The sequence below is a fragment of the Xenopus laevis genome, chromosome 8L (assembly GCF_017654675.1).
Source record: "Xenopus laevis strain J_2021 chromosome 8L, Xenopus_laevis_v10.1, whole genome shotgun sequence".
Classification (NCBI taxonomy): domain Eukaryota; kingdom Metazoa; phylum Chordata; class Amphibia; order Anura; family Pipidae; genus Xenopus; species Xenopus laevis.
The window spans coordinates 111,540,158-111,663,496 of NC_054385.1; the positions used below are offsets into that span (position 1 = coordinate 111,540,158).

General features: G+C 39.9%; 1 protein-coding gene, 12 non-coding genes and 6 pseudogenes across 13 annotated transcripts; all 19 read right to left on the bottom strand.

The window, feature by feature from the left end:
• Positions 1–6,465: 6,465 nt before the first annotated feature.
• LOC121397412 lies at positions 6,466–6,663 on the bottom strand. The gene has a single exon (XR_005963658.1). It is a non-coding gene; the product is annotated as a U2 spliceosomal RNA (small nuclear RNA).
• Positions 6,664–10,539: 3,876 nt separating this feature from the next.
• LOC121397431 lies at positions 10,540–10,705 on the bottom strand (annotated as a pseudogene).
• A 5,552-nt stretch (positions 10,706–16,257) lies between these two features.
• On the bottom strand, positions 16,258–16,446 carry LOC121397388. The gene has a single exon (XR_005963641.1). It is a non-coding gene; the product is annotated as a U2 spliceosomal RNA (small nuclear RNA).
• Positions 16,447–21,960: 5,514 nt separating this feature from the next.
• LOC121397400 lies at positions 21,961–22,133 on the bottom strand (annotated as a pseudogene).
• Positions 22,134–24,729: 2,596 nt separating this feature from the next.
• Positions 24,730–24,900, bottom strand: LOC121397418 (annotated as a pseudogene).
• A 7,449-nt stretch (positions 24,901–32,349) lies between these two features.
• On the bottom strand, positions 32,350–32,545 carry LOC121397392. The gene has a single exon (XR_005963643.1). It is a non-coding gene; the product is annotated as a U2 spliceosomal RNA (small nuclear RNA).
• A 7,001-nt stretch (positions 32,546–39,546) lies between these two features.
• LOC121397408 lies at positions 39,547–39,743 on the bottom strand. The gene has a single exon (XR_005963655.1). It is a non-coding gene; the product is annotated as a U2 spliceosomal RNA (small nuclear RNA).
• Positions 39,744–40,504: 761 nt separating this feature from the next.
• Positions 40,505–42,200, bottom strand: LOC121396900. Its single transcript, XM_041572514.1, has 2 exons — positions 41,864–42,200; positions 40,505–41,803 (listed from the first exon to the last, which is right to left on the bottom strand). The coding sequence occupies exons 1-2, from the start codon at positions 42,180–42,182 to the stop codon at positions 40,692–40,694; spliced, it is 1,431 nt and encodes a 476-aa protein (XP_041428448.1). The 5' UTR covers positions 42,183–42,200; the 3' UTR covers positions 40,505–40,691.
• Positions 42,201–46,068: 3,868 nt separating this feature from the next.
• Positions 46,069–46,264, bottom strand: LOC121397428. Its single transcript, XR_005963664.1, has one exon. It is a non-coding gene; the product is annotated as a U2 spliceosomal RNA (small nuclear RNA).
• A 14,552-nt stretch (positions 46,265–60,816) lies between these two features.
• Positions 60,817–61,011, bottom strand: LOC121397407. The gene has a single exon (XR_005963654.1). It is a non-coding gene; the product is annotated as a U2 spliceosomal RNA (small nuclear RNA).
• A 5,507-nt stretch (positions 61,012–66,518) lies between these two features.
• LOC121397424 lies at positions 66,519–66,716 on the bottom strand. Its single transcript, XR_005963662.1, has one exon. It is a non-coding gene; the product is annotated as a U2 spliceosomal RNA (small nuclear RNA).
• An 8,193-nt stretch (positions 66,717–74,909) lies between these two features.
• LOC121397413 lies at positions 74,910–75,114 on the bottom strand (annotated as a pseudogene).
• Positions 75,115–79,759: 4,645 nt separating this feature from the next.
• LOC121397402 lies at positions 79,760–79,949 on the bottom strand. Its single transcript, XR_005963650.1, has one exon. It is a non-coding gene; the product is annotated as a U2 spliceosomal RNA (small nuclear RNA).
• A 7,659-nt stretch (positions 79,950–87,608) lies between these two features.
• On the bottom strand, positions 87,609–87,801 carry LOC121397387. Its single transcript, XR_005963640.1, has one exon. It is a non-coding gene; the product is annotated as a U2 spliceosomal RNA (small nuclear RNA).
• Positions 87,802–93,131: 5,330 nt separating this feature from the next.
• LOC108698988 lies at positions 93,132–94,972 on the bottom strand (annotated as a pseudogene).
• A 415-nt stretch (positions 94,973–95,387) lies between these two features.
• Positions 95,388–95,580, bottom strand: LOC121397404. The gene has a single exon (XR_005963651.1). It is a non-coding gene; the product is annotated as a U2 spliceosomal RNA (small nuclear RNA).
• A 2,624-nt stretch (positions 95,581–98,204) lies between these two features.
• LOC121397416 lies at positions 98,205–98,402 on the bottom strand. The gene has a single exon (XR_005963660.1). It is a non-coding gene; the product is annotated as a U2 spliceosomal RNA (small nuclear RNA).
• Positions 98,403–99,104: 702 nt separating this feature from the next.
• Positions 99,105–99,859, bottom strand: LOC108698989 (annotated as a pseudogene).
• A 12,963-nt stretch (positions 99,860–112,822) lies between these two features.
• On the bottom strand, positions 112,823–113,006 carry LOC121397401. Its single transcript, XR_005963649.1, has one exon. It is a non-coding gene; the product is annotated as a U2 spliceosomal RNA (small nuclear RNA).
• Positions 113,007–123,339: the final 10,333 nt, after the last annotated feature.

Consider the following 123,339-nt stretch of genomic DNA (forward strand, 5'->3'; position numbering starts at 1 on the left):
GTACAACCACACTTTCACTCATACTTTTCGTAATACCTCTTTACATAACTCAAAAATAGTCTCCTCTATCAAGTCCCAAAAGATCCAATAGAATTCAACTGGAAGACCATCACATCCAGCCACTTTTCCACCTTTCATATTTTTAACACATCTCTCAATCTCCTCCTTACGTAAATCATCCGCTAAACTTCTTGCATCATCATCACACAACTGCTTGTCCATTTCACCCAAAACATCATCCAATAAACTTTCTTCTCTTTTCCCTTCCATATACAAACACTCATAGAAATTCTTCACTGTTCCCAAAATCTCATTCTTACCATCAACTTCATTACTCTCCTTATACACTCATCATTTCAGTCTTTTTCCCAAAAGCCTTTTTAAAGAAAAAACTAGTGCATTTCTCATCACACTCTTTTACATTTACTCTTGCTAAAGCTATAATGGCTTTACCCCTCACTTCCATATATTTCCTCTTGGCTTCCTCAATTTCATTTATAACATTCACACCTACATCTCTTAACTCCCCCAAATATTCCAACCTTTTCTGCCATTTCTCAAACTCCATTCTTCTCAATTTTGCTTTTTCACAACTTTTTTTTTAAAAAAATCTCCATTTTTTAAACCAACTTCTATACTCTTCTTTTATCTCCGTTTCATCCAATAGTGAAATGTTTAATTTCCACACACCTCTCCCATACTCTTTCACCATTAACACACATACTACATACCAAGCAACCATGGTCAGAAAAAGGCAGTCTTTTTTAACTTCAAAATTCAAAATCTCGAAGGATTTAGCGGTAAAACAAAAATCAATTCTTGATCTAATATCCCCTTTATCACAAAAATAGGTAAACTGGTTTTCTTGATTACCCGAAATAGCATAAACATCCTGAAAACGGAAAAAGAAACTAATTCTTTCAAGACTTTACCAGACTTATCTCTACCCGCACCACAACCACCCACCCTCTCCCCATCTTCAATAATACAATTAAAATCCCCAGTCAAAATAATATTTTCTTTTCCACCTAGAAAAAATCTGATTTTATCAAAAAGAACCATTCTCTGCTTTTATCAAAAAGAACCATTCTCTGCTTTTTACATGTTGGAGCATAAACATTTATAATTTTTATAATTAAACCATTATATTCCACTTTAACTAGCAGAGCTCTACCTTGTGAAATATGCAAAACTTGTTTAATCACAAAATTTTGCCCTTTAAATAAAAAACCTACACCTCCATTTTGCTCCTTGGAGGTAGACCAAATAGCTGGCCCAAGGTTCAATTTCACATTTGCCGGCTCTTCCTTCAGAGCGCATTCCTGCAAACAAAAAACATCAAGAGCAAGAGAAGACAAAACATCAAAAATAAAAGCTCTTCTGGTTACAGAACAGATGCTGCGCACATTAATGGAACCTACTTTAATAGGCATTTATAAAAGAAAGAAAGAAAAAAAACTCAAAAGTCTTTTCAGTTTAGAACTACTTCTAGCACGGGCCCTTGGAGGAGGCCCTTCGTCAGGTCTTTCATCACCTTTAACTCCCTTCATCTCCGTTGTGCTTCTACCATCTTTCTTTACTTTCTTTACCTTCTTTTCTCTCACTTCTCCCACAATGTTCATTGTCATGGAAAGTTTCTCTACTTCCTCCTGATCCAGGAAAGCAGCAGATACACAAGAAGAGTCTGAATCAATAACTTGCGAAGAGTCCTCCTCTCTCCTCCCCTCCTGGCTAGAAAACTCTTCAATCTTTTCACTCCAAGAAACTTTCACCTCCATCATCAGGTTTCCTTTTCAAGGATGCCTTATCCACATCCATTCCATCAGTCTCTGCAGGAACAGGATCATTTTCATCCCCCTCAGCACTCAGCATGTCTGGCGCTACCTCCTCCTCCACAGAAACCTCCCCAGGATCCTCCACAGAATCCTCCAGAGGATCCAATTGTTCCAAATCCTCCGCTGATATCATTCCAAGGGCATCATCTCGCTTGTCATCCCTCCGTTCATCAGATTTTCCACCCTTTACAGCCCCCGCATAATCACAAACCACTGGAGCTCCGGACACCAAAGGACAATGCCGTGCCAGATGGTTTAGCGAGCTGCAAAGGTAACATTTGCGAGCACTTCCACAATCTGCAGTCTTGTGATCTGTTTTAAAGCAGTTCTTACAACAGGTATCTTTCGTACAATCCGCTTTTGTCTGCCCAAAACAGTAACAGTTGAGGCAAAAAACAGGTTGTCCCGGATAGTACAAATACCCCCTGTTATTGCCAATTGAAAAGTTCTGGGGTGGATGTGTATGACCACCAATTCTATCCGGATCGCGTTTAAATTCGACCCAAAATCGTCTCAGTCCATTAAAAGTCCCAAAGACATTTTTCCGCTTTTCGCAAGGAGATACATAGCGGCAATAACGTCGAAGGAAGGCTCTAATTTCATCGTCCCGAACAAAAGGATTGTACATGTGTACACAAACAGGGGTACGGTTCCTGTTTTCGTTGACCACAAAGACCAAATCCTTTAGAGCTGGATCAGAAGACTTTTTCTGGCTCCTTAAATAGCAGGTTCTTAATTCGCTGCCGTTGATGAAAGAGATATCATAAAAACCTTGTTGCAAAAAGGTTTGGACACAGAAGATGATCGAGCAGTCCATGCCAAGGATTCCTTCCACGATATCCATCTGGACGTGATGAAGCAAATAGTCGTTTTTCCTCTCTTTCGGGAAATACAGCCGAACTGTAAAGGGGGCTTCTGGAGGCACGGTAGCATCCATCTGCGTAGTGGGATCGCCTTCACGTTGCTAGGAGAAATGCCTCCAGCCCAAAAGCAGCAGCTGGGTTAAGCTCCACAAGGGAGCGATCCCAGAGGGCCAAGCCGGGGGGTTCACGTAGCATTAATCAGAGACAACCAAGTTTTGTAAAAAGCATTTTAAAAGCGTCTTTCAACTTAACATCAAGAAGTTCTATCTTTTCTATTAGGGTCACCTCCAAGTCGGGATTCTCCTGAAAAACACAGTTAAAATCTCCACCGACTAGCAGAGGAGATGACCCAATGCAAAATAGAGGCAAGATTTCACACAATTCTGCTCTCTCCTGCTTATAAACATTTAAAATACCCTTATAAAACATATCAATTAAAATTGCACGTCCGGGCATGATTTCAGTCACGTTTTGTATTGTAAAGTGTGGGCCACGGCACAAAACTCCCACCCCAGTAGGCTTTGCATCGTTAGAGCCGGACCACACAGACAATCCCAGCTTCCAGTTTTTTTTTCAAGTGAGTATAGTCCATGCTACATTCTATTGCACACTCCTGTAAAAGGAAAATGTCACAGTCCAATGTCTCGAGGTAAGAAAACAAAGCAGCCCTACGACTAGGGCTCTTTAAAGACCTCACATTAAGTGAGGCGGCCTTGAGTGACGTCATCATACAGTCTTAGGAAACAACACTGTCCATATCGGAGTCCGAACTGCTCTCACCAGAAATTACCTGGGACCCCCCTCCCCTTGTTCAGGGGAAGCCGGATCCTCGATGTTAACCGGATCAGATGACGACACGTGTTGTGGGTCGACCATCCTCCGGAAATCTCCCTTGCTCGAGCATGATGATCTCCTCATCACTACTTGGCCGCTTTTAAACCGGTCGCTGACTTTCCTCTTTCTTACCCCAAGATGCTCCGGTCGCTTTCTCCTTGGGCTTCCGACAACCTGGATCCTCCGCCAGACTCCTCCGCCGCAGATGACCCTTCCGCCCGTCTGCGTCTTTGTGACCTCCGACCTCCGCACCTTCTTTTTGTCCTCTGCTGTGACCCATTCCTCGGAGGCATCAGGAATTGTCTTGGCAGAGCTCATGGCTGAAAATGTCTTGAGCTCTTGCTCCAATTCATTTAATGACGATGTTGATGCCTGGCGGCTGGTGCTCTCGCCCTTCCTCGCAGGCGTGACTGCTGACGGTACAGCAAACGCTACCGCACCTGGGACCTTCACCGCACTATGCTCCGGTCCCACCGCCCATGTGCAAGCCGTGTCGATAGGTACAAGGGTCACTATTGGGAAAGCAGACCCTTGTCCTAAATTCGCCAGCGACCATCTGTGGAGGCTCTGGACAAGTCTTCTCTGGTCCGTACGAGCCCCTTCTCTCGACCACGGCTGTTTCCTTAATCGGTGTCCTATTTACCAATTGCATGGACTGCTCACTTGAAACCTCCAGGGTCATCTTAGCTGAGCCAGCAACCGCTGTTGGCCTCTGCTCCAACCCTGGACTGGGCTTTGTCCGCTCAGCCTCGGCTCCCTTCTTTTTTGCCTTCTGGGGGACAGTTATTATATATGTGGCCTTCCTACCCACACATATTGCACACCTTCTGAAGTTTACACGATGTTGCAATGTGGCCCGGCTGACCGCATCTATAACACCGGGCCAACTTGGCTTCAGGGCATGTCTCGCTCGTATGCCCGAACCGTGAGCAATTGCGACAGTACAGGGGCATCCCGGAATAAAAAAGATAGCCCCTGTTCCTTCCAATGGAAAAATTGGATGGAGGGTGCATGAAGCTCCCAATTCCGTCCGGGTCTCTGCGAAGCTTTACAAAAAACTTCCGCTTCCCGTTCCAATGGCCTTGTCCACCCTTGACAAAATGGGAAAAGCAGACTTTGGAACAATACCGCTGTAAAAAGGTGGCCACGTCAGCGGTATCGACATGAGGGTTGTACATATGGACGACCAAATGGACGTCCTCCAACCCATATAAAAGGAAAAAATGCAGGCCATTCAGCCTATCCTCTCTAAGCTCTTTTTTCGAGAGTACTGCGTAGATGTTTTCGCAGCATGCAAGAGACGTGAAAGTGATGGTATATGTTCCATGTCTCTCCTGGTCCTGGAGGCACAGGATGTCGTCATTCTTGAGGGCGAAGACTCTCAGGAGTATCTCCCTCATGACGAACCGCAGGTCCTTCTGTCCTCTGTGTTCTTCCTCCACCTCAATCCTTATGGTGTTCTTTAGTTTCTCCCCAGATGGAAATTCGTAGGAGAATGGCATCTCAAACTCGCTTCCGACACCCAAAAGAGAAAAAGAAAAACTCCCAACCCACCAAAAGCCACCTTCTGTCCAAGAATCACCCTATCCAGCTAAGTATCTCCTGCACAAGTGCACTCAACACTTTATGTAATGAATTAAGTGTAATTCATTACACTTCTGACAATACAGGGGCATGCCAGAGTAAAACAAAAAGCCCCACTTTGCGCCCATCCTAAAATTGGATGGCGGATGTAAGATGCCATCATCAAACAGGTCACTCTCTAAACAACCTCTTATTGTTCCACACACCAAACCGATTGTTTAGGTTTTTTAGGAACACGACCTCTTCTGCATTCTTTTTCAGATAATTTGCCACTTCAGCCACTGGCACATATGGGTTATAAATCTAAATGGTGACAATTCTAAAACGATCAGAATGCAAAAATTTCAACATCAGCCCTTGGAACACTGGATCATCCTTGTGCTGCTTACACTTCCACTTGAATTGGCGATAAGATTCAGTTTTGAAAAATACAACTTCATATAGGCCTCTTCGTGGGTACTCAGGCAGACTGAAGATGTCTTTAGGTTGCAACTCTCCAACTCTCCATCACCATCTCTTCCATAACCAGATTAACGCCATCCGGTCCACGTTTCTCTTCTGGGAGAGTAATTCGCACTGTGTTCTTAAAGAGCGACGGGTTCCCAGATTCCTCCTCCTCCATCTTCAACGACACTGCTCTCTGTTTATTGAAAAACCTTCATAGGTCCCGAGGGTCCTCGAGGCGATCCCTTCCCACGATTTCACTGGCTCCTCCCAAAAGCAGCAGGAAACTTAAGCCCCTTAATAGGGGCGATGTCTCAGGGCCAAGAGGAAGCGAGTTAGTCGCAAAGGCTTCTGACACAACACTTGATCTTAGCCAAAAGGCCGAGAAGCTATAACCCGAAAGGCGCACACGCAGACGGGCCCAAAGCCAGGCTAGACATGCCTCCATGGGGAGAGGGAGGGCTGGGCCCCGGCAGGCAGCACACCTCCGGCCCAAGCCCACACCACATCCAGGCAACACCACATCCAGTCTGCCCAGCCCCGGGGGCTCCCAGCCCCAGGCCCTCTCTGGCTCCGGCCCTGTTTTGGACCTTCATCGGGCTCGCCGGCCTGAGGCCCGCAGACTCCCAGCACCTTCCGGACTGCCCCGGCACACCTTATTTGCATAGCCCAGCCTCTTTGTGACGGCCACAACCAGCTCGTTGATGCAATCAGCTCGTTCCTGCAACAACTCACAGCTGAACACAGCCGGGATCACAAGGCAACAACTACCAAAGGCCTGCCTTTTTCTCTCTCTTGTGCTTCTGCTGGCCTGTCATGCTGCAGCCACGCATTGTGCACCACCGTCGGCTTCCTCCTTGCTCCACAGCTCTCTGTCTCCCGCACTGCTTGTCCTCCCAAACTTTGCACTTTGCACCGGTCCTGGAGGTACTGCAATACCAGGTCGATGCGTGGAGTGGACAGAGCAAGCTCTTCTTCCATCTCCCTGTTCCAAAAATCCATTTAATATATAGTCCCCAGATAGGGGACGTATCAGATATTAAACTGATAAGAACAGATTTTTTTTTTCTTTTTTTATCTACTCAGTATTCATAAGAAATTTTAACAAATAACCAAAGATTTGTTCAAACATTAATTTCTTATTTCTTATTCCATCATTGTAGATAATTATTTCCAATTTTTTATCTGCCACTCTTTATCTGCAATTCCACCTTTTATTTTTTTATCTTTTAAAATTAATGTTTTACATTGTTTTACATCAAAAATAACTTTTTTAAATACACACAAATTTCGTACTTTCCCAAGTACTTCTTTTATCGCATTAATTATTAACCATGCAATATTTATCTTACTTTCACATTTTAAACCAATACCGAAAACAATCATTTCATAACTCATATTTTCCAAACCCATTATCCTTTTTATAACCTTCCCCATACTCCTCCATATTTTCTGTGCAAACTCACAATTCCACACAAATTGCATACATGTTTCATTACTTACACATTCCTCTCTAGGACATTTAGGGCTTCGTAATAATCCCCGACTATATTGAAAATCTTTCAGTGGCAAACATTTAAGCACTATTGTCCAAGCAAGGTCTTTTTGACTATTAGTTAAATTTTTGTTCACTACCATGTTCCATATTTCTTTTGATATTTTACTATTGTAGTTTTCAACCATACATACTATTTCTTTCTTCTTCCACGCCTTCTTTATTTTTGTATCATTTAATAATTCTACATAAGTATATCTTTTTAAATTCCATTTTTTAAAAATTGGTTTAACCGAGTTCCAAACAATGCCATTGGGCTTTTTAAATCAATTTTAAAACACCCATATCTCTTTAAAATAAAACCTGCACCATATTTTACAAAATAACTTGCCCATTTATCTGAATATATTCATTTTAATACAAAATTTAAATATTTTAATTGTAAAAATTCCTGAATATTCGGTACTCCTTTACCTCTATTTTTAGGGTCTTTATATAAAAACTCTCTTTTTAATTTTTCCATTTTAGAATTCCAGATGAATGAAAATAATTCTCTGGTAAATCTTTTCATCCATATAAAATTTGGTAAAAATACAAATCCTGTATACAGAAGAACTGGTAAAATTACAGCTTTTATAATTAATACCTTCCCAGTTATAGTTAAATCTCTTAATCTCCACATAGTTTCTTTTGGATTTTACCTAAAGTCTCTTTCCAAACCGGTTCACCTGATAAATCTTGTGAAAATAAGACACCTAAAATTCTACTAGTACCTCTTTGAATGTTTACCTTACAATCCTCAAAATCCATCCATTCTCCATAAGCATTACACTCACATTTGTCTAAATTCAATTTAAACCAGCACAATTAAAAATTTCAGCCCATAAGACAGTTCTATTTATCGATTCCTTATTTCTACACATTATAACTATATCATCCATGTAACCCAATGATTTAATATTTTCTTTTTTTCCTGGTATTGTGACTCCTCTAATTATTTTATCTTTTTGTATGGCTAATAACAGTGGTTCAATAGAACAGATAAACAAAATGGGAGACAACGGGCATCCCTGCCTTACCCCTGACTTTACTTCTATCTGTTTAGTTTTAAAACCAAACAAATTAACAAAAATTATTACGAAACTGAAAACCTATCCCAGAGTTTTTACACTCCTGACTCCAGGACCAAAAGGAAAGACCACCCTTCCAGTCTTTCTTAGCAATCTCGCATTCAAAATCACTACTAAATCCACATTCTTGAAGAGCAATAAAATGAACCTGTAAAGAAAATAAAAAATCAAACACAACTGCTCTTCTTACTTTCCCTTTTACACTCCTTACATTGAAAGTAGCAAGAGTTATATCCATCAAGTCTCATCAAAAACCGGTGTTTGACTTAATCTTTCTTCATATGATGGCGGTTTTCTTTTAGCCACCACATCTCCAGACACATCAGAAGACACCTCATCAGATTCTTCCATATTCTCTGCTATTTTTAACAACTCACTATCTGAATCCGTTTTCTTCCTTTTACTCTCTGATGCTCCTTCTTCACTTTTTTTATCTTATTCTTCTTCAAATTCGTCTCCTTCTTCTTCACTTTGTCCAAAAACACTTAATCCAGACATTAGGAGCGTACCTCCAAATGTTAAATCTACAAAAGGGACGATTTCCACTTGTTGCACCAGCTCTTGTACTTCTTGTTGATACTCTTCTCTTACTTCTGATTCTTTTTTACTTGTCTCCATTTCATCCACATTCTCTGCCTCCACCACTTCTTCCCCAACCACCTCCACCTCCTTTTCCACTACTATTTCAACTTTCTGTCTTTTCATCACTTGTTTTACTGCGGCCACATAATCAGAACTTCTCCACCACTTCTTCCCCAACCACCTCCACCTCCTTTTCCACTACTATTTCAACATTCTGTCTTTTCATCACTTGTTTTACTGCGGCCACATAATCAGAACTTCTCCCAGGACAATCACTTTCCACATGTCCATAACTTGAGCAAAGAGTGCACTTTTTTCCTTTCTCACACCCTTCTGCGGCATGCCCAAATTCACCACAATTTGAGCACATTCCCATTGCAAAGGTACATTCTTGTGGAACATGTCCAAACTCATTACATTTCTGACAGAACTTTGGCATTCCTGAATAAAAGAGGAAGCCACATTCTGCTCCAATTCTGAAATTTGATGGTGGATGAAAGATACCATCTTCAAAACTATCACTTTGAAAAGCCTTTTATTGCTCCAAACTCCAAATCGATTGGCTACATCTTTCAAGTAGGTTACTTCCTCTGCAAACCTTCTAAGAAAATTAACCACATTCTGCATTTTATAATATGGATTATACATTAGGACAGTCACAAATTTCAATCTATCTGAATGAAGAAAATGTACCTCCGCATCCTTGAAAACTGCGTGTTCTTTGTTTTCTTTGTATTTCCTTTGGAAGATTCGATAGCTTTCCGTTGTATAGAACACCACTTCTTATAATCCTCTCTTCAGGTATTCTGGCAAACAGAAAATCGATTTCAGAGATAGTCCAGCAATCCCCATGACCATTTCTTCCATCACGATATCCAACCCATTAGGGCCATGTTTCTCTTCCGGCAATATAATACGAACTGTATTTTTGTAGCGTGACGCATCTGCTCCACCGCCATCTGCTTTCGCCATTTCGTAATCTTTTCATCGTATCCAAGGAAAATACCCTTCAGGGAACCTTCAGGTTAACAGCCCTCCAGCCCCATCAAGGCGATCCCTCCTCACGATTTGTAGATCACTCCCAAAAGCAGCATCAGACTTAAGCCTCTTTTCTAGGGAGGCAATGTCTCAAGGCCAAGAGTAGATGTACTCATCGCATGACCAATCAGCACAACACTTGATCGAAGCCAAAAGGCCGAGAAGCGACGGGCCCAAAGCCAGGTTAGACATGCCTCCATGGGGAGAGGGAGGGCTGGGCCCCTGAGGGCTGGGCCCCTGCAGGCAGCACACCTCCGGCCCAAGCCAACACCACATCCAGTCGGCCCGGCCCCGGGGGCTCCCAGCCCCAGGCCCTCTCTGGCTCCGGCCCTTTTTTCGGACCTTCATCGGGCTCGCCGGCCTGAGGCCCGCAGACTCCCAGCACATTCCCGACTGCCCCGGCACACCTTATTTGCATAGCCCCGCCTCTTTGTGATGCCCACAACCAGCTCGTTGATGCAATCAGCTCGTTCCTGCAACAACTCACAGCTGAACACAGCCGGGATCACAAGGCAACAACTACCAAACGCCTGCCAAAGGACTGCCTGCCCTTTTCTCTCTCTTGTGCTTCTGCTGGCCTGTCATGCTGCAGCCATGCATTGTGCACCACCGTCGGCTTGCTCCACGGCTCTCTGTCTCCCGCACTGCTTGTCCTCCCAAACTTTGCTTGCTGGGCTTTTCATTTCCCCGCAGCTCATTTGCTGCTTCTTTTTCTGCTTTTTCAAACTGAGTAAGAGAAGTGCACCGGTCCTGGAGGTACTGCAATACCAGGTCGATGCGTGGAGTGGACAGAGCAAGCTCTTCTTCCATCTCCCTGTTCCAAAAATCCATGTAATATATGGTCCCCAGATAGGGGACGTATCAGATATTAAAAAAATAAATAAAAAATAAAATAAAAATCTGTTCTTAGTTTATCTACTCAGTTCACTTAACGAAATTCATGTTCATTCACTTATTCTTTAAAACCACATCATTGTAGATAAAAATTATTCAATATTCCATATTTTAATATTCCAATCTGTATCAGCTTTTTCTCCTTTACTTTTTTTATCTTTTAAAAATTGTAAATACATTCCAGCACAAATAATTTTTTTACATTTTTCCAAAATCACATTTTTAAACACTTTTAAATTCCTTTCCATAATACTTCTTTTACAATATTAATAATCTTACACACAACATTAACTTGATTCTTATTACATTTTATACCCAACCCAAACATAACCATCTCTTAATCTAAATTCCTCAATCCAGTTAACGCTTTCAGAATAACTCCAACACTTCTCCATAACTCTTGTGCAAAATTACAGATCCACATCAGGTGTAAACATGTTTCACTATTATTGCAATTATCTCTTGGACATTTAGCACTTCTTAACAAACCTCTGCAGTACTGAAAATCTTTTACATGTAAACACCTCTGTACCACTGCCCATGCTAAGTCCTTCTGACTTTTAGTTAGATTTGTATTTACCACCATATTCCAAATCTCTTTTGATACAGTACTATTATAATTTTCCACCATACACACATTTTCTAATTTTTTCCATTCTTTACAAATGTTATTCATATTTAATAATTCTATATTTGAATATTTAAACAAATCCCATTTTTTAATAATTTTATCTAAAATCACACAAAATTTTGAACTATTAAATGCAACTGTTTTTTTAAAATCTATTTTAAACCATTTGTATCTATTTAAAATCCACCCAGCATTATATTTCACAAAAAAGTTTACCCACTTTTCCTCAAATGCTAATTTTATAATAACCCTAAAATATTTTAACTCTAAGAATTGTGTAATATTTCGAACTCCTCTACTCCCATTCTTAATATCTTTATACATTATTTCTCTTTTTAATTTCTCCATTTTTGAATTCCATAAAAATACAAATATTTCTCTAGTAAATCTTCTCATCCATAAAAAATTAGGTAAAAACACCAATCCTACATACAATAAAATAGGTAAAATCACCGCTTTGATTATCAAAATCTTTCCAGATATCTTCAAATTCCTTAATTTCCATAATGTTTCTTTTCATTTTCTCAAAACTTTCCTTCCAAATTAATTCACCAGATAAATTCTGTGAAAAAATAATACCTAGTATTTTGGTATTCCCTCTTTTAATTTCAACCTTGCAATCTTTAAAATCATCCCATTTACCATATGCATTGCATTCACACTTATCCAAATTTAATTTAAAACTCGCAGCACTATTAAAACATTACGCCCATAAAATAGTTCTATTTACTGATTCCTTATTTGTACACATAATTACTACATCGTCCATATACCCCAATGATTTTATAGCTTCCATTTTTCCTGGTATAGTTATCCCTTTAATAATTTTATCCTTTTGAAGAGCTAATAACAACGGTTCTATTGTACAAATAAACAATATCGGCAACAAGGGGCATCCTTGTCGCACACCTGATTTTACTATAATAGGTTGTTTTAAAACCATTTACTAATATTTCACTACTAACTTCTTTGTATAACATTTTAACTTTATCAATAAAATCCTTACTAAAACCAAATTTTCCTAAAACTTTAAACATAAAATCATGATTCACCCTATCATACGCCTTTTCGAAATCTAACGATAATAATACTACCCCTTGATTCCTATCCATTACATCACATAAAACATCCCTTATTATAAATAAATTTTCCCATATACTTTGTCCAGGTACCGCACACACCTGTCCTGGATTAATTACTTGATTAGAAACATTTTCTCAATTAGTTTATAATCCAAATTTAATAGTGTAATAGGTCTATAATTTTTAATTTGATCTTTATCACCTTTCTTATAAATAATAGTTACCACCCCTTTTTTTTTTAGATGCAGTAAGCTCACCTGATTTTAATACTTCATTAATCATTTCCAAAACATCATCTTTAATAACTTCCCAAAACCTTTGATAAAATTCTACTGTCAAGCCATCACACCCCGGTGACTTTCCTTTTGAAAATGAATTAATAACCATTTGAACTTCCTCAGCATCTATTTCCTTATCCATCCATATTTTATTTCCTTATCCATCCATATTTTATCCTCCTTTGTTATTTTATTTTCAATCAATGCAATAAAAACTTCTGCTACATTAAAATCACACTCTTTTTTAGCAAATAAATTATCATAAAAATTGAATACTTTCTTTAAAATACCATCAGTTTCACTGCCAATCTTTTCAATAAATACTTTCTTACCCACACTTTTTTTAAAAAAAAATACCTTGTACACCTCTCACCTTCATCTAAATCTTTAACTCTAGAATTAAAAATAATTTGTCTACCTCTATCCTGTATCCATTTCTTAATTTCTTCTTTAATACTAATTATTTCTTCACTCACATTATAACCTCTATCCTTTAATTTTACCTTTGTCTGTAATCTCACATTTAAATCATTGTATTTTCTTTTCCTTTTTTTACTGCTTCGCACTCCCGCTTTCACAAAATAATTTTTAATCTCCTTTTTTACCCATTCCCACCATAATTTAACCGTAGAGAAATTTTTTTTACATTTTTTCCAACTAGCATATTTTACTAGAAAACCTTCAACAATTTCTTTATCCTGCAATCTCTTTTCTTATTTATAAGGTTTTTCCCTTTAATACTAAACACTACCCATAACAATTTATGGTCTGAAAATAAATTACTCACCAAACTAAAATCCTTAACATCAAACTCTGATGATCCAAAAACAAAATCAATATGAGATTTACATTTACTACTCTCGAAAGTAAAACCTTCTTTTTGTTTTTTACACTTTACCCAAAAATCAAAAAAAGAAAAATCTAAATTCAAATTCTGCAATATACCTGACGTCTAATCCTGCTATCCCTTTTCTATCTCCTCTCTGTAAAATGCAGTTAAAATCACCGCACAATATAACCGGCTCTACTCCAGATAAAAAGAAATAAATGTTATTAAATAATTCAGCTCTAGCCTCCTTTTCCACAGGGACATATATATTCAAAAACTTAAATACTATACCTTGATAGCAAACTTTAACCAAAATTGCTCTGCCTGGTTCAATTACAAAGAAAGAAAAAACATCACATGTTAGATTATTAACTAAAAAACCAACTCCAGAATTTTTACACTCTGTACTTCCTGACCAAAAGATAATCCCATCCTTCCAATCTTCTTCATTGCTTAAACCGCACTCTTGTAGAGCCACAAAATCAGCTTTCAGAGAAGATAAAAAATCAAAAATAACCACACTCCTAGCTTTTCCTTTAATACTCCTTACATTCAAGGAAACCAATTTTAACGCCATCAAGTCACTTCACCACTCCCACCTTCAGCATACTTTCCCAAATCAGGTGTAAAACTCAGTCTCTCTTCACCAAAAGGAGCACTCCTTTTAGCTATTACACCACCTGATACATCGGATACTGCATCTTCTTGATCCAAATCTTCTTGTTCTTCCACCATCTTTAAAGAATCGGTATCAGAATCCAAATCTTCTTGTTCTTCCACCATCTTTAAAGAATCGGTATCAGAATCCCTTCTACATCTTTTAGAATGTGTCCTCCCTTTCTTCTTCACTTTCACCTTCTGTTTCTCTTTCTCTTCCTTCTTCTTTGTCACTTTCCATTTCCGTTGTATTTTTTTCAAAAACACTCATACCAGAGAACATCAGATCATCACCTAAAGTTGATCCCACAAATGGCTCATCAGTCACAATTACTTCTTTAGGTTCTTCTTCTACTTGAGTTTCAACTTTCTTCTCAGTTTCAGCCTTCTCCTTCTCCGCTCTCCGTCTTTTATTTTCACTCTCTGCTTCCGGGTCCGTTCTTCTTCGTTCCACCTCCTCTCCATGCTTTATATTCATTTTTGCCTTATCAGCATAACTCATTATTCTTTCTGGACATTCTCAATACATATGTCCATTCTCAATACATATGTCCATAATTAGAGCACAAAGTACACTGTTTTTCATTCGTGCAATCCTTTGCCTCATGACCATATTGCAAACAATTTGGGCATATTGTGTTCCTTTCTTTACAGTCCTGTGGAGTATGACCGAACTCATTACATCTTTGACAATATTTTGGCATCCCCGAGTAGAACATGAAACCCCTTTCCGGACCCAAACGAAAATTCGAAGGTGGATGCTGGATGCCATCATCAAAAGCCTCACTTTCATGAAACTTGACTCTAAAGCGATTGTTCAAAGATTTAAAAAAACACAACTTCATCTGCATGTTTCTCCAAAAACCTCATCACTTCTTCCTTTCTCACATAGGTATTGTACATTTGCACTGTTACAACACGCGTTGTGTCCGAATGCATGAATTTTACCTCCACATCTCTTTCTCACATAGGTATTGTACATTTGCACTGTTACAACATGAGTTGTGTCCGAATGCATGAATTTTACCTCCACATCTCTAAACACTTCGTGCCCCATATTTTCTTTATATTTTCTTTGAAACTTCCTGTAGCTTTCTGTTGAAAAGAAAACAATCTCATAAAGTCCTCTTCTTGGATATTCAGGCAAACTAAAGATCTCTTTAGGCGAAAGCCCAGCAATCTTCATCACCATCTGCTCCACGATTATATCCACTCCATTAGGACCACGTTTCTCTTCACAGTATTCTTATAGCATGCCGGACTGGCCGCCCCATCGTCATCTCCAACGAACTCCATCCTCCAAAAGACCTTTATAGGCACCCCTCTGCAAATAGCATTGAGGCCCTCTCAGGCGATCACTCCGGTTGCTTTCACAGGTCTCCTCCCTATAGCAGCAGGGGACTTAAAATAAGGGGCGATGTCCCAAGGCCGAGAGGATACATGCTATCGCAAAACCCTTGACACTTGATCGTGCCAAAAGGCCGAGAAGCGATAACCCGAAAGGCACGCGCGCAGACGGGCCCAAAGCCAGGCTAGACATGCCTCCATGGGGAGAGGGAGGGCAGGCAGCACACCTCCGGCACAAGCCCACACCACATCCAGGCAACACCACATCCAGTCGGCCTGGCCGCGGTGGCTCCCAGCCCCAGGCCCTCTCTGGCTCCGGCCCTGTTTCGGCCCTTCATCGGGCTCGCCGGCCTGAGGCCCGCAGCCTCTCAGCACCTTCCCGACTGCCCCGGCACACCATATTTGCATAGCCCCGCCTCTTTCTGACGGCCACAACCAGCTCGTTGATGCAATCAGCTTGTTCCTGCAACAACTCACAGCTGAACACAGCCGGGATCACAAGACGACAACAACTACCAAACGACTGCCTGCCTGCCTTTTTTCTCTCTGTCTTGTGCTTCTACTGGCCTGTCATGCTGCAGCCAGGCTTTGTACACCACCGTCAGCTTCCTCCTTGCTCCGCCACTCTCTCTTCCGCACTGCTTGTCCTCCCAAACTTTGCTTTCTTGGGCTGCTCTTTCTGGGCTTTTCTTTTCCGCGCAGCTCGTTTGTTTCTGCTTTTTCAAACTGAGTAAGAGAAGTGCACCGGTCCTGGAGGTACTGCAATACCAGGTCGATGCGTGGAGTGGACAGAGCAAGCTCTTCTTCCATCTCCCTGTTCCAAAAATCCATTTAATATATGGTCCCCAGATGGGGACGTATCAGATATTAAACTGATAAGAACAGATTTTTTTTTTTTTTTTATTACAAAATACAAAAATATTTTTCCATAACACAAAACCACACAAAATTTCAACACAAATTACAAGGAAATAACATCATTTTAGTTCAAAATCATAAGATCCCTAAATTAGGGCATATAAAACCATGACTTCCATTTTCGGTATTTCCATATACCTTCGGCATCATCCCCAAATTTCTTCCTGTCACTCAGTACATATAAGAAAATTCTACTTCTAATCAATGCCACACAGCTGTCCACCTTCATCTCATTCCCTCTAAACACTTCCACATTCCTTGAATCCCACAATGCTTCTTTAACACAATTTACCACAAACCACAACACTCTTCCTTTCTCACACTCCACTTTACTTAAACCATACATCATCATACCATATGACAATAATTCCACTCCTGTCAAACCTTTAATCAAACCTTTCATCTTTGCCCATACTTGCTTAGCATATCCACACTCCCAAAACACATGCACTAACCCCTCACATCCATTACAACCTTCCCTTGGACACTGCTGACTATCCACCAATTTCCTCCTTCTCTGAAATACTCTTGTTGGAACACACTCATGCACACACATCCACGACAAATCTTTTTGTCTATTACTCAGCTCCTTATCCCCCTCCTTCTTCCACACTTCCTTACTCTCCTTCAAAGTCAACCCACAAATTTCTTCCATCTGTTCTCTTTCATCCAATAACGTACATACCTTCTTACCATCACCCCACATCTCTTCACTCACATTCTCCAATTTATTCCTCCTTATGCATCGATCAATTCTTACGTAAAACCAGGGTGCTTGAAAACACACTGGTATTCTTAAATCCAACTCATACAATCCATACTTCCTCAACACATTACCTGCAACATATCTTACCATACATCCAACCATACTATCTTTCTTACTCAATTTTACACACAGACTTACATATTTTACTGCCAAAAATCGATCCACATTCACCATTACTTTCCCACCATTCTCCTTCATTTTCACCACTTTCTCTCTCTTTAGTTTTTCCATCCTAGAATTCCAAAGAAAACAAAACATCATTCTGATGATTTTACGAAGAGTCTGATCTGATGGTGGGAAAAAAACGCTCAAATATAATAAAATTGGCATTATTACAGATTTAAGTACTAACACCCTTCCTTCGATAGTCAAAGATCTCAAAGACCAAAAATCCAATTTCTTTTTAATTCTCTCACCCACTTTTCCCCAACTTTCACTCCCTTTCATATCTTCATCAAAAACAACTCCTAACACTTCCAAAACTTTCCCACATACTGGCCAACCGCATAACTCAATCTCCAAACACCTTACACACACTCTTACCAACATTAAGTTTGAAACCACTCTCCAAGCAAAAAAGTTCTATCAATAATTTAGCTCTCCTTAAACCTGCTTGAGACTTACACACTATTGACACATCGTCCATATAGCCCATAATTCTTAAATCTCTTCCATCACTCCCGGGTACTTCTACACCACGCATCACTTTATCTTTCATCACAGCACGAATCAAAGGTTCCATTACGCAGATAGACAAGGTTGCCCCTTGTCACCAATTTTGTTTAACACCCGCACTTACACATACTTCCTCAGTCAAAAAACCATTCACCAACACTCTACTCACTATTCCCTTATACAAACACATCACCCACTCCAGCATCTTCACCGGTACACCCATTTTCCTCAACCCACTGAACATAAAACCATGTACTACTCTTATCAAACGCCTTTTCAAAGTCAATCGTTACTACAGCCATACTTTCTCTCCCTTTCATACCAAAGTATATCATGCAAACACACCAAATGCTCACAAATCTGCCTCCCTGGAACAGCACACACCTGTTCCTGCCCCACCATCTTTCCAATGACGCCTCTAAAACGATTAGCAATAATTTTTGCAATGATCTTATAATCGACGTTTAACAACGATATAGGTCGCCAGTTTTTTCAATTTTCTTTTTCACCTTTTTTATGTAGCAACACTATCACTGCTTCACTCATACTTTTTGTTAAATACCCTCTTTCTAACACACTTTTACATACTTCCAACATCACATGACCAATTATATCCCAGAACACACGAAAAAACTCAACAGACAAACCATCACTTCCCGGCACTTTCCCTTAACTCATACTTTTTACACAACACTCTAACTCACTCTTTATCTCATCACACAACATTTCCTTATCTCATCACACAACATTTCCTTATCTTATCTTCTTGCAATAAATTGTCTTCAATAACTTCCAAACATTCTTTTTCCAAACTCTCATCCCTTTTCCCCACAGAAAATAAACCTTCGTAAAACTCTTTCACCGTTTCCAACACTTTCACTCTGCCAGACACTTTCACCCCTTCATTGTTCAAAACAGAAGACATTTCCACCCTCTTTCCAAACACTTTTTTGAAAAAGAACCTAGTGCATTTTTCATCATTTTCTCTCACAATCATCTTTGACTGTGCAATTATTTTTTTCCTTCCCTCTCCAAAAACCTTTATTTGTTCCTTTGCTTCTGCAATTTCAACAGTTACATTCACTCCCTCTTTTCTTAACTCCTCCAAATATCCTAGCCTGATCTGCCATCTCTCATACTTACTCCTTTCTTCCCTTGCCATCTCACATCCCATTTTCACAAAAAAAAGTTTTGTTTCATTTTTAACCCATTCCCACCACTCACAAATATTTGCAAAATCCCATTTTCTCTTAAGCCATTTCTTTACCACTCTTTATACTTGTTTTTCACAATTTCATCCTCTAATAAGGAATTATTTAATTTCCACACCCCTCTCTCAAACCCTTTCTCCATCCACACTAAACACGCATTCCAAACAACCATGATCTGTAAACGGAAATCTTTTAACACCATAACTCAAAATCTTTAAATTATGAAAAAAAATCAATCCTGGAAGACACATTCCCTTTATCACTGAAATACGTGAAATGATTTGCCTCATCTCCCGCTTCTTTATATGCATCTTTAAAACTAAATAAAGAAACGATTTCCTTTAGGAATTTCCCAGTTTTGTCCATATTCCTTCCACCTCCCCCACTCGTACTCACCCTATCCCCCTCACCCAACACACACTTAAAATCCCCAACCCAAATTATATTATCTCTTCCTCCCAAAAACAACCTTATCCTTTCAAGAAGATCCATTCTCTCCTTTTTCCCATTTGGAGCATATACATTTATAATCCTATAAATTACTCCCAAAAATTCAAAAGAAACCATTAGAGCCCTCCCTTGGACAACATGAAAAATGTATTTTAAACAAAATCATGACCTTTAAATAATATCCCCACTCCTCCATTTCTTTCTTTACTCACAGACCATACACTAGGCCCCAAATCCCACTTCACTTTTTTGGGTTCTTCATCCAGGTTACACTCCTGCAAACAAAGCACATTTAAGTTAAGCAATGCTAAAACTTTAAAAATAGCAGCTCTTCTGGTAACCGACTTGATGCTTCTCACATTTAAAGAACCCAATTTAAGTGGCATCTATAAGAAAAGTAAAAAAAACAACAGGAGAAAATTTTTTTTTTAACTTGTCTTTTTTTGGAATACCTCTTGCTCTCGCCCTTGGAGGCGGGCGACCATCAGAGGAAACCTCAGGCTGTACTCCTTTCATCTCCTTAAGCCCTCTGTGAGCAAGAGCATTTTTTTGGCTTTTTCTTTTTGTTTTTATAGTCCTCATCCCCTTTAACAATGTTCATAGTCTCAGCTAGTTTTTCCACCTCCTCCTGATCCAAAAAACTTGCTGCTGGAGCAGAAGAGTCCGAGTCAATTATTACAGAAGAGTCCTCCCCTTGACTACCTTCGGGACTTCAGAACTCCTCTATTCTCTCACTCCAGGATGCAGCATCCCCATCTGGTTTCCTCTTTAGAGAGGCATTGTCCACTGCCATCTCCTTTCCACCACTTTCCACTTGTGGAGAATCATCTCCCTCTGCCTGTAAAAGATCAGGAATATCCACATCACCTGTCTCCTCCTCCTCCTCCTGGCCAGCCTGACTTGGCTCCTTCTCTGGAGGCAGGTTTACTGCTCTTTCCTCTGCCGGACCACTTCTCACCGCCTCTGAATACGACCGTGGCATTGCAGACCCAGGAACTGTCAGACACTGCCTTGCAAGGTGCTCCGAGGAGTTACACAGATGACATTTCCTCGCCACCTCGCAGTCTGTTGTTCTGTGTCCTGGCTTAAAACAGTTCCTACAACAAAACTCTTTTTTACAGTCTGCTTTTTGATGACCAAAACTGTAACAGTTGCGACAGAAACTGGGTTGATTGGGGTAAAACAAAAAGCCTTTATTATTCCCAATAGCGAAAGTCTGCGGAGGGTGAGATAGCCCTCCAATCCCCTCCGGATCTCTCTTGAATTCAACCCAGAATCTTCTATCGCCATTAAAAGTTCCAAATACATTTGGTTTTCTTTCCACGGGTGATACATGACTACAATACCGTCCAAGAAACACCCTTACCTCTTCATCCCTTACAAAGGGATTATACATGTGGACGACAATTGGAACTCTGTTTCTGGTCTCATTCACCACGAATTTAATATCCACCAGATCGGGGTGGTCACTTTTCTCCTGAGCTCTCACGTAGCAAGTCCTCAATTCGCTGGCAGTGTTGAACGTAACATCGTAGAATCCCTGTTGCAGGAAGAGAAAATGCTGGAGCAATCCATTCCCAATAACTCCTCGATAATTACGATCTGGATTCGATGCAACACGTAGACATCCTTCTTCGTTGTCGGAAAATACAGCCTAACTGTATTCGGTGCGTCAAGTTGATCGCCTTCACGTTGCCCCGGGATTTGCCCCCGACCCAAAAGCAGCATCCAGGTGAAGTCCCTGTAAAGGGGCGATCTCAGAAGGCAAAGCCAGGGGGTCTTGAAAGCACCTTCAGAACCAGTCCAAGTAAGTCACTTGATCTTAGCGGGCAGACGGCCCCTGAGCCAGGCTAGAGATGCCTCCATGGGGAGAGGGAGGGCTGGGCCCAGCAGGAAGCACACCTCCGGCCCAAGCCCACACCACATCCAGGCAACACCACATCCAGGCAACACCACATCCAGTCGGCCTGGCCGCGGGGGCTCCCAGCCCCAGGCCCTCTCTGGCTCCGGCCCTGTTTCGCCCCTTCGTCGGGCTCGCCGGCCTGAGGCCCCAGCCTCTTCCCGTCTGCCCCGGCACACCTTATTTGCATAGCCCCGCCTCTTTGTGACGGCCACAACCAGCTCGTTGATGCAATCAGCTCATTCCTGCAACAACTCACAGCTGAACACAGCCAGGATCACAAGATGACAACAACTACCAAACGACTGCCTGTCTGCCTTTTTCTCTCTTGTGCTTCTGCTGGCCTGTCATGCTGCAGCTAGGCATTCTGCACCACCGTCGGCTTCCTCCTTGCTCCGCCACTCTCTCTTCCGCACTGCTTGTCCTCCCAAACTTTGCTTGCTTGGGCTACTCTTGCTGGGCTTTTCTTCCCCCCGCAGCTCGTTTGTTTCTTTTTCTGCTTTTTCAAACTGAGTAAAAGAAGTGCACCGGTCCTGGAGGTACTGCAATACCAGGTCGATGCGTGGAGTGGACAGAGCAAGCTCTTCTTCCATCTCCCTGTTCCAAAAATCCATTTAATATATGGTCCCCAGATAGGGGACATATCAAATATTAAACTGATAAGAACAGATTTTTTTTATTGAAAAATATACTTTTATTATATATATAATATAAATATATAAAAAACAAACATTTACAGGTTCAGTTCTGTTTCGTGGTACAATACTGTATATCAGATAAAGCAACGGGGGTGAGGGGGGGTGGGTGGGGGGTGGAATAGGGAGGGGAAAAGTGGAATTTGAATTGCCCGAAGCTTTATTTTCCACTTAAACAGACAGTGAGGGGAGGATAAGGGGGAAGGAGAGGGGGTTTAGTCCTCTTCTTCTTCAAGGCTGTCACGGATGTTGTAGTCGCGCAGCAGACTGTGGATCAGCCTGCGGCAGTCTTGAATGCTTGTCCTCTCTCTCCGAAGGATGAGGCGATTCCTAGAAAACCACAAAACGTCCTTAATAGAGTTCATAAGGCGCCAGGCTTCCTGAATTGCCCCTTCCGTGTGTGTGCCTTGAAACAGTCCATACAACATTGCGTGGTGTGTAAGGAGATTTCTTGGCATGCAGTCTTTGAGCTCGTGTTCCAGGGCATCAAACAGGACCTGTGTAAATCTGCAATCCCAGAAGATGTGCATAGATGTTTCTTCATGAATGATGCAGCGTGGGCAGTGGCGGTATCTAGACAGGTTGCGGGCATGCATGAAGGTCCTGAGAGGCAACCCCCCTGAATAGCCATCCATGCTATGTCCTTGTGCTTGTTGGTCAGTCTGTCTGAAGAAACATTCCCCCAAACAGTCCTTGCGGTGTCTTCAGGGAGCACTGGAATAGACTCCATCTCATCTTTTGCTCTGATCAACTTGTGGATTTTCTTTGGTTTCCACAAGTCGGGCTTGACTCCCTTCAGATGGTGTTTCCTCACAAACTTTGTAACATCCAGGTAAAACCAAGGGGTGTTCCAGATCTGGGATCTGGAAAGTCCTGGTGCGGTGATCCCTCTGATCTCTGGATTCTGTCTGATGCACTCGGCAAAGAGCTCTATACAACAAACAAAAAGAAGAGGTGAGAGAGGGCAGCCTTGTCTGAACCCACACAAAACTGGAAATGGGTCAGTTTTCCAGCCGTTCACCAACACCAGACTGACAATATCACGGTACATGAGACTTACATAAGAGCAAAACTTTTCCCCCAATCCAAACTTGCAGAGGACCTTGTTCATGAAGACATGGGACACACGATGAAAGGCTTTTTCCTGATCAAGACTGACCAGGGCCGTGTGAACACGGGATCTTTGATGTAATGCACCATATCCCTAATGAGAGCAAGGCTGTCTGCGATCCGGCGCCCTGGGATGCCACAAGTCTGGTCGGGGTCGACGATCTGCCCGATGACAGTCTTCAGCCGGTTGGCTAGTACTTTGGCGAGGATCTTGTAGTGCACATTCAGAAGAGAGATGGGCCGCCAATTCTTGAGGTCGCTTCTCTCCCCCTTTTGCTTGTACAAGATGGTGATCATTCCTTCCCTCAGCGACTGGGGCATTCTACCCTCCACCACCATCTCCTCAAACAGCTCGAGCAGGTCAGGGCCGATGAGATCCCACAGAGCCACGTATAGCTCCACGGGGAGGCCGTCGCTGCCCGGAGTTCTGTCTTGCTTGAAGGATTTAGCGGCAGAGTGCATCTCTTCCAATGCCAAGGGGGCATTGATGGCTGACAGACCTGCGGAATCAATATTGTTAGTGATACCTGACAGGGACTTATCAGCCGATGTCTCGTCCGTCTCTTTCTCTGCGTAGAGGGAGCTCTAGTAGTCGGTGACCACTCCCATCACTCCCTCCTTTCCTGACTGGAGGGGGCCGGTCTCTTTGCGAAGTTCTGTCAGGGGTGTGTGGCCAGAGTGAATCTTCCTGAAGAAGGAGTTGCACTTTTCCCCCTTCTCTAGAGTCTCCACTTTTGAACGTAAGATGATGCGCTTGGATTCCTCCTCAAAGTGCCTTTTCAGGCCCTCCTTGGTCTCCTCCAGATCCTGTCTCACCTCCCAGCCACACCGCTGAATGTCCTGAAGGGAATGGAGATTTCTCTGGAGTCTCTTTAAGTTCCCCCAGTGTTCACAGGCGAGCCAGGCTAGAGATGCCTCCATGGGGAGAGGGAGGGCTGGGCCCCGGCAGGAAGCACACCTCCGGCCCAAGCCCACACCACACCAGGCAATACCACATCCAGTCAGCCTGGCCGCGGGGGCTCCCAGCCCCAGGCCCTCTCTGGCTCCGGCCTTGTTTCACCCCTTCATTGGGCTCGCCGGCCTGAGGCCCGCAGCCTCCCAGCACCTTCCCGACTGCCCCGGCACACCATATTTGCATAGCCCCACCTCTTACTGATGGCCACAACCAGCTCGTTGATGCAATCAGCTCGTTCCTGCAACAACTCACAGCTGAACACAGCCGGGATCACAAGATGACGACAACAACTACCAAATGCCTGCCTGCCTTTTTCTCTCTTGTGCTTCTGCTGGCCTGTCATGTCTGCTGGCCAGTCATGCTGCAGCCAGGCATTGTGCACCACCGTCGGCTTCCTCCTTGCTCCGCCACTCTCTCTTCCGCACTGCTTGTCCTCCCAAACTTTGCTTGCTTGGGCTGCTCTTGCTGGGCTTTTCATTTCCCCGCAGCTCATTTGTTTCTTTTTCTGCTTTTTCAAACTGAGTAAGAGAAGTGCACCGGTCCTGGAGGTACTGCAATACCAGGTCGATGCGTGGAGTGGACAGAGCAAGCTCTTCTTCCATCTCCCTGTTCCATAAATCCATTTAATATATGGTCCCCAGATAGGGGACGTATCAGATATTAAACTGATAAGAACTGATAAGAACAGATAAGGTTTCAACAATAATTTATTGAACACAAAATAAAAGTAAATTTTTTTTTTAACGTATTGATAAAATTTGAGGAAAAACATAAAACGAGAGGATTGCTTGTCAGGCCAATAAGTTATATAATAAAAGGCCCTTTAAAACATCATTTTACAATACTATACCATTCATTTGGCCTCCACCATGAGGAGGCTTCTGTTATTCCATATTGCTTTTTGTCTCTTAGAAAATAGACATACATACAGTTTTTCACATCAATAAAATCTTTTTTGAATAATAAAATATTTCTGGTTTTCCACAAGGCATTTTTAAAACAATTCATCATCATCCAACATACAGTAAATTGTTTAAAAGATTGACAGGTAAAAAGACAGAATAAAACCATTTCATGATTAAAACTTTTGAGGTTTCCCATGTGTTTAAAAAGGGGCCCAACAGTTTTCCATACTTGTTGGGCAAAAGGACAGTTCCAGAATAAATGTAAAACATTCTCGTCCACACAACACATTTCCCTGGGACATTTGCTCTCTGCCACCAGTCCTCTCCTATGTTGAAATTCCCTTGTAGGGAGGCACTGGTGAATGGCTGCCCAGGCTAGGTCTTTATGCACATTGGCAAGATAATTCCAATAAACATTTCTCCATACCTTTTTTGACCTGGTTTGTGAGAAATTGGAAACAGTTAAAACATCCTCCTCATGTCTTATAATCATAGTGGTTTTCTTTTGGTCACCTAGCACTCCCTTTTCTACTCCTTTGAGGGAGAAGAGTCTGGCCCTTTCTAAAACAATGTAGTGCTTAGGGGTAGTTAAAAGCATAGGTGTGTTAAGAGGAGGACGAAACCAATGTTTAAACAGCATACCTGTTGAGTATTTTAAAAAACAACTAAAAATGCCTTCCCCATTAAAAAGTTTAAAACAGAAATATTTCACGTAAAAGAAGGTTGGGGACTTCTTTCCCACCCTTTAACTTTTCTTTTACATATAATCACGTTTTAACTTCTCCATTTTGGAACCCTATAAAAACCTAAAACATACTCTTGTAAGTTTTTTGATATACAGAGTTGATGGGGGAAAAACCATACCCACGTACAGCATTATTGGTAATAAAATCATTTTGATAATTACAATTTTTCCCTCCATTGTAAGATTACGTAGGTTCCACATTGACACCTTCTTTTCAATTTTTTCTAAAACAGAATCCCAATTAAAATTTCCCGTGTTCTCTGCATTAAAAACAATACCTAAAAATTTTTTTTGATCTTGTTGAATGGTAATTTCTGGGGTCAAGGGATTTTCCCAAGACCCTATACCCAGACATTTTGTTTTGTGTGCATTTAACTTAAAACCTGAGGCTCCACAATAAAAGGATGTTTACATTAGTTCCCTTTTTAAAGAATAGGCAGTAGAGCTTATAATAGTTACATCATCCATATAGCTCAATACTTTTACCTTACGCCCTCCTCAACCCGGAACATGGATGCCTCTAATAACTTTATCATTTCTTAAAAGACATAAAAGCGGTTCTAATGAACAAATAAAAAGTATGGGGGATAACGGACATCCTTGTTTTACCCCCGACTTTAAAAACACTTTCTGAGTTAAAAAAACATTGATTGAAATTTGGTTAAAACAAGATCTGTATAAAACTTTAATACCGTTCAATATAAAATCAGGTAAAGCTATTTCTTTTAAAATTTTAAAAAGAAACTCATGCGAGACACGGTCAAATGCTTTTTCAAAATCAAGTGATAAAATGGCTACATTGTATCACGTATTATGTTAAGGGATTCTGTTATACTTCTTCCAGGTACCTCACATACCTGGTCAGGATTGATCAATTTATTTAAAAAAGGCTTTAATCGCAGGGAGATAAGTTTGGCCATAACTTTACAATCTACATTAAGTAGGGTGATGGACCTATAGTTTTCTAATTTTTCCTTATCTCCCTTTTTAAAAATGAATGAAATAATCCCCCTTCTCCATGAAGGAGGTAAAATATCAGTAATAAAATCCTCTTTATACAATAAAAACAAATCATCTTTTAAAATCTCCAAAAATTTAAGAGAAAATTCTATTGGCAAACCATCTTCACCAGGGGATTTAAAAGGCATAAAACTCTTAAAAACAATAAATAACTCTTCCATTGTGATATTTTCGGATAAAGTTTCTTGTTCTAAAGAGCTTAACTTATAGTTTAAAATAACTCTTCCATTGTGATATTTTCGGATAAAGTTTCTTGTTCTAAAGAGCTTAACTTATAGTTTAAAACATTAATACAATCCTTTAAAAGAGACGCATCTATATTTATAAAAGTTAAAAGCCATGTCTAAAATTTCATTAATGGAAGTCTTACCTAAGTGCTGTACATGGGAATGAAAAATTATTTCTTTTCCCTTCCTCCAAGTGCTGTACATGGGAATTAAAAATTATTTCTTTTCCTTTTTGCTCTTAAGACTTCATTATTTCAGCTTTTAACATTAAAATATCATTTTCGACATCCACTTCCACGTCTCTTAATTTAAAAAGGGTTTGTAAACGTAGATTTAAATAATAAAAGTACTGTTATATCTTTCTTGCAACCTCTTTACCTGCTTTAATAAAAAACTCTCTAATTTTAGACTTTGTACCCTCCCACCAGAGTAGCACAGGCTTGTGGGGGTCTCGTTTATCGTGCCACCTCTGGTAAGTCCGCACAAAATCCTTGAATATTTGGGGGTCATCTAGGAGCTGAGTGTTGAGTCTCCAGAGGCCTTTGTTTACCCTTTTTTCCCCAACATTGTAACTTGTGAAATTAAAACTTTATGATCAGAAAAAAGATTACTTAAAATATCGCATTTAAAAGGGTTAAAAGTATCAGATAAAAAAATAAAATCAATCCTTGATTCAATTTTCCCATTTGTCCAGGTAAAACCTGGGTCTGTGGAGAGAGTTTTCCAAACATCTTTTAACTTAAAATCAGATATAAAATTTTTAAGCAGGCAAGAGGTTCTGTCTTTTCGGTTTGGGTCACCCCCCTGTAGAGTTTCTCCTTATAAAACACAGTTGAAATCACCTCCTACCAACAGGGAGATGAACCCACGCAAAACAAAGGAAAAATTTCAAATAACTCTGCTCTCTCTTGCTTATCAGGAGGAGCATATACATTTAAAATCCGTATTAAAAGACCCTTAAAAAACATATGGACACACAAGGCTCTGCTAGGTACAATTTCGGTCACTGACTGTAGTGAAAAGTATGGACCCCGGCAGAGTATACCCACCCCAGCAGATTTAAGGTCATTTGAGCCTGACCAAAAAGATAGTCCCAATTTCCAGTCCTTTTTCAAGTCTCTGTAGTCTATACTGCTGTCTATTGCGCATTCCTGCAAAAGTTTCCAAATAAGAAAATAAAGCTGCCCTACGGTTAGGGCTCTTTAGCGATCTCACATTGAGTGAGGCAATTTTTAGCTCGGTCATAGTCTTACTTAGAGTCCTGAGGGCGCAGCATCCATATCCAATTCCTCACTGCCCCAGCTGGAGATACCTGGAGAACCCATCTCCCCTTGAACAGGGGACACGGGATCCTCGATGTTTACTGGATCCGATGCAGACACATATTGTGGGTCCGCATGAATCCTGGCCCCCCCCTCACCGGAGCTAGAGTACGATGCTTTCCTCTGGATGCTGCTCTCCTCGCCTCTCATTCTTTTCTCTGCAGGTCGCCGACTCTCTTCCTCACTCAATACGATCTCTCCGACTTTGGACTTCTGGACATCAGTTACTCCCCCAATAGACTCCTCCATCGCTGTCGTCTCTGGAAACCTCGTCCTCTGTCGAAGGTGCTTTCTGGAAACTTTTTTCTTTTGTCCATCAACATATATCCATTCGCCTCCGCAGGAGTCATCAGAAGCCGTCATAACCGGACTCTCAGGTGGTGACTGTCTCGGCTCAGGTTCCTTTAATGATGACCGGCGGCTGGTGTTTATACTGGTCTTCCCAGACTCTACTGCTGATGGCACAGCGAAGGTCTTCCCAGACTCTACTGCTGATGGCACAGCGAAGGTCTGTTCCGACATTGTATCTCCTTCTACACCTGGGGTTTTCCTCGCACTATGCTCCAACCCCTCCGACAATGCGCTTGGTGCCTCTCCTGAGCCAGATGACCCGGCAGTCACTGGCTCATTATTCGTAATTGACTTTCTATGGACGTTCTAATGTCTTCATCGTTGGCTGAGTTATTGGCAATATAACCTTAGCCTTCTCTAACCCTGGTTTTCCTTTAGCTACAGGCACCATTTTGGATTTTTCCTCAATGACAGCAGTTTTTTCCCCCTCAGCCTTGGGGCCCGCCTGCCCACATAGGTTACAGACCTTTTGAAGAGGGCATGATGCCGCTAAATGACCCAGTTCACCGCACTTATTACACCGGGTCACTTTCTCCACAGTGCAGGTCTCACTCGTGTGTCCAAATCGCAAACAGTTTCTGCAGTACAGAGGCATACCCAAATAAAATAGGTATCCTCTGTTCCTGCCAATGAGGAAGTTTGAAGGAGGATGCATAAACCCTCCTATTCCCTCTGGGTCTCTCCGGAATTTAACAAAAAAGTTTTCTTTCCATTCCAATGACCGAAGCTGCCTTTAAAGGACCAGTAACATCAAAAAAAATTTTTTAAAAATTCATTAGTATACATGAAAAAATATACACCAACCCAAATAAAACTTTAAAATTGCAAAGCCTTTATTAAGTAATAACTTACCGAATCTCCACTTCCGCTCCTGTACAGAAAAGGCGACACGGCGATGATCCATCCTGCGGCACTCTATTTTTTCTCCCTCTATTTTTTCTCCCTGGCTATCGCCCATATTGTACTGACAGCGTGTGAAGCTGCGTTGTGCATTTCCGATGCCTCGATGTACTGTATGAAACAGCCTGAATGAAAAGAATCCCAGGAAAAGCACAGCCATGGAAGGACTGAGTGGGAACTGTGCAAGCAGCCACTGTCGGGATTTTATCTCTCACCCAGCTCTGGGGCGCCATTCTAGTGCGATTGGATTTGGATCTCACCAAGGACCTCTGTACATGGACATTACCTCTCTAGAAGCCGCGAGGCAATGCACGGCTCCCCTGTCTTCTTCCAGCGCGTCCTTTGGCTACAGCTGCCGGTTATCTCAGTCCCACAACATAAATTTACATCAGAAAACTTGCTTTTATCATCCGGCCGAGAAATACCCAGAGCCCAGCAACCCCTTGCCCAGCGAAGAATTCTCCTCCAGGGCGAAGGAATTTGCATTTTATCCCAGTTTTACCAGTTCCTATCAGGCAGGTCCCTGGACTTGGACACTCATTTGTAACAGTAACATCTTCTGCTTGTATTGCAACAAGAATGTATAATTAGTTACATTGTAACACACTCGCCTACCAAAGCTACACTTTAATGTATCTAGTCTTTAGGGCTGCTGGAAATGAAACATAATACATGTGCGCCCAGATGGATACTACTTACTGAGATAACAGGCAGCCGTGCAGCCATAGGACCCGCTGGAAGAAGACAGGGGAGCCGTGCATTGCCTCGCAGCTTCTAGAGAGGTAATGTCCATGTACAGAGGTCCTTGGTGAGATCCAAATCCAATCGCACTAGAATGGCGCCCCAGAGCCGGGTGAGAGATAAAATCCAGACAGTGGCTGCTTGCACAGTTCCCACTCAGTCCTTCCATGGCTGTGCTTTTCCTGGGATTCTTTTCATTCAGGCTGTTTCATACAGTACATCGAGGTATCCGAAATGCACAATGCAGCTTCACACGCTGTCAGTACAATATGGGCGATAGCCAGGGAGAAGAAATAGAGCGCCGCAAGATGGATCATCGTCGCGTCGCCTTTTCTGTACAGGAGCAGAAGTGGAGTTTCGGTAAGTTATTTCTTAATAAAGGCTATGTAATTTTAAAGTTTTATTTGGGTTGGTGTATATTTTTTGATGTATACTAACAAATTTTTTTTAATTTTTTTTGATGTTACTGGTCCTTTAACAATATGTGAAAAGCGAACCTCTTCACAATACCGCTGCAGGAAGGTGGAAATATCTGCGGTATCTACAAATGGATTGTGCATATGGACGACCAACGGGACGTCCTCTGACCCATATAAAAGGATAAACTTAAGGCCTTCAAGTCTATCCTCTTTCAGATCTTTATTTGCGAGCATTGCGTAAATGTTCTCGCAACTGGAAAGGGAAAAGAAGGTGACAGTGTATAGCCCTTTCCGTTCTTGATCCTGAAGACACAGTATTTCATCGTTTCTGATGTTGATCTCCATCACGATGAACTTGAAGTTCTTCAGTCCTCTGTAGTTCTCCTCTACTTCGATACGAATGGTGTTTTTTACTCGGGTTTCCCCGGTTGGAAAATCGAAGTAGTATGGCATAGTTTCACTTGCTTCCAACCCAAGAAGAGAACAAGAAAAATCTTTTCTCCACCCAGAACCGCCTTCTCCACCAAAGTCATCTCTCAAAGTCCAGGATTGGCCCCACGTAATAGAGCAAGGGACTGAAGCCTCTCAAGAGAGACGATATCCCCAGGCAAATCGAGGGGGGTCCTGAACCAGAAAAGCAGCTCCAGCAAATCCAGTGGCACTAGGTAGTTCAAAAATCAATCATGAACTCCCTCAAGCTGTCGGTCAAGCCGTCCACCTAGGTGATCGCTACTCGTTTTCTAGAGGAATGCCCCCTCTCCAATTGCAGCAGGCAGGTGAAGTCCACACTTAAGTGGGCAATCCTGCGAAGGCAGAAGAGGGGGGGTCTCCATATGCTATTCAGCAAAGGCTTTCCTGCACAAGTACAGTATACCTTTGCCAAAAGGCCGAGAAGCGATAACTCGAGAGGCGCGCGCAGACGGCCTCTGAGCCAGGCTAGAGATGCCTCCATGGGGAGAGGGAGGGCTGGGCCCCGGCAGGTAGCACACCTCCGGCCCAAGCCCACACCACATCCAGGCAACACCACATCCAGTCGGCCTGGCCGCGGGGGCTCCCAGCCCCAGGCCCTCTCTGGCTCCGGCCCTGTTTCGCCCCTTCATCAGGCTCGCCGGCCTGAGGCCCGCAGCCTCCCAGCACCTTCCCAACTGCCCCGGCACACCTTATTTGCATAGCCCCGCCTCTTTCTGACGGCCACAACCAGCTCGTTGATGCAATCAGCTCGTTCCTGCAACAACTCACAGCTGAACACAGCCGGGATCACAAGACGACAACACAAGACGACAACAACTACCAAACGACTGCCTGCCTGCCTGCTTCTCTCTTGTGCTTCTGCTGGCCTGTCATGCTGCAGCCACGCATTGTGCACCACCGTCGGCTTCCTCCTTGCTCCACGGCTCTCTGTCTCCAGCACTGCTTGTCCTCCCAAACTTTGCTTGCTTGGGCTGCTCTTGCTGGGCTTTTCTTTTCCCCGCAGCTCGTTTGTTTATTTCTTTTTCTGCTTTTTCAAACTGAGTAAGAGAAGTGCACCGGTCCTGGAGGTACTGCAATACCAGGTCGATGCGTGGAGTGGACAGAGCAAGCTCTTCTTTCATCTCCCTGTTCCAAAAATCCATTTTATATAAATATTCCCCAGATAGGGGACGTATCAGATATTAAACTGATAAGAACAGATTTTTTTTTGATTTTTTTGTTACAAAAAGTACAAAAAATGTACAACACAAAGTCATAAACATATCAACTTAAAACATTTCAAACTCAAAAGTTTAACATCACTTTATCATTTTAGAAATTAAATCCAAAATCTCCATTTTTTAAACTTCCATATGCCCTCTGCATCTTCATTTCCCATTTTTTTCCTATCACACAGAACATACAGGAATAATCTACTTCATCAATAAATTTTTCCCTAAAGACACACATATTTCTTGTGTCCCATAAGGCTTCCTTAAAGGGATACTGTCATGGAAAAACATGTTTTTTACAAAATGTATCAGTTAATAGTGCTACTACAGCAGAATCCTGCATTGAAATCCGTTTTTCAAAACAAGAAATGGATTTTTTTATATCTAATTTTAAAATTTGCTATGGGGCTAGACATTTTGACATTTCCCAGCTGCCCTCAGGTCATGTGACTTGTGCTCTGATAAACTCAGTCACACTTTACTGCTGCACTGCAAGTTGGAGTGATGTCATTACCCCTCCCTCCTACAAGCTGCTGTAATGTAAATAGAGCCTTATCTGCTGAGCCTGTCAATTGAACAATAGGCAGGTATCAAGATAAGCTCGCACTGACACCACTTCAGAAGGACTGAAATAAGTTAGTCCTGTGATCAATGCCCCCACTTACGTTTCAAAAAAAAAAAAAAAAAAAAAAAAAAAAAAAATATATATATATATATATATATATATATATATATATATATATATATATATATATATATATATATATATATATATATATATATATATATATATATATATATATATATATATATATATATATATATACACAAAGAAGAAGTAGTAACAGCACTCACGCTTTACCGCAAGTTCAGCGGTGCACGTCCCTTGGGGATTCCGGTCGGTCCTCCACAATATAGAAAACGTAATGACGGACAGCACTCGCTTGTAATGCTCAAAAGGTGTCTTTATATCAAATATTAAAAGATGACATCACCATCTGTGTGCACATATAAAAGCGACGTTTCGAGCCTATATAGGCTCTTTATCAAGAGTGTGTTATCAGCTTCACATGGCTTGATAAAGAGCCTATATAGGCTCGAAACGTCGCTTTTATATGTGCACACATATGGTGATGTCATCTTTTAATATTTGATATAAAGACACCTTTTGAGCATTACAAGCGAGTTCTGTCCGTCATTACGTTTTCTATATATATATATATATATATATATATATATATATATATATATATATATATATATATATATATATATATATATATATATATATATATATATATATATATATATATATATATATATATACACACACACACAATTCATTTTGGGCACTGGAAAAAATATTTTATATAGATAGTTTATTATATTTGTTTACACAAAAATGAATGGCAGAAACACAGGAGTACACTCCCAGGACTGATGACAGGGAATAGAAAAAAAGGATAAAATAAGGAGGACATACTTGAAAACCAGGAAAACTTAGGAGGAAGTCTAGGAAGGGTTAAAATAGCTCAGGAGAAAGGAGGAAGTCTAGGAAGGGTTAAAATAGCTCAGGAGAAAGGAGGCAGTAAGTAGTTAATGTAAAAAGAAGTATTGCAGGCAGGAAAGGAGCAAGGTCTGTGTGAGGTGGATAGCAGAGGGAATTCACAGCTCCTTTACCTCATCTAGTAACCAGTAAAACAAACTAGGAAGGCAGCAAGGAGAGAAAGTTCCCCCCTCCAAAGGAAAGCAGAGATCAAACTTACAGAACGGCAGGAGCTTTGATAGTGTCTGTGGGAGGAGGGGCTGCTAGTGCAGCTGTAGAGCAGAACATAGGAAAGTGAAAGTAATTGCTTCCCTGCAAACCATGTGACCTCTCTCCTCCAATGTGTAAAAGAAACGGATCCGCACACACACCGATTAGTGCAGTTGGGGATTATCCCCTTTTATTCAGCCACCAAACATTTTCGTTTCTTTTACACATTGGTTGCTAAGGGACCCGGCCGGGTCAACGGAAGGAACGCACCACCAGCTTGCAGGATTGGTGAACTACAGGTGTGCGGTAGGATAATTACATTGTAACCTCTCTCCTCCAAACATCACACGCATGGGCAGAGAGGGGAGAGGGAGTGTACAGCTAGATTCTCATGTCGTAGTGCGACCTGGCTTTTCATTACAGAGTGGCTGCCTCCAAGCACACAGGTAATGCTGTGCCTGCTGTTAGAGCAGCACAGGATGAATGTGTAATGAGCAGAAATGGAAGCCCCCATGACAAAATACAAACTAAAATAACTTATGCATGGATTTGTGGATTAACATTTTATTTGCCAGACAGTGTTTATGGATGTGTGTTTTTTATAAAAATGCAAAAAAAAAAAAAAAAGAAGTTTAAAATAATGACAGATTCCCTTTAATACAATTAATAATAAGCCACAAAATTCTTGCTTTTGCTTGATCCCCTCCAAATAAACCATATAACATCATATTATAAGACAGTATCTGTATTCCGGGTTAACCCCTTTATCATATTTTCTTCCATACATTTTTAGCATAGGAACATTCCCAGAAAACATGAGGAACATTCTCCAAACCACCACAACCCTCCCTTGGGCATATTTCGCTATCAACCAATCTTCTCCTTCTCTGGAAAGTTCTAGTTGGCAAACAGCCATGAACACTCATCCAACACAGATCTTTTTGTCTGTTAATCAAACTATTGTCATTTACCTTTTTCCATACTTCTTTGCTTTCCACAAAAGATAAACCTCCTATACCTTCCATTTGTTCTTTACTTTCAATAGAATGTATTACTTTTTTCCCATCTTTCCACATACACACAGGTATCTCTGTCAACTCATATTTTTTAACATACCTATCCATTCTCATATAAAACCATGGTGCCAAATAAGATCTGACATACATTATATTTTCGCAATATATGTCCCGCTGCATATCTTATCATACAGCCCATTACATTCTCCTTCATACTCATAACCACACATACACTCACGTACTTAATAGACAAAAATCTTTCTATATTAACTATTCCTTTACCTCCATTTCTCCTTATCTTCACCACCTTTTCCCTAGATAACTTCTCCATTTTGGAGTTCCAAAGGGAAACAAAAATTAGCCGAATAATTTTTCTCAAAACTCCATTCTGAGGTGGAAAAACAATAGCAATGTACAATAAGATAGGCAAAAATACCACTTTACTCACTAATATTCTCCCCTCAATCGTTAAGGACCTTAAAGTCCAAAAATCAATCTTTCTCTTAATCCTTTTATTTACTTCACCCCAACTTTCATTCCCACACATATCCAAATCAAATACTACCCCAAGTATCTTGATACCCTCCACACACACTGGCCATCCACATAACTCAACTTCACTCAAAATCCCAAAACACTTACACACACTTTTATCCACATTCAACTTAAAACCACTCACCACTCACCACACAAAAACATTCAATTAACAATTTCATTCTCCTCAAACTTGCCACAGACTTACAAACCAATGTTACGTCATCCATATAGCCAAATACTCTCACATCCTTACCACCACTACCCGGTACTTCCACACCCCTCACAATTTTATCCCTTCTTATTTCACACAATAACGGTTCTATCGCACATATGAACAAAATTGGGGACAGTGGGCACCCCTGCCTCACTCCTGATTTAATATCAACTTTTGAAGACAAAAAACCATTGACTTGGAATTTGCTAACAATATCTGTATACAAACACTTAATCCAGGATAACAAACATAAACTCATGATTTACACGATCATAGGCTTTTTCAAAATCAACAGTTACCACAGCCACTGTCTGACTTCTTTCTTTCGCATACCACAATATATCTCTCAAACACATTTAACACTCACTTATCTGACGCCCAGGTACTGCGCATATTCTCAAAACAACCTCTCTCAAACGATTAGCCATAATTTTAGAAAAGATCTTATAGTCTGCATTTAATAAAGATATTGGCCTCCAGTTTTTCAAATCTCTTTTTTCACCCTTTTTGTATAGCAATACAACTACACTTTCTTTCATACTTTCTGTCAAACACCCTCTTTCAAGTACATTCTTACCAACCTCACATACCACATCACCCAACAGGTCCCAAAACTCACAATAGAATCCCATTGGGAGTCCATCGCTCCCAGGCACTTTCCCTTTTCTCATTCCCTTCACACATTCCTCAAACTCATTTTTTGACAAATCTTCATTTAACATGTCTATATCACCATCATGCAACCGATATTCAACCGATATTCAATTACATTCAAACTCTCCTCCTCCAAACTTTCATCTCTTACCTTCACAGAAAACAAATCCTCATAGTACTTACAAACTGTTTGTAAAATTTCCGTACCTGCAAATTTCTCACGTCCATCTTTATCAAAAACACTCCTCATCTCTGCTTTTTTCCTAAAAGCTTTTTTGAAAAAGAAATTGGTACATTTTTCATCCAGTTCTTTTACCTCTACTCTAGCCAAAGCAATTATAGATTTCCCTAACACTTTTTAAGTTTTTCTCTTGCTTCTTCTATATCCACACTCACATCCTTACCTATGTTTTTTAACTCCCATCTTTTTTCTCTTGCTTTCTCACAGCTTTTTTTAACAACATTTTTTTGTTTCTTTTTTGAACCAATCCCACCACTCACCAATATTTCCAAAATCCCCCTTTCTTAATAACCATTTTTCAAACCATTCTTTATATTCTCTTTTCACTCCCTCCTCCTGTAATAAAGAAACATTTAATTTCCATAAACCTCTTCCACTTTCCCTTTCACTATTCATCTCTATCTTACACTTCACACATCCATAATCTGAAAAAGGTATTCTATCAACACAATAATCCAAAAGATTCAAAGAATTTGAGAAAAAACAAAAATAGATCCTCGACTTAATATCCCCTTTATCACTAAAGAAAGTAAATGGCTCCGCTTGGTCTCCATTTACCTTTGGTCTCCCTTTACCTTATAGGCATCTTTTAAGTTAAACATAGCAATAACCTCTTGCAAGATTTTCCCAGATTTATCCACCTTCCTACTACCACCACCTTTATTTACACTTTCTTTATCATTAATGACACACTTAAAATCCCCCGCCAAAATAACATTTTTCCCACCCAAAAAAACTTTTAAGTTTTTCAAAAAGAAAAATTCTTTCTTTCCTGCTTGTGGGAGCATACACGTTAATTAATTTCAGAACTTGATTATTATATTCCACCATAACAAAAAGTACTCTCCCCTGGACAATATGTACAACTTGTTTTACAACAAAAATTGGGCTATTAAACAAAATACCTACCCCGCCATTTCTCTCATGACTGGTAGACCAAATAGCGGGCCCCCGATCCCACTTGACTTTATAAGGTTCTTGTTTTATAGCGCATTCCTGCAAAAATATAATATCTAAAGCAAACAACATCAAAAAATCAAAAATAACAGCCCTTCTGTTTGCAGAAAAAATACTACGTACATTTATAAGCATTTAAGAAGAAAAAAAGACGCATTTTCAACTTTTCTTCTTTGGGCCTCCTCTAGCCCTTGCCCTAGGAAGAGGATCTTGGTCAGTTTTACTGCTGCTACCAACTCCCCTCATCTCCTTAGTGCTCCTGTCACTGTCTTTTTTTGTTTTTTTCTTCCTTGTCTTGAAATCCTCTTCTTCATTCTCATCAATTTTGGCAACATTCATTGTTAGTGACAGTTTTTTATCCAAAAAAGCAGCTGACAAAGAGGAGTCCGAGTCTATAATGACCGAAGAGTCATCATCCTTTCTCTTTTCAGAACTTGAGAAGTCCTCCACTCTTTCACTCCACGGAATAGAACTTTCCTCTGGCTTTCTCTTCAGAGATGCTTTTTCCACCTCCATCTCTTCCCTGGATTCTGGAGTAGGTGCAGCATCATCCCCTTCTGGTCTCAATAAATCAGGGGCCACCTCCTCATCAACGTCCTCGGCCAGATCCCCCTGTGCCAAATTCTCTTCAATCGGCTCTGGACCCAAAGCAAGCACATTTGAGCCACCAGGATCTGTATTGCCAACAGGCTTTACACCTTTCGCAACCTCTGCATACTCTGCCTTTGTCTTAGCTGCATGGACCTTTGGACAACTCTTTGCCAGATGATTATCCATGCCACCTCACAATCAACAGTTCTGTTCCTGGTCTGAAACAATTCTTGCAGCAAGGTGCCTTGTCACACTCTATTTTTGTGTGCCCAAAACAATAGCAATTCCTGCAGAAAACTGGTTGTCCTGGGTAATATAAATAACCCTTGTTGTTTCCAATTGAAAAAGTCTGAGGCGTATGTAAACGGCCACCTACTCCTTCCGGGTCATGTTTAAACTCGGCCCAAAAACGCCTTTGCCCGTTAAAAGTCCCAAAGATGTTTTTTTCCTTTCTCCAGGAGACACATAAACGCTATAGCGCCCCAGGAAAGCTCTTATTTCCTCATCCTTTACGAAAGGATTGTACATATGTACAACCACCGGCACACGATTCCTGGTCTTGTTCACAACAAAATGAAGATCTTTCAAATCCGGATGATCAGCCATCTCCTGACTCCTCAGATAACAGGTTCTGAGCTCACTCAAATTGACAAAGGAAATATCATAGAATCCTTGCTGAAATGATTGAACACAGAAGATACTTCTCCTTTCCATTCCAAGAAGTTCCTCAATGATTTCAACCTGGATTCTGCGAAGAACGTAGGTGTTCCTTTGCTCTTTTGGAAAATACAAACGCACCATATTCGGTGCCTCAGGTGCTGTAGTCGCATCCATTGTTCAAGGTAGGATCGCCTTCACGTTGCCTCAGATAGCCCACAGCCCAAAAGCCAGCTTCTGCTGGCCTGTCATGCTGCAGCCACGCATTGTGCACCACCGTCGGCTTCCTCCTTGCTCCACGGCTCTCTGTCTCCTGCACTGCTTGTCCTCCCAAACTTTGCTTGCTGGGCTTTTCATTTCCCCGCAGCTCGTTTGCTGCTTCTTTTTCTGCTTTTTCAAACTGAGTAAGAGAAGTGCACCGGTCCTGGAGGTACTGCAATACCAGGTCGATGCGTGGAGTGGACAGAGCAAGCTCTTCTTCCATCTCCCTGTTCCAAAAATCCATTTAATATATGGTCCCCAGATAGGGGACGTATCAGATATTAAACTGATAAGAACAGATTTTTTTTTAATTCTTTTATTGTAACAAACACCAAGACAAAAAAACACAAAAACACATTTTCTATTTGCACATAGAATTAGTAAACGCAATTACATTATAACAAACAAGGGAAAGTTGTGCTCACCACTATTTTTTAAAAACCATTAGGCGGGGGTGCAATGAGGGTGTGACCACAAAATACATATAGTCAAATACAAGAGTCCTCTGCACTCAACCCATTATCAATATATTTAAGACAGAGACATTTTGTGAATACTGCTACTGAAAAATGCCTTCCCCTTTAAACAACACAGGGATTGTTTGTACATATATTGCAATATATTTAAGATGGCCAACTACGTCAAAGTCATCCCATATCTGGCCAGTCCTACGCTTAATTTTCATCTGATTCATTAAGAATTCAATGGCTTAATTATACATTTTACAAAGGGACTAAGTTTTACCTGCAACTTACTAGCTGCTTTCAAAGTAAAACTCCCAAACTTGGCTGCCCTTTTATTAGACACCAGTGGGATCACCTGACTATAGCTGGGAAGGGAGGGAGCTACAACATGGAGCTGGTCACTGCTCCTGATTCACCTTTATGCTTTATCCTGTATAACTATAACAAACAAGGGAATGTTGTGCTCACCACTATTTTTTAAAAACCATTAGGCGGGGGTGCAATGAGGGTGTGACCACAAAATACATATAGTCAAATACAAGAGTCCTCTGCACTCAACCCATTATAAATATATTTAAGACAGAGAATTAATTTAATTAATGGGTTGAGTGCAGAGGACTCTTGTATTTAACGCAATTACATTATGCAAAAGGGAATTTTCAAACTTTTGTCCAACTTTTCCACTTTTTAAATGTCCATATCCCTTCTGCATTATTTTCACCCATCAATTTTTTGTCATGTAAACCATACAAAAAAAGTTCTAATACAATGTTTGACCCCCAAATTTTGTTTTTTGAAAACCAAAATATTCCTGGCATCCCATAAAGTTTACTTAACACAACACATTATAAACCATAATATTCTTGCTTTCCCTTTCTCTATATTAGTCAAATCATATAACATCATATTAAATGTCAACCATTCCACACCAGTCAGTCCTTTTATTAATTTGCCTAAGCCTCTCCACACCTGTTTGGCAAAATCACACTCCCACATTAAATGGTTTACATTCTCCACCCCTCTACATTCTTCTCTAGGGCACGTTTCACTATCGACGAGTCTTCTCCTCCTCTGAAATTCCCTCGTAGGTAAACATTTATGTACCGCCAACCACGCTATATCTTTTTGCCTAGGAGTAAGTTCTTTATTGCTTACATTTTTCCACACATTCACACTTTCTACTTCATTCAGTCCCCCAATTACTTCCAATTCTTGTCTCCCTTCCATAATGCCAATCACTTTCTTTTTCTCCATCCACTCAGCCTTTGATATACCTTGCAACTCATTTCTCCTTATATACCTTTCTATTCTCACATAGAACCATGGACCTTCAAAACACACTGGCTTCCTTAAATTTGTTTCATATAAACCAAATTTTCTTAAAGAGTTTCCTGCCAAATACTTCAACATACACCCAGCCAAAGTCTCCTTTGTACTTAAAACCACACATGAACTTACATACTTTACTGCTAAGAATTTTTCTATATCCAAAGTCTCCTTTGTACTTAAAACCACACATGAACTTACATACTTTACTGCTAAGAATTTTTCTATATCCACCATATTCTTCCCCCCTTTATTTTTCTTTTTTACAATTTTCTGTCGCTTTAATTTTTCTAACTTAATGTTTCTAATGATTTTCCTAAGAATCCTATCTGGAGCAGGAAACACATTATTTACGTATAATAATATCGGTATCAATACAGCCTTTATTATCAAAATCTTTCCCTCCAAAGATAACACTCTCAGTGACCAAAAGCCAATTTTTTTATTCACCTTCTCCAATACCACCATCCAACTTTCTCTCCCATTAATATTCTCACTGAACTTAATCCCTAACACTTCAATTGCTCCCTTGCACACTTCCCACTGACTTAAATCTTTTTCTTTCCACTCACCAAATCTTTTACACACACTTTTCTTCATATTCACTCTGAAATCTTTTTCTTTCCACTCACCAAATCTTTTACACACACTTTTCTTCATATTCACTCTGAAACCACTCACCAAACTGAAAATATCAATCAATAATTTAACACGTCTTAAACCAGCCTCACTCTTACACAATATAGTCACGTCATCCATATAAGCAATCACATCTACACTCCTCCCACCACTTCCAGGAATTTCCACCCCACTCACTACTTTGTCTTTCTTTAACATTCTTATCCAAGGTTCAATTACATATACAAAAAGCACTGGTGACATTGGGCATCCTTGCCTTACACCTGATTTTATCTCTATCTCATTTGTTAGCCACCCATTCACTTGCACCTTACTAACAATCTCCCCATACAGACACTTTATCCATCCCAACATGCACTACTCTGTCATACGCTTTCCCCATACAGACATTTTATCCATCCCAACATGCACTACTCTGTCATACGCTTTCTCAAAGTCCACTGCCAAAACTGCTATAGCTTGCTTCCTCTCTTTACTATACCACAAAGCATCACGCAACAACACTAAACTTTCCGCAATCATTCTACCAGGCACTGCACACACTTGTTCTTCTCCAACCATCTTTCCCACAACTTCACGCATCCTATTCGCCATCACTTTCGTTATTTAGTAAAGAAATCGGTCTCGAATTCCTCAAATCATTCTTTTCACCCTTCTTATACAGCAAAACAATAATACTTTCTTTCATTGTCGCAGAAATTTCATTCCTACTTAAAACCCACTTACAAACTTCAAAAAACCTTTCTCCAATCATTCCCCAAAACATACAATAATATTCCATAGGTAGACCATCACTCCCTGGAGTTTTCCCAATCTTCATACTTTTCAAGCACTCATCCAACTCCCATTTCTCCAACTCCTCATCCAATAATGCCTTTTCTTCCACACCTAAAACAAAATCTATATTCTCCAAAACATCCTTTTCCACACTTACATCCCTTTCTTTCACGTCAAACAAATTCTTGTAAAAACGCCATACTTCTGTAAGAACATGATTTTTCTTTTTCACTTCATTCCCACTTTCATCAATCACTCCCAATAATTAATGTTTTCCGCCAAAAACCTTCTTGAAGAAGAATTTAGTACATTTCTCATCCTTTTTTCAAACCACCGATTTTGCTTGGATGATAATTTTCTTTCCCAAAGTTTCCATATATTCATTAATTTTCTCCTAAGCTTCTTCTATTTCCAACTTGATATCTTCCCCCAACTCTCTTAGTGCTTCTAGATACTCCAATCTTTTCTGCCAATTTTCATAATCTTTCTTTTCTTTTCTAGCTTTCTCATAACTCTTTCTTTTAAAGAAGGCCCTTGTATTAACCTTTACCCACTCCCACCATTCCACTATATTTTCAAAATCACTCACTCTTTTCTCCCATTTCTGAAACATGTTTCCATATTCTTCTGTAATCCACTCATCCTCCAACAAACTAACATTCAGTTTCCACACCCCTTTACCTTTTTGCCATTCATTTTCCACACTTATACCGCACTCCACACATCCGTGATCTGTAAATGGCTCTCTCCGAACCGCATAATTTTCTACTTGCATATTCCTGGAAATAAAACAAAAATCAATTCTTGAACATAACCCACCCTTATCACTAAAATAAGTAAAACCTTTATTTTTCCCAACATCTTTTAACTTAAAGGTTTGGACTATATCCAAAAGCTCTTTCCCTGAGCTATCCATTTTATTTTCTTTCACACCCCCTTCTCTATCATGAATATCAATTATACAGTTAAAATCCCCCATCATAATCGTAGGCTCTTTGCCTGCCAAAAATAACTTTACTTTACTAAACAGATTTAATCTCTCTTGTCTATTGTTTGCAGCATAGATGTTAATTAACTTACACTGTACCCCATTATGTTCAAAATAGACAACCACACATTTACCTTGAACTACATGTATTACTTTGAGAATTTTGAAATTATAACCTTTAAACAAAATACCCACACCTTTACTTTTTTGGCAGCTTACTGACCACACCGCTGGGCCATACTCCCATTTTGCCACCTTGGGGATTTCCAATAGGTTCCTTAAAACAAAAAATTTTATTTTTTGTAGAACTTAATAACTTAAATATAGCAGCTCGCCTATAAGGAGAACAAATACTCCTTATATTAAAAGAAGCAACCTTTAAAGCCATAATATTACAAAAAGGAAAAAAAACATTCAGGTTTTCTCATTTGAACCACCTTTCCCCCTGGCTCTGCCCCTTTTCTTCTCAGGAGATCCACTTTTAACTCCTTGCATCTCAGGAGCTATTTTGGATCTTTTGGATTTCGTCTCCTCTTTCTTTTTTTGAAATCCCATTGTTTCTTGCATAGTCCGTACAGACTCATTATTAACAAAAGAATGGACCAAAGAGTCTGAGTCAAAAACAGAATCCTCCCATGATGACTCCGCCTCACTTACAAATTCCCTAATGACTCCTGAGGGAGAAACCGGAGCGCTGGAAAAAAAACCAATGTCTCCTGAGGGAGCAATCGGAGAGCTGGAAAATTCCCCAATGTCTCCTGAGGGAGAAACCAGAGTACCATCACTTTCCTCAGTCTTTCTTTTTAGTGACCCTTTAGACTGATCCATTTGCTCCTCCCTTCCTTCGCTTCCTTCGCCATCAGAAGCTTTCTCACTCTTCACATCCTCCTCCTCTGTGAGTCTTTCAGCCACTCCCTCAGCAATGAGAGCTGCTATAATCACCTCAGGTGACACATTTCCACTCTCCATATCAGAATCAGCAGCATCACCAGGGTCCAGGCTAGGTACAGCAGCTCCCCTCTGCTCCTCCACATCTACTGCAGGAGCATGGGCATAAGGCAATTTTGTCTCCATCAACGATGGACATTTTTTGGCCAAGTGATCCTCAGCATTGCAAAGGTGACAATTTCTCTCGGACATACAATTGGCGGTTACATGGCCAGCTTTGAAGCAATTTCTGCATACAACACCAGTCTTGCACTCCTCCTTAGTGTGGCCAAAAGAGAAGCAATTCCGGCAAAACACTGGCTGATTAGGATAATACAAGTATCCTCTGCTGTTGCCAATAGAGAAATTTTGCGGAGGATGCATCTTACCTCCAATGCCGTCCTCATCAGATCGGAATTTAACCCAGAAACGTCTCTGCCCATTGAAAGTGCCCAAGACATTGTTCAATCCCCCAGGTTGAGACACAAACTCACAATAACGGAGGAGAAAAGTTCTGATTTCAGCATCTGTCACGAAAGGGTTATACATATGAACAGTTACTGGTATTCTCAGCCTTGACTCATTTACCACAAAGGTGATTCCTTTGTCTGGGTAGTTTTCCTTCTCCTTTTTCCGACTGAGAACAGTCTGAAAATCCGCCTGACACTTAAAGGTCACATCAAAAAAGCCACTTGTTGGAAAACTCTGGACGCAAAAGATAGATTTGTGGGACATATTCAGGATTCCTTCGATAACCTTCTTCTGTATATGTTAAAAACCCCATGTACCACGACGTTCTTCTGGAACAAAAAGCCTCACCGTATAGGGAGCTTCCGGTGCATTCCTCGCCATATCACCGCAGTTAAAGATCGCCGACTCGTTGTGTAAAGTTGGGCCCCAAATCCAATAGCAGCATACTGGGTGAAGCACGAAGGCGATCCCAGAAGGCAGAAAAAGGGGGGACTATGACACACCTTTCAAACTAATCCTTAGATCGTGCCAAAAGGCCGAGAAGCGATAACCCGAAAGGCGCGCACGCAGACGGGCCCAAAGCCAGGCTAGACATGCCTCCATGGGGAGAGGGAGGGCTGGGCCCCGGCAGGCAGCACACCTCCGGCCAAAGCCCACACCACATCCGGGCAACACCACATCCAGTCGGCCCAGCCCCAGGCCCTCTCTGGCTCAGGCCCTGTTTCGGACCTTCATCGGGCTCGCCGGCCTGAGGCCCGCAGACTCCCAGCACCTTCCCGACTGCCCCGGCACACCTTATTTGCATAGCCCCGCCTCTTTGTGACAGCCACAACCAGCTCGTTGATGCAATCAGCTCGTTCCTGCAACAACTCACAAGACTACCAAAATGCCTGCCTGCCTTTTTCTCTCTCTTGTGCTTCTGCTGGCCTGTCATGCTGCAGCCATGCATTGTGCACCACCGTCGGCTTCCTCCTTGCTCCACGGCTCTCTGTCTCCCTCCCAAACTTTGCTTGCTGGGCTTTTCATTTCCCCGCAGCTCGTTTGCTGCTTCTTTTTCTGCTTTTTCAAACTGAGTAAGAGAAGTGCACCGGTCCTGGAGGTACTGCAATACCAGGTCGATGCGTGGAATGGACAGAGCAAGCTCTTCTTCCATCTCCCTGTTCCAAAAATCCATTTAATATATGGTCCCCAGATAGGGGACGTATCAGATATTAAACTAAGAACAGATTTTTTTTTTTTTTTCTTGTAAACTACTCAGAGTCTGAAAAAACTTCCATGTTTATCTCCAGGAAGATTTTTTAAAGTATTTTCAACATTATTTTTCCAAAAAATAATTTTGAAAAATATTATTTAAACTTATACCAACATTCTGGTTTCCAATCAGTATAAGTTTTTAAACTATTCTTATTTTTATCAATCAAAAAATAAGTATATACAATACTAAGAAATAAAGAAAAAACCTCTTCAATCGAGAGTTCTATATGTTTAAACAACAAAAGATTACGACATTTCCATATAGCCTCTTTAACAGAATTAATAATCTGCCAACATTTAACTAAACACTCTTTTTCACATAGTAGTAAGACAAAACAGAGGTGCCAAAAGGATAAAAAATAGCTAAAAGCACTTAAAACCCCATTGGGTTATTCAGAGGAGGTAGTAATGAACTTACCTCCTCCAAGCAGACACCAACGAAAGTGGTAATTTTCAATAATAGTTTATTCACAAAACAGTATTGCAACGCGTTTCGCAGGCATTTAGGTCATTTGCATTTTCATTGGTTATGACACTTTATTAGCCCCAACCAAAATGGTCGTTTATACCACTATCTATTTTCCACCACCAATATGGCTACACCATCTCCTGCTTGTCTTTCCTCCAATTAGTCACACTATATAACACGCCCAGGCATCCTCAAGCAGCACAGAGGCGCCTGGCGTGTTTATACAAAGACACTGGTAAGTTATATCTATTCCTTCTTAAAAGTTATTGATTTCTCCTTTTTTTGTTGTCTTTAGTCATCTGTACTATACATCCCCTTGTTTTAAATATACCTTAGTTCACTAATTTATGTCTCCCACATAGTTTAATTTTATGTTTCCTACCCAGATACTTTATGTTTCTCATTTAGACTAATATATAGGGATGTAGCGAACGTCGGAAAAAAAGTTCGCGAACATATTCGCGAACTTGCGCAAAAATGCGAGCGGTTCGCGAACGGTTCGCGAACCCCATAGACTTCAATGGGAAGGCGAACTTTAACATCTAAAAAAAAAATTTCTGGCCAGAAAAATGATTTTAAAGTTGTTTAAAGGGTGCAACGACCTGGACAGTGGCATGCCAGAGGGGGATCAAGGGCAAAAATGTATCTGAAAAATCTGCCTGTGTGTGCTTGGAAGAGATAGTGTAGGGGGAGAGCTGTTAGTGATTTCAGGGACAGATGATAGTAAGTTTGCTGGCTAGTAATCTGCTTGATACTGCTCTGTATTGGAGGGACAGAAGTCTGCAGGGATTTGAGGGACATTTTAGCTTAGGTAGCTTTGCTGGCTAGTAATCTACTGTTCTCTTTAAACAACTGCCATACGTTGACCTTGTAGGCATTGTTTGCCCAGTTTTTTTGGACGCAGCCACTGAAGCACAGTTGCCAGAAAAAATATGCCATATAAATGCTGAAAATAGTCATTTTTCGCCATACGTTGACCTTGTAGACATTGTTTGCCCAGTTTTTTGGTTGCAGCCACTGAAGCACAGTTGCCAGAAAAAATATGCCATATAAATGCTGAAAATAGTCATTTTTTGCCATACGTTGACCTTGTAGGCATTGTTTGCCCAGTTTTTTTGGTCACAGCCACTGAAGCACAGTTGCCAGAAAAAATATGCCATATAAATGCTGAAAATAGTCATTTTTGCCATATACGTTGAGTCAACGTATGGCAAAAAATGACTATTTTCAGCATTTATATGGCATATTTTTTCTGGCCTCTGTGCTTCAGTGGCTGCGGCCAAAAAAACTGGGCAAACAATGCCTACAAGGTCAACGTATACACTACTACAGCGGTGGATACGGATTACGTAAAATATATGAATGCTGCTTGAAAAAAAGTAACTCAAGTGGTTTTTCTAGAGACGATAATATTATCAATATTTAGACAAAATGTGAACAAGCTCACACAGCTAGATGGCGGGTTGAAGAAAACAGTGTGCAAATAATGCCTACAAGGTCAACGTATACACTACTACAGCGGTGGATACGGATTACGTAAAATATATGAATGCTGCTTGAAAAAAAGTAACTCAAGTGGTTTTTCTAGAGACGATAATATTATCAATATTTAGACAAAATGTGAACAAGCTCACACAGCTAGATGGCGGGTTGAAGAAAACACTGTGCAAATAATGCCTACAAGGTCAACGTATACACTACTACAGCGGTGGATACGGATTACGTAAAATATATTATGGCTGCTTGAAAAAAGTCACTCCGGTGTTTTTTCTGGAGACGGTAATATTATGGATATTTAGACAGAATGTGAACAAGGTCACACAGCTAGATGGCGGGTTGAAGAAAACAGTGTGCAAATAATGCCTACAGGGCAAATAATGCCTAAAAGGTCAACTTATACACTACTACAGCGGTAGTAAAATAAAAAAAGTAAAATAAAAAAAAATGAATATTAAAAAAAAAAATTAAAGTTGGTGCTGCTGAACTACTAGGAGCAGCAGATTAGCACACCAGTCCCACTCCCCAACACTGCTAGACTAATAGCACTGGGCTCTTATAGTAGTAGTAGTAGTAGTAGTAAAACAACAAAAAAATAAATAAAAGCAGTCCTTACAAGGACTACTGTTATTGCAGCAGTCAGCAGATGAGATCAGAAGCAGGACAGCTGCCCACAGCAGCTACATACAGAGCACTGCAGTAGAAGGTAGATTACTAGCCAGCAAAGCTACCTAAGCTTAAATGTCCCTCAAACCCCTGCAGACTTCTGTCCCTCCAATAACAGAGCAGTATCAAAACGATTACTAGCCAGCAAACTTTCAACTGTCCCTGAAATCACTAACAGGCAGCAGCTCTCTCCCTACACTATCTCTTCAGCACACACAGGCAGAGTGAAAAAACGCTGCAGGGCTTCGGTTTTTATAGGGAAGGGGAGTGGTCCAGGGGAGAGCTTCCTGATTGGCTGCCATGTACCTGCTGGTCTGGGGTGAGAGGGCAAAAAAAAGCGCCAACAATGGCGAACCCAAAATGGCGAACGTCGCGCGACGTTCGCGAACTTCCGGCGAGCGCGAACACCCGATGTTCGCGCGAACAAGTTCGCCGGCGAACAGTTCGCGACATCTCTACTAATATATACCAGCAGCCTATTCCCCATGTCCATCAGCATTTGCTTCCCCATGCTGTGAATTATTCCTCTTTCCCTTGTTTTCCCCTCCCCCCACATACTTCCCATTAATTAGTCACACTATATATAAAGACACTGGTAAGTTTTTCACTGGTAAGTTTTTCACTCTATCTTAATTTCATTGATTTCTTTTGTTGGTTTAGTCATCTGTGCTACATCCCCTGGCTTTAAATATACCTTAGGTCACGTCCTTTATTATGTTACTATTTTATGTCTCCTATTATGTCTCCCACCAAGATGCTTGGTTTCCAATTTAGATAATATATACTAGCAGCCTATCCCCCATGTCCATCAGCACTTGATTCCCCATGCTGTGAACTATTTCTCCTCCCCTTGTTTCCCCTTCCCCCCCATATACTTGGCCCAAGGGCATCACTTAGTATCCACACTTCCCCACAATCCGAACAGCTGTATACAATAATATTTTACAAATTTGCCTGTCTCTGTTTTTTTAGTTGTTTTTGCTCCCGTTCCATATTGCCTGATGAAGCAGGAAATGCCTGCGAAACGCGTTGCAATACTGTTTTGTGAATAAACTATTATTGAAAACTACCACTTTCGTTGGTGTCTGCTTGGAGGAGGTAAGTTCATTACTACCTCCTCCTCTGAATTACCCATTGTGTTTTTAAGTGCTTTTAGCTATTTTTTATCCTTTTGGCGCCTCTGTTTTGTCTTACTACTATATCGAGTCCCCCCCGAGTGGAGGGGTATCATCCCCTTTTTCTTCTTCTACAGAGAGCGAAGTTTTATTCCTGAGTGGGGTCAGGATAATCTCCCCACCTGCCTATACAGTGGTTGCTTATCGGTAACCCTGGTTTGTGAGTATTAACTTGTTTACTCTACCATTACTCCCCGTAAAAACATATTACACTATTGGGGCTCTTGGTGTTCATTTTTGACTCTTTTTCACATATAATTTTCTGACCATAAAAAATATCTTCATATTCAATGTTTTATTCCCGTAAGAAATTTTAAAAAAAGGCCCAATTCTCCTCCATATATCTTGTGCAAAAGAACAATTCCAAAAACAATGCAACACTGTTTCGTTTTCCCCACAATTATTCCTAAAGCATTTAGAATTCCGGATGATACCCCTAGAGTATTGGAAATCTTTGACTGGTAGAGCTTTATGCACAATTAACCAAGCCAAATCCTTCTGGCTGTTAGTTACATTTTTAAGTACCATATTCCAAACATGTTTACTTATTTCTACTGTATAAAACTCAACTTGCTCCATAATTTCTTGTTTCTTTATCTTATTCATTATTTTCCTCACATCTAAGAAATCAGCAATATCATATTTAAATAACTCCTAAATTTTATATGATCTTAGTCAAGATAATTAAATTATATAAGAATTAAAAGCATAAGGTTTATTTTTCTCCAAAGTGAACCAGTTATACTTTCTAAAAATCCATCCACAACCAAATGTAGTAAAATAGGAAGCATATTTGTTAGATATAAATAACTTAATATTAAAAACGAAATATTTTAAAGATAAATACGTTTTAATATTTGGGATCCCTCTTCCTCCATTTGCTTTATCTTTCACCATAGTCATTCGTTTAACTTTCTCCATTTTTGAACCCCATATAAAAACATAAATCTCTCTCGTAAATTTTCGCATATACAGATCATTAGGCAAAAACACTATAGATGTATATAAAAGAATCGGCAACAAAATAGATTCGGCAACAAAATAGATTTAACTATCAATATTTTACCCTCCATTGTTAATTTCCTACTTTGCCAAAAAGCCAATCTTTGTTTTATTTTATTTAACATGTTAATCCAATTAACTTCTCCACTCAGATTTTTATTAAAAATAATGCCCAATACTTTAACACTTTCTGTTAAGGCATTTATTTTACAAAATTGATCTAAAACCCAATTCCCAAATACACAACATTCTGTCTTAGCTAAATTTAAAACTAGACCTGATGCTTGACCAAAAAATTCAGCTAAAAGAATTACTCTATTTATAGATGAACTGTCTTTACATAAAATAACAACGTCATCCATATTAGCAAGGATTTTTAAAATAATCCCATTACTACCCGGTAATAAAACCCCTCTAATTATCTTCTCACCCCTAATCATCTGCAGAAAAGGTTCTAAAGCGCATATAAATAACAAAGGTGACATAGGGCAACCCTGTCTTACCTCGGATTTAATATTTATTTTATCTGTTAAAAACCCATTAACTAAGATTTTTATAAAGAATTTTCACTTTGTCAAAAAAATTTTTTAGGCATATTCATCATTTTTAATACTAAAAACATAAAATTATGATTAATATGATTAAATCAAACGCTTTATTAAAATCTAACGATAAAAGCGCAACTTTCTGTTTCCTATCTAATGTATCACTTAAAACATCTCTAATCGTTCTCCCATACTGACTTTCCTGGAATCCCACAAACTTGACCTTCTCCTAACCTTTTTTAATCTATTTGTTAGAACTTTAGCCATTATTTTATAGTCTTGTGTTCAGCAAAGTAATGGGTCTATAATTTTTTACATCACTTTTAGATCCTTTTTTATGAATCAATGTGACAATTCCCTCTTTCTGTGATACATTTATTTCTCCTTTCTCAAAGCATTCATTAATCATCTTATTAAAATCTTGAAATTTTCATCAAATCCCAAAAAAACACATAAAATTCAATTGTTAACCCATCTATACCCGGAGACTTATTTTTTGCCAAACTCTTTATCACTTCATCCAATTCCTCAGGTGTTATGTCCCCACTTAAAAGTGACTTCTCCTCATGATTTAAAAGCTTTTCTACATTACTCAATATAAAATCATCAAAATTCTTATCACATTCATTACCTCGAAATAAACTTTCATAAAATTCATAAATAACCTTATTAATATCCTCCTGTTTTTTAAAACCATTTAGCTCTTTAATAACATGTCTTTTCTGAATATTCTTAAAAAAATATCTAGTACACTTTTCGCCTTCCTCATATTCCTTTACTCTTGAGTTAAAAATTATTTCTTTCCCTTTATTTTTTAGCCAATTTTTGATATCTTTCTTTATATCTTCTATCTCTTGATTCACTTCGTAACCTAATGCTTTAAAACATTACATACTTTGTAGTCTAGTATTTAAAAAATTATATTCAGATCTCCGAAACTTAGCTCTATTTAGACCAGCTCTAATAAAAAAGGCGCACCTTAGGAGCATCAAATCAAATAACTATCAAAAAAAGAACAAAGAAAAACTATCCTGGTTCATCTTCTTCTGAACCAGGATGTATTGGCAAAACAGGGGTCTTGCTCAGTCTCTCCCCCCGGAGAACTTTAGTTCCAAGCTCAACAAAAGGTGATCCCATAGCCATCTCCTCGCCACTTGTTGGTTCTATCTCCATCAACAAATTACATGAGTCTGGAGTTTCATCACCTTTTTTGGATTCCTCTTCCTTTTCTGAGACCTCAATAAATTCATCTCCAGAAGTCTCAGCGCCCTCGGCCATAGGGGTTTCAATTATACTAGGTCTGCTATCCTTTTTTTTCTTTTTCTGCTTTTTCTTAGAAGGACTTTTATCTTGTTTTTCCTTCCCTCTTTTAGAGTGTTTCAACTCACCCAAGACTGTCATACTTGAGATTGCTCCTCCTGCTGGATTCTCCACCTTTTGACCAGGTGGGTCCGATTTTGCAGTAGGCTCCTGGGCTTTTCCTTTTGTTCCAGACACCAGACCTGCTTTTACTTTATCTGCATATGTTTTGTAAGGGCAATCAGCAGATCTATGCCCCTCCGTGCCACAATTAGAACAGGTCAAAACATTTTTACAATCTGGATCATCATGCCCCAGTTCGCTACACACAGAGCAAATTTTCCCTGCCTGACAGTCCTGAGAAACATGCCCAAAGCTGTTACACTTCCAACAATATATAGACATTCCATTGTATTTCATGAAACCTCTATTTCCTCTTATATTTAGGAGCTGGTGTGGGTGATCATAGCCATCTTCTGAATTCTCATCATCACGCAGGCGTACTCTAAATAGTCTCTTGCCTGACCACACTCCATAGTCATTAGATATTCTTTTAACGACATCAACTTCATCAAAGCAGTTTTTTAAGTAAAAAAGGATCTCATCAAAGCAGTTTTTTAAGTAACATAGTAACATAGTAACATAGTAAGTAAGGTTGAAAAAAGACACATGTCCATCGAGTTCAACCTTTTTTTTTGTTTTTTTGTTTATTAACTACCTATCTGCCAGTTGATCCAGAGGAAGGCAAAAAACCCATCTGAAGCCTCTCCAATTTGCCTTAGAAAAATTCCTTCCTGACTCCAAAATGGCAATCGGACTAGTCCCTGGATCAACTTGGACTATGAGCTATTTCCCATAACCCTGTATTCCCTCACTTGCTAAAAAGCCATCCAACCCCTTCTTAAAGCTATCTAATGTATCAGCCTGTACAACTGATTCAGGGAGAGAATTCCACATCTTCACAGCTCTCACTGTAAAAAACCCCTTCCGAATATTTAGGCGGAACCTCTTTTCTTCTAATCGGAATGGGTGACCTCGTGTCAGCTGGAAAGACCTACTGGTAAATAAAGCATTAGAGAGATTGTTATATGATCCCCTTATATATTTATACATAGTCATCATATCACCCCTTAAGCGCCTCTTCTCCAGCGTGAACATCCCCAATTTGGCCAGTCTTTCCTCATAGCTAAGATTTTCAATACCTTTTACCAGCTTAGTTGCCCTTCTCTGTACCCTCTCTAATACAATAATGTCCTGTTTGAGTGCTGGAGACCAAAACTGTACGGCATATTCTAGATGGGGCCTTACAAGTGCTCTATACAGTGGAAGAATGACCCCCTCCTCCCGTGACTCTATGCCCCTTTTAATACAGCTCAAGACCTTATTTGCCCTTGATGCTGCTGACTGGCATTGCTTGCTACAGCCAAGTTTATCATCTACAAGGACTCCAAGGTCCTTTTCCATAATGGATTTGCCTAGTGCAGTCCCATTAAGGGTATAAGTGGCTTGGATATTTTTACATCCCAGGTGCAGGACTTTACATTTATCAACATTGAATCTCATTTGCCACTTAGCTGCCCAGATTGCCAGTTTGTCAAGATCCTGTTGCAAGGATGCCACATCCTGGATGGAATTAATTGGGCTGGATAATTTTGTGTCATCTGCAAACACTGATACATTACTTACAACACCCTCCCCTAAGTCATTAATGAACAAGTTAAATAAAAGTGGACCCAATACTGAGCCCTGGGGGACCCCACTAAGAACCTTACTCCAAGTAGAGAATGTCCCATTAACAACCACCCTCTGTACCCGATCCTGTAGCCAGTTTCCTATCCATGTGCAAACGACTTCATTAAGCCCAACAGACCTTAGTTTAGAAAGCAGTCGTTTGTGGGGCACAGTATCAAACGCTTTGGCAAAATCCAAATAGATCACATCTACTGCCCCCCCACTATCCAGAATCTTACTTACCACATCATAAAATGCAATCAAATTCGTCTGACATGACCTATCCTTCATAAAGCCATGCTGATTGTTGCTCATAATGCCATTCATTAGGACAAAATTTTGAATGTGATCTCTTCAAAAAGGATCTCTTCATCTTTAACATATGTATTGTACATGTATACAGTTATTAAACGTATGTTATCACAATGTTTAAATTCCATTTTACAACCTGCAATCCTTGGGTCCTCCTTTTTAAGAAGATATTGCTGTTTGAAAAATTTGTAACAGTCAGTATTCTTGAAAACAAGTTCGTAAACTCCCTGATTGTAAAATTCTGGCATACAATACATGTCAGCAGGCTTAATTCCACAAAAGAATAAAAGATCTTCCACCATGAATTTGAGAGCATTCTCACCTCTTTTTTCTTCAGGAATTTCCACTTGCGCAGTATTCTTAAATCGGACTAATGGAGTAGATGGCGTAAAAAAGTCTTCCATTCTCAATTCAAGGGGTTGAAGCCCCCTTCCACCACCCGAAGGTGGCTTCCGGGTCTTCTAGGTTGATCACAACTCGGGTACCTCGCAGACCTCCCCCTATAGCAGCAGTTAACTTAAGGTCTAGGACCGATGTTGAAAGGCCGAGGGCGGTGATGAAAGGCACAACCAGTCAACAAGACACTTGATCTTGCCAAAAGGCTGAGAAGCGATAACCCGAAAGGCGCGCGCGCAGACAGGCCCAAAGCCAGGCTAGACATGCCTCCATGGGGAGAGGGAGGGCTGGGCCCCGGCAGGCAGCACACCTCCGGCCCAAGCCCACACCACATCCAGGCTGAGTTTATCATTGCCAAACAACCACATTTTACACCCCTGAACATTTCCACCTTTTCCATACAACACCATTTTATATGTTAAGTCCACTTACTTTCTTAAATAAAACACCTATTTTCCCCCAAACATCCCTTGCAAAAAAACAATTCCAAAAAACATGAATAACTCCTTCCTCTCCTGCACACTCTTCCCTAGGACATTTAGCACACCTGACCAAACCCCTCCTAGCTTGAAATTGCCTTGTGTGTAAACATTCATGTACAATAGCCCAACATAAATCTTTCTGTACATTAGATAAACTTGGATGAGACACCATTCTCCAAATTTCCTTTGAAACCATTTCTGTATAAGGGTGAATTATCTCAACCTGTTCTTCATTTCTAAAGTTTCACCCTGTAAACCTAATTTATTAATTGCATTATACAACGAAATATACTGTTTTGGAGGACATAACATAAACGGAATATTATGATTCTTTTCAACCCATCCCAATTTCCTCAGGAAAAAACCTCCTGCATATTTAATAAATGCACTCGCTATTGTATTTTTATCAACTACATTTAAACGAAAAGAAACATATTTTGCACTAATAAACTTAAAAACATCTGGGAAACTCTTCCCACCGTAATCAGTTCTTTTATAAACCTTTTCCCTTCTCAAGCTTTCCATCTTACAACCCCACAAAAACAGAAACAAACTTCTGATTACTCTTTTATGTGATAGGCTAGATGGGAAAAATACTAAACCGACATACAATATTATTGGTAATACCACTTGTTTAATAATTAATACTCTACCTTCTTTTGATAATGATCTCAAATTCCAAAATAAAAAAAAAAATTTCCAATATTTTGAATTACACAATCCCAATTTTTTGCACCCGTTAAATCATCAGAAAACAGCACTCCAAGTACTTTTAAGTCATCTTTGAACCTTCACTCCTAATCCATCAATCCCTTCACATTTACCCCATACTTTACACTCTGATTTAGCTAGGTTTAATTTACAAACAGCACTCCAAGTACTTTTAAGTCATCTTTGAACCTTCACTCCTAATCCATCAATCCCTTCACATTTACCCCATACTTTACACTCTGATTTAGCTAGGTTTAATTTACAACCAGAACAAACACCAAATGACTCAACTATTTCTAAAACTTTTCTCATAGATTCAACATTCCAACATAACACTGTAAGATCATCCATGTATCCAAGTATTTTGAGTTTTTGCCCACCACCCCCTTTTATATCTACACCTTCAACCAACTTATTACATCTAATAGCCTCCAACAAGGGCTCCACAGAACAAATAAACAAAAGAGGTGACAGCGGGCACCCCTGTTTTACTCCTGATTCTAATTTAACTGCTTTTGAAAGAAACCCATTAATCATAACTTTACTTGTATTCTTATTATATAACTTTAAAAAACACTGGTAAACCCATTTTCTTTAATACTTCCCACAACCATACATGTGAGACCCTATCATAGGCCTTCTCAAAATCTAAATTTAACACTGCCACATTTTGGCCTCTATCCCTAGTATACCAGATCGCATCTCTCAATGTGATTAAATTTTCATGTATTTGCCTTTTCGGAACCCCACAAACTTGATTTTCTTTAATACGTTTATGTATTACATTTTTTAACCTCACTGCGATTATTTTTGAAAAAATCTTATAATGTGCATTAAGCAATGTCATTGGCCTCCAATTTTTTAAAAGATCATTTTCACCTGATTTTTTTATAAATTAAAGACACCACACCATTCCTCCATGAACCTGGTAAACACTCTGCTTTTAAACATTCACTAAAAACCTGTAATAAATCAACCTTTAACTCTACAGGAATTCCATCTTCCCCCAGAGTCTTACCCAAGTTCCTCTAAAGATATCTCACAACACAAATTCTCCACTTCTGTAGATTCCAATTCATTCTGTACAAAATTCAAAAACAACTTCTCTACCTCATTATCTTTAGTTTTAACAGAAAATAAAGCTGTGTAAAATTTATAAACTTCATTTAACATATCATTAATATCTGATTTCCCTTGCACACTTTCAAAAAAATCTCTTTTCCTGTCTATTATTTTTTAATAATAATAATAATTCTGAAAATAATTTTTTTCCCATCTCTTCAAGACCTTTTTTAACCCCTAACTTCACTTGTCCTATATCTTTTTCAGAAGCTAAACCCACCTCCTTAAGTTTATATACAGTTTGTAACTTCAACTGTACCATACCAAACACTTCTCTTTGTTTAGCAGCCTTCTCTCTACCTATATTAGAAAAAAAACTTTAATTTTCTTTTTAATATCCTCCCACCAATCTAATATATTAACAAATTTAGATTTCTCCTTAACCCAAACTTTATACTTTGCTTCAAATCTATCTTTTATCTTTTGATCTTGTAATAAATTTACATTAAGTTTCCATATTTTAGATTTAATTCTATTAAGTTTCCCATATTTACCTGAACATATTAACATCCTATGATCAGAAAAACCCGAAATCAACGTTTCCACTTTAGATATTTCAAAAAACTTTGACAAAAAAATATAATCAATTCTGGATGCAATACGATTATTTTGCCAAGTAAACCCTTCTCCAATCTTTTGTTTACAGTTTGTCCAACTATCATATAAATCAAAATCCATAATTAAGTTTTTCAAAAAAAACACTTGTCTTATCTATCTGTGTCTTTACAGTCCCACCTCTCCTATTTTCACCTGGCCAAATACAATTAAAATCACCTAATAATATTACAGGTTCTAATCCAGTTAAAAAAAAAATTAACATTTCAAAAAGATCAGTTCTGTCATTCTTATCCACAGATTTATACACATTAATACAATTGACCACTACACCGTTCATTTTACATTTCACCATTATGGCCCTACCTGCCATTATCTCCGTGTACGATATTATCTCTACATTACTCCTACATAATATAGCCACCCCCGAATTTTTATTTGAATTGTACCCAGACCAGACCGACTGACCAGATAAGAGTTTTCATATTCTCTGTAATCTATTCTATTAGGAATTCCACATTCTTGAACCCCAATAATATCACAATTTAATGTACTTAAATATAAAAATAAAGCGGCTCTTTTAAAAGACCCTTTTATGCTTCTCACATTCAAAGAAGCAAATCTACAAAGATTACACATCCATCACATCTTCCCCCCCCCTGGATCAAAGCTCCCAATATCAACTAACAGATCATTGTCACTCATAGTTCCACCTGATATCAATCCTGCCTGTCCACCTTGGCCAGACCGAATACTCTCTTGACTTGACAACGGTTCTTCAGTCCCAGGCTTCAATACTGGCGTTCTCTCCACATCGGAGTCGGATGTAACACTTTTTTCACCAGCTTTTTTATAGATCTTTTAGTCTGAACCGTACTCTCTCCTTCAGGAGCAGTTTTCCCTTTTTTTAAGGGCGGCTCAACAATCTCTTTAGCAACACAACTCGCAGGTTTTCCTGGCACAGATCCTCTAAATGACACCTTTGGATCCAGAACCCACAAACCCTCTGCATTTTGTATATATCCAGCATTTTTAAATAACACTTCATCTGGAGTATCGCCCCACATCTTAGGGCCAGAGTCTCTGATTTCTTTTCTCCAGTAGTGACAGTTCTTATTTTCTTTAACTGTGGACATTTATTAAACAAGTGATCAGTACTACCACATCTATCACAAGTTTTTTTCTTTGGACACTGGTCTTTTTGATGCCCCTCCTGACCACAGTTTTTACATGGGTCTTTTTTAGGACAATTTTCTTTTGCATGTTCAAACTCCATACACTTATGGCAATATAGTGGTTGTTCGGGATAGAACAGGTATCCCCGATTCCTCCCAATTGAAAAGTTTGAAGGGGGATGATCAAACCCTCCTATGCCAGTATCACTTTTCTTGAACACCACCATAAAACTCCGATTTCCATTCCAGACACTCAGATCATTAGACACTTTAAAAGTAAATCTAACTGAGCTGCAGTATTTCCTCAAAAAAATCTCAATATCAGAAGTAGCCACAAAGGGGTTATACATTCGCACCGTCAAAGGTCTCTCAAGATCTTCCGAGATACAAGTCACTGTAACCCCATTAAAGATAGGATCCTTTTTGTGCTCAGAACACCCCTTGTAAAACTTGTGACATACTTTCTCCTCAAAAAAGGTAAGATTGTAAATACCTCGACCAGGATTATCTTGTAGACAGAGCAGTTCCTTCCGATCTATATCCAAAAATTCCTCCAAGATATTACAGACGATGAAACGCAAACTCACTCTGCCACGTTCTCCTTCCTCCACCTCCAAACGGTATGTATTCTTCAACTTTGCTCCTCCAGTACGATAAGTCGACATTCTTACTTTTAGAAATCGCCTTCTCTTGCAGGTAGTGGGTTCCCTATAGCAGCAGGCTGCTTAAGACGTACCAAAAAGGATAGCCGATGCAGCAAGGCCGAGACACCAGTATACTCGTTTACCTCTTAACACTTGATCGTGCCAAAAGGCCGAGAAGCGATAACTCGAGAGGCGCGCAGACGGCCCCTGAGCCAGGCTAGAAATGCCTGCATGGGGAGAGGGAGGGCTGGGCCCCGGCAGGCAGCACACCTCCGGCCCAAGCCCACACCACATCCAGTCGGCCTGGCCGCGGGGGCTCCCAGCCCCAGGCCCTCTCTGGCTCCGGCCCTGTTTCGGCCCTTCAACGGGCTCACCGGCCTGAGGCCCGCAGCCTCCCAGCACCTTCCCGACTGCCCCGGCACACCTTATTTGCATAGCCCCGCCTTTTTCTGACGGCCACAACCAGCTCGTTGATGCAATCAGCTCGTTCCTGCAACCACTCACAGCTGAACACAGCCGGGATCACAAGACGACGACAACAACTACCAAACGCCTGCCTGCCTGCCTGCCTGCCTTTTTCTCTCTTGTGCTTCTGCTGGCCTGTCATGTCTGCTGGCCTGTCATGCTGCAGCCAGGCATTGTGCACCACCGTCGGCTTCCTCCTTGCTCCGCCACTCTCTCTTCCGCACTGCTTGTCCTCCAAAACTTTGCTTGCTTGGGCTGCTCTTGCTGGGCTTTTCTTTTCCCCGCAGCTCGTTTGTTTCTTTTTCTGCTTTTTCAAACTGATTAAGAGAAGTGCACCGGTCCTGGAGGTACTGCAATACCAGGTCGATGCGTGGAGTGGACAGAGCAAGCTCTTCTTCCATCTCCCTGTTCCAAAAATCCATTTAATATATGGTCCCCAGATAGGGGACGTATCAGATATTAAACTGATAAGAACAGTTTTCTTTTATTATGAAATTTTATTAAGTTCCAGAAAAAATATCACAAAACATTCATCAAGAAATAGCCATCAAACATGCTCATAAATTTCATATCATTTAACATGCTCATAAATTTCATATCATTTAACACAATAATCACTTAAACAAGATCAACCCACTTTTTTGTTTTCCACAAACCCTCTGCATCCATTTCTCCTTTTCTACGTACCTCTAAACGATAATAAACATATAACTTACTCAAAATGATCTTAATCACCTGATCCACTTTTAACTCTTCTTTTCCGAAAATTAACAAATTTCTACTATCCCACAATACTTGCTTTACACAAGACAAAATGACCCACAATAACTTTGTTTGTACTTTAACCAAATGACATAAACCAAATTACATAAACCAAAAGCAATCACCATAAATGACAAATATTGTAAACCTGTAATTTCTTTAATTAAGTTACTAGTACCTTTCCATACTTTCCTTGCAAACTTGCAGTTCCATAACAAGTGTATTGTGTCTTCAGTTCCACTACACCTTTCTCTTGGACATTTATCACATTTCAATAAATTCCTTTCTTTTGAAAGGATCTGGTAGGTAAAGCATTGTGCAAACCCATCCAAACCACATCCCTTTGCTTTCCTGCTACATCTTTATCTTTCAATTTTTTCCAAACTTCTTTAGTCTGTACATTATTAAGAAAACTAATTTCACTCTGTTGATCTCTATCTTTAAGTAACTGCATTATTCTTATCTTTTTCCCCCACTCTTCTAACGGAACACTTTGCAAAGAAAATTTCTTCAACTTATCTTGAATTACTAAATAAAATTGCGGAACATAAAAACAAAATGGCTTTTTATTATCCCATACCACCACCCCACATCTCCTGAACATATATGCTGCAGAAAAAATCATCATTTTTGCAACAAAAGACTCCTTGCTCAGGATCTTAATACATAATGAATAATACTGTATAAACATAAATTCTTCAATTCTGGAGAAATCAAAACCACCTTTTACCACCTCTTTCTTTATTATCTCTCTCCTCATTCTTTCCATATTTGAATTCCAAAAAAACAAAAAAAGCAATCTTTCTATTTTATTTACAGTTGTAGCCGACGGAGGAAAAACCTGGCTAAGATATAGAATTAAGGGCAAAATCACAGATTTAATCACTTACCCCCAAAAGACAACTCCCTAAGTCTCCAAAAATTAAGTTTCTTCACTACTTTCTTTCCTATCTCCTCCCAACTCTCTCTCCCTCTTAACTTCTCAGTGAACAGCACTCCCAAAATCTTCATCCCTTCTTTCTCTTCTTTCTCTTCTTTTTCACCTATCTCTATTTTTCTCCCAAAATTTTTAAACATACTTTTATTCCAGTTTACTTTAAAAGCAGCTTAACTCTATGAAAAGTATTCAAATCAGGACAAATGAACACTATGTCATCCATGTAGCCTAATACCTTTACACCCCTCCCCGAGCCACCAGTAACTAAGTACCCTTTAACCACTTTATCCCTCCTAACCGCTTGCAATAAGGGCTCAATCGCACATATAAAAGCAATAGGTGAAAGGGGAGACCCTTGTCGAACCCCCGAATTTACTGCTATCCTCTTCCCCACCAAATTATTTACCAATACCCTACTGAAAATATCCTTATACAAAGCCCTCACTACCCCCAGCAACTTTCCTTTAACTCCCATTTTTTCCAGGACACAAAATAAAAAATCATGTGATAGCCTGTCATAAGCTTTCTCAAAATCAATATTCACTAAAATTAATGGTACATTTTACTATCCCAAATAATATCCCTCAAAAAAATCTAATTCTGATGAATTTGCCTCTCCGGCACCCCACAAACCTGCTCCTCCCCAATAACTTTCTCAATGAGCACTTTTAACCTATTAGCAACCACCTTAGCAACAATCTTATAGTCACTGTTTAAGTGTTATAGGACGCCAGTTTTTGATATCCTTTTTCTCTCCCTTCTTAAACAATAAACTTATCAAACCTTCCTTCATAGAATCCGGTAAACCCCATAATTAAAGATAAAACTACAAAGATCAACAAAATCATTTTTGACCACCTCCCACATTATTTTGAAAAATTCATAAGGTAAACCATCCAAACCCGGAGTTTTATTAATTTTCATACTCTGTAATACTATCTCTATTTCATCTTTTGAAATAGCCCTATTTAACACGACTCTGTCCGACTCATCAAAAACATTATCTAATAAATCAATAATATCTTCTTGGGCAGATAACTCCCTTTCCTTTTCAGCATACAAATCTGTATAAAAGCTTTCAATTTCTCGTATTACACCCTCTCTATCCATTATTTCTTGACCTTCAGAATTAATCACAAAGAAAAACATTCCTTATTTGAAAACGCCTTTTTTAAAAAATACCTAGAACAAGTCTCCCCCTTTTCTACATTATCCACTTTAGCCTGAAAAATAATCTGTTTACCTCTCTCTACAACACACTTCTTAATTTCTCTTTTAGTTTCTACTAACTCTTTAGTTACATCTATCCCTAAAAATTTCAATTTATACAGATACTGCAAACGCAAATTAAATGATTCATACTTTTCTTTAGCATTTTTTGCCTTCAAAATACTTTTCCCTTGAAAAAACATTTTAATCCGCCCCTTCACCCAATCCCACCAACCTAAAATATTCTCAAAATCTTTTTTCTTTTTCTGCCACAATGCATATTATACTTTAAAGTCCAAACAAACTTGATCATCTTCCAATAGACCAACATTTAATTTCCAACATCCCTTCCCAAAAACCTGATTTTTATCAAACAAAAAATCACTTTGCAATAATCTGTGATCTGAGAACACAATACTCAGAGTTATATAATTACCCACTTGCACAGCAGAAGAAACTAAAATCATATCTATTCTAGACTTCACTAAACCTGTTTCTGCGTACCATGTAAATTTATCATTTTCATCACCTGCAATATCAAAAACATCCTTTAAATGAAAATCTTGTATCAACTTATTTAAGATTTTACTTGAAATGTCGAAAGAAAATTTTTTACTCCCTTCACGATCATCTTTACTCCGGACACAATTAAAATCCCCCACTATCACAGCAGGACTTCTCCCCGGAAGATTAAACATAAGTTTCTCAAAAAGATCCATTCTGGCATTTTTATCCGTTGGAGCATAAACATTAAATAATCGAAAACATACATTACCGTATTGCAAATTAACCAAAACCAACCTACCCGGTTCCAACACAGAATAACCTAACACTTTAATTTTATTTCCTCTAAACAAAACTCCCACCCCCACATTTTTATTTTCTGCAGAAGGTGACAAAATTGAATGCCCCACATCCCATTCACTCAAAGAAGGACTAAAATTAATCCCACACTCCTGAAGACAAAATATAACCCCCTTTTGAGATTTCAAAAAGTCCAGAACAGCAGTTCTTCTTGCCTTTGATCTGAAACTCCTCACATTAAGGGAAGATACAGTTATAGCCATATGCTAGAAAAAAAGAGAAATGAACAGTTAATCAAAAATAAACACAAAAACACTTCATTTCTTCTTGCCTACTTTTCCTCTCTCTTGCCCTTTTGACTTTTCATTAAAGCCCACCAGTGATGCAAACTCCTTCACCACTTCTCTGTCCAAAAAGTCATTTGGTTGAGCAGTACCAGGAACCACAGAACCCCTGAAGACTCTGCCGTGGTGGGGAAAGATTCAATATTAACTGAAGAATCAACCTCATCTTCACTTTCCTGCCGGAGGACATCAAACGGATTTTGTGTATGTGTAATACCTCCTGTCACTTTCACCTTTTTCGCAGACGGACAGTCATCCTTTTCCAACCTCAGTTTTGATTTAGAGGTTACTGTTTCCATATCTGAAATCTGGTCTTCTGAATCAGTAGCCGCATCCCACCTCAAAACGGGCGAATCATCAATATCAGCTATATCTCCACCAGATTGCTCCTCATCAGATATCTCTCCAGGCTCCTCCACATCAGAAGAAGCCACAGAAGTAACTGGACCAGCATCCACCTCTGCAGCAGGCTCCTCCATTGCCTCAGGCTCAGGTCTTACTGAGGCCTCACCCACTACATTAGCCTCCTGAGACAAACCTGCCTCTGGTCCCTCTGGAGGAGGAGGGGAACGAACATAAGGTCTTTGTACCACCACCTCATTTTCGAAGCGGCCTTTCTTCTCAGGACAGTCCTTGCACAAATGCCCCTCCAAACCACAGATGTCACATTTTCTCGGTTTAGGGCAATGTCCCACCTCATGTCCGACCTCACCACAATTCCTGCAACGTGGTGCATTAGGGCAATTATCTTTAGTATGTCCAAACCGCAAGCAAGCCCTGCAGTACTGAGGCTGACCAGGATACGACAGAAAACCTCAATTTCCACCCAAAGAGAAGTTTGCTGGGGGATGCATCACTCCGCCAACTCCAGCAGCATCAACCTTTAAACGGACCCGGAATTTTAACTTCCCATTGAAATAGTCATACCTGTTGAATTGCCTTGTTCCACCACGCACCGAGGAACAATATCTTTTCAGAAAAGCAATCACCTCATGAACATCCGCAAAGGGATTGAACATATGGACAAAAACTGGCTTCTCCTCCATCTGGAAGCTTGGGACCTTCCATCTCTGGAGCGCCAAGCAAGGTCTTAATTCTCTTGAAAAAGTTCAGGCAATCCACTTCCTTGTAAAAGGTGAGGTCGTAAATCCCTTGATTTTGAAAGTCCTGCAGGCAAAAAATCTCTGCACGATTCACATCAAACAATCCATGCAATAAGGTCTCCACAAAGAATTTCAGATCCACACGACGTCTATGAACTGGCTCCACCAGAAAACGAACAGTATTCCACAGACGAGCCTCGATCGCCGCCATCTCACATCGCCTTGATCGCAGCCAAAAGGCCGAGAAGCGATAATTCGAGAGGCGCACGCAGACGGCCCCTGAGCCAGGCTAGAGATGCCTCCATGGGGAGAGGGAGGGCTGGGCCCCGGCAGGCAGCACACCTCCGGCCCAAGCCCACACCACATCCAGGCAACACCACATCCAGTGGGCCTGGCCGCGGGGGCTCCCAGCCCCAGGCCCTCTCTGGCTCCGGCCCTGTTTTGGCCCTTCAAGGGGCTCGCCGGCCCGAGGCCCGCAGCCTCCCAGCACCTTCCCGACTGCCCCGGCACACCTTATTTGCATAGCCCCACCTCTTTCTGACGGCCACAACCAGCTCCTTGATGCAATCAGCTTGTTACTGCAACAACTCACAGCTGAACACAGCCGGGATCACAAGACGACGACAACAACTACCAAACGCCTGCCTGCCTGCCTTTTTCTCTCTTGTGCTTCTGCTGGCCTGTCATGTCTGCTGGCCTGTCATGCTGCAGCCAGGCATTGTGCACCACCGTCGGCTTCCTCCTTGCTCCGCCACTCTCTCTTCCGCACTGCTTGTCCTCCCAAACTTTGCTTGCTTGGCCTGCTCTTGCTGGGCTTTTCTTATCCCCGCAGCTTGTTTGTTTCTTTTTCTGCTTTTTCAAACTGAGTAAGAGAAGTACCTGTCCTGAAGGTACTGCAATACCAGGTCGATGCGTGGAGTGGACAGAGCAAGCTCTTCTTCCATCTCCCTGTTCCAAAAATCCATTTAATATATGGTCCCCAGATAGGGGACGTATCAGATATTAAACTGATAAGAACAGATTTTTTTTTTTTTATTTATTATCTACTCAGTATACTTTAAAGAATTTTGTAAATGTTCACTTATTCTTTATTTTAACATCATTGTAGATAATTGTCTATATTCCAATCTTTTTGAGCCTTTTCTTTATTTATTTTTTTATCTCTCATATAATATGTATACATTCCAGCCAAAATCAACATTTTACATTGCTTAACATCCAACAACTTATTTTTAAACAACAGTAAATTTCTGTATATATTTTAACTGTAAAAACTCTTTTAAATTAGGAACATTTTCCACCATTTTTAGGACTTTTATGCATAAATTCCCTCTTTAGCTTCTCCATTTTAGAGTTCCATATAAATAGAAACAGCTCTCTTGTAAATCTCTTTAACCATAACAGATTAGGTAAAAATACTAGACTAACATACAATAAAATTGGTAAAATTACAGCTTTTATGATAAGAACTTTTCCAGTTATTGTTAAATCTCTTAACCTCCATAATAAAAGTTTTTCTTTATTTTATCTAATGCCATCTGCCAGCTAGCTTCTCCATTTAAATCCTGTGAAAATATTACTCCTAAAATTTTAGTGCTTTCTCTTTTAATTTGCACTTTACAATCACTAAAGTCTACCCATTTGCCATACACATTGCATTCACATTTATCTAAATTTAACTTAAAGCCCGCTGCATCATAAAAACATTCTGCCCATAAAATTGCTCTATTAATAGATTCCTTGTTTGTACACAAGATCACCGTATCATCCATATAGCCAAGAGTTTTGATCTTTTCCTTTGTTCCTGGCATGTCAACACCTCTAATTAATTTATCTTTGTGTATAGCCAACAATAATGGTTCAATGGAACATACAAACAAAATTGGCGACAATAGGCACCCTTGTCTAACCCCTGAACGCACTGTAATAGGTTTTGTTTTAAAACCATTAATTAAAATTTCACTTGATACATTTTTATACAATAATCTAACCATATTAATAAAATGTTCTGAAAAATCCAACTTTTTTAAGACAAGAAACATAAAATTGTGACTTACCCTATCATAGGCCTTCTCAAAGTCCAGCGACAGCAACGCCATACCCTGGTTTCTATTTAAAACATCATCTAAAACATCTCTAATAATAAATACATTTTCCCATATAGTTCTCCCAGGTATTGCAAAAACTTGACCTGGATTAATTACTTCATCTATCACATTTTTCATTCTATTCGCTAAAATCTTTGCAATTATTTTATAATCTACATTCAATAGAGTTATGGGCCTATAGTTTATAATTTTTTTTTTCTCTCTCACCTTTCTTATATATAAGTGTTACGCGATAAAGTTAGTTCACCTTTCTTAAAAACATAAGTTATCATTTCTAAAACATCATACTTAATTAATTCCCAAAACTTTTTATAAAATTCCACAGACAGTCCATCACAACCCGGTGACTTCCCATTTGCAAACTATAACATCACTGTTTTAATTTCTTCTAAAATAATTTCTCTATCTAACCATACTTTATTTTCCTTTGATATTTGTTTCTCTAGTAGACCCAAAAAATCCTTTACCACATTATCTTCACTTTCTCTCTTTGAAAATAAGTTATCATAAAACTCGTAAACCTTTTTTAAAATTCCCTTCATATCTCCTTCGTTATCTATTTTATCAATAAAAGATTTTTTCCCCACACACTTTTTAAAGAAGAATCGGGTACAACTTTCACCTTCTTCTATTTCTTTTTTTTTTTGTAACTTAGATTTTTATTGACAATCACAAAGTTTGTGTCAAAGGCAAAATGTAATAGAGTCATACAACCATCAGAAAGAAAAAAGAAAAAATGTAACAATAATAAATGTAAGAAAAGCAAAACAATCATGTGGGAGAATGACATAAGGCAAGTAAAAGAAAAAGGACCTAACAAAGACAAAGCATCATTACAGTCCATCAAAGGTCAGTCATCAGAATGTAACAACACCCAGGGAGACCATATTGTTAAGGATTGGGGAACCCGGTTGTGTAATAGTGCTATACCCTGTTCAAATATTCTGTTAGTCTCCACTCTCTTTTTCAACTCTGTTAAGGACGGGGGGATAGCAGATTTCCAATGAAATGCTATAGATAATCGAGCAGCAGTAAGAATATGGTTAATTAAAACCTGGGTAGATTTTCGCACCTTAGGAAACGGTTTACCTAACAGAAAAGTGCTCAAATCAGCCAGTGTAGGCTCTTGCAGTATTCTACTCAGGATACCCGACACCTCAGACCAGAAAGGTTGTATTACAGGACACGTCCAAAATATATGTGGTAGAGTGCCTATGTCCCCACAGTTCCGCCAACAGAGTGGAGAGTGATCCGGGAAGAAAGCATGAAGAGCGGCAGGAGTAAGGTACCAAAACATAAGAATTTTATAAATGTGCTCTTTTTGTCTCGAGCACGTGACGACACGTTTTGCATTATCCCAAATTGATGCCCATTCGTGGTCCGAAAGGGGTTGTGGAAGTTGCATATCCCATTTGACCATATAAGGATGTCTAGGAGGTGGGTCTACCTGCGGGTCGGCTAACAATTGATATATTTTAGAAATGAGCCCTCTTTGTGGAAGACCTCTCATAGCAATTAATTCAAAACACGTTCGCCCGGCCACTTTTGCACTATCACTATATGGTTTAACAAAATGCCGCAATTGAAAAAACTCAAAGTTTCAAAGGCCGCTGTGATGTTTTATGGAGAAGATCGTTATAATCTAAAATCTCTTTAGATAAGGGATCCAATAAGTCCCCTATTGTAGTAACGCCCGTTTCTTTCCACGTATCTATAAAATCAGATTGGGTCCCTGGCAGAAATTCCGGGTTACCAAGAAAAGTCGAGTTAAGTGATCTGGGCGACATAAGATTATATTTTTGTCTAGTTGCATACCAGATAGATAGGGTGTGCTGAGTCGAGGAGAGCAGCGAAGATCGTCTAATTGATTGGCATTTCCCTGACCATATGATAGAATTCAAATGATACTCGTTCGTCATGCAGTTCTCAATATAGCTCCATCTAATATTTGAATTCCCCTTCTTCTATTTCTTTAACCCTAGAGTTAAAAATAATTTCTTAACCTTTTCTATTTATCCAACGCTTAATCTCTTTATTTAAACTTTCTATTTCTTCCTCAACTTCCAAACCATTTCCCTTAAGTTTTTTCATAGTTTTCAATCTAACATTTAAATTATTATCTCGCATTTTATCTTTTCTATTTTTGATCCCTTCATTTATAAAGAACTGTTTTATTTATTTTTTAATCCAATCCCACCATATTGCCACCGATGAAAATTGGTCTATATTTTTTCCAACTAACTTGCCGTTTAACTTCTCCTTCTTTTAGAGCTACCTCAATTTTAACTACCTTATGGTCTGAGAATAAATTTTCCATCAAACTAAAAGATCCTACTTGAAAATCATCTGTACTCAAAACTAAATCTATGCGGGACTTACACTTTTTATTTGCCCACGTAAAGCCTTCATCCTTTTGGCTTTTAGTTTTAACCTTTCATTCTCCTTTAAAACACCCATACCCTCTTAATATAAAACCTGCACCATATTTTATAAAATAACTCACTTCTTTATCCTTCACAACTAATTTTAGAATAAATTTTAAATATTTTAAATATAAAAACTCTTGATATTTGGCATTCCTTTACCACCATTTTTTATATCTTTATACATGATGTCTCTTTTAAGTTTCTCCATTTTAGAATTCCATATAAAAATAAATAATTCTCTAGTAAAATAGGTAGAATCACTGCTTTGATAATCAAAACTTTTCCTATTATAGTCAAATCCCTTAATTTCCAAAAAGAGTTTTTTCCTAATTTTATTTAACATTTCCATCCAATTTAATTCTCCTGATAAAGTCTGTGAAAAAACCACTCCTAAAATTTTACTACTCCCTCTTTGAATATTTACTTTACAATCCTTTAAATCTAACCACTTGCCATATGCATTACATTCACATTTATCAATATTCAGTTTAAAACTTGAAGCTCCATTAAACATCTCTGTCCATAATATTGTCCTATTTATTGCTTCCTTATTTGAACACATCACAATGACATCGTTGTCCATAATATTGTCCTATTTATTGCTTCCTTATTTGAACACATCACAACGACATCGTCCATATAACCTTTTATACTTTCTTTTTTTCCAGGGATGTCTACCACTCTAATTACTTTATCTTTCTGAAATGATAATAATAATTGTTCAATTGAACATATAAATAAGATAGGAGACAAGGGGCACCCTTGCCTTACTCCTGATTTTACATCAATTGGCGTTATTTTAAAACCATTAACTAAAATTTCACTGGTTACATCCTTATATAAAACACGAATATTTTTTATAAAATTTTCACCAAAACCAAATTTTTCCAATACTTTAAAAATAAAACTATGATTAACTCTATCATAAGCTTTTTCGAAGTCTAGAGATAGTACCGCAACCCCTGACTTCCTCTGTAATACATCTTCAATAACCCCTGACTTCCTCTGTAATACATCTTCAATAACATCACGAACTATAAATACATTTTCCCATAAACATCTTCCTGGTATAGCACACACCTGACCAGGATTTATAATGCTATCTACTACTTTTTTCATTCGACTAGAAAAAAATTTTGCAATAATTTTATAGTCCATATTTAACAATGTTATTGTTCTGTAATTTTTAATTTTTTCTTTATCTCCTTTTTACCACTCCCTTTTTTTGAGTTGATGTAAGATCACCAACTTTTAAAACTTGTTTTAACCATTTCTAAAAAATCACATTTTATTATCTCCCAAAATTTTACATAAAATTCTACAGTCAGCCCATCGCAACCAGGCGACTTTCCACTTTCCACTAGGGAAAGATGCCACCACTGACCTCACCTCTTGCAAATCAATTTCTCTATCCAACCATATTTGATCGTCTTTAGATAATTTTCTTTCAATTAAATTAATAAAATCCTCAGCTATTTTAAAATCACATTTTTTCTCTGCAAATAAATTATTATAAAAATTGTAAACAATATCTAAAATATCTTGTATTTTATCTTCATCCTCAATTTTATCAATATATACTCTCTTAGTAAAGCTCTTTTTAAAAAAGTACCGTGAACATTGTTCACCTTCTTCTATATCCTTCACTTTAGAATGAAAAATAATTTCTTTTCCTCTATCTTGAATCCATTTTTTAATGTCTTTTCTAATATTATCTATTTCCTCATCTACATCAATACCTCTATCTCTAAATTTTAACATAGTTTGTAACCTAATATTTAAATCATTATATACTTTTTTCTTTTTTATACTATTTTTAACACCTGCTTTTATAAAAAAGTTTTTAATTTCTTTTTTAACCCATTCCCACCACACCGTTATGGTGGAAAAACTACCCTTTTGATTTTGCCATAATTTATATTTGATTTTAAATAACTCTACAATTTCTTCTTCTTCTAATAACAAACTATTTAATTTCCAGTCTCTTTTCTTAGTTTTAATATTTTTTTCCTTTACATTTTGACTAATTTATGATCAGAAAATAAATTTGGTATTAACTCAAATTTCCCAACTAAAAAATTATCATTACCCAAAACTAAGTCAATACGTGACTTTCACTTACTGCTTTCAAAAGTAAAGCTTTCCACTGGCCTACTTTTGCTCAAATTCCAAAAATCACACAAAGAAAAATCTGAAATTAAATTATTCAATATCCCAAAAGAAACATCTAAGCCTGTACTTCCTTTCCTATCTTTCTTATTTAGAATGCAGTTAAAATCCCCACATATAATTAATGGTTCTCCACTTGATACAAAATAATAAAGTTTTTGGAACAACTCACTTCTTTGTTCCTTGCATATCGGGGCATACACATTTAGGAATCTTATAACCACTCCTTGGTACTCAACCTTAACTAAAAAAGCTCTACCTGGTTCAATTACATATAATGAAACAAAATCATACACATTTTTACAAAATAAAAAGCCTATACCTGAATTCTTAGAATCAGAACTCCAAGACCACCAAAAAATTCTGTTTTGCCAATCTTTCTTGGCATTTTCACAATCCAGTTCATTCGATAAACCGCATTCCTGTAAGGCAATAAAGTCAAGATCCAAAGAAGACAGAAAATCAAAAACAACAACTCTTCTGGTCTTACCCTTAAAACTCCTTACATTTAAGGAGGCAAGCTTGAAAAACATTGATTCATATCCACAAACTTAACATCAAGTCACATCACTTTTATCTTCAAAAAATTCCAACACAGGAGTTTGACTTAATGCTACTTCACTTTTTTCTCCATACATTTCCAACACAGGAGTTTGACTTAATCTTTCTTCTGTTAAAGTCTTTTTTCTTTTAGACACCACTTCTCCTACTACATCTGACAGAATCTTCTTGATCTTTACCTTTTTCCATTATTTTTAATGAATCACAATCTGAATCTGGCCTATGTCTTTTACTATCTGCTCTTTCATCCTCACTTTCTTCTTTGTCACTTTCACGTTCTTTTTCAAAACCACTTAAGCCAGATAAAAGGAATGAATCTCCCAGCGACAAATCCACAAAAGAAGTACTCACTTGTATCCTTTCTTGTTCCTTCTTTGCCTCCTGTTCTTCCACCACATTAATCTCTGACACTGTTTCTTCTTCAACATTCACCACCATCTCCTCCACCATTTCTTCAATATTCACTACTGTTTCCTCCAACTCCTCCGCTATTTCTTCACTTTCTTTTCTTTTCATTTCTCTTTCTATTCTCTCGTTTTCTTCCTTCTTCTTCTTCTTCTTCTTCACAGCTTCGGAAAAAGCCAACCCTCTGTAAGGACAATCTCTATATATATGTCCTTGTTCATCACACAAAGTGCACCTCTGTTCTTTAATACAATTCTGTGTTGTATGTTCTGCACTTCCACAGTTTGCACATAATGGCACCTCAAATTTACACTCCTGAGGAGTGTGACCAAACTCATTGCACTTTTGGCAAAATTTGGGCATACCTGAATAAAATAAAAAAACACGTTCTGAACCAATTTTAAAGTTGGATGTAGGATGCATTATTCCATCTTCATGAGCATCACTCTCCCGAAATTTAACTCTAAAAAGTCTTTTATTATTCCACACCCCAAAGCGGTTGTTCAGATTTTTCAAATAAACCACTTCTTCTGCAAATCTCTTCAGGTATCTTGCCACTTCCATCACTTGAAAATAAGGGTTATACATCTGCACTGTAACAATTCTCATTCTATCCGAATGCAGGAACTCCATTTTTACCTCTTTGAACACTTCACGCTCTTTGTTTTCCTTATATATCTTTTGAAATTTTCGGTAAGTTTCACTTGTTCGGAAAACTACTTCATATATACCTCTTTTGGGATATTCTGGCATGCTGAAAATTTCCTTTGGAGATATTCTGGCATGCTGAAAATTTCCTTTGGAGTGATTCCAGCAATCTTCATTATCATCTCTTCCATGACAACACAAATGCCATCTGGGCCATGCTTCTCTTCCGGTAAGGTAATTCGCACTGTATTCAAATAGCGCGCCGGTTCGGCCGCTCCGTCCATTCTGAACGCCATCTCCACTCGCAGTCTTTCAGGGAAAAAACCACCACGGGAATCTTCCGACTATAAATCTTCAGAAACCATGGAGGCGATCCCTTCTCACGACTTGCAGGCTCCTCCCAATAGCAGTGGGAGACTTAAGCCCCCCTAAAGGGGCGATGTCTCAGGGCCGAAAGGAAGTGTACTTATCGCAAGAGCCTATCAGCTACGACACTTGGTCACAGCCAAAAGGCCGAGAAGCAATAACCTGAAAGGCGCGCGCGCAGACGGGCCCAAAGCCAGGCTAGACATGCCTCCATGGGGAGAGGGAGGGCTGGGCCCCGGCAGGCAGGACACCTCTGGCCCAAGCCCACACCACATCCAGGCAACACCACATCCAGTCAGCCCTGCAACAACTCACAGCTGAACACAGCCTGGATCACAAGACAACAACTACCGCCTGCCTGCCTGCCTGCCTACCTGCCTGCCTTTTTCTCTCTCTCTTGTGCTTCTGCTGGCCTGTCATGCTGCAGCCACGCATTGTGCACCACCGTCGGCTTCCTCCTTGCTCCACGGCTCTCTGTCTCCTGCACTGCTTGTCCTCCCAAACTTTGCTTTCTGGGCTTTTCATTTCCCCGTAGCTCGTTTGCTGCTTCTTTTTCTGCTTTTTCAAACTGAGTAAGAGAAGTGCACCGGTCCTGGAGGTACTGCAATACCAGGTCGATGCGTGGAGTGGACAGAGCAAGCTTTTCTTCCATCTTCCTGTTCCAAAAATCCATTTAATATATGGTCCCCAGATAGGGGACGTATCAGATATTAAACTGATAAGAACAGATTTTTTTTGTTTTTGAAAACTTTATTTGACATAGAAACAAACAAAAAACAATACACACATTTTCCTTATGTCAATAAACTTTTCCAACATTTAAAACCCCACATACATTCCCCATATATTTAATATCTCTCAAAAAATATAAATACATCTTTGCCATACATAATTCAACACATTTTTCTGGACAATCTCTTTTAAAAAGCATAATGTTCCAAACTTTCCATAAAGATTCTTTAACACATAATTTTTTCTTTTTCTCATTGTGGACAAAAGAACCATAAAACACATCATGCATATCAATCAGATCCATATCAAAAACTTTGTTAAAAAGAACAAACATTTTCCCCCATACAGTTCTAGCATAAGGACAATCCCAAAACACATGTTGAACAGTTTCCTCGCCAAAACAATTAACTCTTGGACATTTTTTATCTGTAACCAAACCTCTATGGTGTTGAAAGGATCTTGTTGGCACACAATTATGAACAATGGACCATGCCATATCCTTTTGGTAATTGTCCATACTTTTTTCTGCCACATTTTTCCAAATCTCTTTACTTTGAACCTCCGAGTTATTGTCCACCAACAAAATTTCTTCTTTGGCTTGAATCCAGTTAGAAAGTTTCCTTTGATCGGTTAAAAAGTCCACTTGGGCATCACTCAAATTGTACATTTTGAAGATTTTTTCCAATAGAAGATACTGATTGGACACATTCAATAAAATTGGAATTGTTAAAGGAAAACGAGATAAATTACATTTTCTAAAAAAAGGCTCCAGCACAATAAGAGATAAAACATGATAAAAGTCCACCTTTTTTAAGACAAGAATAGATAAAACAAAAGAACTTTTCATATAAAAACCTCTCAATGTCTGGAAAAATTCCACATATAACATCATTGGTAAAAGTATTGCCTTAATGATCAGGATTTTACCCTCCATTGATAACCCTCTCAGTGTCCAGTATTGTAGTTTTTGTTGTATTTTGCAGAGTAATTCCCCAATTACTCTGCCCATTATTTTTGACGTCAAAAATAATCCCCAAAATTTTAACACTTTGATTTTGGATTTTCACATTGCAATCAATATTTTCCCAATTACCAATACCCAAACACCCAAACAATCACATTTTTCAAGATTTAGTTTAAAACCAGATCCTTGACAAAAAAACTTAGTGATTAAAAGAGTTCTCTGAATAGCAGAGAACAGCAGGTGTTTCACAAAATATAGTAACATCATCCATGTACGAAAGTGTCTTTATTTGAGTACCCCCACTACCTGGGACTGGAACACCTCTTACTAACTTATCTTTCCTCAGAACACAAAGTAAAGGTTCCAGGGCACAAATAAACAAAATTGGTGACATCGGACACCCCTGCTTAACCCCACTCAACAAAGGGATCTCAGTTGTCTTATACCCATTTATTTGCACAGAAGTAAAAGTGTGAGAATAAAGTGCTTTGATTTGTCTCAACATTGATTCTGGTAAACCCATTTTCCTTAACACAGCAAATAAAAATGCATGTGAAACTCGGTCATATGCTTTTTCAAAATCCAGGGTGAGGATTCTGTTTCCGTTCTTTAGAGTACCATATGATATCTCTCACCAAGGATACATTTTCCCACACGTTCCTCCCTGGTACACCACACACCTGATTATAATTTTTCAATGACAAGTTTAAATCTATTTGTCAACAGCTTCGCAAAAACCTTATAATCAGTGTTTAAAAGTGAAATAGGACGCCAGCTTTTAATATCAGACCTGACTCCCTTTTTTTAAAAAAATAAGAACCACCACACTCTGACACCAGGAAAAAGGAAGAATATCAGCATAAAAACATTCATTAAAAATATTTAGCAAGTCATTTTTTAAGACATCCCAAAAAACCATATAAAATTCACTTGCTATTCCATCGAGTGCAGGTGTTTTACCCTTAGCAGCATTTTTAATCACTTCTAAAACTTCTTTTTCTGTAAAACTTCTTTTTCTGTAAAAACCTTAGACAAAATATCCCGATCAGAATTGTCTAAAACACATTCTATATTATTAATATTGTCATTAAAAAATTCAGTATCCACAGACTTTTCACAGAATAAATTAGTATAGAAATTAGCAGCCACTTTTAAAATACCATCAATTGAGGTTTCCCCATTTAAACATGAAATATCTTCTTTTACTGACTTAACCTTTTTAAAGAAAAACCGAGTATATTTTTCATTTTCCTCCAGGAACTTGACTCTACTATTAAAGATAATTTCTTTCCCTTTTTGGTCAAGGAATTTTGTTATTTCATTTTTAACCATACTGAGATCTTCAGAAACTTCAATCCCAACATCCCTTAATTTATACAACGCTTGCAGTCTTGTATTTAAATTTGCATAAACCATCCTTTTTTCTTTAGCTTTTTCCTTCCCACAGTTTATAAAAAAATTCTTTATTTTAACTTTTGTTTTTTCCCACCATGCCAAGAAAGTTTCATTTGGAGCTTTTTGTTTTCTCCACCCAGTATATTTGTTTTTAAACCTTGCAATGATTTGCTCATCACTCTGAAGGGACACATTTAATTTCCAAAAACTTTTTTTACATGTATTTATTCCGGAATAAAATACATCTGCAATCAATAATTTATGGTCTGAAAAAATATTTGAAACCAAAACCATTTTTTTTGCCTTTAAAGTGCTTGAGATGAAAATAAAATCAATCCTGGATTTGACCATTTTATTTGACCAAGAAAACCCAGGATCACCCTTATTGCATTTACCCCAAACATCAACAAGACCTTGATCTGTTAACATATTATAAAGCAGATTTGCAGACTTATCCATACTTCTGTTCACATCCCCACCAGACCTTTGTTCACCTGGAAGAACACAATTAAAATCACCCATCAAGAAAATTGGTTTAGACCCAGGCATGAATAAATTAAGAGCAGTAAAAAGATCCACCCGTGAGTCTCTCAAGTGGGTGCATATACATTAATGATTTTAAAACATTCACCTCTAAAATCAAACTTCACTAAAACCACTCTACCTGGAACAATTTCATGAACAGATTGTATTTTAAAATCATGGTTTTTGAATAAAATAATTATACCTGATGATTTGCAATCATTACTACCAGACCATATTGATGGACCAAGATCCCATATCATAATTAGACATAAAATCAAGATTACATTCCTGCAAACATATAAAATGAAAATCAATTAACTTAACATAATTGAAAAAAGCAGCTCTCCCTTGAGGACTTTTTATGCTCCTTACGTTAAGGGAGCCAATTTTAAAGGAAAAACCCATGTTTTAGGGAAAAATGAATAAGAAAGCAAATTAAAAATCATTGCTACCATCCCAATCATCTGGTGGCTTAGGCGTTGGCCTCTGAACAGCAGGTGTGCTGGATGCACACTCCATCTCAGAACCCACCCCACCTTCCCCAGAGGAAGAATATTCATCAATATTTTGGCTTAGAGACTTACTTTTCTTGATTCAACTTTTTTTGTTTTTTTGGCCCGAGAGACTCCAAACTCACCTTCTGAAGGAGCCTCAGACCTCAAATTTTTAACCCCTTCTCCCTCTGACTGAGGTTCATCAGCAGCAACAGATACAGTGGCCCTTGCGCTACTGCGCTGAACTCTCACCCCACTGGCCTCTGTCTCTACCTGTGAGACTGGACCACCTTTACCTGCCTCAGCCACCGCCTTACCAACCCTTGCCCTATTTGCGTACGACTGTGGACAGGCTTTATAAACATGCCCACTTTTACCACAAAGGGTGCACAACACTTCTGAAGCGCACCCAGCAGTAATGTGGTCTTTTGAACCACAATGACGGCAAATTTCCACATTACAGTCATCCTGCACATGCCCATAACAACGACATTTTCGTCAGAATTTTGGCTGGTCTCTATAAAATAAACCCCCAGCCCCACTGTCATCTGACTTTAAGACAACTACAAACTTTCGCTGAGCATTCCATGTACCCAGCTCATTAGTTGCCTTCCCAACATATTTAACAGACTCACAGAATCGTTTGAGGAACAGGGTAATATCCTCCAGAGGCACATGAGGATTATAAAGATGGACAAATAAAAGCTTGGTCTCCTGAGTATACAAGAGAGAAACATGAAAGGCGCGCGCGCAGACGGGCCCAAAGCCAGGCTAGACATGCCTCCATGGGGAGAGGGAGGGCTGGGCCCCGGCAGGCAGCACACCTCCGGCCCAAGCCCACACCACATCCAGGCAACACCACATCCAGTCGGCCCGGCCCCGGGGGCTCCCAGGCCTTTTCTGGCTCAGGCCCTGTTTCGGACCTTCGTCGGGCTCGCCGGCCTGAGGCCCGCAGACTCCCAGCACCTTCCTGACTGCCCCGGCACACCTTATTTGCATAGCCCCGCCTCTTTGTGACGGCCACAACCAGCTCGTTGATGCAATCGGCTCGTTCCTGCAACAACTCACAGCTGAACACAGCCGGGATCACAAGACAACAACTACCAAATGCCTGCCTGCCTTTTTCTCTCTCTCTTGTGCTTCTGCTGGCCTGTCATGCTGCAGCCACGCATTGTGCACCACCGTCGGCTTTCTCCTTGCTCCACGGCTCTCTGTCTCCTGCACTGCTTGTCCTCCCAAACTTTGCTTGCTGGGCTTTTCATTTCCCCACAGCAGCTCGTTTGCTGCTTCTTTTTCTGCTTTTTCAAACTGAGTAAGAGAAGTGCACCGGTCCTGGAGGTACTGCAATACCAGGTCGATCCGTGGAGTGGACAGAGCAAGCTCTTCTTCCATCTCCCTGTTCCAAAAATCAATTTAATATATGGTCCCCAGATAGGGGACGTATCAGATATTAAACTGATAAGAACAGATTTTTTTTTTTTTAATTTATTGAAAATAACAAAGTATTAACAAAACATTTACAACAATTTTTGCTTAAAAAAAATTTACATGAAAAAAAACATACATTTCACCACTTTTTCCATTTTTTCCATTTCCAAATGCCTTCTGCATCTATTTCCCCATACCTTTTCTTGTCACTCAAAACATATAAATACAATTTCCCCTTAATCATATCAAAACAAACCTTTATTTCAACATTTTTATTCTTTGAGTACTTTCACACAATTAATTATTAACCAAAGTAATTTTGCTTTCTTTGTTTCTAAACGACATAACCCAAAAAAAATCATTTCAACATTCAAACAGGATACTCCCGTAATCCCATTTATCATTTTATCCATCCTTCCCCATACCTGTTTTGCAAAATTACAGCTCCAAAAAACATGCCAGACATTCTCTACCTGTCTGCACTATTTGTCTATTTTCTTCTTTCTTGAAAAGATCTAGTCGGCAGACACTCATGGACTGTCATCCACGCTAAATCCCTTTGTCGGTTAACTGGTCCTCCAAACACTTTTACATTGTTGTTCCATTAAACCACCTATTTCCTCCATCTCCTCCCCCTTTTTTAAACCCTCAACCACCTTTTTATTTTATTTCCACTCCTGTACCGACAAACTTTCCAGCTCATTTCTTCTAATACACCGACCTATCCTAACATAGAACCAAGGAGGGTTAAAACAAATAGGTTTCCTTAGGTCAGGACAAAACAGACCATATTTACGCAAAATATTTCCATACATCCCGCAATACTCTCCTTTTCACTAAATTTAACTCATTGGCTTACATATTTAGTTGACAAAAATTTCTCAATATCCATTAAGTTTTTCCCTCCATTCAATTTTGACTTTGTAATTTTTTCCCTTTTTAATTTCTCGAACTTTGAGTTCCATAAAAACTGAAAAATTAATCTTATTATTTTACTCAAACTTTTGTCCGGCGCCGGAAAAACATTACTAACATACAGCAGAATCGGTAGAATTACCGCTTTTATTATCAAAATCTTCCCTTCGATGGACAAAATTCTCAAAGACCAAAAGTTTAACTTTTTCTCAATTTTTTAAACACCTTTTCCCAACTTTCTTTCCCCCATAACTCATCCCCAAAAATAACTCCTAAAATCTCAATACTATTTTCAGTTATTTTCCACCCACTCAAATATAACTCCTTCCAATCGCCAAAAGCTCTACACATGCTTTTATCTAAATTTAATTTAAACCCACTTGCAACACAAAAACATTCCACCTGTAATTTTGCCCGTCTCAGAGCTGCTTGAGATTTACATATTATAGTAACATCGTCCATATATGACATAACACTTAAATCCTTCCCACTTCCTCCAGGAATTTCAACCCCACATAATACTTTATCCTCTTTTAAAACTCTTAACAAAGGTTCTATAACGCACACAAATAAAATGGGTGACAGGGGACACCCCTGTCTCACTCCTGACTTTACCTTTATTTTTTCAGTTAAAGCACCATTTATCTGTACATAACTAAAAATATCAGAATATAATAATTTTATCCAGGACACCATCTTATCTGGTACCCCCATTTTCTTCAAATAAAGCTACTACTGCCACAGACTGTTTCCTATCCTTACAGTACCATAACACATCGCGTAAACCGATTAAACCTTCAGAAATATGCTTTCCCGGAATTGCACAGAACTATTCTTCCCCCACCATTTTATTAATCACCTTTCTTAACCTATTTGCAATCAATTTAGCCAAAATCTTGTAATCTACATTTAACAGGGAGATAGGCCTCCAATTCTTTAAATCCATCCTTTCACCTTTCTTAAAAAGTAAACAAATTATACTCTCCCTCATTGTTTCAGGTAAAACTTTCTGTTGAACCACAAAATTACAAACCTCAAAAAAATAGTCCCCAATATAGTCCCAAAAAAACCAATAAAACTCCATTGGTAACCCATCTTTCCCCGGTGTTTTAGATTTTTTCATGCTTTTAATACACTCAAAAATTTCTTCTTTTTTTATATCACTGCTCAACAAGTTTTTATCCAACAAATCCAAATTTTCTTCTATCTTACCAATATATTCATTTTCCATCAAAACATCTCTTCATTTTCAGAAAATAAATCACTATAAAACATTTCCACCTCTTTCAAAATCTCCACTTTACCACTTATTATCACCTCCCCGGCCTTGTTTTTTAACTTCTAACATCTCCACCTTCCTTTCAAAAACCTTTTTAAAGAAAAACTTACTACATTGCTCATCATTTTCCTTAACCTCCAATTTAGCTTGAGCAATAATTTTTTTACCTTTATCCTCAAGACATTTCCTAATATTTTCTCTACTTCTCTGTATCTCCTCATTAACATCCCATCCTAAACTTCTTAACTCTTCTAAATACAGAAGTCTTCTCTGCCAATTCTCATATTCTATCTTCTCTTTCCTTGCCATCTCTATCCCTTTTGTAACAAAAAATCTTTTAGTTTCCAACCTAACCCATTCCCACCACTCACTTATATTCTTAAAGTCCGTAACCTATTCTTCCATTTTTCAAAAAACAAAATATACTCATTTCTAACTTTATCATCTTCAAGCAAAGAAATATTCAATTTCCACGTACCTTTCCCAAAATCCACCAAATTTCCCATTTTAACTCTACCTTTTTCAGATCCTGGTTTGATAAAATGTACTCTCTTTACATCAAATTTTTCTATAACTAAATTCTTGGAAGTAAAACAAAAATCTATTCGGGATCTTACCGTCCCTTTATCACTAAAAAAAAGTACATCCTTTCCCAGGATTCCCTGCTTCAACAAAAGCATCTTTAAATTTGAATAAATTAACCATTTTCGCATAAATTTTTCCCAGATACATCCAGTTTCACATTTTGCAATCCCTCCCTGTCCCCTTCTTTTATAATGCAATTGAAATCTCCCATTAAGAATATACGCTCTTTCCCACCTAGAAAAAATTTAAGTTGCTCAAAAAGAACCAATCTTTCATTTTTATCCGGGGGAGCATACACATTTATCAATTTAAACAAAACCTCTTTAAACTTAAATACAACCAAAAGAATCCTTCCTTGGACAATATGCATTACATTCAAAATTTCAAAATTCTTTCCCTTAAACAAAATACCTACACCCCCATTTTTCTTTTTATCTAGCGACCACACTGCAGGCCCCAGCTCCCAATTACTTATTTTTGGTTAGTTTAATAAAGCACATTCTTGTAGACATAAGACATCAAAATTAATCAAAATTTTAACACTTTCAGTTATTGGCATTTTTTATATCGCTCAAATTCCTTTCTCCAATATTTAATACATTACTTTTATTAGCATTTAGTTTAAAACCAGAAACCTCAGAATAATCTGCACAAAAGACTGCTACATCATCCATGTAGCCCATCACCTTTGACTCTTGTCCTCCTCCACCTGGTAATGGAATTCCCTTAATTTGTTTGTCCTTCCTTATTGCACATAAGAGTGGCTCCAAAGCACAGACAAAGGGGAGAGGGGGCAACCCTGCTTCACTCCGGATTTTACTAAAATATCCTGTGTCTTAAAACCATTTACTAAAATTTTGTTTGTGTACCCATCATAAAAAGCTTTTAAAGATAATAAAAATTTCTCCGGTATACCCATTTTTTCTAAAACCTTAAAAAGATAAAAATGGGAGACCCTATCAAATGCTTTTTCGAAATCCAATGATACAATAGCTATCTTACTTTTGCGACTTTTAATATTTTCAATAGCATCTTTTGCCAGGTTTAAATTTTGCCATATGTTTCTACCCAGTATCCCACACACCTGATTACCATGAATAGAATTTAGAATCTCACCTTTAAGACGATTTGCACATATCTTGGCCATTATTTTGTAATCACAATTTAAAAGGGTAATAGGTATCCAATTTCCCAAATCTTTCGGATCTCCTTTTTTATACAATAAAGTAACCATACCCTTTTTCCAAGATTGAGGAATTAACTTAGAATTAAAAACTTCAGTAAAAATTGAAAATAAAAGATCATAAAAAGTGACATAAAACTCAATAGGTATACCGTCATATCCTGGTGTTTTACCATGCTTAAAACTTTTCATTGTGTTTAAAATTTCATCTTCTGATATAGGTTTTAAAAAAGAAGACTTTGAGTCATTATTAAAAGTTAAGGAAATTCCTTCTACTAGGTCCTCTAAAAAAGTCTTGTCTATCTTCTTTTCCTCAGAGATCGGAATAGAAACATTTAACCTTTTCTAATATACCTTGTATATTAGTTTCACCTTGTATAATATACCTTGTATATTAGTTTCACCTTGTATTTCTTCAATAGTTATTTGTTTTTCAACCTTTTTCTTCTGTGTGTTTTATCCTAGAATTAAAAATTATTTATTTTCCCCTTTTTTCCAAAACTTTCTTAATTTCTTTTTTACATTCTAAAATTTCTTTTTCCACCTCTATATCATAGAGTCTCATTTTATAGAATGCTTGCAATTGACAATTTAAATTATAATAAAATTGCCTTCTTTCTTTAGCCTTTTTTTGTCCTACTTTAATAAAAAATTCCTTTATTTTATTTTTTATTTTTTCCCACCTTGCACAGGTTATATTCTCAGGATTTTGTTTGTCCCTACTTTTTTTATAAAACAAAATAAAATCTTAAATACTTCCCTTTTAGAAGATCCACAAGTTATTAAATTTCCAGGCTATTTTACCTCTAGCTTTTCCAGTGTTCACTTTAACCCCAAAAGACAAAATCTTGTGATCTGAGAAAACATTCGTTAAAAGCTTAAAATTTACCGGTTCTACTTGTTTAGAAGAAAAAATAAAATCAATCCTAGAGCTACAAACGTTATTACTCCAGGTTACCCCTGTGCATTCTTATTACAATTTTTATAAACATCTTTGTTTAAAATCTGTTATAATATTTTTCAACATAAACGATGTTTTGTCATAATTTCTCCCTTTAGATTGCGTAAAACGTTTTTCTCCTCTTAAAATGCAGTTAAAGTCTCCGGCTAAAATCAAAGGGCAGGAGGATTCTATAAAAAGGGGTAAAATCTCCAACATTTCAGCCCTTTCTTTTCTGTCCGGTGACCCATAAAAATTTAAAAACTGCCATTTAATACCACCGATAAAAGCTTTAACCAATAAAATTCTACATGGTAAAATTTCTTGCGTAAAATCGATTAAAACATTTCCCTTAAATAAAATGGCGATACCTGCTGATTTTGATAGGTTTGAACCGGACCACACTGATGGTCCATACACCCACTCATCTTCATACTTCTTATAATTCAAACTATGTTGTATACCACATTCCTGTAAGAAAAAAACAGTTGCAGTAAAAGCTGATGAAAAATTAAAAAGAGCAGCTCTTCTGACTTTCCCACTTAAATTTCTTACATTAAAAGATATGCCGTTTATGCAGTTCATTTTTAAATAAAAAAAGAACGTATCAATTTAAAACGTATCAGATAAAAAACTTCTAAGTCATTTTTACCGGCCCGACAGTCCATGTCGCTGGAGCTAAATTCCTCTGTATCACCCGACTCTATGGTCCACAATGTAGATGCAGGAGAACTTCCATCTTCGCTTAAATTCAGATCTTCTTCCAAAATTGAGGATACAGGCAAAAAAAACGGTAGACCAATCTCAGACTCTTTATCAACTGGATCCTTTTCTGGTATAACCATGCATTCTCCAGCCTTACCCTTTAAAACACCTTTCTGGGGTTCCTCCGGGTTCAGCTGGTCTTTGCTTGTTTTCCAGGGATTTCCGCGTTGACTTTCTGGCGTTTCGGTTTCCCATCTGCCCCTTGACTTAGGGGGGTACTTCCATCTGCTGCCCGCTGGCCACCTTCCGCCTTTTCAACTTTCGTCGCTGTTTTGAGTTTAGCTTAGATTGAAAGCTTTCTTCCTCTTCGGTTAACATGTTTTGAGTTTAGCTTAGATTGAAAGCTTTCTTCCTCTTCGGTTAACATCTCCATTATGCATTCTTGTACTGGAAGTTCTTTAGTTTGTTTTTTAACTGACTGTTGTTTTTTTGGTTGATTTTTCTTTTAACTGCTGTTCTTTTAATTGTTGAGTCGGTTGTTCTTTTGACTGTTGTTTTTTTCCTTGTTCTGGCCGGTTATCGCGGAGAAGGCAATTCCAGTATGTATGTCCCTCCTTCTGGCATAACCGACATAGCCGGCCCTTTGGACATTCTAAATTTCTGTGTTCCGCACTTCCACAATTGGTACACGTAACGTCACATTGCTCTTTAAGATGTCCATGTTTTTTACACTTTCTGCAAAAAGTCGGCATTGCAGCATAAAACAGATCTCCATTTGTAGATCCGAGTTTAAACCGTGCAGGTGGGTGTCTTTTTCCTCCGTGACCACTAGGATCCGGTATAAAGGAAACCTGGTATCGCCATTTTATGGTCCACAGCCCAAATTCATTATTAATTTTTCCCAAAAATGTTATGTTTTTAAAGTAATTGGATAAAAAAATGCGGACAACATGCTCTGCAATGTATGGTGAGTACATTTTAACCGTAACAGTCTCACAGTCTCTTCTACCAAATGCTCCACAATTTTTATCCAACACCGGACTATCCTTTACGGTATTTAGATTAAATAAAAAGTCTTTGAAAATACCGTCTGTTGTAAAAGTGACATCATAGATTCCTCTTCTAGGATAGTCCTGTAGAGCCAAAATTTCAATTTTCTGAATTGAGAAAAGTCCAAAAAGCACTTTCTCCACGATGTGCTTAAGCCCTCTTTCTCCTTTATCCATGTAGATGAAGCGCACCGAGTTTTTCAATCGTGCATAAGCCGGGACAGTATTCTTAGTCGATATCCATGGTTTGCTGAGGTTGCAGTTTCTCGCCAAAAGAATGTACTGGATCCAACGTATAGGGGGATCGATGCTCGTTGTATTCAAGTTGGGCCCCCTTCCCAATAGCAGCAAGTGGGTGAAGTCCTTCCAAAGAAGGGCGATCCCACTAGGCCGACAAGGGGGGTCTCGAAGTACACCTTTGGACTTTACGAAGATCTCCTGTATCTCTACACTTGATCCTTGCCAAAAGGCCGAGAAGCGATAACCCGAAAGGCGCGCGCGCAGACGGGCCCAAAGCCAGGCTAGACATGCCTCCATGGGGAGAGGGAGGGCTGGGCCCTGCAGGCAGCACACCTCCGGCCCAAGCCCACACCACATCCAGGCAACACCACATCCAGTCTGCCCGGCCCCGGGGGCTCCCAGCCACAGGCCCTCTCTGGCTCAGGCCCTGTTTCGGACCTTCATCGGCCTCGCCGGCCTGAGGCCCGCAGACTTCCAGCACCTTCCCGACTGCCCCGGCACACCTTATTTGCATAGCCCCGCCTCTTTGTGACGGCCACAACCAGCTCGTTGATGCAATCAGCTCGTTCCTGCAACAACTCACAGCTGAACACAGCCGGGATCACAAGACAACAAGACAACAACTACCAAATGCCTGCCTGCCTGCCTTTTTCTCTCTCTTGTGCTTCTGCTGGCCTGTCATGCTGCAGCCACGCATTGTGCACCACCGTCAGCTTCCTCCTTGCTCCACGGCTCTCTGTCTCCCGCACTGCTTGTCCTCCCAAACGTTGCTTGCTGGGCTTTTCATTTCCCCGCAGCAGCTCGTTTGCTGCTTCTTTTTCTGCCTTTTCAAACTGAGTAAGAGAAGTGCACCGGTCCTGGAGGTACTGCAATACCAGGTCGATGCGTGGAGTGGACAGAGCAAGCTCTTCTTCCATCTCCCTGTTCCAAAAATCCATTTAATATATGGTCCCCAGATAGGGGACGTATCAGATATTAAACTGATAAGAACAGATTTTTTTTTTCATTTTTTTATTACAAAATACAAAATTAAATTTCACAAAACATAACTTCACTCCATCAGAAATTCAAGCAACAACAAAAAAAAACCAAAAATCATTAAATCATTAAACTTCACATATTAAAGAAAATTTCACACAGAAGAAATCCATGATTTCCACTTCTTATATTTCCAAATTCCTTCTGATTTCCACTTCTTATATTTCCAAATTCCTTCTGCTTCATTACCCAATCTTTTCCTATCCCATAATACATAAAGAAAAATCCTACTACGAACCAACCCCACACATGCATTTTCATCAAACTGTACATTATGAAATACACACATGTTCCTTGTATCCCAGAGAGCTTCTTTTATACAGTTAACTATACACCACAAGATTCTACTTTTCTCCTCACTTAAATTCCCCAAACCATAAAACATCAAACTATAAGAAAAACTTTCAATTGCAGTTAGCTCTCCATTTTCTTCCAAACATTTTTAGCGTAATATCAATCCAAAAACACATGTGGAATATTCTCTATCCCCACACATCCCTGTCTAGGGCATTGCTCACTATTCACCAACTTTCTCCTCCTTTGGAAAACCCTTGTATGTAAGCATCCATGCACACTCATCCACACCAAGTCTTTTTGCCTATTAACCAAAAATTTACTATTTGCATTCTCCCATACCTTTTTACTCTCACTTACAGTCAAACCACACACATCTTCCATTTCTTGTCTTGTCTTCAAAATTTTCATTATCTCTTTACTTTCACACCATAACTCAGAAGATATGCCATTTAAATTATTCCTCCTTATACACCTTTCTAATCTGACATAGAACCATGGAGAATTAAAACACACCGGTTTCCTTAAATCCACTTCTCTTAAACCATGCTTTCTCAACACACTTCCACTCACATATCTTGTCATACAACCACTCAAACATTCTTTTTTACTTGTTTTAATACACATGCTTGTATATTGTATTGCCAAAAATTGATCTATATCAATCATATTTTTCCCACCATTCATCTTTTTCTTAACTACTTTTTCCCTTCTAAGTTTCTCCATCTTCGAATTCCAAATAAAACAAAAAATCAAACGTATAATTTTTCTTAATGTTGGATCTGCCGGGGGAAACACAGCATTAATAAACAACAAAATTGGTATCAGCACTGCCTTACTTATCAAGATCCGTCCCTCTATTGTCAAGGTCCTTAATGACCAAAAATCAATTTTCTTACTCACTCTCGCACTTACTTTCCTCCAACTTTCACATCCTCTCAAATCCACATCAAACATTACACCCAAAACTTCAATCCCACCCTTACATATTGGCCAACCACACAAACCAATTTCCTTCCACTCCCCAAACCCCTTACACACACACTCTTATCCACATTCAATTTAAAACCACTCTTATCCACATTCAATTTAAAACCACTCACCATACAAAAACACCATACAAAAACATTCAATCAGTAACCTTGCTCTCCTCAAACTAGCCTGTGACTTACACACTAACGTTACATCATCCATATAAGCAATCACCCTCAAATCTCTACCATCACTTCCAGGCACCTCAATACCACGCATTATCTTATCACTCTTGATCATCCTTAACAACGGCTCAATCGTGCAAATAAAAAGAATCGGGGACAAGGGGCACCCCTGTCTCACCCCAGACCTTATACACACTACTTCTGTCAAAAACCCATTCACTTGCACTTTGCACACATACAAACATCTAATCCAATCTATCAACCTTCCAGACACCCCCATTCTTTCCAAAACACCAAACATAAAATCATGCACCACTCGATTACAACAGCCACTTCTTGCTTTCTTTCCCTTGCATACCACAATACATCACGCAAACACCTCAAACCTTCTCCAATCTGCCGCCCAGGAACTGCACATATCTGATCTTCTCCCACCAACCTCACCACTACTTCCTTCATACGATTAGCTAACATTTTTGCAATCAGTTTGTAATGAACATTCAAAAGAGATATAGGTCTCCAGTTTCTCAAAACAACCATTCTTAAGTACACTTTCACATACATCAAAGACATAATCACCCAGTACATCCCAAAATACGATATAAAATTCGATTGGCAGACCATTGCTACCAGGTGTTTTACCTTTTCTCATTTCTTTCATACATGTTTCCAATTCTGATTTATTAAGATCATCGTTCAAAAACTCTTTGTCCTCTATATTCAAACACTCTTCAATGCCCTTAAGACATTCATTCTCCACATTCTTATCTCTCCATTTCTCTGTGTATAAATCCTTGTAAAATTCCCATACCACTTTTCTCACTTTCTCATTCCCATCCACCTCCTTTCCTTCTTTGTCTATAACATTCCACATCACAGTTCTTTTACCATATACTTTTTTAAAGAAAAAACGTGTGCATTTTTCATCATTTTCTTTTACTGTCATTCTAGTCTGTGCTATTATAGATTTCCCTTTTTCCTCCAAGTATTTCTTAACTTTCCTTTTTGCCTCCTCAATCTCCATTTGCATATTTACCCCTTCTTTCTCCAATTTTTTCAAATAATCTAATCTAATTTGCCACTTCTCAAAACCCTCTCTTTCCTTCCTAGCTATTTCCCAACTTTTCTTTAGAAAAAAAACCTTAGATTCCCCTTTAACCCAATCCCACCATTCCCTAATATCTTCAAATTCTCCTTTCCTTCTTACCCATTTCCCAAACCACTCCTTATACTTTTGTATAATCTCACCATCTTCCAATAACTGGACATTTAACTTCCATATGCCCTTTCCATACACCTTCTCCCCATTTACCCGTATTTCACAAATAATACATCTATGATCAGAAAAAAACATTCTTTTAACACTATAATTCAAAACTTCTATAGATTTAGAAAAAAAATAAAAATCAATTCTGGAAAAAATATTTCCCTTATCACTGAAAAAGGTAAATTTCTCTGCCTGATCCCCTGCACACAAATATGCATCTTGTAAACCCATTAAAGAAACCATTTCTTTCAAAATTTTACCCGATTTCTCCAAACCACACCCACCACCATCCTTCACATTAACCCGATCCCCTTCTTTAATTACACAATTAAAATCCCCTGTCAAAATAATATTTTCTTGTCCTCCTATAAACAAACTAAGATTTTCAAGATTTTCAAAAAACTCAATTCTTTCATTTTTCTTAACAGGGGCATAAATATTAATCAATTTAAACAAACAATCATTAAACTCAAAATAAATCAATAGCGCTCTGCCTTGCGCAATATGAGTTACCCTTTTTATATCAAAATCTAAACCTTTAAATAAAACACCCACACTTGCATTTCTTTCTTTACTTGTCGACCATACCGATGGTCCAAGATCCCACTTTACCTTCAGTGGTTCTTCCTCAATTGCGCATTCCTGTAGGCAAAAGATGTGTAAACAAAGAGAAGACAATATCTGAAAAATTGCAGCTCTTCTGCTAATACTTCTCACGTTTATAGAACCTACTTTCGAAGGCATGTCTTAGGGGAGAAAAAATACATACAAAAAACTAAACATTAATTTCTTTTTCGGACCCCTCGCTCTTGCTCTCACAGAAGGGGTATTCTTTTCTTCCACATTAACCCCCCTCATTGATGTTGAGGGCTCTCCTTTTGACAACTCTTGTTTTGCTTTCTTCTTCTTTAAATCCTTTCCCTCCTCCCTCACCACATTCATTGTCTCTGCGAGCTTGGAAACGTCCTCTTTATCAAGAAAAGCTGCTGAAGAGTCTGAATCAATGTACACGGAGGACTCACTCCTTTCTGGACTCGAGCCTTCCTCAATCAGATCACTCCAAGGAATTGGCGTCTCACCACTTTCCTGTGTTGGTTCCTTTCTTTTTAATTTTGCTTTGTCAACTTCCATATTGCCACTTCCATCATTTCCCTCCAGAACATCATCTCCTTCAGCTCTCAGCACCTCCCATTACCAAATCAACTGGCAACAAATCCTCAGAATCGGATCCCTCCGCACTTTCAGGCAAAGGACTAAGTGCAGCTTCCACCACTTCACTTCTCGCTGCCTCCCTTCTCACCGCATCCGAATATAAACGACTCTCCTGAGCCGCAGGAACTTTTGGACACTGACGAGCTAGATGTTCTAGAGAATTACAAATGTGACATTTACGGGCCAATAAACAGTCCATAGTCTTATGCCCAGGTCTGAAACAATTCCTGCAGCACGCGTCTTTGTCACAGGCGTCTTTTAAATGACCAAACTGGAAGCACTTTCTGCAATATACTGGCTGGTCTGGGTAGAAAAGGTAACCTTTATTGCTACCAATAGAAAAGGTTTGGGGAGGGTGGGACACACCTCCAATCCCTCCTTCCTCCTTATTAAATTCTACCCAGTATCTTTTTTGTCCATTGAACGTACCAAAAACATTTTTTTTCTTTTCCCCAGGAGACACATATGAACAATAACGACCCAGAAAGGCTCTTACCTCCTCATCTTTTGCAAAGGGTTTGTACATATGTACTACCACTGGGGTTCTTGTACGTGATTCCTTTACTGAAAAGGAAAGTTCTTGCAACTCCTCATGTGCAACTTTTTCTTTGATCCTCATATAACAGGTCCTCAACTCATTTGCGGTGTTAAACGAAATGTCATAGAAACCTTGCTGAAGAAAAACTTGAACGCAGAAAATATTTCCTCTTTCCATCGCCAAAATTCCTTCCACGATGTCCACTTGAATTTTCTTCAAACTGTAGTACTCCTTTCTCTCTCTTGGAAAAAATGGGCATTCCCGCTGGCGGAATGCCCATCCTCCACTGCTCTCCCACCGGTCGATCACCTTCACGTTGCTTTAAGACATGTATCCGGCCCTATAGCAGTAGTTGGGTTAAGCCGCTATAGGGCGATCCCAAAAGGCCGAGTCGGAAGAGTCTCTTAGCACCTTAAGACCAAATCTACACTTGAGATTAGCCAAAAGGCCGAGAAGCGATAACTCGAGAGGCGCGCACAGACGGCCCCTGAGCCAGGCTAGAGATGCCTCCCTGGGGAGAGGGAGGGCTGGGCCCCGGCAGGCAGCACACCTCCGGCCCAAGCCCACACCACATCCAGGCAACACCACATCCAGTCGGCCCGGCCCCTGGGGCTCCCAGCCCCAGGCCCTCTCTGGCTCAGGCCCTGTTTCGGACCTTCATCGGGCTCGCCGGCCTGAGGCCCGCAGACTCCCAGCTCCTTCCCGACTGCCCCGGCACACCTTATTTGCATAGCCCCGCCTCTTTGCATCAACGAGCTGGTTGTGGCCGTGACAATCAGCTCGTTCCTGCAACAACTCACAGCTGAACACAGCCAGGATCACAAGACAACAAGACAACAACTACCAAATGCCTGCCTGCCTGCCTTTTTCTCTCTCTCTCTTGTGCTTCTGCTGGCCTGTCATGCTGCAGCCACGCATTGTGCACCACCGTCGGCTTGCTCCACGGCTCTCTGCCTCCCGCACTGCTTGTCCTCCCAAACTTTGCTTGCTGGGCTTTTCATTTCCCCGCAGCTCGTTTGCTGCTGCTGCTGAATTAAATTCAATTCATTCTCAGAAAAACAAAAAAAAAAGGAATTAAATTCATTCCTTCCATCTTCTAATAAAGTCCAACACTCTCAGTCTTGTCTGAGACGAAGGAGTATTGCGAACTTCCTTATATAAAGCTACCTTCTTCTCATTTGGCCAGGTCTGAACATATTCTTCAATCTCTTTATTTTTTTTTGTTCTCCAAAGCTGAAAACACTCTTCACCACTTTTCATTGACTTCACCGACTCCTCCGAATCTTCAGATTGGCTATCTGATTCTTGAATCTCTTTTCTTTTTTTCCTTCTCTTCGCAACCATTTCTTTCTCCATTTCTTCTTCACTCTCAGTCTTGAGTGGTGCCACATCTGAAAAAGCTCCAGAATTTTCTACCATTTTTTCAACCAAATCTTCCACTTCTTTAGGAACGATTTCCTCCTGGATTTCCACACTTGGGGTGACTACAGGCTCCTCAGGTAAGGCCTTACCCTGACTCATAGCCTTACCCCTTTGTGGACATCTTGCATACAAGTGGTCTAGCTGGAAACACAAATTACATCTTCTTGGATGAACACAGTCTTTTGACTCATGGGATAACTCACCACAATTACCGCAGACTTTGCACTTCTCAGCTGTATGTCCGTATGAACGACATCTTCGGCAGAAGACAGGCATACCGCAGACTTTGCACTTCTCAGCTGTATGTCCGTATGAACGACATCTTCGGCAGAAGACAGGCATACCTGAAAAATGGCAATCTAAATTTATGCCCCCCAACTTGAACCTAGCTGGGGGTAACATAAGTTTCTTAAACTTCGCCTTATACTTCACCTTGGACGTCCAAATCCCGACTTCACTTAGGATTCTTCCTGTAAAAGTCAATTTTTCACAGTACTGTTTCAAAACAGTCTCTACCTCTTTCATACTCACAAATGGAGAGTAAGACTTGACTACCAAGACGACCTCCTCCAGCGAGATGTGAGGAAAGACTCTGTATCCGCGAAGACAAACATCCCCTCGATTTTCTTCCAAAATCTTCAGGAAGCTCAGAAAGATCCCTTCTCCTTCGAAGGTCACGTCATATACGCCTCTCCTGGGGTAGTCCTGAATAGCCAGGATCTCCTTCTTCCCGACATGGCCGAACTTTCCCAGGATGACCTCAACGATGTGCCTCAACTTGCTCTCGCCTTCCGTCACCTTCTCCTCCACGACTCAGACCGAATTCCGAAGTCTTGCGAAGACCGGAACAACATCTTCGCCGATGTCCATCTTCAAAGAAGCACTTCCAGTTCTCACTAGCGTGTACAAGCTCAACACTCCCGGTTTCCCCCTTTGGCTTGGGTTTTCACCGGAGTGAGTGATCACCTCTCGTTGCCTGGATTCGTAAGTCCTAATAAGGACAAACACCCTCCAGGCACCCAATGACCAAGACCTCGCGGTTCCCCGAAGGTACTACACTTGATCTTAGCCAAAAGGCCGAGAAGCGATAACCCGAAAGGCGCGCGCGCAGACGGGCCCAAAGCCAGGCTAGACATGCCTCCATGGGGAGAGGGAGGGCTGGGCCCTGCAGGCAGCACACCTCCGGCCCAAGCCCACACCACATCCAGGCAACACCACATCCAGTCGGCCCGGCCCCGGGGGCTCCCAGCCCCAGGCCCTCTCTGGCTCAGGCCCTGTTTCGGACCTTCATCGGGCTCGCCGGCCTGAGGCCCGCAGACTCCCAGCACCTTCCCGACTGCCCGGCACACCTTATTTGCATAGCCCCCCCTCTTTGTCATGGCCACAACCAGCTCGTTGATGCAATCAGCTCGTTCCTGCAACAACTCACAGCTGAACACAGCCAGGATCACAAGACAACAAGACAACAACTACCAAATGCCTGCCTGCCTGCCTGCCTTTTTCGCTCTCTCTCTTGTGCTTCTGTTGGCCTGTCATGCTGCAGCCACGCATTGTGCACCACCGTCGGCTTCCTCCTTGCTCCACGGCTCTCTGTCTCCCGCACTGCTTGTCCTCCCAAACTTTGCTTGCTGGGCTTTTCATTTCCCCGCAGCTCGTTTGCTGCTTCTTTTTCTGCTTTTTCAAACTGAGTAAGAGAAGTGCACCGGTCCTGGAGGTACTGCAATACCAGGTCGATGCGTGGAGTGGACAGAGCAAGCTCTTCTTCCATCTCCCTGTTCCAAAAATCAATTTAATATATGTTCCCCAGATAGGGGATGTATCAGATATTAAACTGATAAGAACAGATTTTTTTTTTTTTTTTTTTTTTTAATAAATCAAAATCGAAAATAATATTTTTTATCACTAACATCCATACCACAATTGAAATCCCCGAACATAATAATAGGTTCCGATCCACCTACAAAATAAGATATTCTTTCAAAAAGATTAAACCTCTCATTTTTTATTCTTTCAAAAATATTAAACCTCTCATTTTTTTCCACATTCCCATAAACACAAAAAAGCTTAATTTGTAAGCCCTTATATTCCCCTTTAACCAAAAAAGCCCTACCTGGCTCAATATCAACTAAAGAATTGAAAATGAAAGAATTCCCTTTGACCAAAATACCCACCCCAGAGCTTTTAACATTATTTCCTCCTGAAAAATATGAAAAACCCCATGACCATGACTGTTTCAGTTTGACATGGTCAAAATCAATATTGCATTGCAGAAAAAAAAATCAAAACTTAAGGAGGACAAAAAATCAAAAATTGCTGCTCTTCTCACAGCACTTCGAATGCTCCTTACATTCAGTGAAGCACACTTCAAAAGCATTCAAAAACTAAAAAACATCACTAAGGGGAACCCCCCCCCCCAAAAAAAAAATCAACCTGGATCATGTTCAGCGTATGAACCAGCTTCCTTATCAGGAAAACTGGGCAAGATAGGCGTTTCGCTAAGCCTATCTCCACGGAGCACTCTAGTTCCAAATTCAGTCATTGGTGACAGAGAAGGCTCACTCACTATGTCCGTCTCCATAAACAAATTACAGGAATCCTCTGAAGTTGGTGTCTCATTTCCTTTTACTTCCTGTTGTTGAGGAATTAGATCTTCCACAGAAAAATCAATCTCCTCAATTATGGATGGGAGAGTAACACCTGGACTATCCTCTTCAACCGCCTCTAAAGCTCTTCTTTTTGACGGACTTTTCACATTCTTCTTTGTTTCTCTCCTTGGCATTTTAGGCTCAACCAAGACTTTCTCTCTCCTTGGCATTTTAGGCCCAACCAAGACTGACATCCCTTTATTTTTTAAGGAAGAAACCTCTGCTCGATCATCCACCTTGCTTCCAGATGGGTCCGGCAATGCAGGGAAATCTTCACACATTTTATCTATTGGGGGAGATACATGGCCTGCTTTAACTCTGTAACTCTGTCGGCATAAGTTGTTATTGGGCAATCCATCGATCTATGACCCTCCTTGCCACAATTTGAACATTTAACCACATTCTTGCAGTTTTCGTCATCATGTCCTAATTCAAAGCAGACACGACATATTTTGCCAACTTGACAATCCTGCGATACATGGCCAAAGCTGTTACACTTCCAGCAAAAGACTGGCATGCCATTGTACTTCATGAACCCTCTGTTCCCACTGATATTTATCAGCTGGTGTGGATGAAGAAAACTGTCCTCTGCTGTTTCATCATCTCGCAAAACAGCAAACAGCCTTTTACCAGACCAGACACCATAATCATTCTTTATTTTTTTAATCATCTCAACCTCCTCAAACACCTCATCCAGGTAAAACAAAATTTCACTGTCCTCCACATAATTATTATACATGTAAACAGTGACTAACCTGATGTTGTCCCGGTGCTTGAAAATAACGTCACATCCTGCGATCCTGGGGTCATCTTTTTTAGCCAGATAATTTCTCTTAAAGGCTTTGTAGAGAATGGTGTCTTTAAAGATGAGCTCCTACACCCCACAATTGTAAAACTCAGGCAAACTGAACATATCCACCGGCTTTATTCCGCAGTAATCCAGTAAATCTTCCACCACGAACTTTAAAGCGTTCTCACCTCTCTTGGATTCCGGAATTTCAACTTGTGCCGTATTTTTGAAGCGTACTTCAGGAGCCGATGAGGTATAAAAGCCTTCCATTTTGCTGTTCAAAGAATGAAGCCCCCTTCCACCACCCTAGGGTGGTTTCCGGGTCCTCCGGTGTGATCCCTTCTCGGAAGCTTCACAGATCTCCCCCAATAGCTGCAGTCAACTTAAGACCAAAAAGGCCGATGTCGAAAGGCCGAGGGCTGATGTGCAAAAACAACCTAGCAACAAGACACTTGATCTTGCCAAAAGGCCGAGAAGCGATAACTCGAGAGGCGCGCGCAGACGGGCCCAAAGCCAGGCTAGACATGCCTCCATGGGGAGAGGGAGGGCTGGGCCCCAGCAGGCAGCACACCTCCGGCCCAAGCCCATGCCACATCCAGGCAACACCACATCCAGTCGGCCTGGCCGCGGGGGCTCCCAGCCCCAGGCCCTCTCTGGCTCTGACCCTGTTTCGGACCTTCATCGGGCTCGCCGGCCTGAGGCCCGCAGACTCCCAGCACCTTCCCGACTGCCCTGGCACACCTTATTTGCATAGCCCCACCTCTTTGTGACGGCCACAACCAGCTCGTTGATGCAATCAGCTCGTTCCTGCAACAACTCACAGCTGAACACAGCCGGGATCACAAGACAACAAGACAACAACTACCAAATGCCTGCCTGCCTTTTTCGCTCTCTCTCTTGTGCTTCTGCTGGCCTGTCATGCTGTAGCCACGCATTGTGCACCACCGGGCTTCCTCCTTGCTCCACGGCTCTCTGTCTCCCGCACTGCTTGTCCTCCCAAACTTTGCTAGCTGGGCTTTTCATTTCCCCGCAGCTCGTTTGCTGCTTCTTTTTCTGCTTTTTCAAACTGAGTAAGAGAAGTCCACCGGTCCTGGAGGTACTGCAATACCAGGTCGATGCATGGAGTGGACAGAGCAAGCTCTTCTTTCATCTCCCTGTTCCAAAAATCCATTTAATATATGGTCCCCAGATAGGGGACGTATCAGATATTAAACTGATAAGAACAGATTTTTTTTTTTCTAGTTTCACTTCAGCCACTCGAAGCAAAAGGATGAGGTAAACCCCAACCCTTACCTCTATTCGCATCACTTTGAAACTCTTCAATCAATTTTTTTTTTAAATTATTAGTGTATATATATTTAATATAATTTTTTTTTTTTTTTACCATTTTAAACAACACACACAAAAACAAAACAAGAAAAAATTAATCCCAACATTTTATGAATTCCAGAATGTTTCTTCTGGCTATATAATCTGGCATACTCTCAAAATCCCAAAGATTTTGTAGAGCAACTCTCTTTTCTGGCCACTTTGAAACTTCTTCTTTCAATTCCTCCAAAGGCCTTTGTTTCCAATAGTAAAAATTTCTTTCACAAACCGATTTCCACTTGAAATACTCTTCAATTTTTCTTTCTCTTTCCTTTATTTTTTCCTCCACACTCTTCACCTCCTTCTCCTCAACTACTTCTTCTATTTTCCCTTTTTTCTTCACCTTTTCTTCCTCCTCCTTCTCCTCCACTACTATATCCTTCTTTTTCTTTCGTTTCACAATGAACTCTTCACTTCCACCTGCGACTTCTTCAGATTGACTCTCTTCCATCATCTTCTCCAGTTCCGCAATCTCCTCAACAACACTAGGCGACTCAACAGCCGCCAAAAGTTCTTCCAGGACAATGCCGCCAAATGTTCTTCCAGGACAATACTTTCTCCTCCACCATCTTCTCTTCCTCCACCGCCAAAACAACTTCCACTTCTTTAGTTTTTCTCCTCCACCATCTTCTCTTCCTCCACCGCCAAAACAACTTCCACTTCTTTAGTTTTTCTCATAGGACAAACATCATACAAATGATCTTCTTTAAAAAAAAATTGCACGACTTCAGCTTCTTACAATCCTTCCCTTCATGAGTATGATCGCCACAAAACTTACATGCCTCACATTTCTCAGCAACATGACCATAATTTTTGCACTTCCTGCAAAACACTGTCATTCCTTCAAAAAAAACATCAAAATTCATCTTACCGAGTTGAAATCTTGCTGGGGGAACTTTCCCCTCCAAAAACACCACTTTAAACTTATACTTGGATGTCCACAAACCATGTTGATTGAAGACCTTCCCAACGAAAACAACTTTCTTGCAACAACGACTCAACACCACCTCGATCTCCTTCACAGGTGCAAAAGGTGAATAGGTCTTAATCACCACCACCACTTCTTCCTGGTCGAAATGAGGGAAAACCTTAAATCCCTCCAGTCGAATATCCTCCGAATTTACCTTCAAGATCCTCCAAAACCTCCGAAAAAAAATCTCCTCCTCGAACTTAACATCATATACCCCTCTTCTTGGGTAATCCTGCAAGGCGAGGATTTCCTCCTTCTTCACTCTACCCAGATCATATAGAATGATCTTCACCACATAATCCAGCCTCCTTTCTTCATTCGAAGCATCCAAGGACACAATCCGCACCGAATTCTTCACCCTGGCATAAGCAGGGACTCCTTCAGAAGCCATCTCCGCCTTGTAATAGAACTCGTATCACAGCTCTTGTGCTCAGCTCAAATCAATCCCAGCGTCCCCCTTGGCTTTGGGTTCCCACTGGAGTAGGTGATCGCCTCTCGTTGCCTGGAATCGTATGTCCTAATAAGGACAAACACTCTCCAGGCACCCAATGACCAAGACTTCGTGATTCTCCAAAGATTTTTTTTTTTTACCATTCAATATCAATATTACTCCAAATAACTTCACAGTTATAACCGCATCAAACTGTTTCCGAGTAATATAAAAAACATCATCATGGTTACTCTTCTCTTTAATTTTTTTTGTTTTTTTCAAAATCAAACAAAGAAACAAAACAATAATCAACTAACAAAATGTCTCCATTTTTTTGACTTCCACACTCCTTCTGCATCATCCAAACCAATTCTCTTGCAATCCAACATAAAATATACATACATCTTACTTAAGATAATATTAACACAATCTTTAACAGAAAAATCTTGCCTTTTGAAAACTAAAATATTATGAACATCCCATAAAGTTTCTTTGATGCAACACAAAATTAACCACAAAACTCTTGCTTTAACTTTTTCAAGCTTACATAACCCAAAAATTGCTATCATCCATGTCATATAGTTCACTCCTGTTAATTCTTTTATTACAACCCTCATAGAACTCCAAACCCTTTTTACAAAACAACAATTCCATATTACATGAAAAGAATTTTCAACACCCCCACAGCCTTCTCTTGGACATAACTCAGAATCACAACATTTCCTAAACTAAATCTTTTTGCCTATTTATACAGTCCTTATTCTCAAACTTCCAAAGCTTGATTAGAACTTAATCTTTCAATATTACTAACAGTTTCATTTTCCTTCAAAACCTTCTGCATCTTCTTTTTCTCGTTTAAAACTTCTTTATATTGTTTCCAAAAATCAGTCAGAACCACATAAAACGTAGAGGTAATAAAAGCTGTAGAATATCTACGATCCATATTACACAGACCCAACCTCCTAAATATCCAACCCCCTGCATATTTCACCATTAATGTTGTTTTGCTATCTTTACCCAACACATTTACAATCAGAACCGAATAATGAATCATAATAAAAGTTTGTAAGTCCGGAAAATCCCATCCACCATTCCTTTTCTGCTTACACACCACTTCACGCTTTAGTTTTTCCCATTTTGATCCCCAAAAAAAGGAAAATAATAACTTATTTGTTTTCCTAAAGGAAAAATATTACTTATATACAAGATCATCGGTAAAATAACAGCCTTAATAATCAAGACTTTCCCGGACATTGATAACGTCCTTAAATTCCAAAAATTCATCTTCCCAATCATCCTATTACAAACCCTTTCCCAATTTTCTACTCCTTTCAACTCATCATTAAAACAAATACCGAGAATTTCAATCCCCTCTTCTATCCCCTCTTCTACTACTTCCAACTCAGTCTCCTGTTCTAAAGTCCCATTCCCAAAAACTTTCACTTTGCTTTTGCTCCAATTCACTTTAAACGCAGATGCACAACAAAATAAATTCACTAATAATTATGACGAACCAACAATACAGATGTCATCCATATATGCCAAGACTTTAACAGATTCACCATTGCTTCCTGGCACATCAATCCCTCTCATAACTAGAGATGTCGCGAACTGTTCGCCGGCGAACTTGTTCGCGCGAACATCGGGTGTTCGCGCTCGCCGGAAGTTCGCGAACGTCGCGCGACGTTCGCCATTTTGGGTTCGCCATTGTTGGCGCTTTTTTTTGCCCTCTCACCCCAGACCAGCAGGTACATGGCAGCCAATCAGGAAGCTCTCCCCTGGACCACTCCCCTTCCCTATAAAAACCGAAGCCCTGCAGCGTTTTTTCACTCTGCCTGTGTGTGCTGAAGAGATAGTGTAGGGAGAGAGCTGCTGCCTGTTAGTGATTTCAGGGACAGTTGAAAGTTTGCTGGCTAGTAATCGTTTTGATACTGCTCTGTTATTGGAGGGACAGAAGTCTGCAGGGGTTTGAGGGACATTTAAGCTTAGGTAGCTTTGCTGGCTAGTAATCTACCTTCTACTGCAGTGCTCTGTATGTAGCTGCAGTGGGCAGCTGTCCTGCTTCTGATCTCATCTGCTGACTGCTGCAATAACAGTAGTCCTTGTAAGGACTGCTTTTATTTATTTTTTTGTTGTTTTACTACTACTACTACTACTACTACTACTACTACTACTACTATAAGAGCCCAGTGCTATTAGTCTAGCAGTGTTGGGGAGTGGGACTGGTGTGCTAATCTGCTGCTCCTAGTAGTTCAGCAGCACCAACTTTAATTTTTTTTTTTTAATATTCATTTTTTTTTTATTTTACTTTTTTTTATTTTACTACCGCTGTAGTAGTGTATAAGTTGACCTTTTAGGCATTATTTGCCCTGTAGGCATTATTTGCACACTGTTTTCTTCAACCCGCCATCGAGCTGTGTGACCTTGTTCACATTCTGTCTAAATATCCATAATATTACCGTCTCCAGAAAAAACACCGGAGTCACTTTTTTCAAGCAGCCATAATATATTTTACGTAATCCGTATCCACCGCTGTAGTAGTGTATACGTTGGCCTTGTAGGCATTATTTGCACACTGTTTTCTTCAACCCGCCATCGAGCTGTGTGACCTTGTTCCCATTCTGTCTAAATATCCATAATATTACCGTCTCCAGAAAAAACACCGGAGTCACTTTTTTCAAGCAGCATTCATATATTTTACGTAATCCGTATCCACCGCTGTAGTAGTGTATACGTTGGCCTTGTAGGCATTATTTGCACACTGTTTTCTTCAACCCGCCATCGAGCTGTGTGACCTTGTTCACATTCTGTCTAAATATCCATAATATTACCGTCTCCAGAAAAAACACCGGAGTCACTTTTTTCAAGCAGCATTCATATATTTTACGTAATCCGTATCCACCGCTGTAGTAGTGTATACGTTGGCCTTGTAGGCATTATTTGCACACTGTTTTCTTCAACCCGCCATCGAGCTGTGTGACCTTGTTCCCATTCTGTCTAAATATCCATAATATTACCGTCTCCAGAAAAAACACCGGAGTCACTTTTTTCAAGCAGCATTCATATATTTTACGTAATCCGTATCCACCGCTGTAGTAGTGTATACGTTGGCCTTGTAGGCATTATTTGCACACTGTTTTCTTCAACCCGCCATCGAGCTGTGTGACCTTGTTCACATTTTGTCTAAATATTGATAATATTATCGTCTCTAGAAAAACCACTTGAGTTACTTTTTTTCAAGCAGCATTCATATATTTTACGTAATCCGTATCCACCGCTGTAGTAGTGTATACGTTGACTTTGTAGGCATTATTTGCACAGTGTTTTCTTCAACCCGCCATCTAGCTGTGTGTATTATCGTTTCCAGAAAAACCAACTGAGTTTTTGTTGTTGTTGTTGTTTTTTTAAAAATAATGCCAGGCAAAGGCAGGCCGCCACGCAGAGGCCGTGCTAGGGGCCGTGCTGCTATGCAATCCTGTGGCCCTAGCAAATTGCCCAGTTTTAAAAAGCCAATGACCCTGAACTCCCAAAATGCTGAAGAGGTAGTTGACTGGCTTACACAGCACACCCCATCCTCTACCGTTTCTAACTTTACCACAACATCCTCCTCATCCTCCACTGCTATGGCCACCCCACGTAATACTTCCTCCACCACCGGTGCCCCTTCTTCACTGGGGTCAGAGGAGTTATTTTCCAATGAGTTTCTTGAACTGAGTAATGCGCAACCATTATTGCCAGAAGAAGATGAAGGAGATGAGGACCTTACACCAGATTTAATTCTGGCAGAGAACACGATAGAGATGGACATAATGAGTGATGAGGAGGAGGTCCCCGCTGCTGCTTCCTTCTGTGATGTGTCAGAAGAAATTGATGCATCTGAGGAGAATGATGATGAGGAGATTGATGTTTTGTGGGTGCCTAGTAGAAGAGAGCAAGAGGAGGGTAGTTCAGATGGAGAGACGGAGAGTCAGAGAGGCAGTAGGAGAATAAGACTTAGAAGAAGCAGGGAGGACAGCCCGCAGGGATCAGCAGGGCAACAACATGTATCGGCACCTGTGTTCAGCCGGCCAACGCACCCGCCATTGCCGCCAATACCGCCAACTCCGCCAACTTCTACTGTTACCGCCAGATCGCACACTTCCAAAAAGTCAGCAGTGTGGGATTTTTTTAATGTGTGTGCCTCTGACAAAAGCATTGTAATTTGCAATGAGTGCAGTCAGAAACTGAGCCTTGGTAAGCCCAACAGCCACATAGGTACAACTTCTATGCGAAGGCACATGAGCGGCAAGCACAAAGCACTTTGGGAGCAACACCTCAAAGGCAACAGGCAAACTAAAAGCCACACTCCTTCTGGTCCAGCATCTTACTGCTCTACCTCTGCTCTCCTTGACCCGTCTGAACCACCCTCCACTCCGCCTTCCACCTTGACCACCTGTTCCCATTCCCAGTCATCTGCCACCAGCCAAGTTTCTGTGAAGGCCATGTTTGAGCGTAAGAAGCCAATGTCTGACTGTCACCCCCTTGCCCGGCGTCTGACAGCTGGCTTGTCTGCACTCTTAGCCCGCCAGCTTTTACCATACCAGCTGGTGGACTCTGAGGCCTTCCGCAAATTTGTAGCAATTGGGACACCGCAGTGGAAGGTACCCAGCCGCAATTTTTTTTCTAAAAAGGGAATACCACACCTGTACCAACATGTGCAGAGCCAAGTTACCGCATCTCTGTCACTTAGTGTTGGGCCAAAGGTCCATATGACTACTGACGCATGGTCCTCCAAGCATGGTCAGGGCAGGTATGTCACCTACACTGCCCACTGGGTGAACTTGGTAATGGCTGGGAAGCAGGGAATGGGTAGCTCAACAACAACAGTGGAGTTGGTGTCACCGCCACGGATTGCACGCGGTTCTGCCACCACCTCTACTCCTCCATCGCTCTCTACCTCGTCTTCTTCTTCTTCTTACTCTGCTGCTGGGTCCTCCTTCTCCTCCTCCACACCTGTGCACCCCCAGCTCCCCCTAGGCTATTCGACGTGCCAGGTACGCCGTTGTCACGCTGTCTTGGGGATGACGTGCCTGGAAAGCAAAAACCATACCGGATCTGTACTCCTGTCATCTCTGCAGTCACAGGCCGATCGGTGGCTGACCCCACACCAACTGCAGATCGGAAAAGTGGTGTGTGACAATGGAAGCAATCTGTTGGCAGCGTTGAGACTAGGCAATTTAACACATGTGCCCTGCATGGCACATGTGTTAAATTTAATAGTCCAACGTTTTGTCTCCAAGTACCCAGGATTCCAGGACGTTCTCACCCAGTCCAGAAAGGTGTCGGCCCATTTCAGACGTTCCTACACAGCCATGGCACGCCTTGCTGACATTCAGCAGCGCTACAACATGCCAGTCAGGCGTTTGATTTCTGACAGCCAGACTCGCTGGAATTCAACGCTCCTTATGTTGGAACGTCTGCTGCAACAACAAAGGGCCGTCAACGAGTACCTTTTTGAACTGGGTGGTAGGACTGGATCTGCACAGCTGGGGATTTTTTCCCCCGTTACTGGGTGCTTATGCGCGATGCCTGCAGGCTCATGCGACCTTTTGAAGAGGTGACAAATATGGTCAGTCGCACCGAAGGCACCATCAGCGACCTAATACCCTTCGCTTTCTTCCTGGAGCGTGCCGTGCGACGAGTGACAGATGAGGCTGTAGACCAGCGTGACGAGGAGCTGGAAGCGCACGATTTCTGGTCGGAATCACCAGAACGAACCCAGGCACCTGCTGCAACGCAGGGAGAGGTGCCAGAAGTGGAGTCAGAGGAGGAAGGTGGCTTTGTGGAGGAGGAGGAGGAGGACCAACAGGAGCAGGCTTCCCAGGGGGCTAGTGGTGACCTTTTGGGGACCCCTGGTCTTGTACGTGGCTGGGGGGAGGAGACCGTGGATGATGCAGTCCTTGATAATGAGGAAGCGGAGATGGATAGCTCTGCATCCAACCTTGTGAGAATGGGGTCTTTCATGCTGTCATGCCTGTTGAAGGACCCCCGTATCAAGAGGCTTAAGGAGAAGGACCTGTACTGGGTCGCAACGCTACTAGACCCTCGGTACAAGCATAAAGTGTCAGAAATGTTACCAACATACCACAAGTCCGAAAAGATGCGGCATTTACAAACCAGCCTGCAAAACATGTTGTACAATGCTTTTAAGGGTGATGTCACTTCAGGAACTCATCAACATTCCAGGGGCAGAGGTGCCAGTAATCCTGCCACGAGCACACCTGCAAGGACAAAGCCCTTTGGCCAGTCTGTAACGTCAGACATGCAAATGTTTTTCTGTCCAAGGCAGCGCCACAACCCTTCTGGATCCACCCTCAAAGAACGCCTCGACCGGCAGGTAGCGGACTACCTGGCATTAACTGCAGATATCGACACTCTGAGGAGCGATGAACCCCTGGACTACTGGGTGCGCAGGCTTGATCTGTGGCCAGAGCTGTCACAATTTGCCATGAACCTCTTGTCTTGCCCAGCCTCAAGTGTGCTCTCAGAAAGGACCTTCAGTGCAGCAGGAGGGATTGTAACTGAGAAGAGAACTCGCCTAGGTCACAAAAGTGTCGATTACCTGACCTTTATTAAAATGAATGAGGGGTGGATCTCGGAGGGTTACTGCACGCCGGAAGACTTGTTCTGACTTCTATGCAGCTGTCCTTCTCTTCAAGCCTCATGACTCCACACACAGCTGTCCTTTAGCGTCCTCCTCCTCCCTCCGCCACCGTTACAAACTAGGGTGCAAACCCTACTGGTTTAATTTTTTCTGGCCTCTGTGCTTCAGTGGCTGCAACCAAAAAAACTGGGCAAACAATGTCTACAAGGTCAACGTATGGCAAAAAATGACTATTTTCAGCATTTATATGGCATATTTTTTCTGGCAACTGTGCTTCAGTGGCTGCATCCAAAAAAATGCATATTTTCTGCATTTATATGGCATAATTTTTCTGGCCTCTGTGCTTCAGTGGCTGCAACCAAAAAAATGCATATTTTCTGCATTTATATGGCATAATTTTTCTGGCCTCTGTGCTTCAGTGGCTGCAACCAAAAAAATTTATATTTTCAGCATTTATATGGCATAATTTTTCTGGCAACTGTGCTTCAGTGGCTGCGACCAAAAAAATGACTATTTTCAGCATTTATATGGCATATTTTTTCTGGCCTCTGTGCTTCAGTGGCTGCGGCCAAAAAAACTGGGCAAACAATGCCTACAAGGTCAACGACGTTGACCTTGTAGGCATTGTTTGCCCAGTTTTTTTGGCCGCAGCCACTGAAGCACAGAGGCCAGAAAAAATATGCCATATAAATGCTGAAAATAGTCATTTTTTGCCATACGTTGACTCAACGTATATGGCAAAAAATGACTATTTTCAGCATTTATATGGCATATTTTTTCTGGCAACTGTGCTTCAGTGGCTGCGACCAAAAAAATGCATATTTTCTGCATTTATATGGCATAATTTTTCTGGCCTCTGTGCTTCAGTGGCTGCAACCAAAAAAATTTATATTTTCAGCATTTATATGGCATAATTTTTCTGTCAACTGTGCTTCAGTGGCTGCGACCAAAAAAATGCATGTTTTCTGCATTTATATGGCATAATTTTTCTGGCCTCTGTGCTTCAGTGGCTGCAACCAAAAAAGTTTATATTTTCAGCATTTATATGGCATAATTTTTCTGTCAACTGTGCTTCAGTGGCTGCGACCAAAAAAATGCATATTTTCTGCATTTATATGGCGTAATTTTTCTGGCCTCTGTGCTTCAGTGGCTGCAACCAAAAAAATTTATATTTTCAGCATTTATATGGCATAATTTTTCTGGCAACTGTGCTTCAGTGGCTGCGTCCAAAAAAACTGGGCAAACAATGTCTACAAGGTCAACGTATGGCGAAAAATGACTATTTTCAGCATTTATATGGCATATTTTTTCTGGCAACTGTGCTTCAGTGGCTGCGTCCAAAAAAACTGGGCAAACAATGCCTACAAGGTCAACGTATGGCAGTTGTTTAAAGAGAACAGTAGATTACTAGCCAGCAAAGCTACCTAAGCTAAAATGTCCCTCAAATCCCTGCAGACTTCTGTCCCTCCAATACAGAGCAGTATCAAGCAGATTACTAGCCAGCAAACTTACTATCATCTGTCCCTGAAATCACTAACAGCTCTCCCCCTACACTATCTCTTCCAAGCACACACAGGCAGATTTTTCAGATACATTTTTGCCCTTGATCCCCCTCTGGCATGCCACTGTCCAGGTCGTTGCACCCTTTAAACAACTTTAAAATCATTTTTCTGGCCAGAAATGTCTTTTCTAGATGTTAAAGTTCGCCTTCCCATTGAAGTCTATGGGGTTCGCGAACCGTTCGCGAACCGCTCGCGTTTTTGCGCAAGTTCGCGAATATGTTCGCGAACTTTTTTTCCGACGTTCGCTACATCCCTACTCATAACTTTATCACTACAAATTCGACGAATTAGGGGTTCAATCACACATATGAACATTAAAGGGGACAGGGGGCACCCCTGCCTTACTCCTGACCTCACATAAAACCTCTCACTTACAAAACCATTCACTAAAACTTTACTAAAAACATTATCATACATACCTTTAATCACTTTTAACATATCCTCCGGAATTCCCATCACGCTTAAAACTTTAAACGAGAAGTCAATAGAAGACACAAAAGCGACCACATTCCTATCCTTTGCGTATTGTAATATATCTCTCAATAAAATCAAATTTTCAGAAATACGTCTCCCAGGAACTGCGCAAACCTGCTCACCAAAAAATAACTTGATCAATAACTTTATTCAATCTATTCGCCAATATTTTTGCTATCATTTTATAATCTGAATTAAGTAACAGAAAAGATCCGATCTTTTCTATCGCCTTTTTTAAATAATAAAGTAATCACACCACCTTTCATTGATTCCGAAAACACCCCTTCCCTAAAAACATACTCACATACCTCACACAACTCGGTACTTAAAATTTCCCAAAATGCTCCATAAAATTCTGCTGGAATACCATCCTCTCCAGGCGTTTTATTCTTTTTCATATTATCTAACGCATATTTGATTTCATCCACAGATAAACCCTTAGATAATAAATCCTGATCCTCACTATTTAATATATTACATAAATTACCCACAATATAATTTTCTGAACTACTATCTCTTTCTTTCGGCGAACTACTATCTCTTTCTTTCGGCGAGAACAAGTCCTGATAAAACAATCTAATAATATCTTTTATTCCATCCCCCTCAACCATATCTTTTATTCCATCCCCCTCAACCATATTCCCATCTTTATCATAAATAGAATAAAAATATTTATCACCAGTAAAAGCCTTTTTGAAAAAAAATCGAGAACATTTTTCATTAAGTTCAAAATGTTGTACTTTAGACTGATAAATAATTTTCTTCCCCCTATCTACCAAAAACTTTTTCACATCCCGTCTTGTTTCCACTATATCATTATACACATCTTTACCTAGAGTCCTCAACCTATTTTGAAAACCACTATATAAAGCACGTCTTTCTTTGGCTTTCTTATACCCAACCCCTTTAAAAAACACATGCACTTTACCCTTAAACCAATCCCACTACTTTAATATATCCTTGAACTCACTTTTCTTTTTGACTAACTTTTTAGAAAAATTAGAAAAATCCGCACAAACTTTTTCATCTTCTAGCAATTTTAAGTTCATTTTCCATAATCCTTTTCCACTTTTTGTACCATTTACAAACAATACTTCCCCCCATAGCGCCACATGATCCGAAAAAAGAACGGGTCTCGTTTCAAAACAATTAACACTAAAATGTTTGGACAAAAAAATATGGTCAATTTTTGAAGCAGTACTCCCACTATCAGAGAAATAAGTAAACTCAACATTTTTCAAACCTAACACTTGAGAAACTTCCTTTAAACTAAAGTCCATCATCATATCATTTATTAATTTTCCCGTTACATCTAAAGCACTTCCACCTCCCAGCCTCCCTCCTTTAGTCAGTACACAATTGAAATCCCCCAAAACCATAACAGGATCTCTTCCCGGTAACCAATACTTTAAAGTCTCAAAAAACTCAAATATATCATTTTTCCCTGTAGGAGCATATACATTAAACAAATGAAATTTCTCACCCTTAAACTCTAACTCAACCAAAATTAAACGACCTGGAACCACTACAGTATAAGATGTTAATTTCTCACCCTTAAACTCTAACTCAACCAAAATTAAATGACCTGGAACCACTACAGTATAAGATGTTAATTTCACATCCTTATTTTTTATCAACAACCCAACATCCTCATTTTTATTTAAATGAGCAATTGACCAAACACATTTACCACATACCCATTCACTTTCAGACGGCACATCACTCAGACCGCATTCTTGCAAACAGAATACGTCTGCATCTTGAGACTGAAGAAAATCAAAAACAGTGGCTCTACGAACTTTTGAGAGCCATCAACAAATTAAATCATTCATTTCACACCTGACACATCCATATTTTCAGGCACTTCAATAGGAGCTTGCGGGTCTCCTTCAAAGGAATGCATAGGATTCTCCACCCTTTGTTTTTTTGCAATAGCACCATGCTCTTCCCTTCCTTTTACAGTTTTTTGCCAAAATACTTGCATCTCATCTTCTGTCTCCTTCCCAGATTCGAAAGAAGAAAAGTCAATAATTTGAAGTCTCTCTTCTGGCGGACTTATAGGTGACTCAATGTTAAAAGTTCCCAAAACTTCACTCATGGAAAATTCTGTTTCATCCACGGCATCCATTCCTATCACCTCCAGATTGTCGCCAAAACTCTGCTCTTCACCTTCCTCCTCCTCTTCTTCCTCCTGAGGTACCACCACTTCCAAAACCTCAGTCTCCTCAACCACTTCAATCTCCTCCGCCACTTCCGTCACCTCCTCCGCTTCCTCTGGCACCTCTACCTCCACTGTTTCCCCAGGAGGCTCACTTACAACCTGCTGTTCCGCTCTCCTGGGAGACCACCTTGCCTCCACCAACTCCACACTCCTCTTTACAGCCTCAGTATAGGAACGGGCCTTCATTTTTGCAGCCCTTGGACAATTCCTGCATGTATGCCCAGGCTGACCACATAAGTCACATTTTTTTGGAAGGTCACATGAACTGGACTCATGACCTTCCTTCCCACAGTTACGGCAGCATTTTTGTTTTCTGCAATCATCTTTGGTGTGTCCAAATTGAAAACACACTCTGCAGTATCTTGGTTGTCTCGCATAAAACAGGAACCCCCTATAGCCACCCACTGTAAAGTTAGCAGGGGGATGTCTCACGCCACCTATGCCATCAGGATCAGGTTTCAACCTAACCCAAAATTTGAACTTTGCATTAAATGTGCCATAACGGTTTGAAAGCTTATCCCCACCTCTCACAGTAGAACAAAAACGGAGAAGGAAGGCCTTAACCAAATTCAAATCCGAAAAAGGATTAAACAAATGTACAGTCATTACTTTTTCTTCCAACAAAAGAAAATGCAGCGAATTCTCTCCAGCGAAGACAAAACAGCTACACGATCACAACCCGACAAAAGATATGCCTCCTCCCCTATAGCAGCATGGGGCTTAAGGTGCTAGGCACCGATGCTCCAAGGCCGAGGAGGGGGGTTCTTCTGGATAACCTTAGGCAACCACAGATGATATTGAATCATCCTTCCGAGTCCTACCCGAAGGCATGGGCTCCGTTGCCCAAGCTGTTCCCAGCTACCGCCAGCGAACAGCTCGAACGGGTGGGTCCCCCTTCGCCAAGCTAGGGAGGGCCCACCACCCTGCCCCCCGAAGGGGTTTGGGGACGTTTGGACTCCCCTTTGCCGAAGCTAGGGGGAGTCCCGTCTACGCAACCACAAGATGATATTGAATCATCCTTCCGAGTCCTACCTGAAGGCATGGGCTCCGTTGCCCAAGCTGTTCCCAGCTACCGCCAGCGAACAGCTCGAACGGGTGGGTCCCCCTTCGCCGAAGCTAGGGAGGGCCCACCACCCCGCCCCCCCGAAGGGGTTTGGGGACGTTTGGACTCCCCTTCGCCGAAGCTAGGGGGAGTCCCGTCTACCCTGGGTTCTGCCGAAGCTTCCCCCAGGGCGTGTCATGGCCTGCGAGTCCAGCCAAAAGACCGTGACCCCATCCAGGGTGCTCAAACCAGACACAAAAAGGGTGCTGGAGTGGGCGGTGCAAGGCCATTGGTTGCCTTTTGCAAGGCTCTGGTTGGCAGCAAGAAAAAGAAAAGACTTCCCGCCCACCTAATGGCAAGGGCAAAGGAAGTGAAGCTTGATTAAGCATGGGTGCATGTGCATCTCCCCTGACTCAAAATGCAAGTCAGGGGCCACCCTCATGGGAGCACAGCAGCCCAGCTTTCATCAAGCTTCTGCTTGTCAGCCTAGTCCAGAGGACCAATGGTTTCTCCGTTCTTCAGATAGGGTCTACGCAACCACAAGATACTACACTTGAGATTAGCCAAAAGGCCGAGAAGCGATAACCCGAAAGGCGCGCGCGCGCAGACAACCAGCTCGTTGATGCAATCAGCTCGTTACTGCAACAACTCACAGCTGAACACAGCCGGGATCACAAGACAACAACTACCAAATGCCTGCCTGCCTGCCTCTCTTGTGCTTCTGCTGGCCTGTCATGCTGCAGCCACGCATTGTGCACCACCGTCGGCTTCCTCCTTGCTCTTGCTCCACGGCTCTCTGTCTCCTGCACTGCTTGTCCTCCCAAACTTTGCTTGCTGGGCTTTTCATTTCCCCACAGCTCGTTTGCTGCTTCTTTTTCTGCTTTCTCCTGCACTGCTTGTCCTCCCAAACTTTGCTTGCTGGGCTTTTCATTTCCCCACAGCTCGTTTGCTGCTTCTTTTTCTGCTTTTTCAAACTGAGTAAGAGAAGTGCACCGGTCCTGGAGGTACTGCAATACCAGGTCGATGCGTGGAGTGGACAGAGCAAGCTCTTCTTCCATCTCCCTGTTCCAAAAATCCATTTAATATATGGTCCCCAGATAGGGGACGTATCAGATATTAAACTGATAAGAACAGATTTTTTTTTTCTTTGCTTTTTTAGATTATATAAGACTCACTTAATTTTATTAAGTCTCTTTCCATCTCATACATCATCGTAGATAATCATTCCATTTATTTAGTTTCCAATTAGATTCGGCAACTTTACCTTTATATTTTTTATCTTTTAAAAAATATAGATACATGCCACAAAGTATCATACCTTTACATTCTTTCATGTCTAACACCATATTTTTAAATATTAACAGATTCCTCACCTTCCATATTACCTCTACCAAGTCCAAAATTAATAACCTCATAACTTATCCATTTTAATCCAGTCACGCCTTTTAAAATAGGACTAAAATGTTTCCATATATCTTGTGCAAATTTGCAGTTCCAAAAGACATGCATACAAGTCTCATTAAAATTACAATTTTCTCTCGGACACTTGGGACTTTTTAATAATCCCCTATTGTATTGAAAATTTTTAACCGGCAAACATTGATGTACTATTGACCAAGTTAAATCCTTTTGGCTATTAGTCAAATTTACATTTACAACCAAATTCCAAATTTCTTTGCTTACTTTACTATTATAGTTTTCCACCATACACACTAACTCCTTTTTACTTCTATCTTTTATAATTTTTTTAACATTTAATAGTTCAACCACTGTAAAATCTTTTAACTCCCATTTATTAACTATTTTAACTAAAACATTATAAAAACGTGTTCCATTAAAAGCCATTGGTTTTTTCCGATCTATACTTATTTCCATATCTAATAAAATAATTTCCATATCTAATAAAATAACTTACATCTTTCTCTTGTCTTAAAAATTTTAAAATCATAGATAAATATTTTAACTCCAGAAATTCCTGAATATTTGGAACACTTTTACCTCCATTTCTCACATCTCTATGCATATACTCCCGTCTTAATTTTTCCATTTTGGACCCTCAAATAAATACAAAAATTTCTCTACAAAATTTCCTCATCCATAAATAGCTTGGTAAAAACACCAAACCAACATACAATAATATCGGTAAAATCACAGCCTTAATGATTAATACTTTTCCAGTTATAGTTAAACTTCTTAGTTTCCATAAATCTAATTTCTTCTTTATTTTTTCTAGTGCTTCACTCCAACTTAACACACCAGACACATCTTGAGAAAAAATAACTCCTAAAACTCTACTATTTTCTCTTCCAATATTAACTTTACAGTTCTCAAAATCTACCCATTTACCATTTACCAAACGCATTACACTCACATTTTTCTACATTCATTTTAAAACCAGACGCTTGATTAAAAAGTTCCGCCCAGAAAATAGCTCTATTAACTGATTCTTTGTTTGAACATAATATTACTACGTCATCCATATAGCTTAAGGTTTTAATAACTTCTTTTTTACCTGGTACAGATAGACCTCTAATCACTTTATCTCTGTTTATTGCTAACAACAACGGCTCAATTATGCAAATAAATAAAACTGGCGACAACGGGCAACCCTGCCTTACACCCGAGTCTATATTAATTGAATCCTGCCTTACACCCGAGTCTATATTAATTGAATCCGTCTTAAAACCATTTATTAACACTTCACTTGTTACATTCTTATACAAAACCTTAATTTTATCAATAAAACTCCTAGGAAAACCAAACCTTTCTAAAACCATAAACATAAAGCTATGATTTACTCTGTCATAAACTTTCTCAAAGTCCAATGACAATAATACAATACCTTGTTTTCTTTGTAAAACATCCTCCAAACCGTCTCTAATAATAAATAAATTCTCCCACACACTTCTCCCAGGAACCGCACATACTTGTCCTTTATTAATTATTTGATCTATAACTAATTTTATTCTATTCGCAAACACCTTCGCTATTATTTTATAATCCATATTCAATAAAGTTATGGGTCTATAATTTTTGATTCTATTCTTTTCCCCTTTCTTATATATTACCGTCACTATTCCTTTTTTTTGTGAATAAGAAAGTTCCCCTACATTAAAAACTTGTTTAATCATTTCCATAAAATCATTCTTAATTACCTCCCAAAACTTTTGATAGAACTCCACAGTTAGACCATCACTTCCCGGTGATTTCCCGGTGATTTCCCATTAGAAAAAGATAAAATTACTGACCAAACTTCATCCAGACTAATATCTTTCTCTAAAATCAAAAAGTCTTCCATCTTTCTCTAAAATCAAATAGTCTTCCTTAGAAATGGCTTTTTCAATATTATTGATAAAATCTGAAGACATATTCAAATCACACCTTTTTTCCTTAAATAAATTACTATAAAATTCATATACTTTACCTAAAATTCCTTCAATTTCTGTCTCTTCTTCAATTTTATTTATAAAAGTCTTTTTACTCTGAATTTTTTAAAAAAAGAATCACGTACATTTTTCGTCTTCTTCTAAATTCCTAACTCGCGCATTAAAAATTGTTTTTCCCTCTATTTATCAACCATTTGTTTATCTCATTTTTAACTTCCTCAGTTGATTCTTTAACTTCAAAACCTTCCTTTCCTGTCTTTCCTCTCTTTCCTCTCTAAGATACAATTAAAGTCCCCGCAAATAATTAAAGGTTCAATTCCTGATAAAAATAAATATATTTTTTTAAACAACTAATATCTTGCTTCTTTTTCTGTCGGAGCATAAATATTCATAAATCTATAAACTTTATTCTGATAATTTACTTTAACTAAAATTGCTCTACCTGGCTCAATTTCATAATAAGAAATTATTTCAAAATCAAAACTACAAAATAACAAACCAACTCCTGAATTTTTACAACTCAAGTCACTTGACCAAACCGAACACCCAAAAGTCCAAGTCCAATCTTTTTTTGCTTTTTCAAAATCATACTCCGAACATAAACCACATTCTTGTAATGCAATCACATTAGCACTTAGAGAGGATAGGAAATCATACATTACAACCCTTCTGGTTTTACTCTGTATACTCCTTACATTGAAGGATACCAAACAGGATAGGAAATCATACATTACAACCCTTCTGGTTTTACTCTGTATACTCCTTACATTGAAGGATACCAAACAGGATAGGAAATCATACATTACAACCCTTCTGGTTTTACTCTGTATACTCCTTACATTGAAGGATACCAAACAGAAAGACATCAGGTTATTTCATTATTTTTTTCCGTTAACATCACCATCTCAAGAACCGGTGTTTGACTTAGCCTTTCTTCAGTCCCACTTGTATTTTTTTCCGTTAACATCACCATCTCAAGAACCGGTGTTTGACTTAGCCTTTCTTCAGGCCCACTTGTATTTCTTTTCACAGTCACACTGCCCGATACATCAGAAGACGCATCCTCCTGCTCCTCAGCTATACCCAAAGCATCAAAACAGGCACTGAAAGTGGGAAGGAGGGTGGCGTCCGGAAGGTCATCAAAGCGGTGGAGCCAGAAAGTGAGTTAAAACCGATAAACTTTAATGAAATCCTTAAAATTGACAGTACAAGCAGGCAGGGTGAGTGTAGCTTGACGCGTTTCGTGACCAATACGTCACTTCTTCAGAAGCTCAAGCACCTCCCCGTGAAACAACAACTTTATAGACAACACCAATAAAAGAATGAATTAACCAATTAAAAGATCACGTTATTGCATATTAGCCATAATATAAATAAAGATATATATTGTATTGAAAGTGTATAACAATAATAATAATAATGATAATAATAATTATTAATTAATTAATTACAGGGAATAGTCCAGACATTAGAGTTTTATTTGGCCAATAAGATTAATATGAAAATTGATATACTGAATTCAAATCCAAATTAGTTCTGGAAGATTGGGTCCTAAACCATGTATTAAATAATTGTAAATTAAATTAAATTAAATAGGTACAGTTGAAATGGGCCCACCAAAACTTATAGTAATAATAATCATAATGATAATAATATGGTAATAGTAAGTGCAGTGAGGGAGACATTAGCCGAATCGATGTTGTATAATAAATAGGATCCTCATAGAAGATAACAAAGTATACGTATTTGAAAATTTTACAACCCCCAAGGGAATGTAAATGTCTTATCAGTTACTGGTAACAAAATAGATACAAAAATGAAAACCTGAGCAGTTAAGCTAAAGATAAGGATCAAAATCGCAACACAAGAGAAAGCCAAGGAACAAGTGTGAACCACCAATGAAACATATATATAGGAGACTAGTAGCTTTTACGACAAGATGTTCTTGAAAGTGCATAAAAAACAGGGAAAGATCGACACGAGCACAATTGGGTAAGAAACTCAAACTATAATATTAGCCAAAAATAATAATAATCATGATGGTAATTAATTAGATAAATAAATAAATTTGAGCAACTAGTTCAGTCCACAAAACAATTTAGTTCCCATTCTCTGTTTAATCCTTTCGGTGCAACCGTGCATAACTTATAGATCCAGAAGGCCTCCTTCCTCAGAAGTGAGGTCTCCGTTTCTCCCTTACGGACCCCCGGAACAACTCTATCTATGACCTGAAAAAAAGGCATGATTTGCCATTATGATGTTCCAATAGGTGTTTAGCAACTGCAGAGCTGTGATCACGACGTGATACACAACTCAAATGCTCAGAAATGCGTTTCCGGATGGGTCTTATGGTTTTTCCTATATACTGCAAGCCACACTGACACGTAATGAGATAGATAACATTTTTGGTTCCACAGTTTGCATAGAAATCTATTTTAAACCTACGGGGGCCATTGTTACCTACAAAATCCTTAGATGTTTTCATATATATGCAAGCTCCACAGCGAGTAACCCCACACCTGTAACAGCCCTTGACATCTAACCAGTGTGTGGGTTTCTGTAACCTTGGATCCACAAATAAACTAGGAGATAAAATAGACCCCAAACTGGAGCCTCTCTTATATGTAAATTGTGGACGTGAGGGTAGGATATCCCTAAGATTAGGGTCCAATTTCAAAATTTTCCAATGTTTTTCAATTGTTCTGCGGACAAATGAACTATCATGTGAGTAGGTGGTAATTATGTGAGGGAAACTATCAATCACGCCCGATGCCTCATCCGGAGGTCTTTCGGGTCTCTGTTTTAGTTGATAATGTCTATTGGATCTTGTTGTGTAGTTCACAGTCAAAAGATCCTCGCGGCTTGTACCCACTGCCCTATCATAAGCTCTCTTGATATCCCAAAAGGGGTAACCCCTCTGGACTAAACGGTCCCACAGGAGCATGGCCTGATCGTTGAATGAGTCCCATGAGGTACAGATCCTGCGGAGACGCAGGAACTGTCCTACAGGGACCCCCCGTATCACATTGGAAGGATGACAACTGGCCGCATGCAATAAAGTATTGCGTGTGATTGGTTTGCGGTATAGATCAGTAACTACCCTGCCATTGTCAATCGAAAAAGTAATATCCAAAAATGATATATGTGCAGGATTTTGGTCACACGTAAAGGAGATACCGCAGTTTGTGCTATTGCAATATTTTGCAAAGGCCTCCACTGAAGAAACATCACCATCCCATACTAGGATCAGATCGTCAATGTACCTGTAGTACTTAACTATTTGGGTACGGTAAGGGTTGCCTTCACCATAAATGAATAACCGTTCCCACCACCCCATGAAAAGATTCGCATACGAGGGGGCAAACCGAGCACCCATCGCAGCGCCTCTTCTCTGGAGGTAGTAGGAACCATTGAACATGAAATAGTTAGTATTCAGGAGATAGTGCAATGAACGCAAGAGAAAATCATTCTGCATTTCTGAATAAAGGTTTGTGTGATCTAGCCAAAAACGGACAGCTGATGTGCCCAATATGTGATCTATGGAGGAATAAAGTGCTGCCACATCCATCGTGACCCACAAAAAGGATGATTTCCAAGTAGTATTACAAAATTTGTTAATACAATCCGTGCTGTCTCTGAGGTAGCTGTGTAAGCCTAACACAATCGGAAGCAACAAACGGTCTACATACTCTGACAGGTGTTCATTGAGAGAGCCAATGCCCGACACTATTGGTCGACCCTGTACATTAGATGTACTTTTATGCACTTTGGGCAACCAATGAAATATAGGAATGCGTGGAGTCGTGCATTCAAGATATACAAATTCTTTTTCATTAAGTATGGACTCACTTTTGGCCCAATCTAGAAGGCCACGAAGGGCAGATCTAAATCTGTCAGTAGGATCATAATCAAGTGGCTCATATGTGTTGGTGTCTTGAAGCTGTCTCATGGCCTCGGATATATAATAATCAGAATCCAAAACTACCACTGAGCCTCCCTTGTCAGCACTTTTCACTACAATAGATTTGTTAGCTTTTAAATCTGCGATTGCTTTTAACTCCTTCCTATCCAGGTAACTGTTAGTATTATTCTTGCTTCTATATTTCGACAAATCACCAATAACCAATTTCTGAAACATGTCGATATGCATACCTCTACTCTGAATAGGGTAAAACCTTGACTTATTACACAACTTAGTATGAGCGACATGATCATTACTCCTCGAGGAATCTAACAACAAATCCTCCATATCATTGAGGGTACAGAAATCATCAAAAGAAAATTCTATGTTAGCATCAGTCTGGTCGGTACAGTGTGCAATATCGCTGGCATCAATAGTGTTATTCACATCATCCAAACTCAAAGCATCCCCCGTTGGCAACATCCCTGACTGCCCGTCTATAAATGAGCAGCTAGAATTATAGTGTCTTTTTAAAGTTAGTTTGCGGACTAAATTATTAATGTCCAGAATAGTATCAAAAGTACGTATGCCATGGTCCGGAACAAAACTCAAACCATAGTTCAAAACTTTGATTTCAATATCAGTTAATACATATCTCGATAGAAAGTCATATCGTGCTTGTTCTATGTCCCGGTTCAGTGATGTTTGTCGTTGTGTTTCTTTTTGTTTTTGTTTCGATCCAGACCTCTTGCGTCCACCGCACCTGGCTGACTCCGCGTCTTGACTCGGTCCCTGTCTAAAGGGGCCCTCCTGTAATCGTGAGGCTCCTGTCGTCTGGTGTCCTCCTCCGAATCGCTCTGGGATAATTCCCCTTCCGTATACAGATATGAGGAGGAGGATGCAGTACCTTCAGACATATAATTATCCGGATCCCTGAAGCGAACTTTTTTATCTGTGTGTGGTTTCCCTTTAAATTGCTTTCTGGGAAATCTGGAACGAACAGCCGAAAAGTTCGTCCTGATGTTCCAATCATAAACTCTGTTGAGCTCGTAATCCCTCTTGTCTCTTAAGAACTTTTCCCTTTTGTTACGTTTAACATCAGTTTCCAATTTATGGACACGAAACTTAATATCATTTAGTAGTTCCGCAGTATCAGATTTGGCTTCAAGGTTCAAAAGTTTGAGCTGCACCTCTTTAATGTCAGATTGAATCACTGTATGGCGTTTGGCATGGAAATCAATAATTAGTTCCATTAACTTAGATGAACACAAAGATAGTGTATTATTCCATGCCTCAATGAAATCTTTAGACACATCAGAGAATGCAGGAAAATTGCGTATGCGCAAACCTCTAGGGATTCTGCCCACTTTCAAATAATTCTCAAGGGTGGATATATCCCACCAAAGGTGGATATATCCCACCAAAGGCGCATTTCCTTAATCATCGATCTTTCAAGCCTTTTACATAATTCAGAGGTATCATCTGTGTCCGAATATAGAAACAATTCATCTCCTCCCACATCAGAGAATATATCTGCGGCCTGTCTCTCGCTTGCACTAAAAATGCCTGAACCAGTGCTCAAAAAATCTCCCCTGTCCCCATTACCAGGACCGGCTCCACCTTCCATCGCAATAGATAGCCACACTGAGCGTAAACACTAATAGTCAGTACATAGAAGCTCAAATATATGTGGATCGATAGTGAAAATAGTATGAATTTACTCACGAATCCTTCAGTAGCTGGCGGCGTTCCAAAACCGGATGAAGCACAAACATGCAATGCGTATAGAGCAAAAAATGAAATCACCGCTAACCAAGAGAGGGAATCGACTTCCGGTTCTTGATGCAGCCCTCCATGCCGGTCCGGTACGGCAATATAGCGATCAAAACAGGCACTGAAAGTGGGAAGGAGGGTGGCGTCCGGAAGGTCATCATAGCGGTGGAGCCAGAAAGTGAGTTAAAACCGATAAACTTTAATGAAATCCTTAAAATTGACAGTACAAGCAGGCAGGGTGAGTGTAGCTTGACGCGTTTCGTGACCAATACGTCACTTCTTCAGAAGCTCAAGCACCTCCCCGTGAAACAACAACTTTATAGACAACACCAATAAAAGAATGAATTAACCAATTAAAAGATCACGTTATTGCATATTAGCCATAATATAAATAAAGATATATATTGTATTGAAAGTGTATAACAATCATAATAATAATGATAATAATAATTATTAATTAATTAATTACAGGGAATAGTCCAGACATTAGAGTTTTATTTGGCCAATAAGATTAATATGAAAATTGATATACTGAATTCAAATCCAAATTAGTTCTGGAAGATTGGGTCCTAAACCATGTATTAAATAATTGTAAATTAAATTAAATTAAATAGGTACAGTTGAAATGGGCCCACCAAAACTTATAGTAATAATAATCATTACTCACTTTCTGGCTCCACCGCTTTGATGACCTTCCGGACGCCACCCTCCTTCCCACTTTCAGTGCCTGTTTTGATCGATATATTGCCGTACCGGACCGGCATGGAGGGCTGCATCAAGAACCGGAAGTCGATTCCCTCTCTTGGTTAGCGGTGATTTCATTTTTTGCTCTATACCCAAAGCATCACTGTCATATTCAAATTTATGTCTTTTCCTTACTGTCTCTTCTTCATCACTACTCTCCTGTTTCACTTTCATTTCTTCTTCTTTTCCAGGAACCTCAAAGACAGACAGACCCAAGTCATCATCAAAAGACAACCCTGTCTCAAGAGGAGCAGGACCTTGTTCAATTGCCATCATTCCAGTTAATTCCACCAAATCCTCTAATTCTTTAGCTTCCTCCTCCTCCATTCTTCTTTCTTCTCTTCTTCTTTCCTTCCTTCTTTCTTCTTTTCTTCTGTCTTCAGTTCTTCGTTCTTCCTTCCTTTTTTCTTCTTCTTCTTTTCTTCTTTTTTCTTCTTTCTTCTTCTTTTCTGATTATAACAACCTCTGCAAAACTCTTTTCTTTCTCAGGACAATCCCTATATACATGTCCTGCTTTACTACACAAAGTGCAGATTTTCTCCTTTTCGCATTGATCAGCTCTATGCCCAAACTCATGACAATTAGAGCACCTAGCCATAGCTTCAGAACATTCAGCTGGCGTGTGCCCAAATTCGTTGCACTTTTGACAGAATTTAGGCATTCCGGAATAGAACATAAAGCCTCTCTCCGCACCAATTCTAAAGTTAGACGGGGGACGGGGGATGAAGTGTTCCATCTTCAGAAGTCTGCTCTTCATAAAATTTCACCCGAAACAACCTTTTTCCGTTCCAGCTTCCATAACGATTAGTGACATTTTTCAAGAAAACAACCTCTTCTGCCACCTTCAGCAAATGCTTACCAACTTCTGCAGCAGGTACATAGGTGTTATATATTTGAACAGTCACAATTCTTATTGTGTCTGAATGCATAAATGCCACTTCAACCTCTTTAAAGGCTTTACTATCTTTATTTTCATTATATTTTTTCTGAAATACTCTGTAGATCTCTGTTGACATAAACACAACTTCATACAGACCTCTTTTAGGATATTCTGGGAGACTATAGATATCCTTCGGAGTCAATCCCGCCATCTTCATGATCATCTCCTCCATAACAAAGGTAAGGCCATCCGATCCTCTTTTCTCCTCAGGCAAAAGAATCCGCACTGTATTTTTGAAGCGCGCCGGATTGGCCGCTGCATCTCCTTGCATCTGCATCACAAATATTTCACAGGCATCAAATCGATCCTGAAAAACGATCCCTCCTCACAGATTGCAGGCCCTTCCCCTATAGCAGCAGGAAGCTTAAGCCCCCCGAAAGGGGCGATGCTTCCAGGCCGAGGCTTGGCATACTCTCTGAACCCTCTTGACACTTGATCGTGCCAAAAGGCCGAGAAGCGATAACCCGAAAGCCAGGCTAGACATGCCTCCATGGGGAGAGGGAGGGCTGGGCCCTGCAGGCAGCACACCTCCGGCCCAAGCCCACACCACATCCAGGCAACACCACATCCAGTCGGCCCGGCCCCGGGGGCTCCCAGCCCCAGGCCCTCTCTGGCTCAGGCCCTGTTTCGGACCTTCATCGGCCTCGCCGGCCTCAGGCCCGCACACTCCCAGCACCTTCCCGACTGCCCCGGCACACCCTATTTGCATAGCCCCGCCTCTTTGTGACGGCCACAACCAGCTCGTTCATGCAATC

What these genes read in the sequence shown, in the direction of transcription:
- LOC121396900 (XM_041572514.1), bottom strand. Translation starts at nt 42,182, where the DNA reads ATGTTGGGATGGATAAAGTGTCTGTATGGGGAGATTGTTAGTAAGGTG. An exon ending in TATTTTCAGTTTGGTGAGTG is followed by an intron (nt 41,804 to 41,863) that starts GTTTCAGAGTGA and finishes GGAAAGAAAAAG; the next exon opens with ATTTCAGAGTGAATATGAAG.